Source organism: Zingiber officinale, chromosome 2A, assembly GCF_018446385.1.
Source record: "Zingiber officinale cultivar Zhangliang chromosome 2A, Zo_v1.1, whole genome shotgun sequence".
Taxonomy (NCBI): domain Eukaryota; kingdom Viridiplantae; phylum Streptophyta; class Magnoliopsida; order Zingiberales; family Zingiberaceae; genus Zingiber; species Zingiber officinale.
The window spans coordinates 105,608,840-105,752,625 of NC_055988.1; the positions used below are offsets into that span (position 1 = coordinate 105,608,840).

Genomic DNA, 143,786 nt, shown 5'->3' on the forward strand with positions numbered 1-143,786 from the left:
CGACGAGCTATTCACCCCCCCCTCTAGCTACTTTTGGTCCTAACACAGTGTGCCGCTCGAAGGCTTGTCCGACCAGATCGCTCGTCCGGACGGGCAATAAGCAGCGTCCCAATATCCGAACGACTAAAGAGAAGGATAGTTGTTCGCAACTGTGACGACTCTATAAGGGCTAGTCCGACCAGACCGCCTGTCTGACCGTACGAGGAACAACCTACCGAGCCGAATGACCGTGAAGAAGAACAACCTTAAGTAACCAGACGGGGAATCTCGTGCGAGCGGCTTACCCACTCGGCTAGCAGTGTGACTCCTTGCTTAGCTCATCGTATCATTCTGGGAGTTGATGTCATTGACAATAGGGCATGGTTAGTTGGCAAATTGTATGACAGAAGCTTCCACTATCACATTAGTGATTTGCACGTCCCGTTAAGGAATGATGTCAGAAATACTTTTTTGACTTGTCTTTTCATAAGAAAAATGAGAAAATGTGCACGCGTTTTAAAAAGTGAGCACGTACGCTATAAGACCACTATATAACTGGGGCTCTATGCACTGAAGAAGGTATGCATTATTAGTGATTACACTCTTATTGTTGCTACAGTTTTCTTTGTTCTTCACTATTGTCGGTGACTAACTTGAACATTGGAGGGCTAACGTTGGGGACCTCATTGTTGGTGCGGGAAACATCCGACGATCGAACCTATGTTTTGATTATGTCAAAGGGTTCAAAGTTAAGGTGTTTTGGTTTCTAATATGTTGAACAAGTTTGCAGAAAAGTCCTAAGTGTACTTAGGCAAAAGTCCTAGCTGCGGTTAGTCAGGTGGAAAACCCTAGGGGGTGGTAACCCTAGGTCATAGGGGGTGGTAACCCTATGCGAAAAGTCTTGGCGGGTCGAGAGCTTCAGGTAAAAGTCCTAGGGGTGGGTAACTCTAGGTGGAAAGTCCTGATATAGCGAACCAGGTGGAAGACTAGACCAGCCGGGAAGCAGAAGTCCAGCAGAAAGTCTGGAAGCTTCGAACGCTGAGCAAAAACCCAGTCGATCTGGAGGATCGCACTAGGAACAGGTAAATCTCCTGAGTGGAGTAGGTGAGGACGTGTTCCCCGTAGAGGGAATAGTAGGCGTCGGAAATCCGAAGTCAGACCCAGACAGTCCGATGACTGTCAATTATATCTATCATATTGTTTCTGTGCTAACTTTGTTTTGCAGGGTTTGTGTTTGGAACTACCACATTTTGCAGGAACAAAGAAGCACACTTAGCCTCGGATGAACAGTGTCTGAGGCGCCTCCATGGGGCTTGGAGGCGCCTCGGGTGCTAGCCGAAGCTAGTTGTCTAGAGAAGCTGGAGGCACCTCGGAGGAAGCTGGAGGGGCCTTAGACTAGGCGTTGGAGGCGCCTTGGAGCAACTTGGAGGCGCCTTCAATGGGATAAGGCATGACCAGATCAGAGCTGATCCACGCGTGCGACTCGGCGGCCTGGAGACGTCTCGGACAGGCTTGGATGTGCCTCCAACATTGTTTAAAAGAAGGACTCAAGCAACAACTTGACACAACACAAGAAAAGCAATCCTTACGCGACCAGCTGCCAGCGAGAAGTTCCGACAAAGCTGTAACTTGACGCCAACGACCCCAGATCTCAGAATCTACTATTAATCTTGTCGTTGATATATTTCATTGTACTTAAAATTTGTAACTATCTTTACGAGATTATAGTTGTTGCCCAACGTAAACGCTCAACGAGCGTGGGCCTTGGAGTAGGAGTCGACACGTGCTCCGAACCAAGTAACTACTTGTGTTTGCGTGTGCTCTTTTCTTTACTTAATTCCGCTGCGTATTTTCGACTCTGTTTTAAATCGAACGAAATAGCCACGAGCGTTATTCACCCCTCCTCTAGCGCTTTCGATCCAACAATTGGTATCAAAGCGGGGTTGCTCTGAATTGGTACAACTATCGTTCGAGCATTTTTTTTCTTCGCTCTCTCGTTCATATAGGGTAAAAATAAGAACAATGTACTAAGAGGTAAAGCAAGAAGTACCCGCCTATATATGTCGATCGTGCCAAATGACCTCACATCGAGACGCTCATCTCGGATCAAAGTCCTGCAAATCACAATATGTATAATGTAGCTAATCAAGTAGGAACTAAATAACTAAACAGAATCCCTAATCTAATTAGGGTAACGCTAATCGAACATGATCCTGGAGTAATCCCCCAATCAACCTTAATTATACTACAACCTAATTAGATTAGGTTTACACATGAATCATCAATTAATCCAATATATAATCCTTGAGTTTCTCAACTTCTTAATTAACATGAATCCATAAATTCATTTACAATCCAATCCTAGCCTCAATCTTTAATAAACAACCAATCCATAAAATATTAATAATGATCATGCATTCATTTGTATAAATCATTCACCAAATAACTATTATGAATCTAACATACATAGTTCTTCCACTTAATCAGTTTCTAACCACCACATCCAATAATCCCAACAACACCACTAATTACTCATCCCTAACCACTCACAATTATCTTAGATTAAACATGCTATAATCACATCTGATTGAGGTTTAAACATAATTTAGTTCCATTAACTCACCCGAATAGAAGACCTCACTGTTAATTCACAACCGGAGAAGGGCTCGCTACCGAGGATCACGGCCGGGGCAAGATGGAGTTGTTGATTTCCAAATCCAACACCCTTCATATGCTGCTCCCCTGTTATCTCACAGTCGAAGACCTAACCGCTGGTAAGGGTGATCAATAGAGTTGCTGCTGGAACCAGAGATAGAGCTACAAAACGGTTCTACAATCCATGTACAGATCGAATGAGTGTCATAACCAATGATCAAAAGAAAATGGAAACAGAGGTGCTCACCGTACCTTAACCTACCTTAATGACAGAACCAATCTCAAGCTGCGAAGGAAAACCCGACGAAATCAGCTTGACTCTAGGGCTCGGGTAGAGGATCAAGTGGCGGCTATGGATGCGAGGGGAAGAGGCAGGTGGAGAAATGGATCTTCGGCGGCACTCGGGTGGAGCACGAGTAGCTCTCGGCATCGGCAGTTTGAGTGGCTCTCGGCACGCGAAGGGGTGACAATGGAGATTAACGTGGCGTTGCTCCGAGAGGCGGCACTCGAGAACCGACATCAGGTGCGGCGATTCGAGCTTTAGGTCATGGTTGTCGGCGGTAGCACGGAGAGGAGAAAGGAAAAACCGGCGTCGGGCGGTGGCGTGTGGCGCGACATCAGGCTGAGAGAGGGAGGGAGACGGCTAGGGCACATAGAAGAGGGGGAATCGACGTCGACAATCAGGTGCCGCGATGTGACGAGAGGGAGGAAGGGTTCGGGCAGATGAAAAGAGAAGAAGGGAAATAATAGGTTTTATAATTGCAACTTAGGTTTAGATTAATTAAACCTTATGTTAATTCTTCAATTAATTCCCACTTAATTGGTGTTTCAAGCATGCCTTTAACTAACCCCACCGGTTCATCTCCTTAAAATATGTCATATGAGTTTCGATTAAATCTCAGAAAATTTCTAAAAATTCTTGAAAAATCCAATAAGATTATTTGTCCAATAACCTTATTATTTAATTATTATTTGAGTGTCGTATTTTACATTCTCCCCCACTAATAAAAATTTGGTCCCCAAATTTACTACTCAACTTAGGAATCCTCATCTAAGAATAACAACCAAACAACATACTTGTACACCACTCCATCTAGGTATCATAACACATCTCCAACCACAAGGGATGTCTCTGTGGGTTATGAGCTCATCTTGCTTCCGCTACTCCCACACTGTAACCTAGTATCTGAATGTACTTACCAATTCAGGCACCCTATAACGGTTGTATCTCGTAAGTGTTAAGCAACTAGCTCCACACTTTTCCACATCAGTGGGGGTCATCTATCCAAATGTACCCTCAAGGTCATCCTACCAGGTACATACAGTCTATAGTTAAAGTCTCCATAGAATAAGATACATCGATCCTCTACAGACTAGTCAAGCCAGCAATGGTATGCAGCTAACTTAGTCAATTCTCCGTCTGTACAAGTCCTGAACTCAAACGTGACTTTTAGGTTATCTAACCAACACACATAACCCGAGGATCAGAATCTCTATAAAATAGAGTGAGTCGGTCTCCTACAACCGCACTAATAAAAGTAACTCAGTACTCTACCATCTACACCAATAAGAATGGATCAATCTTCTACTGATCAAGTCAACAAAGGTAGATCGGTCCTCCACTAACCGCAACAAGAGTAAACTGGTCCTCTACAAATCGAACCAACTAGGATAAATCAATCCTCTACTACCCAAGTTAATAAGAGTAAATCGGTTCTCTACGAACCAAGGCAATACGAGTAAATTGGTTCTTCACGAACCGAAGCAATATGATATTTAGCAGATACTAACCACTACTAAACTAGTGATAACAGAAATTACTAACACTAGTGATATGGTAAAAGAAGTCCTATGAGACTGTATTCCTTGATCTCTAGTAGGGTCAACCGTGATCAATGATTGACCCAACACATTTGATGTATGCTACAAACAACTGGACAGGTACTAACAAAAGCATACTAATACATAACATAATTAACATACAAACTATGCATGCACTAACAGAAATGTAAGATAACAATACGTAAACATACCTCCTATAGCTTGGAGAATCCTGTCGCCGCCTGGTCCCAAAACCCGAAAAGTCACATCGAGAAATCAAATCGCGAAAAAAAAATCCAAATCACGAAAAATAGGCCTCGTAAACTTGGCTCTAATACCAATAAATTGTCACGCCCCTAAAGGAGTCCCTATCGAAAAATTTCGACAGCATTTCCCCTGTACCGGTGACAATATGAGACATACATACATACAAAATACATCAGCCACATACGGCTGGAATATATCTACACAACCACACAGTTATATAATCAGTCCACTCGGTTGGAACAGAAATAAACACAACCACGCAGTTATATAAATATATTAATCAGCCCACACGGGTGTACTAAAAACCATCACATCGGAAATCACAAACAACGATCACAATACACAAAGCAACTAACTGTGAGCCGACTCGACTTGACACAATAAAATCATACTAAATACAAGATACACAAACACAAGAACAAAAAAAACAAAACCAAAGCACAACTAACGTACGGTATACCAAAACCATAATATCGTCCTCGAATGTGACGTGGAACTGACGGACAGGTTCTCTAGGCGACTCCATAAATCCTTTACTTGCTACCTGACGAAATTACCAATATACAGCGTGGTGAGTATAAAGACTCAGTGGATAATAGACAGATAGTGCATGAGTATAGTAAAGAGCTAGAGATGCAAAGGTATACAGTCTCGTATGGAAATAGCAGATACTACCGTGATATCATAATTAGTGTCCATACCTAAAATCATATCCTAGGCTAGTAATGGAAGGAAGGTATAGCAAAATCCTGCTACAGTACCACTCATAACTACATTGTATCATGTGAGGTATACATGTCAATAGTAAGTAAGCTAGTGTCTAAACACATACCACAGGTATATATCTTAACCTATGTAAGCATATCAGCATAAGTAAACAACAACAGCATAAGCTAGTAACAACAGCATAAGTAAGCAACCAGCAGATATAATAACAACAGCGTATGTACGGATGGTCACCCCGGCTACCTCTCTGCACCACGACCCCTGTATGGTCGAGAGGCCGGATCGATGACAACTGTACCACCCAAAGATAGCTACGTCTGCGACGGGGGCCCCTGCTGCCCGCGACCCAGCTATCACTGCCCATGAGTGTGCGAGTGGGGGCACGACAGGACAAGCGGCACGCTCCAACTACCACTACCCATGAGTGGTCGAGCGTGCGGCCCATGCCAACGACTGTCTTAACTACAAGGGAGCCAGTGTCGCCGGCAATGCATGCAATGACATGATGCGAACAATGCAATATATATATATATATAGAAAACAGGTATGCTACATGAAGCCAACATGCTCAATAAGAAATATGAATAGATAGCAGTCAAAGCAAGTAAACATGGTATCTGGTATCCATCTATCCAGTATCTAATATCTGGTATCTGGTGTCCGGTATCTGCTAAAACATCATGGATAGCAACGAGAGACTGTATAGATACAGAAACGAGTAGCTTAAAGATTGAGTGGAAGTATCAAACGTAGGAAAAATATGAGTGGAGTCAAGATAAATACAAGAACTGTCGAAGGTATAGCTCATGCACTAAGAACAATGTACTAAGAGGTAAAGCAAGAAGTACCCGCCTATATATGTCGATCGTGCCAAACGACCTCACATCGAGACGCTCATCTCGGATCAAAGTCCTGCAAATCACAATATGTATAATGTAGCTAATCAAGTAGGAACTAAATAACTAAACAGAATCCCTAATCTAATTAGGGTAACGCTAATCGAACATGATCCTGGAGTAATTCTCCAATCAACCTTAATTATACTACAACCTAATTAGATTAGGTTTACACATAAATCATCAATTAATCCAATATCTAATCCTTGAGTTTCTCAACTTCTTAATTAACATGAATCCATAAATTCATTTACAATCCAATCCTAGCCTCAATCTTTAATAAACAACCAATCCATAAAATATTAATAATGATCATGCATCCATTTGTATAAATCATTCACCAAATAACCATTATGAATCTAACATACATAGTTCTTCCACTTAATCAGTTTCTAACCACCACATCCAATAATCCCAACAATACCACTAATTACTCATCCCTAACCACTCACAATTATCTTAGATTAAACATGCTATAATCACATCTGATTGAGGTTTAAACATAATTTAGTTCCATTAACTCACCCGAATAGAAGACCTCACTGTTAATTCACAACCGGAGAAGGGCTCGCTACCGAGGATCACGGTCGGGGCAAGATGGAGTTGTTGATTTCCAAATCCAATACCCTTCATATGCTGCTCCTCTGTTATCTCACAGTCGAAGACCTAACCACTGGTAAGGGTGATCAATAGAGAGAGTTGCTGCTGGAACCAGAGATAGAGCTACAAAACGGTTCTACAATCTATGTACAGATCGAATGAGTGTCATAACCAATGATCAAAAGAAAATGGAAACAGAGGTGCTCACCGCACCTTAACCTACCTTAATGACAGAACCAATCTCATGCTGCGAAGGAAAACCCGACGAAATCAGCTTGACTCTAGGGCTCGGGTAGAGGATCAAGTGGTGGCTATGGATGCGAGGGGAAGAGGGAGGTGGAGAAATGGATCTTCGGCGGCACTCGGGTGGAGCACGAGTAGCTCTCGGCATCGGCAGTTTGAGTGGCTCTCGGCACGCGAAGGGGTGGCAATGGAGATTAACGTGGCATTGCTCTGAGAGGCGGCACTCGGGAACCGACATCAGGTGCGGCGATTCGAGCTTTAGGTCATGGTTGTCGGCGGTAGCACAGAGAGGAGAAAGGAAAAACCGGCGTCGGGCGGTGGCATGTGGCGCGACATCAGGCTGAGAGAGGGAGGGAGACGGCTAGGGTACAGAGAAGAGGGGGAATCGGCGTCGACAATCAGGTGCCGCGATGAGGAGAAGGGCGGCGGTGGTGTGTGCGGCGCGATGAGACGAGAGGGAGGAAGGGCTTGGGCGGATGAAAAGAGAAGAAGGGAAATAATAGGTTTTATAATTGCAACTTAGTTTAGATTAATTAAACCTTATGTTAATTCTTCAATTAACTCCCACTTAATTGGTGTTTCAAGCAGGCCTTTAACTAACCCCACCGGTTCATCCCCTCAAAATATGTCATATGAATTTCGATTAAATCTTAGAAAATTTCTAAAAATTCCTGAAAAATCTAATAAGATTATTTGTCCAATAACCTTATTATTTAATTATTATTTGAGTGTCGTATTTTACAATACCACCTCAAGACGCAAGTCGAGATGTGGATCATTATCCAGACCGGTCTTAAGCTTCCACGCGACGTCACCGGAGAACTCGTCTCATGCATCAACTGGGATGCTAGCATAAAGAAGAAGGCGGAAGTCGATGCCAAAGCAACCTGCATGCTACAAGGCGGCCTAACCAATGAAGAATTGAACCGCATCAGCCCCTTCGCAAGTGCAAAAGAGTTGTGGCAAAAGTTGATTGAGCTACATGAGGATAACTCCAATGCGAAAGTAAGTAAGCATAATTTAATAGATGAATCATTTGAACAGACTAATACTACTCTCGCCGAGGAAGGTGTTGTGTTAGTTGCAGGTACAATCAAGACTAAGGAAGCTAGAAAGAATAAGGTGTTGCAGGCGACGTGGGATGAGTCCTCCTCCGAAGATTCCGATGAAGAGCTTGAACAAACAAGCTTCCTAGCTCTACCGATACAAGCAATATTATCAAAACCGAGACCGAGTCCAAATCCGAGATCGAGAGTGAGTCAGACACCGAGTCCGAGCGAAGCCACAGATCCGCATCTATTTCCGATGGACCAAAACCCACTGTAAGCTCTGTAATTTCTGGTATTAATATAGATAATCTAGAAAATTTACAAAACCTAGTACCTTACTTGCTAAAGAAATTGGCTAAGTCCAATATCCGTGTCAAGTCTCTCCAAAAGGAGGTAATAACCCTTAAGGAAGCGACTGACTCGAGTTCTTTAATTGAGCCAGTTCAAATTGGAAGTTCAACTCAAGTCCAACAACTTGAGGAAGAAAATTCCAATTTGAAAACTCAAATTAAAAAACTCAAGGATACGTTGAAACGGTTCACCTTGGGTTCCAAGAATCTGGATCTGATTCTTGGAAAACAGCGAGCCATTTACAACAAATCTGGACTTGGATTTAAGACCAAAACAAAGTATAAATCATATCTGTCGTTAGTAAATAGAAATAATAGAAACATAATTCAAGCATGGGTCCCCAAGTCAAACTTGGTTAATCAAGTTAGCCTTGGACAATATTGGGTCCCCAAGGATCAGATCCATTACCTTGATAGACAATATCGAGGCTATGACCCAGGGGGAGCCAATAGAAAGACCATCTTTACCAATAGATAAAACTGATTGATGCTTGTTTATTTATTTTCCTTGCAATATACATGCTTAGACTAGGATAGCTTAAGGATCTAGGTGTAATTTACACTTGCTAGTTAAATCTAGGAGTTTCAAAAAGAAAAATTAAATATATATTTCTTTGAACGATTCTTTCTAGGAAGGGGTGGATGATCTCATACCCAAGAAGGCCTAGAGTCTCGGCCTGACCTGGGAAACAATCATGGAAAAACATATTTAATTGACTTTTTGGAAAACCTAAGTTTAACTCAAATGTAATTTAATTCTTAGAAATAATCTAAATTAAAGATAACTATCTCACAAAATTACTTAAGATTACCTGATTGATAATTTAAAATAGGGTGAGATAGATCTAGGTTCAAATAAGCTCAAATTGATCAAAATTTAAGCAAATTTAATTAAAATCAACTAAACTCAAACAACCATAATTTCAAAATTATTTGAAAAATCTTCTAAAAAAATATTTTAAAAATCTTTTAAAACTTACTTTCAAAATTATTTAAAAAATCATTTTAAAAAACTTTTAAAACTTAATTTCAAAATTATGTGAAAAATCTTTTTTAAAAAAATATTTTAAAAATCTTTTAAAACTTAATTTCAAAATTATTTGAAAAATCTTTTAAAAAAATATTTTAAAATTCTTTTAAAACTTAATTTCAAAATTATTTGAAAAATCTTTTAAAAAAATATTTAAAAAATCTTTTAAAACTTAATTTCAAAATTATTTAAAAAATCTTTTAAAAAAATATTTAAAAAATCTTTTAAAACTTAATTTCAAAATTATTTAAAAAATCTTTGAAAAATCATTTTAAAATTATTTTAAAACTTAATTTCAAAATTATTTGAAAAATATTTTAAAAATCTTTTAAAACTTACTTTCAAAATTATTTAAAAAATCTATGAAAAATCTTTTAAAAATTAATATCAAAATTATTTGAAAAATCTTTAAAAAAAATATTTTAAAAATTTTTTAAAACTTAATTTCAAAATTATTTGAAAAATTATTTAAAAAATATTTTAAAACTTAATTTCAAAATTATTTGCAAATCTTTTAAAATTTACTTTCAAATTTATTTAAAAAATCTTTGAAAAATCATTTTAAAAATCTTTTAAAACTTAATTTCAAAATTATTTGAAAAATCTTTTAAAAAATATTTTAAAAAACTTTTAAAACATTTTAAAAATCTTTTAAAACTTAATTTCAAAATTATTTGAAAAATCTTTTAAAAAACATTTTAAAAATCTTTTAAAACTTAATTTCAAAATTATTTGAAAAATCTTTTAAAAAAAACATTTTAAAAATCTTTTAAAACTTAATTTCAAAATTATTAGAAAAATCTTTTAAAAAACATTTTAAAAATCTTTTAAAACTTAATTTCAAAATTATTTGAAAAATCTTTTAAAAAATTATTTTAAAAATCTTTTAAAACATACTTTCAAAATTATTTAAAAAATCTTTGAAAAATCATTTTAAAAATCTTTTAAAATTTAATTTCAAAATTATTTGAAAAATCTTTTAAAAAATATTTTAAAAAACTTTTAAAACTTAATTTCATAATTATTTGAAAAATCTTTTAAAAAATCTTTTAAAAATTTTTTAAACTTAATTTCAAAATTATTTGAAAAATATTTTAAAAAACATTTTAACAATCTTTTAACACTTAATTTTAAAATTATTTGAAAAATCTTTTAAAAATATTTTAAAACTTAATTTCAAATTTATTTGGAGAAATCTTTTCAAAAACATTTTAAAAATCTTTTAAAACTTAATTTCAAAATTATTTAAAAAATCTTTTAAAAAATCTTTTAAAAATATTTTAAAACTTAATTTCAAAATTATTTGAAAAATCTTTTAAAAAAACATTTTAAAAATCTTTTAAAACTTAATTTCAAAATTATTTGAAAAATCTTTTAAAAAATATTTTTAAAATCTTTTAAAATTTAATTTCAAAATTATTTGAAAAATCATTTTAAAAATCTTTTACAAATTCAAAATTCAAAAATTTATTTGAAAACCATTTAATTTCAAAATCTTTGAAAAATTAATTTCAAAATTACTTAAAACGGTTAATTAATTTCAAAATATTATTCAATTAATTTCAATCAGTTTAAAGGGGTTTAAAATATCTGTCAAATTATGATTGCAAATGTTAACTCCAGTTAATTTTTAATATATTCTCAAAAGTTTAATATTTACTCATTTGAAATTCAAACTTATATTTTCAATAAGTTTTATTGACAAAATTAACTTTATCTCACACTCACTCATAAGCTAAACATGCCTGAAAACCTAGAATGGGTGAGATGGAAAATTAGGCAAAATATAAAAGACCTATTATATTTTATACATGCTTGGACTCTAGGATACTAGACACTCATGTTTGCATTAATTAAGGGGGAGTGAGTGTAGTCAAGCTAATTATCAAGTAACTTTTGAAAAACTTTTCAAATTTAATTAAATATCTTTCGAAAAACTTTTTAAATTTAACTCAGTATTAAATGGTATTTCAAAACTATCTCTAATTTGGCTATATTTTTTTATTATCCCCTATCAAACTCCCTACTTTTCAAACTAAGTATTTAAAAAAAAAATCCTTATTAAAATCGCTTTCTAATTTAAAAAGTTAACTAAATATTTCTTTCAAGAAGTTTTTTAAAAGTTAACTAAATATTTTTTCGAAAGCTTTTCAAATTTAATTAAGTATCTTTTGAACAACTTTAACTAAGTCTTCTTCAAAACTACTTCAAATTTGACTAAGTTTTCTTTGAAAAATCAAGTTAAAATACTTCTTATTTTGACTATGTTATCTATCCTTAAGTGAAGTATTTCTCAAGCTTAATCAAGTTTTCTTTAAACTAAAATTATGTTCTAAACTTAGCTATCTGGCAAAGTGTTTTTTCAACGCAATCATTTTAAAAGCTAAAAATATAGCTAAGTTGATTTCTTTTCGAAAAATATGTGCTACCCGTCAGGAGAGTTTAAAATTAAATATTTGTTTTTCTCTTTTCCTAGTTTTTTATTTATTTATGTCAAAGGGGGAGAGAGAAAAGTTAAGTAAAGAGTAAGCTTAAACATAATCAAAGGAGAAGCATAAAGTTTTTTTATTTATGCTCATATTTAAGTTTCTGTACTTACTGTCATAAGTTTTTTATTTATACTCATGTTTAAGTTTTTGTACTTACTGTCATACTTTTTTACTTAACTTTGAACCGTATTGCCATAATAAAAAAGGGGGAGATTATTGGTGCGGGAAGCATCCGACGATCAAACCTATGTTTTGATTATGTCAAAGGGTTCAAAGTTAAAGTGTTTTGATTTCTAATATGTTGAATAAGTTTGCAGAAAAGTCCTAAGTGTACTTGGGCAAAAGTCCTAGCTGCGGTTAGGCAAGTGGAAAACCCTAGGGGGTGGTAACCCTAGGTCATAGGGGGTGGTAACCCTATGCGGAAAGTCTTGGCGGGCCGAGAGCTTCAGGCAAAAGTCCTAGGGGGGTAACCCTAGGTGGAAAGTTCTGGTGTCGCGAACCAGGTGGAAGACTGGACCAATCGGGAAGCGCAAGTCCAGCAGAAAGTCCGGAAGCTTCGAACGCTGAGCAAAAGCCCAGTCGATCTGGAGGATCGCACTAGCAACAGGTAAATCTCTTGAGTGGAGTAGGTGATGACGCGTTCCCCGTAGAGGGAACAGTAGGCGTCGGGTCGACCTAGGGTTTCCGGTTGGAAATCTGAAGTCAGACTCAGACAGTCCGATGACTGTCAATTATATCTATCATATTGTTTCCGTGCTAACTTTATTTTGCAGGGTTTGTGTTTGGGACTAACACATTTTGCAGGAACAAAGAAACACACTTAGTCTTGGATTAACAATGTCCGAGGCGCCTCCATGGGGCTTGGAGGCGCCTCGGGTGCTAGCCGAAGCCAGCTGTCCAGAGAAGCTGGAGGCGCCTCGGAGGAAGCTGGAGGGGCCTTGGACCAGGCGTTGGAGGCGCCTTTGAGCAGCTTGGATGCACTTTCAATGGGATAAGGCGCGACCAGATCAGAGCTGATCTACGCGTGCGACTCGACGGCCTGGAGGCGCCTCGGACAGGAAGCGCCTCCAGCATTGTTTAAAAGAAGGACTCGAGCAGCAGTTTGACACAACACAAGAAAAGTAATCCTTACGCGACCAGCTGCCAGCGAGAAGTTCCGACAAAGCTGTAACTTGACGCCAACGACCCCAGAGCTCAGAATCTACTATTAATCTTGTCGTTGGTATATTTCATTGTACTTAAAATTTGTAACTATCTTTATGAGATTATAGTTGTTGCCCAACGTAAATGCTCAACGAGCGTGGGCCTTGGAGTAGGAGTCGACACAGGCTCCGAACCAAGTAACTACTTGTATTTACGTGTGCTCTTTTCTTTACTTAATTCCGCTGCCTATTTTCGACTCTGTTTTAAATCGAACGAAATAGCCACGAGCGCTATTCACCCCCCTCTAGCGCTTTCAATCCAACACTCTTCCCAGGTCTGACACTGGCGTTCTTGGTTTTTGCAGAGCGGAGCAAAGTCTTCATAAGTTCAACCGCAGAGCCACATCCCCAGCTGTTGTCTTCACCGCTTTCGGACATGATCAATCATGTTGTGCAAAATAATATGGGTAATGATGTCTTTTAAATTATTCTTGTACCAAAATCGTTCTGGACCTCTTATCATTGCGCATCACGATTGGAGCACTCCAAATGCCCTCTCGACATTCTTTTTCGTGGCCTCCTATCGTTCCTTAAATATTTTTCTCTTGGGATCCTGGGGATATGGAACGCTCTGTTGGGACCGTGATGTCCGCTAGAGGAGGGTGAATAGCGTTTCATCGTGCTCCTTGCATTGGTTTGCTTCGTCTTGATAATGTGCAACGGAATACAAAGACACAAACACTCACAATGCTAACAACAAGAATTTACTTGGTATCCACCTCAAGATGAGGTGACTAATCCAAGGATACATACACTCGAGCACTCTTCACTAGTAAACAACTCCTTCTCGGTCACAGCCGGAGGCGGAGAAGCCTCGTACAAACACACACAACACTACAACACTCACATAAGAAGAAATACAAGAATACAACCGAAATACATACTTCTTCTTGCTTACTTGTTGCTTGTTGTTGCCTCTTGAACCTTGAGAATGCACCCCAAGAGCCTTCAAGAACTGGCGGAGAAGCTCGGAGAAAATCACCGAAAAGCTCGCAAAAATCGCAGGAGAAAGATCGCAAAAGATATGCGGAGAAAACGCTCCGCCAAGGCTTTAAATAGTGCTCCCAATCGATCCAATCCATCCCCAATCGATTGCCACGTCAGCACCCAGCAATCCCAGCCGTCCATCGCATGCAACCTGCGCAACGACCACTTCCCAATCAATCGACCGATCGATTGGGACTGCCTGAATCGATCGGTCGATCGATTCAGAGCCTTTCTGTGCTCTCGTGTCCGCGCGAGAGCTTCTGCTGCCCAATTGATCGACCGATCGATTGGCATCTCCCAATCGATCACCTGATCGATTGGGAGATCTTCTGTGCTCGCGATTTCCTGACCCCAATCGATCGACCGATCGATTGGGTCATTCCAACAATCACACACACTCCAATCGATCGGCTGATCGATTGGAGTCTGTTCAATCGATCGCCCGATCGATTGAACACCCTGGACTTGACTCAAACTCAAGTCCAGCTTCCCAAACCCAACTCTCGGTCAACTGTGACCTATTGGGTTTGCATGCCTAGCATTTGGCTACTCCCGACTAATCTTGAACTAGCCTTCTAGCCTCCTCCATCAGCCTTGTGTCCCTCGGATATCTCCCCATCTTCACGCCTTGCCTTTTGGAGCTTCCATCGGCCTCATCCTAGTTGTCGGGTACTCCTCACCAAGTCACACTAGTACTTACCTTGCCAAGACCACATGCTTGGACTTACAACCTTTGCCAATATCACACTTGGACTTCCAATTGCATGGCTCCTCACCAGGACTTTCCTTTTGCCAAGATCACACTTGGACTTTCCAGTTGCCTGGCTCCTCACCAGGACTTTCCCTTTGCCTAGCTATACTAGGACTTTCCAATTGCCTGATCTCACTTATTAGGACTTTCACCACCAAGTCTAGTCAACACTGACCTACTTGAATTTTCACTCTTGCCTAACCTCGAGTTAGGACTTTCCCAGATACCTAAACTCCAGTTAATTAGGACTTTTCCATTACCTAACCTCCAGTTAGGACTTCTCCACTGTCTAACCTCCAGTTAGGACTTCACCATTGCCTAACCTCCAGCTAGGACTTCACCACTACCTAACCTCCAGTTAGGACTTATCCAGTCAAGTCTCCCGTCAACCTTGACCTACTTAACTTCTCTTCTTCTCAACCTGGTCAACCTTTTGACCATCTACACAATCGGACGATTGCTCTAGCAATCTCCATATATTGTCAAACATCAAAACTCAAATCCTGATTCAAGCTTGACTTAACTTTAGCTTAGTCAAACTGGTCAAACATGACCTAAGGAAATTGCCCCAACACGCTCTTGACGAAAATAGCCTATTATAGATAGATCCCATTGGTCAGATAATATCTTTTTATATATTATGTATTATTAATCATAAAATTAACCTCAGGTGAATTTCCTTCTATTGAAAATATTATGAATGATTTTTCATGACATCAACTATACAAAGGAATAACTCTTTTTGCATTGAGAATCGTTATTGGAATATATCATCAGGATATACCAGATCATCAGAGAAGTAATTATTGAAAAGACGAGCATGCCCAACTCCACGATCCTGATTCAAATACTTTTTCTTTTGTGTTCTATCAAAAGAACTTTGAGCTCTTTGACATACTGTTTATCGCTGTTCATATAGCGAAAGCATTTTTTATTTATTTATATCCTCCGTATTTTCTGTCAATTCATTTCTTCAGAATTTATGGAGCATATATCAATTTAGATTTTGAGTTATTTAAAATAAATTAAGATATTATTTTAGTTGAAATAAATAAAAAGTTGAGGAATAAGAGTAGAAAGTGAAGATAACGAAGAGATAATAAATTTTTTTTTTTTTTGAAGTCGATCATATATTTATAATCTTTTTAAATTAAAAAAAATTAAATTTAACTGTTGAACGACTTTTTAGCCGTTGTTTAACTGTATACCACATACAACAGCTAATCAAAATTAGCCATTATTTGTTTTTTTAATAAATTAAAAAAATATTTCAATATAAAAAAATAAAAAAATTAAAAAATTAAAGAAGTGGCTCCGTAAATTATTAAAATGAAAAACCTCCCTCGATAGTGGACACGGTGGGAGCTCGGTGAATACTCTCAGGAACGCCTTTAACGTGTGCGCCAACCGGGAGGCTTGCTGCATTATGAGCTCCAGTCGATTTGAGTGATTTGACCGCCATACCATAAAATTTGGGACAATAGGTAGGTCTCCTCCCATCCTCTAATTATTTGATTATAAAATAATTTCGTAATTTATTTTCCTCCCAGATAAATCACCTTTTCTCCATTGGGCCAACAGTTAGGACTAATTACAAAATAACTACAATCGTAGGAACAACGTCACGACTCGCTGGGTAATAACACAGATTTCGTTGTAACAGTCGTCGCCCAGGTCGGAGGGGGGAGAGGGTTCCGTCGAACTCGGGAGACAGAGATAAGGAGAGAATGATGCACTGGGTTAGAGCTGAAGCCTCCGATTTTGGCGGTAATCCTCCGCTCGCTCGAAGGTGATCGATCGCCTCCACTCTCAGCCTCTTTCGTTTTTGTTTTTTTTTTTCGCTATATATCTCTGGTTGCGAGAGGATCTCTGATGGTGTCCGTGGCCGCAGCGGCCACACAGCCGTCAACGTCGGGAAATCGAAGGTCGTCGTGTTTGGAGGCTTCGCTGACAGGAAATTCTCGAACGATATCGCGGTGTATGACATAGGTATCTCCGCCATCAAATTTTTATATTTATCATGATCGTGTATTTTTTCATAATCAGTCGGAAGGGATTTCCTCTTTCTCAAATGTTATGGCTTTGGTCTCTGTTTAACAAGCAATGGCAATTCATCAATTACAATTATGTTTTTCTTTCTTCTGTGGCACTAGAAGTGGTTTCTAGTATCATAAGGATTTTTTCAGACGAGAATGTGATTCGAACTAAGTAATGACTAATTGTGCATGATTGCAATCACTAAGTCAATGAATAAAGTCAATCGTTACCATCAACCAGATTGCAATCACTAATTTTCTGATTTGGATGACCATGCAAGTTATAGATGTTATCTTGTTATATGTTTTCATCTAATGGTACTTTATGTTTGAATGCTTCAATTGACTTGCTCCTTCCCTCTTAACTCTAAAGTAAAGCTTGCTCAACACCTTTGTTTTGCCCTCTCTATAGTTTTATCTTCTATATTGAATAGGAGCTGCTCACAGCCTGATTTTGTCCTTATGTTATGGGTAGGCACATGAGACAGTGTAATGTCCATGTGGTTCCACTATAATCAGATCTCTCTGAATGCTGTTAACTATAAGATATCATGCTAATCACATTGCACCCTCAACCTGGTATAGATTTGTTGGTAATACCGTCTTATTAGGTTGCATACAACCGGCCTCACTTATTTTCTGCAAAATGGACCACCATCCTTACAATTCACAACACTTTTTGTTTTTATTCAACGATTCCACTTACAAGTTTACAAGTTATTGTAGAGATATAAACCAAGGTACATTGTAAGTTGACATACTTTGTACTCTTTTTGATTGAAATATTATTTAAATTAATTATGTCTACCTTCTTGCATACATTAGGAAAACTCTCATTAACATAAATTGCAACACTAATCAAGATCATGCCTATGAAATAAAAGCATGGTAAATTAAATAACACATGGGTGAAACAAAAATTGAGTTAATGGAGCTCCCACAGGTATGGTGCGGTGGTAAAACACTCAACAGAACAAATAAGAGGACTGGGATTTGAATCCCAAATGGGATGAGATTCTTGGAGGTTGGCCTCTAACTATGCATAAACTATGCTTTGGATTTACTTGGTAGGCAAATCAGGGGTAACGGTTGTTTGCTTCCAGGATTACTCCAGCAAAGCCCGGACACCTTGATTATCAAAAAAAAAAAAAGTTAATAGAGCATGCAATATCTTCATTGGAAGTAGAAAAATGAGAACATGATGTATTCTTTGCCTATGCCTGCACATATGCAACTCACAGATAAAATGAAGTTGAGAAGTAACTGCAGTGACAAATCTCTCTAGTGGGCTTTTTCTGCAATGGTTGCATTGACATGCTATAGAAGAAAAGGGAGAAGCAATGCACTCGATAAGATCCTAAGTTGACATGTGCATCAGCAACATGAAGAAGCAAGAGAATTTGGAGGGATAAGAAGATATTGCTGTGAAGAAAATGAAGAATCTGATTTATGTAGAAGAAAAGAAAAATGGAAGATTGGAGTCCATGAAAACTCAAATAGATGAAGGTTTGAGGTTTGTTGGATTTTGTTGGCTATAAATTTGAAGAAGTCATTGCAGAGATTTGATACCATAGGCGATGATGTTGACCTTGAGATGATTCCTGTAACATATATTGGAAGGAAATCTATGCTGCAGTAGAACAACGAAGAAGAATGGTGCTACAAATGGGAATGAGTTTGCTTGAACTACTGAAGGTCAAGATTTGGAGGTGCAAATTGGTAATGGACATGAGGCAGCCTAGTCACAGCAAAACAGAAGATCGGAGGAGATGCGGACAGTTTTTGCCGCAGTGGATCTGTGATGCTGCTTGTTTACGTAGAGGTGGATGCATGATGGAGTCTTGTTGGTAGAGGGATTGTTGAGGACTCCTCGTTGGAAGAGGAACCTATTGGATTTGGTTGGAAGAGTTCATATGAGAAGGGATTTGCTAGATCTGGCCACTTTGAGTTGTCTCCATGTCGCTGCAAAGATAGGAGCCATCAGTGAGTTGGGATAAAGAACAGGATCTTGCTGTTGTGGCCTTGTTTTGGAAAACAGGAGGTGGTGAAGCTGGGCTGGTTGAGAGCTATGTGGTATCCTTGCTGAGGCAGGGTGAAATGTGGGTCATGCTAACAATGAAGCCACTGGAGAAGCTTGCTGCACGAGCAGTGAGGGCATGGGTCATGTGAGTGATGAGGGTGTTGGAGAAGCACATGGGCATGGTGAGGACAGTGTTGAGGAATCACTTCTTGAGCGAGGAGAGAAGTGGTGGAGAAGGAAGGTTGACAGTGGTCCCTAAGGGAATAGCACTTTGGAAAACCTTTGCCTAGAAAGGGTGATTCTGATACATAAAATTTGGGTAGAAAAGTATTATATTGCCTTAATAAAATTACCATCAATCAAATACCTCTAACAATGATAATGATGATGACTATGTACAAGTGGGATCTCCTCCTAGAGCTTTCTTTTTTCACTTTGTTGCTCTCTGTAATTTGTTCTTTTTATTGTTTTCTTACATCCCTCAACTTTGCTTTGCATGCAAATTTGTCCAAGATAACTATTAGTTGTTCTACTCGTAGAAAATAAGTTATGGTATACTCCGGAGTGCACTGGTGTCGGTTCAGATGGACAAGTAGGACCTAGTGCTAGAGCATTTCATGTTGCTATTGCTATCGACTGTAACATGTTTATCTTTGGGGGACGTTCTGGTAGCAAAAGGTATGCATTTTTCTTTTGTTTCTTTTAGGATAATGCGACACAAATATAGATTTTCTAATTCTTTTATTATTTTCTATTCAGAGTAGGTGACTTTTGGATGCTAGATACAGGTATAATTTATTTGTTTCTTGTCATAGTTTGTAAGCTCTTTAAGAAGTCTCATTATTTAATACTTACGCTTAATCTATCATAAATTGGTAGGATCATTCTGCATTGAGCCTCTTTTTTCTTTTTCTTTTTTTTTTTATGAAATTTAATTGGGTTTTCTTCCCATTAGCATTTCTGAAGGTAAATCTTAAATCAATAATTTCTTTGAGTTTTAGTAGTTTTTAATTGCCGCTGATCTAAATTTTCAGTTGATTTTCTATCATTTCTGTGCCAGCACAATTTTTCTGTGCTCAACATCTCACTCAGTAGGTTCTACTGTTTTTTAGGTTTTCGTAAATTTGATCTCTTTGCAAATTCTGGGAAGTATTCCAAGAATAAAAGTACATGCTTCATACTTTGTGATATAGCACTAAATCGAACACTTAAATTGCATAGAAAATTATGACAAAATTGATGAAATGCATAAGTATATCATAAAGAGTAAAAGAACCCCACACAAAAATTATCCATAGGAAAATTTTATTAATTGAAAACTGAAAAATACATTGTAGCAAGAACACTTCTATAGACTTGAGTACAACCAAACTAAGAGAGAATTACACTAATTGGCAAATATAATCACTCAATCAAATCCCTACTAAATTAAAAGATACCTATTGAAATTATTACCAAATTAGAAGATACCTATTAAACTTCTACCAAACTAAAAGATACTAACTTTTTGACACCCTAATAACACCAAACTTACAACTTCATTAAAATGTCACTTCTTCTAAATTGTAGATCTTACCCAACTCAACTTTTAGAAAATCTAAAAACTTTTAAAATCCATCCATCCCTAATTTAAATTAATCTATCCACCTCTACATATTCACTACTAATTAGTACCTACTCTAATTAATAACTTCTTGACACCACAATAAACAATTATCAAAATTACAACTTTATTAAAAAAAACTAATTCTCCTAAATTGGTGATCTTACACAACTCAACTTTTAGAAAATCTAGAAATTTTTAAACTTTATCCACCTATAATTTAACTTAATCTATCCACCTCCATGAAGGAGAGCCTTGGTGTAACGATAAAATTGTTGTCGTGTGACTTTGTAGTCATGGGTTCGAGTCGCAAAAATAACTTCTTGCAATGCAAGATAAGACTGTGTGCAATAGATCCAATATGACCTTACCCTTCCCCAAACTTGCATTGGCAGGTGTGCACCGAGTTGCCCTTTTATCCACTCCATCTATTAACGGCTAATTAATGTCTTCTCAAAATTAATATCCAGCCTTTGTTTCTAACAAATCCATCCCATTTCCTCCTAGTTCACAAACTCGTATGCAATTTATCTTGATGACAATAGCAAAGGACATATTGAGAAAGACCTCTAGCCTTATGTCGTACACAAATATGAGAACACTAATTACTCAGGGAATCAACATCTAAATGCAAATTTGGTAAAGAAAATCCCAAAGAAAGGTGTTGATTCAAATAATACTTCTTCAACATATATATATAAAAGGTGGGACAATAAAATAAAATTATTACTTATGAAATATATATATAAAAGAATAAAGTTAAGAAGGACAAGTAGGGTTGGGAGGGACATAAAATTATATCCTTTACCCACTTTCCCCCTACATATGCGGGACATCTTTTTGTTTTTATCCTTGCCTTATTTACTTGAGAGGGTGGGGCGAGGCAACCTCAATTGAGTTGAGGCGGGTTGTGATTATGATGCAAAAAATTCCCATCCCGACCCTTGTGACTACATCCTTTCCCTTTTACTTGATCAAAGTGCCTTGCCTTTTCTCTTCTCGTTTTCTATGATTTCTTTCCCTCACCCTTGATGGACAAATGGAATCTTGTGGAAATTCATGGGGAGGACTAATTCATGGGTCAGCACATACTGATACGGGATGAGACTAAGTGAATCTCATCTAATATAGTCGGCATAAGCGGCGCATTAGAAGATTACCTATGCCAGTTAGTGTGGGGTATAATTCTTCATATGGAATGACAAATTTTAGTGGCACAACATGAAATTTCAATGGTCACATTGTGTAATCTCAAACTTGTTTGTCTGTTGTTTATAGATTATCAAATATTATGTTAGGCATTTCTTTCTGCTGCATATTTAATCCATGCTCTTCTGAGTTGGCAACTGATATTTTGAAAACACAAATAGTTTCTTTTCCAAATAAGTTGCAATTTTAGTGTATCTTCCAGATATATGGCAATGGTCGGAACTAACCAGCTTTGGTGATTTGCCATCTCCAAGAGAGTTTGCTGCTGTTTCAGCGATAGGAAACCGGAAAATTGTTATGTATGCATAATGATATACGCTATTTCAATTCTTGCTAGATGCCTTAGGTGCCATGTTCAACTCTTACTCTAAATGTAGGTATGGCGGATGGGATGGTAAAAAATGGCTTTCAGATGTGTACATCATGGATACAAGTAACTACATTCTCTTGAGTGTTGTTTGATTCTGGAACCTGCAATTATTATTATTATTTTTTGAATGAACCATAACTCTTGGTTGATGGTTAAAACATTTAAGTGTCACTTGAGTGGATGGAATTATCTATTACTGGCTCAGCGCCACCACCAAGGTGCGGACACTCTGCAACAATGGTTGAGAAGCGATTGCTAATTTTTGGTGGAAGAGGTAAAGTATTCTTTCTTTCTTGAATCAGAGAAGCCTATTGAAATTGCTGCAAACTTTTGAGATTTTCCTTTAGCTGCTAAATTCAGTCCATGCCTTATTCAGAATGAGAGTAATTCTTTTCTACTGATTCACCTGTGTTGGAACTTTAATGTAATATAGGGTAATTCATGCTCAGAACTTGCTCTAATACCCAACTCATTGAAATCTCAGCATTATGCTAGTTGTATAAATGTCTCTCCTGTTCTCTTGAGGAGGTCCAATTAACTAACATTTGTCAGTCATTTAATTTGTGCATATGATTACTGACAGTTCTTAGCTCATCTTTGACAGGAGGCAGTGGGCCTATTATGGGTGATTTATGGGCCTTAAAGGGTATTATTGATGAAGGTAATTTATCACAAGATGGTCATTTAGTTTCCACCAAACACTTTGTGAAATGCATTATAATACTCAGTGTCATCATATCTAGACTTGCCTTGTCTGGTGAAATATCAATGTTCCACTAATGAATATCCTTGCAATTTTGATTTATTTCTGTATTTTTTTTGTCTGATCTTTCTCTAACCTTGACTGTCTTGCTTGTCGAAGAGAATGAGACACCAGGCTGGACCCAGTTGAAGCTTCCTGGACAAACTCCCTCTCCAAGATGTGGTCATACAATAACATCTGGAGGGCATTATGTATGTATAATTTGATGATAACTAATTCATTCTTGTTTCACTCTCTTATAGTGACAAGAGATAGATGAATACTATGCGTGTGATCAGTGGACTGAAGTGAGATACAAGCTTGAATGAGCTCCCACAAATATTTTGGACATTCGATGCGTGTACTTAAGTTTCATAAATAATGATGAGAATTGAGTAGTAGCTGCCAACATGTTAACTAGCGTCTTCAATTTATGTAGTCATTAGATGTGAACTTGCTAATTTTAAAGTTTTCTATTTTGACTTCGTATTGTTTAATTTACTTCTGTTAGTTTCTTTTCAAGAACATGGCTGAGACCAGTAATTCATTTTGTGAGGGTTGAAATGAAAATAAGTGGGGAAAATACCCTAAGACCAAAAAAAAAAAAGGTAGAGAAAAGCCAAGGATAAATAGTTAGAAACAGCTAAGAGAGTAGTAGCAACTCAGAATTTGTTGCTGCAGTATTTCCTATATACTGGTTGCTAAAAGATAGCCTTCTTATGAACCAGATAGACACTCCGCTATAATAAGATAACAGCAACAAGTTGGGGGCATTTGAGCCTGAAGTACTCACAATCCTCCAACATGCGAACTGGGTTTGAGAAAACACTCTGTAAGGGGAGACCTACCAATTACCAAAATATGTATTCAGTTTATGCAGTGTAGTCAACTTGTGAAAAGATGATAAGCACCTTTATCCTTGAAATGCAGAAGCAATACCAGTTTGAAATATAAGGCTGCTTGATAGTAGGTGGCCCTGCTTAGAAGGTCAACCTAAATGTAATAACCATGCAAAAATTCTCATTCTAAGTGTAGCCGTACACTCCGTATCCATTTTACCCCGCCCTCTTTCTGAAAAGAACAAGTGTATCATCTTGATCAAAAAGAGACAAGATGATTCACATCACCATTTCAGATAATTTGGTCAGTCTGATAAACCAGTATGGAGCACACCAATACGGGATCAGAGAGCTTTCACTTGCTTGAGATGAAATACTCAAGACACTAGGAAGTAGGAAACCTTGAAGAGGCAATTGTGTTAATTAGTTTTCCAGCTGAGCAAGTTTGTGTGATTGTTCCCGTTTCTAAATTGTTTATACCTCAAGTAGAACAATACTTTCAACAATGCTTTCTGAATGATGCCCATTGTTTACTTTATTGTGTACGCTAACAATCTTGATTTTCAACAAAGGAGAATTATGTGACTTTGTTAAGATCTTTTTATTAGCCTAAATGCTTACAAAGGTTGTTCATATTTCCAATGTTTACTGTAGTATATGGTATTTCTTTATCTTTTGGCCTTTAGTTTTCTTTGGTATACAAATAAGGAGAAAATGAAGCAAAGAAAAAATATAGTCCCTTGCATATATTCTTGCCTTTAGCTTGTAAAATTTCTAGAGACACCATATTGTAATTTGTATCCTTCTTCCCTCTTATGCATGCGTGGTCGAATGGCCAAATTTGCTGCATTTATTAAATTGTATATTCCATTGACACGTGTTGTCTGCTATTTGCACAGTACTGCTCATTTCTAACCAGCATCATATCCAACTTATCTTTCTAAACAGTATACGAACATGTGTTCAGCTGTTGCTGTTTGGTGGACATGGTACTGGAGGCTGGTTGAGTCGATATGATGTCTATCACAATGACTGCATCATTCTTGACAGAGGTAAAAGTTTATAATGAATCAATTATTATTTGTATGCAACAATGGTGGAAAAGGTATCACTAATGCTTTATTAGGTAGATTCTTGGTTGCATTATTTGTCACATGGAATATTATGATTTTGTGTTCTCTTGCATATTTCTTAAGATTTGACATATAGAAGAATTGAAATTTGTTTCATTGTGAATTCTTTCATATTGTTTCTTTTTCCATTTTTTTCAAACCATGTTCTGTATTTATTTGCCATCCGACGAAAAAGATCCTTGCGAGGGGTTTCAATTTGTTGCTAGAACATACATAAAGTACTACTTTTGACCCACGTAATGATGCTATGCCTTAATTTTAAAAAGTTGTTACTTTATTTTCTGCTTTAAGCTTTTATAATTTTGCATCTTTGTGCAAGCATGACTAGTGCCTCAGTCCAGGTCAGCAAACATGGTCACTCAGATTTAGAGGCGTAGTGAGCGAGACTACATGCTTTGACCACACTTTGTATTTTATATTGTTGGGAGACTTATTGAACTTAAGGCAGTTTTATCTGTGCACTTGCATAGTACCATCTCTGGTGTTTAGATGAAGTTTTGATGTACAAGTGCTCACTTCCACTGTTACAGTGTCTGTTCAATGGAAACGGTTAGCTACTAGCAATGATCCTCCTGCACCTCGGGCATATCATTCCATGACTTCTATTGGTTCTCGATATCTTTTATTTGGTGGGTTTGATGGGAAAACCACGTTTGGCGACATATGGTGGCTTGTTCCAGAAGGTATTTCATGCCGCTCTTTAAAATTCTAGTATGCCGCGACAGTTTTTTATCCATGATATTTTTCATAGGAAGATATTTGTATGTGTGGGCTTACGTTTGCTGCTTTCCTATTACTTCTTTGACAGATGATCCTATAGCAAAAAGGTTGCAGTCTGCTCCAAACCCTCCACCTGAAATCAAGCCCGTTGAAATGATGGATGGGTTAGCAGAGTCCTTGCCAAAGGTAAATAAAGATTGCAACATGAACTAACAATTTCTGTCTCATAGATCATTTGTTAGGCTTTTGGTTGACAATGCAGAACTTTTTATGTTTATTTTGAAGGAAGTCCAGAATGAACCATCGCCCGTAGTTGAATTGCAAAAGAAGTTGGGGATTATGCTTTCTTCTTCTACTTCTCAGGTTCCTGTTGATGTACTAGTAAACGTTTCATTATTTGTGCTGGTAGAGAGTGACATTCTATTGTTTTCTATGATAGACAAATATTGTGGAAGAAGTGAATGACGAAGAACTAATTGAATTATCATCAAAGTTAGCTGGAGAAGCATTGAGTACTCCAGATCATTACATGTCCATTCAGGTAGGTGTGGTTTATTGGATGAGGTTCTATGCCATTTGTCTTATATGTGGAATAAAATTATTGGTCTGTAATTAGATACTACGCGAATATTGGAAAAATGCAAGTGCAAGTTCGATCCAGTTGCAAGAGCTTGGACCACTTTTGCGAGATTATCAGCGTCTCATAGTTAATCAGCTGTATGTTTTCTTTTCTCAACGAGTCACCTTTCTGATTGTCTTTGCAATGTACTATTGTTCTTTCTCATTAGAATGCTATACTTGGGAACAATGAATCATAAAATATAACTTTTATTCTCTATCCCAATTAGCAATGTCTTGAAATTAAGTCCATCTTGTTTCCTACATGATGTAACAACAATAGACAAACCTTGCCCCCAGAGCAATGGTGCAGCGGTTGGATGCCTTCTCAATTTCCCATACATTTAAGAATTGAGTCCCAGTTTCGATGAATTAACAGATGAATTTTCCTTAATAGACGATTGGCCTAAAAACGCTCTCAACTAAAAAAAAAAACAGTAGACAAACCTTGAGTTAACAGAGTATCTGTACAGGATCAAGACTGGAACTATGTAGGGATTACAATAGTATATCCTTGAGTCTAGTAAAGATGATTAACATGAAGCCTATAAAATATAAAGTTAATATGTTGTGTCCACTAATTTCTTCTCTTACAAAATTGGAGGCCAAGTCAAGAATCTATTTTCGACGACTCGGCCTATCTGATTAATTTCCTTCATTTACGTTTTTCAAGCGAGCTTTTGAATATTGTTGGACTGAAATTTTACAGGGATTATCTTATATCTGATATGCCTTCAATCACAACGAACCTTACTAGACAACACCGTTTCTTCCATTTGAAAAGTGCTTCCCAGGTACAGTTCCCAGTGTCATTACTCATTTTGAGTAGTGTCATTTACTTGTCTTTATTTCTTTCTCGCGTTTGTTTTCTCAAGCATCCCAGTTGAACGATGGTAGCTTCGCTTGGGATCAATGTATGCAGTAATTTGCAGATTCAGATGTTACATTTCCGAGACTTGCTAATTTGGTGTGTAGAATATTGCAGTTGCGTATGGATGACATACCTAAGCTTCTGGACGAGTACAGACAATTGGTCTCTTAATTTTGGAAGGTGGCTTGTATTTGTCATAAAATCAAGGTGATTGTTGTTTACTGGTGGATTATTTTTTTTAAAAAATAAATGCCAATTCTTATAAATAAAAACTTTAATTAATAATTCTCCTGCCATTCGTGCTACTGCATCTAGGCTTCTGTGGGCACAGTGTCCTTCATGGAGTTGTTCTTCAAAGTAGAAAAATGGTGTCTCTGGAGCTACTCAATCAGAATTTGCAGGCTAGCAGTCAGCAATAGTACCCTGGGAGATCCGTGATGAAATTTACTCTCAATAACTCAATGCCTTAAGCAGCAGTTAATGAGATGGGAGGCATTCTTCATGTTCAACTTTTACACTTTTAATTACTCCCATTTGTGGACTTGGTCATGGTGATTTCTGTTTTAAATTGAATTCGATAAATACTAGGACAAAAAGTGTCATGTAACTGATTAAAACATTTTGTTCATTTCAACGCGCTACTTCTTGTGGTGGACTGCACTAGACACAATTCTTTTTCAACATTTATTGCTAAAATCCAGTTGTTTTTTTAGCTTATGTAGGGATTTACTCCTCAGCCTCTGTTGTAGCTAACCCTTCAAGTCTCAATTCTTCATCCGCTGAAGCGTTGCATTCTCTGAGAGGTCTACCATTTTTCTGGTTGATATGCAAGCTCGTGGGATAAAGATAAAGAGATGCCAGATGGAATCCTAATGCTCCTATGCATGAACAGGTCCACAGTTCAAATAATCTCTATTTTTTTTCCCTAGCAAATGCATAGTAGCTAACTGTGACATCTTCTGTTCCAACAAGTTCAAATGGTCTTTATGTTTTCTGGCAAATGCATAGTAGCTAATTGTAACATTTTCTGTTCCAACAAGTTCTCAGTGAAAATTTTTAACCCAAACTTATGCTTCTAAAAACAGTGTACGCCGTGGTGAATAATTCCACGTACCAATTAGCATGTTGTTCGTATGACATTTCATATTCCTTAAAGCAATATAGTGGTTTTCATTAAAATTCTGAATTACTTGACCTCGTTGAACTTGAACTAACACTGCATGCAGAAATTGTCTTCGTACCACCAAGCGACTGCAGCAGAGATGGTGAAAAATCACACATCAATCAAGTGGACCTGCCATCCTCCAGAGGGGACCCTGAAGCAAAGCTGGTGCCAGTTCCCTCCCACAGGACTCTGTCTCTCCGGAAAGCAGCAGGTAGAGATGCAAAAGTCTAAAAGCACACTAGAGGCAATAGAGAAAAAGGGAGCGGAGCAAGTGAAATGTCAAATCGATGATCAGCTGTAAACACAGACAATGGTTACTATGAGGCCGGTTTTCTCCACCGACCAGTACCACCACCGCAACAGATTTGATGGATCTCCCCAGAGCTGATTGTGGGGGCGCAGCAGAGAGAGAAGTCCCCTCCAACACGACAGTGCCAACTGCCAACCAAGGAGCTCCCCGGAGCGCTCACTCTCTCGAGCAACATTATTGATGGAGCGGAAAGGGAGCGTGCGAGGGCCCCCACGAAAGAAGAGAGTCCCTGCTTCACAGGCCTGTCGGTTAGTATGACATCCTCACTCCCTTTCTTCTGTATCAATCCACATCGATTGATGTCTTCCTTGCATTTTCACCAATTGACTGTTTGTTTATCTCCTGCTGTCAAAAGCTTACTCGTAAGGACCACACTCACTCACTCACTGCTGCAAACGCGGACAAATAGTACAGATAGTACTGCCATGCCCACACACCACCACCAATCGCTTTCACTGTCAGTGCCTACTAATTACACTGGTTACAAACATACCAATGACCTTGATCGCCATTCCATGTGTCTGAAAAACATATTGTCTAGATTGACTTAGGACTACGCCACTGCACGAGGGGTCACGTGGTCTTCAGCTCTCCATGGTCTCTTTGCTGTCATGAGGACCCTCCTTTCCTTGCCTGCTAGTTTGTTGTTATTATTATCTTCTCTTCTCTTTTTCAAGCTGGATGGAAGATGGAGGTTGAGTTGTAGGAAATGGCAGTGGCTGAACACTAATCATTGCATATTTCGTTGACAAAATAGTTGCGGTTTCAGGATTTGAAGTGGCACGGTAGTTGGATCCAGGTAGATTTCTGACCTAGATTTCTGATCAGAAATGATTGATGCTTATTTATACATATTTGGTTTGGATGACTACTACTTGATTGGGTGGAAAATTAAAAAAGTGCACCTTTTTTTTAAAACATCAACGAGGATATTTTTTATTTTATTTATCATTTAAAATACACCCTTGTAATGTTAGGATCTCAACATCCAATGAAATCAAGAATTCTAGTGTGGTCCTAGCATAGGTGGGGCACTGTATTAGTCCCAATGCACTTTATTTATCATTCAATTCACATCATCCTTAATGACTAAAATCTCCATAGCATGAATATCTATGTACCTTGTGGGTGCAATTTTATGTTTAACAAGGATAACAAATCGTGCCTTAAGAACATTGTCACGACAAATAGTATTATAAGGATTGTTACCCTTGTCGCGTGCTTTATCTAAAATCTTCTCTTTTCCTTTCTCTTTGGAGGACGAAACTTCTTCTTTCCTCGATCTTTTCATCCTTGCTTTGAATTGGAATGAAGAACAAGCCTTTTAGGGCAAGAGAGACATATATTCTAGCAAAGCAATGAAGGGTTTGGGACTTGAGGAAGTGGTTCTAAGGTTTGTAGAGGAGATTCGGGGTTGGAGATGAAGGATTTAAGGCTTCTCGTGTTGGCATAGGCGATAGAGTTTTGAGCACGGGTCATGGATTTAAACAAGTGGTGCACGACACGGGTCATGTTGGGGAACACGGGTGCCCTTGTTTTTCCAATAAAAAGGAACATGGGTCGTGCCATTGGGCACGAGCACCCGCGTTTCTTCAATAGAAAGGAACACGGGTCGTGCCACTGGGCACAAGCACCCGTGTTTCTCCAACAAAAAGGAACACGGGTCGTGCCACTGGGCACAAGCACCCGTGTCTCTCCAACAAAAAGGAACACGGGTCGTGCCATTGGGCATGAGCCCGGTGTTTCTCTAATAGAAAGGAACACAGGTCGTACCACCGTGTTTAGTTGCCAATTGGGATTGTCATTTCCAAATTTCATTTGATGACCGACAAATTGGAATGACTAGATTGAAACTACTTCAAAACAAGATTGCACACTTGAAAATGGTAAAAATCTAGGAAATGAAAAGCTTGGGTTGTCTCCCAAGAAACATTTGTTTAAGATCATTAGCTCAACCGCTTTCTCAAAACTCAACTTGGAGCCTTAGCTTTGAGGGAGTTCCTCTACCACCTCCAAGTGTTCCAAATTTGAAAGCTTATTCTCTTGGTGGAGCTTTTGCTGGAATAATGTATTTGTTGAACTTTAAAGGTTCTATACTCGGCTCCGTATCTAGAGGCTTTTTGACACGCCCCTCCAATTGATTAGAATTTTCTTCTTCTCCATTGCATTCTTCATGTAAATCACTTGACAATTAAGAGAGGTCAAATTCAAGCTTGTTGGTTTCCATCGCAAAGGAAAATTTGTGATTTTTTACATCGATGATCACTCCTGCGGTTGCTAGGAATGACCTTCCAAGTATGATTGGAGATCTTCCTCCATTTCTAGTACCACAAAATTAATTGGCACCACAATTCTTTTAATTTATACCGGGACACCCTCTAAAATTCTCAAAGGTCAAGGGATGTCGACAAAAGTGGTCTGCCAACTATAAAGTCATGGCGGCGAGCTTGAGGTCCCCCAGACATAGCCTTTTGCACATGGAGAAAGACATTAGACTAACACTTGCTCGCAAATCGTAAAAAGCTTTACTTATCTTTTTGTCCTTGATAAAGCATGGAATAGAGAAAGGTCTTGGATCTTTCAATTTCGAAAGGTGCTCGTTTTGAATTATGACACTACATACTTGCAAAAGTTTCATGATTCCCCTTCCTCCTCTTATGAGACATGATTTATTTCATAAATTTGGTAAATTGTGGAATTTGGTGCATAATTTCTAGTAGAGACACCTCTATACAAATTTTCTTCATCATCTCTAAAAATTTGTTAAATTCTTCATCTTACTTTACTTTAGCCAATTTTTAGGGGAAATGGGATTGGTGGTTGATAAGTCTGAATTACAGGCTTCAACAAAGGATCTTCTTTTGGCTCCTTAGGTTTACTTAAGTCTTCCACCGCCTTGGGTGCTCCTTGGGAATTATTGTTCTCTTCAGAACAACTTTTTGGTCTATCTTTCATCATCCCCTTTAAATCTTGTAGCACCTTCCCACTCCTTAGATTTACTACACTGCAATGTTCAACAGAATTTACTTCTAGCTGTCTTGGAAATTTATCGGGGGTCCTTGCCACTGAATTTGCCACTGGGTCACTTGAGTATCTAGTATCTTTATGTGATTTGCTAATATGTCAACGGAAACCTTTAACTCTTTGATCATCACTTTGTGATTAGAGTGTTGTTGGCAACATTTATCATTAGCTTCGGATTGAGTTGCAATACATTGCGCCATCATTTTCTCCATGCTTAATTTTTGTGGTTGAGCTTTTGAATTTTGCCCGTACCTTTCGTGGCTTGGGAATTGCCCTTGATTCTTTTGATAAGATAAGTTGGGGTGATTCCTCCATCCTAGGTTATATGTATTAGAATAGGGATTATTTGTCCTTTGATTGAAATTGTTGATTGCACCAACATGCTCCACATGATTGCTCTGCATGGATGCCAATACTGAACAATTTTCCCATTATGCCCAAATTTCCCATAGACTTCACAAGAAACAACAAAATCATTTGAAGGATTCATATTCATCATATCTAACTACTTGCTCATTGCATCTAAATGGGGTGCCATCAAATCCACTTTGTTCACTTGATGTATCCCTGGGGTTTGACTGAAGGACTCCTCTCATTGGCCCATTGATGATGATTAAAGTGTTGGGACCGAATATGTAGCTAGAGAGAGGGGGGGGGGGTGAATAGCTCGGTGCGCTCGTCGTGGTCAGCGTTGCTTGTTTCTTCAAAGATGTGCAGCGGAAATACAAAAAAAACAAACACAACACTAATACTAAGAATTTACTTGGTATCCACCTCATAAGAGGTGACTAATCCAAGGATCCACGCACTCACACACCCTCCACTATGAATAACACTCCTTTGTGGTTACTACCAAAGGCGGAGAAGCCCTTCAAGCTCACAGTACAAGAAGAAAGAAAGGAAAACAAATACAAGCAGTAGCTTACAGGTTTTACAACTGAAAACCCTAACCCTAGATTTCTTCTTCAGCTGTAGATCTGCCTCTTGACTTGGAAAACCTCTAAGAACCTTCAAGAACTGGCGATCTGAACTTTGTGGAGAAGCTCTAGGAGCACAGTCAAGATTTGAGATGAATCAGTGAAGCTCTACCGAAGGAATCGAACGTCTGCAGCTAAATATGATGCCAACGGTCGGATCCCGATCGATTGGATTGCTCCCAATCGATCGAGGAGGCTTTGGATTGATCGACTGATCGATCCAGAGCGCCTCTGTGCTCGCTGGGAATTGCCTGGATTGATCGGCTGATCGATCCAGGGCTTATCGTGCGAAATCACAGCTCCCAATCGATCCACTGATCGATTGGGGAATCGATCGATCCAGCGTTGTTCTGTGTGATCGCGCACTTGTCCCAATCGATCCACTGATCGATTGGAAGGAGGCTTGTCGTGAAGACTAACCCAATCGATCGGCTGATCGATTGGGCAAGAGCCAATCGATCGGCTGATCGATCCAGCTCATGATTTCTCCCTAAAATCAAGTCTAAAGCCTCCTAAACCAACATCTGGTCAACCATGACCTGTTGCTTCATCGTGCCTAGCATCCGGTCACCCTTGACCTACTAGGACTTGCTCACCAAGTGTCTGGTCAATCCCTTTGACCCACTTGAACTTATCTTCACCAGGTGTCCGATCAACCTTGATCCACCTGGATTTTCCTTGTGCCAAGTATCCGATCAATCCCTTTGACCTACTTGGACTTCCCAACACCAGATGTCCGATCATCCTTGATCCATCTGGATTTTCCTTGTGCCTGGTTTCACTCACCAGGACTTTCCCAATTGCCTGGTTTCACTCACCAGGACTTTCTATTGCCTAACTTCTCAGTTAGGACTTTCTATCTGCCTGGCTTCACTCACCAGGACTTTCACCTAGCTTCACTCACTAGGATTTCCTCACTGCCTAGCTTCACTCACTAGGTCTTTTATCTAGTTTCACTCACCAGGATTTTCTTTTGTCTGGTTTCACTCATCAGGACTTCCTTTGCCTAACCTCCAAGTTAGGACTTTCACCTGACTTCACTCACCAGGATTTTCCAGTCAAGTATCCGGTCAACCTTGACCTACTTGACTCTCCATCACAATCTCCACACATGAACAATTGCACCTGCAATCTCCATGTATTGACTACATGTATTGTCAAACATGTATTGTCAACATGTATTGTCAAACCATCAAAACATAAACATTAAGACTCGAGCTTGACTCAATTCAAGCTCAGTCAAAGTAGGTCAACCTTGACCCGGGGAATATTGCACCAACAATCTCCCCCTTTTTGATGTTTGACAATACCTTCTTTAAGTTAGGCTAATCTCATAGCCTAAACCTCCTTCATGCTACTAGGTAATGAAAGCATAAGTTAAACCCTACATTCTCCCTCTAAGAAGGCAACCTCCCTCTTAGATAATGAAGGCCTAACTTAAACCCTACATTCTCCCCCTATTGGCACATATCAACAACTTCACTTGTTGAAACTCTCCCCTTTGAAACTCTCCCCCTGAAGAGTTGTTCATCGTTGTTCACAACTTCACTCGTTGTGATCAAACACAATAATGAAGGTCCCTACCCTTCATTATCATCAATGCTCGCCCTTGAGCATTAACAAGGTCCAATAATCTAAATGAAGGTCCCATACCCTTCATTTGTATCGAATGCTCATCCATGAGCATATCCCAACTTGAACCACTTGAACAATGAGGAAATCCACTCCCCATTACAGTTCAAATGCTCAACCTTGAGCATGTTCTTAAAAGAAGGTTAACCACCTTCCAAGGTTTATGAAAAATAGTTTTCATATCTTTAAAGAGTACCTCCCCCTAAATACATGGTTGTACCTTCTGTCATTGCACCAACAATGACTTGGAATCCCTAAACCTTTATGAAACCCAAATTTAGAAGTTATAAGGTTCAAAAGTTCAAAATTTGAATCAACCTCAACGTAAACTTCTATTTAATCTCCCTTAACCAATCCATCCTTGTTTTCAACATGAAAACCCTCTTTCTATGTGTACAAATATGTCTTGAGAGGTTTGGAATGGTTACCTAGACTAAAATAGGTTCAAAATGTTGAAAATAAGCTTTCCCAACTAAATTCAGCATATTCGATCGATTGGAGTTGGATTCCAATCGATTGAACCAGCTTGAATCGATCCACTGATCGATTCAGGAGGGCTGGATCGATCCAGAAGGCTTCTGTTCGTGAGAAGCCTGCTCTCAATCGATCGCCCGATCGATTGAGATCATTCAATCGATCGAGTGATTGATTGAAGGCTTGATAATTCTGAAATTCACTTTCAGTGAATTTTAGAAACCCCTAGAAAAATCTACAAAATTCCAAAAATCATGAAAATTTATGTAGACATTATTTAGGGTATACTTTATCATGGAAAAATAGTTTTCTAAGAAAATACATCATATTTTCAAAGATTGACACAAACTTGAAATCTTGCAAAAACTTTAGTGTTTTCTTCAAATTTTGTGTCTAACTATTCAATGGTGATTACTATCAAAAGATAGCCTTTACCAAGGTTTTCCAAAAGCATTTTAAAAACGTTTTCAAAACCAATATCCAACCATATTCCTTGGGCTCAATGCACATGACTTGTACATTAGCTTTCCCAATGATTGGAAAACACATAACTATGTGTTTAGATGAACCTATAGCTCAAAAGAATGCACTAAATCAACATCTTGAGTTTTGTTCATCATCCTAACATATCACTTGTATCTAATGTATACTAAAATACATACAAGTCACCTTATAGGTCTTTGTGAGATGTCGAATTTGGTTTTGCCCTAATCTAGGGATCATGCATATCTATCTAGACATTTTGTGGATATTGAACATCCACCTAGGATGTCACTTGTTGAAACCACCTGTTGATAAATGCCATTTGTCCTTAAATTTCAAGAAAATAAACATAATGCATGATAATGTTATGGCATACATTAAAAAGAAATAATTTTCAAAAAAAAAATTCTTATGACTACATGATGTATGTATGACATGACATGCTATCTTTGAGTTTTTCATAATAAGATATGAATGCAAAAATAAATATGATGTCATGGCATATGATGGGCAAACAAGACATGACAAGTTTTAGCATTAAAAGAAATACCTAAATTATCTATCTAAGTATCCTTAATCCTTAGCTAAATTAAAATTTAACCCTAGATTGTCCAAAGTGCTTCAAGAAAGTGCCAAAACCTAAATTGACATTTCTAATTATCTTGATTAATTTATGCCAATTGAAATTAAGCATATTCCTCAAGTGTTAGCATATTTCATTTTTCCACAAGAGTAGCACTTTAAATTAAGGCCCGGATTGCCTTTAATCTCTTAAGAACATACCAAACTCCCAACTTGGTAGTTCTTATGATTTTCCTAAATTGTGTCAATTAAGATTAAAATCAATATTTCCAAAATTAGGCACATTTTACTCTTCCAAGGAGTAAATGATAAATCTATTTCATTTTCAAAGGTTAATAGTAACCTTGAAAATGCTCATTGAGTGTCAAACTCATCATGATTGGGTTAACTACCTTTTCACTTAGAGTTGACACTCTCTAACCTATTTATGGGGTAGAGAAGATGCTCTTAGGAACCCAAAACCTATTGGTGCTCCTTGGATGCTCTAGGTACTCGCTAGGGATAACTTCCCTAGATGCCTTCCTAGTGACCTTGTTTGACTTCTTAGAAGCCTTGGTCACATTTTCTAGGTCAACCCTAGGGATTTCTTCCCTTGTGACCTTTTTAGTGACTTTGTTAGACTTTTTAGAAGTCTTAGTCACTTTAGTTGCAAAAATACTCTTAGGGATGACTTCCCTAGTATTTTTGACTTGACCACTAGCCTTAGAGTTGGTTCCATAGCTATATGGAACCCTATGGTAAGAAATTTTATCCTTCTTAGCCTTAGGTTTGTATCCCAAACCTCTATGACCCTTGGATGACCTTTGTTGTCATAAACCTAGATTTTGCTCATTTTGCCCTATTAGGATATTTTCCATCGTTTTTAGGGTCTTTTCTAATTTATCAAGTCTTGACCTCAAAACTTGATTTTTCATCACTAATTCCTCAGTTTTTGATTTTTCATTAAATCCATAAGCATTTTTATTTTTGGGCTTGTATCTATTATCCTTAGTGTTCTTGCCTAAGTGTCTATCTACCTTCCTAAACCTAGGTTGAGTGGTCTTGGCATGAAAAGCTACATTATTTTCCTTAATTTTATCATGCCTCTTATTTTCATGGTAAATTGCATTAAAGTGATAAAAATTTGAGCTGTCGTGCTTTTTACCATAATGTAAGGGGGTAGGCTCAATAAATGATACCTTTCTTTTTTACCTTGGAGGCTCCCCCTTGAATTGAGCTTCCTCCTTGGGCCTTGACCACCTTCTTACTCTTAGGGCATTGACTCCTGTAATGCCCTCTTTGATTGCAAGAGAAGCACACAATGTGCTCCTTGCTCTTCTTTGTTGTGGGGGTGGTCTCCTTGGGTTTCTCCTTGCCCTTCTCCTTGACCTTTTGTGCCACTTGACCCTTCTTCTTGGTCAATTTAGGGCATTTACTTTTGTAATGCCCTTTTTCCCTACACTCAAAACAAATGATATGATTTTTGTTATTTTCTATTGAAATTGTTATACCTTTGCTTGTAGGGGTGACATCTTCTCCTTTTGATCTGGAGGTAGAGGCTTCCTCTTGATCCGAACTTGATACTCCTCCAATAGATTTGTCTTGACTTGTGGAGGTGGAAGCTTCTTCATCCTCTTCTCCTTTTGACCCGGATGTGGAGGCTTCTTCCTGCTCTTGATCCGGTGTCAACGAAAATTGCTCCCCCTCAATCCTAGAGGTGGAGACTTCCTCATCCTCATCCTCATCTTGTACATGGAACAAGGAGTATGCTTCCTCCTTGCCTTCTTCATTGCATTCCTTTGAAGATGAAGCTTCTTGGACTTTCTCTTCTTCGGAAGTTGAGCATCTCTCAACTTCGGAGTCCTCTTGCTCTTTATTTTGATCCAATGAGTCACCCTCTTTGGATTTTTCTTGGTCTGGTACAGTGGAGGAGATCTCATGAATTGATGTCAATTTGCTCCAAAGCTCCTTGGCATCCTTGAACTCTCCAATTTTTTCAAGAATATGGCTAGGTAATAGATTGACCAAAAGCTTGGTCACTTTATCATTGACCTTACATCTTTGGATTTGTTCTTGACTTCATTTGCTTTTCTTGAGAAGCTTGCCCTTGGAGTTTATTGGAGCTTCGAAGCCTTCCATTAGAGCAAACCATTGCTCTATCTCCACCATCAAGAAATTTTTGGTCCTTGACTTCCAAAGCTCGAAGCTTGTTGAAATAAATGGTGGAGGCACCCTTGTATCGAATCCAAGTCCGTCTTGGAATTCCATCTTGAAGTTGAGCTTCTTGAATTCTTTGTCTTTGATGAATTTGCTTAAACTTCTTCACCCTCTAGCTCTTTGCCCCTTCCGGCGATGATTCTGGTGAAGAGCGACCTTGCTCTGATACCACTTGTTGGGACCGAATATGTAGCTAGAGGGGGGGGGGGGGTGAATAGCTCGGTGCGCTCGTCGTGGTCGGCGTTGCTTGTTTCTTCAAAGATGTGCAGCGGAAATACAAAGAAAACAAACACAACACTAACACTAAGGATTTATTTGTTATCCACCTCACAAGAGGTGACTAATCCAAGGATCTACGCACTCACACACCCTCCACTATGAATAACACTCCTTTGTGATTACTACCAAAGGCGGAGAAGCCCTACAAGCTCACAGTACAAGAAGAAAGAAAGGAAAACAAATACAAGCAGTAGCTTACAGGTTTTACAACTGAAAACCCTAACCCTAGCTTTCTTCTTCAGCTGTAGATTTGCCTCTTGACTTGGAAAACCTCCAAGAACCTTCAAGAACTGGCGATCTGAACTTTGTGGAGAAACTCTGGGAGCACAGTCAAGATCTGAGATGAATCGGTGAAACTCTACCGAAGGAATCGAACACCTGCAGCTAAATACGATGCCAACGGTCGGATCCCGATCGATTGGATTGCTCCCAATCGATCGGGGAGGCTTTGGATCGATCGACTGATCGATCCAGAGTGCCTCTGTGCTCGCTGGGAATTGCCTAGATCGATCGGCTGATCAATCCAGGGCTTATCACGCGAAATCACAGCTCCCAATCGATCCACTGATCGTTTGGGGAATTTGGATCGATCGACCGATCGATCCAGCGCTGTTCTGTGCGATCACGCACTTGTCCCAATCGATCCACTGATCGATTGGAAGGAGGCTTGTCGCGAAGACTAGCCCAATCGATCGGCCGATCGATTGGGCATGAGCCAATCGATCGACTGATCGATCCAGTTCATGATTTCTCCCTAAAATCAAGTCTAAAGCCTCCTAAACCAACATCTGGTCAACCATGACCTGTTGCTTCATCGTGCCTAGCATCCGGTCACCCTTGACCTACTAGGACTTGCTCACCAAGTGTCTGGTCAATCTCTTTGACCCACTTGAACTTATCTTCACCAGGTGTCCGATCAACCTTGATCCACCTGGATTTTCCTTGTGCCAAGTATCCGATCAATCCCTTTGACCTACTTGGACTTCCCAACACCAGATGTCCGATCATTCTTGATCCATCTGGATTTTCCTTGCGTCTGGTTTCACTCACCAAGACTTTCCCAATTGCCTGGCTTCACTCACCAGGACTTTCTATTGCCTAACTTCCCAGTTAGGACTTTCCATCTGCCTGCTTCACTCACCAAGACTTTCACCTAGCTTCACTCACTAGGATTTCTCACTGCCTAGCTTCACTCACTAGGTCTTTTACCTGGTTTCACTCACCAGGATTTTCTTCTGCCTGGCTTCACTCACCAGGACTTCCTTTGCCTAACCTCCAAGTTAGGACTTTCACCTGGCTTCACTCACCAGGATTTTTCAGTCAAGTATCCGGTCAACCTTGACCTACTTGACTCTCCATCACAATCTCCACACATGAACAATTGTACCTGCAATCTCTATATATTGACTACATGTATTGTCAAACATATATTGTCAACATGTATTGTCAAACCATCAAAACATAAACATTAAGACTTGAGCTTAACTCAATTCAAGCTCAGTCAAAGTAGGTCAACCTTGACCTGTAGAATATTACACCAACAATCTCCCAACATAAAGGCTACACTCTTTATAATCTTCTCAACCTATTCAGGTATCTTGTTTATTATAGCTCCTCCAGTAGTTGAATCCAAAGACACATGTAGAATAGGAGATTCCATTGTAAAAGGTATGTATAATCAACCATCTTACAAGCCCATGGTGAGGGCATTACTGTAAAAAACTCTTGCAACGATCTCATTATTCAAATAGAAATTCTCCATGCTTTTGCATGAAATTAGTGATTTAGTGTTTTATATGAGCTATTTTACTTGGCGGATAGAATTTATCTTAGTTCACATTGATCCCATGTGGTTATGTACTCTAGAGGAAGTGATGAGAGCCACAACTTGACTTTGTCCCTCAATGAGAACGGGAACAATATAAGTCGAATTACATCAGCAGAAGCTCCATTTTGCTTTAGAGTGCCACATATCTCAAAAAAATTTCTAGATGCAAATTGGGATCTTCCATTAGGGTTCCTTTGAATTGGTATTGTTGAATTATACAGATTAGAGCTGGCTTGAGTTCAAAATTATTTAGCTCTATAGTGGGTCTAGCAATGCTTAATCTAACACCCTTACACTTGGTGATACATAGTTACCAAGAGGCTTGTTGTTGTTAGCCCTAAGTAGATTAGGAATATCTAGATCTTGGTTATGCTCCATTGCTTGATTCTTCCTCAATGTTTGATGGTATGTATGGTTGATCTTTGGATCAAAAGGTTGTAAATCTATTGACCTTGATGTTCTGTGCATGAATAAGAGTGATTCCTGAAAGATAAAGCAAAGAAGCAAAGGAAAGACAAGTCCAAACAAATGCAAACAGTAAAGAAACAGTCTATGTAAGTATCCCATGGTAGTTTTGATGTGATCAAATCAAGTTAAGTTAGGTCTTGTTATGTTTTGATGTCATGTGTCTAAGTGAGCAGGAACTTAGGAATACAGGAAGTTGAGCAAAATATGCAACTAGCCAGAAGGACGACACTGGAGAGAGTCGACGAGCTCGGTATGTCCGAGGGATGAGGTGCTGCGGAAGAGTACGCTGGTGGATAAGAATGAGGCGCGTAGCGTTTCCGAGGGACGAGAAGTCGGAGCGGAAGGTTGTCCGAGAAAGTCGGAAAATGGGTTCGGATGAGCCTTATTCTGAATGACCGAAATCACTCAAGCGAGCGGAGCTAGAGCGGAAGACCCGGAGGAAAAGTCAATCAGAGGTTGACTGTGCTCCGAGCGCCTGGACCCAGGGTGACCCAGGCACATGCCCTGGTCGAGCTGGAACAGCTCAGTCTGAGCGCCTGAACTAGAAAACTTATCAAAACACGTGCTGTTGTGATATGGTGCAACGAGGATAAAATTCTATTTATGTCCAGGCGCCTAGAACCCTTCCAGGTGGCTATAAATACAACTCTAATCCCAGAAGCTAAACAACACTAAAAAATACAGAGAAGAATACTTGTAAATATTCTACCTTGAGTTTAGCTTTGTAATTATGAGCTTTGATTGCTGTAAGAGGCTTCTCCGCTTGAAGGAGACTTTAGTGGACTTTTCAATGTCTTGGATTAACAATCACATGATTGCAAACGAGGTAAAAGATCTATGCCTCTTTCTATTTCTAATTTCTTAATTAGTTTCTTTTATACAAGTGTTTATGTTAATTAAGCTGTAAAAGTTTGAGAAAGGTATTGATTTTATTTCAGGCAATTCACCTCCTCTTGCCAGTCTCTAAGGGACCAATAGTCTAATCCAATCAATCTAAATTTCAACTAATATCAATCAAATTCAGTTCCCGACAATGATGCCAAAAACTTGATGTGAGTAAACAACAAGTGCATGGTCGGGCTGTCAAGTAAAAAATATTGAATCCATAGAGACTGGTGACTAAATACTAGCTTATTAAATAGATTTAATTATTCAAACCTAATCAGAGATGCAGTGTATCACAAACACAGAAATCAACATTTAAAGCAAAAGAGAAAACAGATAGAAAAAGTAGCTAGCTCATAAGGATAATAAAGACAGTAATGGTCCAATCAGAGGGGACCCACTCAAACAGTAGCAATGCAACAAAAAAATAGTAGCAAGACATAAAGTGATGTTACCAATCAGAGAAAGAGTGATTATAGGACTTCGGTTTTACTTCTATGCAAGTAAACACTTGATCTATCGTTGAATTCCTATCCTAAATGTTGATTTATGTAGGTAGACTATCATATGTAATTAGTGCAAATTTTTGGAACTATATCGGCGTACTAATCTTAATTATCGACTACTTCGGAGTGGACCAAATTAAGGAGCGTAACCCAAGTAGGGCCTTGTCACAAGACCCCACAATCCCTAAATGACTGTTCTCTTACTATATGACGATGAATTATGATTAATCCATTAAACTCTATGATAATCTAGGGTTCCTCGCGGCATACCGATCTACTTTCGTAGTTGACTCTCCACGTCTCGATTTTTTGAGGGTCGGAGGATTGGATTTTCCTTTGATTCATCTCCAAATTCCTCGTGATATACAAATCTCATGCTTTTGACATCGAAATCGTGCAAACATAGTAGATCCGGATCACAAATCACATATCATATAACAAGAAAAATTTAAACATGCTTAGATCAAAAGATATAGTGTTTACATTGCATGAAATTGCTCCCTAATCCTAGAATCTAGAGTTTACCCTATAAATGTGGGGTTACAATCCCAAATCATAATCACAATTTAGAAATTTAATTATAAATTCAGAGAATTAGAGAAATGAGAGAAGCGGCTTAGGCTTGATCGAAGAATCCTCTTCTTAGATGTTCTGGGTCTTCCTCCTTTGCCGAGATGACATGGATGGTCCTTGGATCTCCTCCTCAAGCCTCCTTGGAATCCTTAGACGGTCCCTAGATCAGATCCCCAATCTAAATGGAGGGATCTCCTTAAATAGTGGTTGGAGCGGAAGCCAGACACGGGTCTTGACCGGTGGCATGTGCTGTTGCTTTAGAGCGCTGATTAGCACAGGTCGTGCCACTGGGCATGGGCGCCCGTGCTCGCTGCTGGTCATTGAGCACATCCCATGTTATTGGGCACAGGTACTCCGGATTAGAAGTTGAACTGAACACGGACCGTGCCACTAGGCACGGGCGCCCGTACTCAGTGCTGGAAACTCACAACTTGGTCTTCAATCTTTTTTTTTCATTCCATTCTGCATCCTAACGCAAATAATGCACAAGAGTAGTATCCCAACATAGACATATATTGACATGAAGTATAAAAAGATGAAATCATGAAATATTTGTACGCAAAGGAGGTCAAAAGATGCATTGAAATATATCAAAATACCTATATAAAATAGACGCACCATTAGCCACGTCCTAAATTAGTTACACCATAGTTTTTCAATAAGTAGGTTAAATATATAATTTCTTAAAATGACTTTATCTAAGGAAATAGTCATTGCTTAATATCAAAGAAGGTTTTTGTATCTCACCACGACTTGAAAGTCAATTTTTGAAATGCGTATTTTACTGACTTACGGTTAAAAGTAAATATAACACAAAGTCAAATTAGCTCCAAAATTCAAACTAATTCTAATCAAGTAAAATTGATAATCATTTCACTAAATCTACAGGGTTAACTTGATTGATAATTAAAAAAGCTTGTCTTTTTAGATGATGTCATCTAACCTTCTCTAGGCGCCTCAAAACGTCGCTACATGACAACCTGACAAGATGGTTCAGGTGTTCAGACCATCTCTGGGCACTCGGATAGGCTTTATAAAAGGGGACCCGATGCTTCGACTCCAAGCACCTTCAAAGCTGGTTTCTGAGCCATTTCTCTCCTGTTTTTGATTTTGGTCTAGTCTCAAGCAGCCTAGGTCGTTAGTTCTTATATTAGTTATCGAAAAAATGTCTAGATAATATTCTAAACTCAACCTATCATTATTATTGTAGAAATAAATTATTTATTTATATTGGTAGGATTAAGAGAAGTTACTGAAGCTAGTACCTCTAGCAACCCTAGCACTGATATTAGATTCTCTACAGAGGAACTTATGATTAAGTTTTTATCTACATCATTTATACCTCTGCATACAAGACATCTCAATAGGTCATTTTTTATGAGATCATATATATCTACTATAGAAGTGATGACTATTATAGATTAGGTAACCTGATTTATTGTACTAGCTGGGTTAATATAGGATTGTGTGCCAAGTTGTATAATAACCTGGTTAAGATTGATGACATCACCTACACTACTAGAGTTGCAGGAAGAGACTTTATACTTTCTCCTGTTGTCATCAGGGATCATCTAGGTCATAGATATTCATCATCCACAATTTTGTGTTATCCTCCTAGAGATTTATCTTTCGGTGATTCCTACTCTTATATTACATTAAATACGATATACTCGTATCTTTTTTAGGAAGAGAGGTACCAATAGTGAACCAATTCAACTATGTTAGACTTAGGATATAGGACTATGTCTTGTATATAGTCTTAGTGACTTGCATTTTTCCCTTAATCACTCGGGATGTCGTAATAATGCTACAATTTCATTCATTTTTGTTGTATGCATTATGTCATATGTTAGATATAGATATCAGTCTGCATATGTTTCATGTCATCATTCACTCATCCAGCATCAGTACTAGCAAGAGAGTTTATATGCCCTACTGTCATATTCTGACATCATTACTAGCCTCATTGGGGATTTATGCCACTATAGGTGATGTCATACTTATGCATGAGTTTGACATGATAGGTGCTAGTAAGTTTTCATTAGCTAAAATACACATATATAGTAAAAATGCCATGTCATGGAGAAAGGGAGACTAGCCTCAGCTTAGACTAGTATAGTAGAGGAGGAGGAAAAGCTTGATTTTGACATCACAGACTTTTCTCAACTTACTCGACCTCCAACTATCCCTATTTTAGAAGAAAGAAGGATCAAACTCGAGTGGTCAATCACTAATCTTCAGGTGTTAGTCATCGGTCTTCATCAGACTATAATTAGTGAGTTGTAGATATTAGAAGAGCAGTAGTAGGTCCAACATCTTTAGATAATGGTGATGTTTAAATCTTGGAGCTCGAACCACCCTCTTCCACCTACCTTAGTAGACTAGCAGTCCTCAACATACAGATTGACACTTCTATTGTATCGAGCATTATATTTGACTTGATTTTTCTATATTTTGACTAATGTTGACTTTTATTGACTCACATTGACCTTTCTCAACTTAACCATAACTTAGGAATATTCTTAGGAATGCGCTCAACAGGTTTTACTTATGTTTTTATTTTAAATTTATTTTTTTCAAAACTTCTTATTTTCAAAACCTATGTTTTTAAAACTTTTTACTTGCAATTTAGATTTATCCGAGGTCCTACTACAGAAAACATAAAATCTATAGATGTAGATAATCATCAGCTCACAATCATATTATGATTACCTTGCTTATATACTGAGCCACTTAGAAAGGCATGGGATACTTAAGTCTAAGCTTAGATTTTAAATGTTTATATCAGTACATTATCATAAATCTGGATAAAAAATTTAAAATCAATCAAGTTGAATGATTCTTTGTAATAAATGATTTGTTGGAAACTTACTTGCTAACTTAATGATAGCTGCTATCTTATAATAGCCAACTAAAAATAAAAGTTAGATATATGATAAGGACCATTTAACATGCGATTTGTTTTCAAATATTATCTTTTCTATATTAAATCATGTTCTTAAACTTATCTAAATAAAAAAAATAGTTATATCAAGTCTCATTGATAGAATAACTCTAATTATCTTCGTCTGAGATGCATTGGAGTTGAACAAAGTCTTTGTCTAATTTTAGTTACTTAAATTAATAAAATCATCTATTACATCTATTAATGATAATATTAATATTTCAATAAATTTTGGGATCAATTTTTTAGTACATACAAAATATTTTATTAGGTGCATAATCTCTCCCGTACAAATGGTAGCTGTAGTAGGACAAAATATCCCCGTGATCTACCTGTATATATCTTATCATAGGACCCAAGGGCAATGGTGCAACGGTAGGACACTCTCAAATTTTCAAGTATTTAAGGATCGAGTCTCAGCTTCGGTGAATTAACGAATGAATTTAGATGGTTGACTTAAGAAAGTTGGGTTCATGGGTCGCCCATGTGAGTGCTTTTTGATTTACATTGGTGACTGGTGAGAAATTTTCATAAGATTTGACCAGTCATCCCTGAAGCCAATTCATCCCTAGGCTAATATGAAAGAGATAAATCAAAGGTGACTATTAACTATAAGTATAGTGACCAAGGCATAGAAAAAAATATAATCGAACGTGTCAAATTTTAATCCCATAACTTAATATGATAACACTTTATATCTCAATCATGGGAAATTTTTAAAATAAGCATAAATAGTAAAGTTATTACAAAATAGGTAAAGATAAAACTTTTTACAAATTTAGGTGAGGTGAATTCATATCCGGGATTTAAATCCTGGTAATTATTATTTTTTATTTATTTTCTTATATTCCGGGATTTAAATCCCGGTAATTAGAAGGTACCGGGATTTAAATCCTGGATATGATTTTTTTTTAATTTTTTTACAAATTGTTTCATTTTTCATGTGCTTAAGTTTTATTTTTTTAAAAAAAAAATCAAATTCGTAATAATTTTTTTTACAAAGCTAAATTGTTTTATTAACATATTTAAATAATAATAATAAATTATATTTATATTTATTAAATATAATATGAATTATATTAACAAATAATTCCAATAAACTGAAAAAAAAAAGAGATTATGAAATTTAGCAAATATATTTAAGATTATCATATTTAATATAAGGAAAATTGACATTTATATTATTGGTAAATATGCTACAAATTATATTCAATCGGTACCATATCTAGGACGTCGACGATTTCAATGTGGAAGGAATCGTCTGAGAAAAAGAATTCTACCACCCGTATTCCGCTCATATGATTATTGGATTATAGCGTCGTTATTTTTTTTATTTTAAAAAATAAAACTTAAGCAAATGAAAAATGAAATAATTTATAAAAAAAAAAAAAAATTCATATCCGGGATTTAAATCCCGGTAATTGGAATATAAGAAAATAAATAAAAAAATAATATTTATCAGGATTTAAATCCCGGATATGAATTCATCTCATCTAAATTTATAAAAAATTTTATTTTTATCTATTTTTATAATAACTTTATTATTTATGTTTATTTTAAAAATTTTCCCCTCAATCATCATCGTACAGTCTTGAGAGTACGTTGCGAAATTATCGTAGCTTTGCTTTTAGCTTGTTTCTGGAACATTAGTTATTTATACGTACTTAAACTTGGTAAAATTAAGAAAAAAAAAATAAAAGCATAAAATGACCTTAGAGACTCTAGAAATACAACGTATTGGCCACTTTTAAATTTTGAGTAAGGTTCATATATTATTTTTTAGTCAATATTGGTATACGAATCTAAATTAATCAAAAATAAAAAGTAAACACATAGGACAATGATGCAGTGATGGTAAAGAATTTCATCCTACTGTCACGATGGAAGTCAAAATTAAGATGATCAATACATAGATGGTATCGATCGATTGGGTGACTCATGTCCCGACCGGGTAAAGGGCTCCAACCTACCATCGTCCCGACACGGAGAACAATCAAACAACCGACGCTTAGGGGAAACAATGTGCAGAAACCAAGCCGATCGACTATCCCGCTCGGCCCGACAACAGAGGTGCAGAGTTCAACACTGGCTGAGCGGCTACCACTCTCGGTCTAGTGATAGGTTTCGGCCGAGCGGCTACCCCGCTCGGCCTAGCAACAAACTTTGGCAATGACCGAGTGGACCTTGGGTCGAGCAGACACACGGAGGAACAACGAGGTCCAGGCCGACTAGACTGGACACCAGGGCGGCGGGATTCCGCCCGAGCGGCCAACCCGCCCGGCCTAGCAGTACACTCCTGATATCCATTGATATCCTTTTGGGAGTTGGTGTTGCCGACATCGGGCATGGGCTGCCAGAAGATCGTACGACGGAAGATTCCATTGTCACTTTAGAGATATGCTCGGCCCGTTGAGGTACTGTGTCAGTGACACTTTACCGACAAGTCTTTTCAGGGGAAACTTTGAGATGCGTGCTTGCCTTGGGAAGCATGCACGCGCGCTACCGGAGCTCTATATAAAGGGGGGTCCAAACATCGGCGGAGGTACGCAATACACGTGATATTCACTATTTGTGCTATAGTTCTTATTGCTCTGCTTCATTCCTCATTGTCGGTGACTGACTTGAGCATCGGAGGGCTAATGTCGGGGACCCCTTCCCTGGCTCGGCACTGATGTAGTCTGTATTGCAGGTCCACGCGGAGTCCTCATGATGTCAGCGTGAGCGCCACATCCCCAGCTTTCCACCTCTTCGTCTTTCGGATAGGATCATATTTGGCGTCGTTTGTGGGAATGCCACCTGCATCCGAGCCGAGAAGATGGAGGACGCTGGATGACTCACCACCGTGACACTCGCCCAAGAGGAGCTTGAGATGCTCATTCAAGCCCGAGCAACAAAAATGATCGAGCAACAGCAACAGTAGGCGCTAGTCGATTGGCAAGTGCCGCAGCCTGCAATATCGGCAGCCGACAATCGAGCGAGACAGGAAGATCGAGCGGAGCAACTCTCTGTTTGGGGGCAGAACAGAAGGCCGATTGGCACACCGGGGGAGGCGCCACCCGCGCCAATCCCCTTTCATCGTGCCTTGTTCCAGACCCCCTCGGAAATAGCTCAGGCGCATCAAGAGCGGGGATCGTCTTCGAATGATGCTCCCGTTCGGGACGTGCAAAAGGGCAAGGCGCCCCGAGGCAACGCATCGTCCGAACGGATCAACTGACAATTCTCAGAGGAGATCTTACAAGACCCTCTGCCCAAACACTACACCCCGTTGACGATCGGAACGTACAACGGATCGACCGATCCGGACAATCATCTAGATCGATTCGACAATGAGGCCATGCTGGACCAGTATACAGACGGAGTGAAGTGTAGAGTCTTTCTCACTATGCTCTCTGGATCGGCGCAACGTTGGTTCCGAAGACTGCCAGACAGTTCGATACGAAGCTTCAAAGATTTTCAAGCCACTTTCCAGCACCATTTCGCCAGCAACCGATGCTACCAGAAGACGAGCGTCAACCTCTTTGCCCTGAAGCAAGGGCCCAAGGAAACGCTCAGATCGTACATCCAGTGCTTCAACCAAGTGGCCATGGACATCCCCTCGGTCTCGTCCGAGACAATAATGAATGCCTTCACTCAAGGACTCACCGAGGGAGATTTCTTCCTGTCGCTCATCAGAAAGCTGCCTAAGGACTTCGATCACATGCTGAAGAAGACCAATGAGTATATAAATATGGAAGAAGCTCAAGCGGTCATAAGGAAAGAGGCGTCGATCGAACATTCAACGTCGACCGAGCCCCGACCATCAAGTGGCCATCAGCCGCCCAAGGGGCCGAGGGCCGAAGGAGCGCGGCCGCACCAGGAGACCAGGGCACATGCCATACAACATGTGGCGTTTGGTCGACCTAAGTCGTCGAAGGGAAAGGTAAGGATGCCGATTTTTTATTCGTTCCACCAGTCGACGACTCACAACATGCGGGACTACCGCAGACTGACATCAATCGTCAGCAAACCAACCCCAAGAGGATATCACCGCTGATCGCCTTCTCTCGATCAGCGACAGAGACATCGGTCTACGGAGCAGCGAGAGGACGGTAGAAGGACTCCCGAGCGACACCACCAACATCAGTGGAGGGATGACATCGCCCCCTTCCGAGCCCCGGCCGAGCAAAATAAACCATCCGCTCGGGAAGAGGAAAACAAGAATAATGCTTCCCGAGGAGAGATAGACATGATAGTTGGAGGACCGATCGACGGCGACTCCAACAGAGCCAGAAAGTCGTACATTCGGTAGTTGGAGATCCATGTCGTAGGATGCAACAAGGAGAAGGCCGAAGGACCCTAGATCAGCTTCGGCCCCAGCGACTTGGAGGGAGTGGAGATCCCTTATGATGACGCACTAATCATCCGAGTGGTAATCACTAACTACACAATTCACCGAACTTTTGTTGATACAGGGAGTTTGGTGAACATTATTTTCAAGAAGACATTCAATCAGTTACAAATTGATCGAAGCGAGCTGCTGCCCATGACGACCCCGCTATACGGCTTCATGGGGAACGAAGTACTACCGCTTGAGCAGGCCCGATTGACCATTTCGCTCGGAGAGGAGCCTCTGAGGAGAACCAGGACCACCAACTTCATCGTGGTGGATGCGCCATCAGCCTACATTATCATATTGGGCCAGTCGGTCCTCAACGAGTTATGGGCGGTAGTATCTACTTACTACCAGAAAATCAAATTCTCAGTAGACGACCGGGTGGGTAAAGTCAAGGGTGATCAGTTGGTCGCTCGGCGATGCTACGTCGAGATGGTCAAGTCTGAGGCTAGGAGTGCTCGGAAGACTCCGCGACTGGAGGTAAATGCGATCACTGAAAAAACCCCCTACCTTGGTATACGAAGAAAAGGAAGAGGTCCAGATCCACCCCAGCCGAGTGGAGGCAACAACCTTCATCACCGCCGACCTGGAGGAGGAGAAGAAGGCATAGCTAGTTGTCTGCCTTAAAACAAAATCACGATGTGTTCGCCTGGTCGACACATGAGCTTCCTGGCATCTCCCCGAGCGTGGCTCAGCACAAGCTTCATGTCTGACGGGACGCTCGACCGGTGAAGCAAAGAAAAAAGGATTTCAGTGCGAAGCAGAATGTGACCATCTGCGCGAAGATAGAGAAACTATTGGAGGCCGACCATATTAGGGCAGTTCAATTCCCGAGTTGGCTAGTCAATATTGTGTTAGTCTCCAAGTCAGACAACAAATGGCGGGTCTGCATCGACTTCCGCGATCTGAACAAGGCATGTCTGAAAGGACTTCTATCCCCTGCCCAGGATAGATCAAATGGTGGACTTGACAGCGGGCAACAAGTTGATCTGCATGATCGACATATATCAAGGGTACCACCAAGTGTCGCTCGCCCGAGAAGACCAGGAGAAGGTCAGCTTCATTACGGCCGACGGAACGTACTGCTACAATGTTATGTCGTTCGGACTCAAGAACGCTGGAGCCACCTACCAGAGGCTGATGAACAAGGTGTTCCGACGGTAGATCGACCGTAATATGGAGGTATACGTCAATGACATATTAATTAAATCCCTCCGAGTTGCTGACTTATGCGCAGATATTAATGAGACTTGCTGGACACTGAGGACCTACGGGATAAAATTGAATCCTGACAAGTGATTGTTCGACACGAAGAATGACCGCTTCCTGGGCTGCATCGTCATCGAGCGGGGTATTGAAGTCAATCCGAGCAAGGTTAAAGCTTTGCAAGACATGCCGCTGCCTCGGAACTTGAAGGAAGCTCAAAGGTTGACCGGTATGATCACGACGTTGTCCAGGTTTATATCCAAGTCACCCGATCGAAGTTTGCCATTCTTCAAAATACTTCGTCGAGCCACGAAATTCCAATGGGACGCCGAATGCGACCGAACGCTGGAAGAGCTGAAGGAATATCTAAACTCCCTGCCTGTATTAGCCAAGCCAATTGTTGGTGAGCCACTGTGGATTTATCTATCATCCAACGAACATGCCGTTGGATCGACTCTGGTTAGGCAGAACGGCTAAGAGCAGCAGCCTGTATATTTTTTGAGCCATATATTAAAGGATGCTGAGTCTCGCTACACCAGTCTCGAAAAACTAGCGTATACTTTGATTCTCGTTGCTCGGAGGCTTCGTCCGTACTTCCTGGCCCACACAATCATCGTGCTAACTAATAGTGCCCTGGGACGAGTCCTTCTCAACTTGGAAGCATCAGGAAGGCTAATCAAATGGACGGCCGAACTAAGCGAGTTTGACATTCAATATCAACCCCGAGCGGCAATTAAGGCTCAAGCCTTAGCGGATTTCGTCATAGAAGTTCGGAGTGAGGAGCCGGCGACAACATGGAAAATATATGTGGATGACTCGTCCACTCGGCAAGGCAGCGGAATTGGCATACTGCTTATCTCGCCACGGGAAGACCGGATACAACTCTCCGTCCGGCTGGACTACATAGCCACTAATAACGAAGCAGAGTATGAAGCGCTGATAGTCGGCCTGCAGGCAGCTCGGCATGTGGGAGCAGTTAAAGTCCTCATCCACTCGGACTCCCAGCTTACCGCCCAACAACTATCCGGGATATTCGAGATAAACAACGCTCGGCTAAGGCTCTATGCAGAGGCTTTCGAGAAGTTGAAGGTCAACTTCCAGGAGGTCATTATACAGAAGATCCCCCGATCGGAGAACCAGGCGACGGATGAGTTAGTGAAACTAGCTAGTTCGTTGACGCTGATCGTCATAGATCAGCTAATTGAACAAATCTCGCTTGTGGTGCACATCGACCGAATGGAGGGAATAACCTTCTTGAACGATTGGAGGACAACTCTGATGGAGTTTCTGTGTTCAGGAGCTACACCTTCCGATCCGGAAGAAACCCGCCTATTGAAGAAGAGGGTCGGGTGGTTCACCTTGATCGGAGATCAACTTTACAAGAGAGTCTTCTCTATGTCCCTTCTTAAGTGCGCTAGATCAGATGACATCGAGTACATTCTACGGGAGTACATCAAGGCTCTTGCGGACGTCATTCGGGCGGCCGTCCATTAGCCCGTAAGATACTCCTGGCCGGATATTTCTGGCCGACCCTCCAAGAGGATGTCGCTCGAACGGTGGCCACCTGCTTGTCCTACCAGAAGTATCACAACCTGCCGCATCGACCGACCGACCAAGGAAATGAAGGCGCCTACGATATCATGCCCGTTCGACCAATGAGGCATGTATATCGTTGGGTCATTCCCAATGGCGATCGGTGAGCGGAAATTTTTACTCGTCGCGGTGGAATTTCTCGAAGTGGGTGGAAGCCGACCCGCTTGCCAGAATCATCGAGCAAATGATCATCAAAATTGTTTGGCAGAGCATCATTTGCTGTTTGACATCCCACGCCGACTTGTATCTGACAATGAAAGACAGTTCGCCGGTCAGAGGCTCAGAGAGTGGTGCGAGAGCTATGACATCCAACAAGCCTCTGTGGCCTACCCCCAAGGCAACGGGCAAGCCGAAATCGCCAATCAGGAGATCCTTAGAGTTTTGCGCGCTCGGCTCGTCGGAGGCAGCTGGGTCGACGAACTCCCCAACGTATTATGGGCCCTCTGCACGATCCCGAAGGAGGCAACCGGCATGATCCCCTTCCATTTGGTATACGACAGCGAGGCAGTCGTTCCCATGGAGGTCGGAGTAGAATCCGATCGGGTGCAGCACTACGACAAAGGAAACGTCGAACGGAGGCTCATGGAGCTCGACTTGGTGGACGAAATGCGGGCAAAAGTAGCGGTTCGGCTAACGGCGTATCGACAACGGATGAAACAGAACTATAACCGGAGAGTAATTCCGAGGTCCTTCTAGGTCGGTGACCTCGTCTGGAAGAAAGTGAAGCCGGTCGGTGACATCACCAAGCTCGAGGCCCTATGGGCAAGGGCTTTCAAGGTTGTGCAGAAGCTCCGTTCGGGTGCTTACTATCTGGAGGATGAAGAGGGAAGGTAGCTCGAGAGGCGATGGAGTGAGAATCATCTTCAACCCTACAGGGCTGGATGAGAGGTGCGCGAGTGAATACTGTACCTTGTATTTTTTGTATGTCTCCCGAACGCAGGGCAAAATTTGAATGAAAAGCGAAGGCCTCTTAAGCACATCTCCCTCAATGGTCGAGCGTCGACCTTAAACCCGAGATTATGTCAACGGTCGAGTGACGACCTTAAACCCGAGATTATGTCAATGGTCAAGTGACGACCATAAACTCGAGATTATGTCAACGGTCGAGCGGCGACCTTAAACCCGAGTCCATGTTAACGGTCGAGCAGCGACTTTAAACGGGTATCTCCATCAATGGTCGAGTGACGACATTAAACGCTGTCGAGCGGCGACCTTAAACGCGTGTGTCCACCAACGGTCGAGCGGCGACCTTAAACATGTGTCTCCACCAACGGTCGAGCGACGACCTTAAACTCTTGTCCCCATCAACGGTCGAGCATCGACCTTAAACTCTTATCTCTCCCAACGGTGGAGCGGCGAACTTAAATGCATGTCTCCATCAACGGTCGAGCGACGACCTTAAACGCTTGTCTCCACCAACGGTCGAGTGGCGATCTTAAACCCTTGTCTCCATCAACGGTTAAGCGGCGACCTTAAACTCTTGTCTCTCCCAACGGTCGAGCGACGACATTAAATGTGTCTCCATCAACGGTCGAGCAGTGACCTTAAACGTGTGTCTCCATCAACGGTCGAGAGGCGACCTTAAACTCCAGGGATCGTCTAATCTCCCTCAACGGTCGAGCGACGAACTTAAACTCGGGGTCACATCAACTGTCGAGCGATGATCTTAAACCCCGGTATTACCTAACCTTCCTCAACGGTCGAGCGGCGACCTTAAAACCCTGACTCAACGAAAGGGCAAGCGTCGGCTACGTAAACGCTTAAGTCTTCAAGATGTGGTGGTCGTTCGGTGCTACTCTTCGAAATACTCCAGGACCGATCGGAGGTTCGTAAAATCATAAGGGGACTCTGAATAAAAAAAAGATCGGTCGACAGGATAGACTGATTACAGACGACCGGAGTGACCAAGCCACGAGTTCGTGCAACGCTTAGAAAAGGGGAGTCAAAAAAAATTCATAAAACGTGTCCGAACGAATGAGCATTAATTATGACTTCAAAAATTTGACATTTTACAGAACTCTCGGCCTCACTCAAGATAGTCTAGGACATCGTCAAGCAGCGCGGCAGTAAGTTTATCCCGGCTGATGATGCTGCTGACCAGAGCTGCTGGTAGATGTCCACCCTCCCTGAGTTGGTCGATCGTCCCATCGATGGTCAAATCAAAAAGGCGCAAATCTTGATCAGTGACTTGCTCGTTAAAAGCATCCGAGAAGATGTAATTCTTCTTTAGGACCTCAAAACGGCTCTGCTCGGCGTCTTGGTAGGTCTTCAAGGCCACTCAGGAGGACTCCAACTCATCCATTGTGGTGGCCAACGCAGTATCCTTGGAGGCGAGTTGGCCGCGAAGGGTCATTTCCTCGGCCTACCGGCTGTCCCACTCGGCGACTAGGAAGTCCTCAACTTCCTTGAGCTTTTGGGCTAGGGTCCGGACTTCCTTATTCTTCTCGTCGAGGTCAGCGATGACCCGATTCTTCCGCGCGTTGGCCGACTCAATTTTATTGTCGAATGTGGCGACCTGTTTATTGAGCAGCTCTAGCATTGTGGCTTGCCCAGCGCTCTTGGCCCATTCGGCCTCGAGCAGTTTGTTGCTCTTCTCCAGAGTGACTCGAAGTTTGGCCACCTCAGCGTCTGTTTGTTCCTGAGCGGCAGAGGATTAGCCGCTCAACGCCTTCAATTGCTTCACTTCCTCCTCCAAAAAAGCGAGTCTTTGGCACATGGCCAGACTCTCCACCCAATACTGCAAATAAAGCAAATATAAGCATCGATCGGAAGTGAACTATGCAAATGTATAGGTAAAACTTAGACCCAGTGGACATCTAGGTGTGGCTATCCGCGAGTGCCCTCGGAGGCATCATCGCTGCACAGGCCCGAGCATCCTCCCATATCTTGGCGAGCGGCCCCTGGATGATGATCTGGTGCTCCGAAACTCGGGACTCAGCGCTGGATTCGCGCCACTCCTCGGTCGGGAGGTGTAAAATCACCGTAATATGGCGTTGGCTGCTCGAGGCCGGCTGTGCAGAAGTGACCCTCCCGGACGGCCGTGATGAAGAAGCCGGTCGGATGCCCGATTTCTTGATCTTCAACTGTGGTGGCAGGAAGGCCACCGACGGCGCGCAGACTGCCCCCTGAGGCAGACTGGACAGAGAGGGCGTCCGATCCGATGACTCAGGGGTAGTGGGCTCTTGGACAGAAGCGGAGGTCGATGTCTCCACCCGTTTGGCGAAGCGTACCTTGGAAGTGGTGGAGCATGATAAAGGCTCTGCCCGGTGCCTCTTGCACCTGATCAGCGACTTAGCTGAGGAGGCTGAGATCGAAGCCCCCTAAACTTCGACAACCGACCACCGTTCAGAAGGTTGGGAGCCATCGGTCGCTCCAACACTTGCCCGAGTGGGAGCCGCCTAGCTCTCGTCTTGCGGCTCCCCTTGCGAGCCAATCAGCTGGAGGCCTCGGCTCCCTAGTTCTTCAACAGCGGTCGCGTTGATTGCGACATCCTTGAGCTTCACCTTGTCGGCCAGATGCGCGCGCAACATGACTTCGGCTGCACAAAAAGAAGAAAAATCAGTTAGAATCAATGAAAGGAGCATAAGTGATTGCATACCTAGGCTGGTCGGCAACCGGGTGCGGATCGGACTCAAGCCGAAGATATACAGGACACCTTCCAGCAACAGCTTGTAGATGTAATATTTCTGACCGGCCAACATCGAAGCTACGTTGAGGTAGCTCGATCGACTCTTGTACTTCTTCAATGGAGGCTAAGGCGCTACTTTGAGCTGCCAGTGGGTCGGGAAGTCTGGCCGCTAGGGAAGGCGCACATAAAAGAAATATTCTCTCCAATGCTTATTGGAGGACGATATTTTGTTGAAGAAAACCAAGCCCACTTGGGCTTGGAAAAGGAAAGTCCTCGACTCGGACAGTTTTTTGGATAGTAAAAATAATGGAAGACCCGGGGAGTAAGGGGAATGCCATGCAGGCAGAAGAGAACGATGACCCCGTACAGCAGCCAAAAGGAGTTCGACACTAGTTGATGGAGAGAGATGTGGAAATATTTACAAACAGCAGGGAAGAAGAGATGGATAGGAAACCGAAGACCGACGGTAAATTGATCCCGAAAGAAGGTGATACAGTCGGGCGGCGGAGAGTTTGGCCAATCGGAAGGTGAAGGAAGAATAAGTTCGTATTCGAGAGGAAGCTCAAAAGCGGTCGTCAAACTTTCAGCGTCGTCGGCGTCGAATCGGGACTCGGTAGAAGTATACCAGGGCTCTAAGATGTCGGCGGGAGGCTGTGATGAACTTGCCATTACAACACAAGAAAAAAAGGAGGAATGGAGTGGCGGAATGGTCACCGGAACACTGAGACGATGAAAAACTCGAGAACGGGGAAGAATAGACGCTGGAAGGCGAAAAAACTCAGAGGTTAGTACGATAGGGAGGAAGCTTACGAGGAAAAGGTCGACGGAGAAGGGCTGCGAAGAGGAGGTCGCCAGAGGAATAGTAGGAGAACGTCGTCGGAGCACGAAGCAGGCAGCACCAAAGAGCACGAAGGCGAAATGCATAAGGCAGCGACACGCGCGGGCTTATAAGCCTGGGGGCCGATCGACCGGAGCCGTCCGATCTAGGTCGCAGAAACCCAGGCAAAGAGCGGACCATTGAATTCAAACCGTCAAATGCCACATCAATACCCTGTCACGTCAGGCGTGCGGCGACAGCGGGTGTGACACTTGGCGCATTGCCACGGGTCGGTTTTAATGAAGGCGTGAGAGCGTGCTCAGCCTTAATGAACGGATATTTGCTCGATTTCCTAGAAATTTGGGGGATGTAAGCCCTCTCGCGCTTGCCAAAGACAACTTAAGAAGAGATTTTACAAGTACAAACCTTTGACGCGTTGATCGGATTGAGGAGTATACCTATGGCCGAACGACAAGCTTCAACAGGCCGACCGACGGAGAGCCGTCTTAGCCAAGATGTCGAAGGTCGATCGGGAAGAAGTCTGCTCAGACAATTGTCCAGTCTGTCGGACTTGCAGCCTTCTTCGACTAGACTTGAGGGGGAAACTGGTGATGCGGTGATGGTAAAGGGCCCCACTCCGCTGCCACGGTGGAGGTCAAAGTCAAGGCGGTTAATGCGTAGACGGTATTGGTCGGTCGGGTGACTCATGCCCCGACCGGGTAAAGGGCTCCGACTCGCCATCACCCCCGATATGGGGAAAAATCAAACAACCGACGCTCAGGGGAGACAATGTGTAGAAACCAAGCCGAGCAGCTACCCCGCTCGACCCGACAACAGAGGTGCAGAGTTCAACACTGGCCGAGCGACTACCCCGCTCGGTTTGGCGACATGTTTCGGCCGAACGACTACCTCACTCGGCCTGGCAACAAGCTTCGGCAATAACCGAGTGGACCTTGGGTCGAGCAGACACACAGAGGAACAGCGAGGTCCGGGATGACCAGACGGGACACCAAGGCGGCGTGATTCTGGCCGAGCGGCCAACCCACCCAGCCTAGCAGTACACTCCTGATATCCATTGATATCCTTTTGGGAGTTGATGTCGTCAACACCGGGCATGAGCTGCCAAAAATCGTACGACGGAAGGTTCCACTGTCACTTTAGAGATATGTTCGGCTCGTTAAGGTACCGTGTCAGGGATACTTTACTGACAAGCTGTTTCAGGGAAAACTTTGAGATACGTGCTCGCCTTGGGAAGCATGCACGCGCGCTACCGAGCTCTATATAAAGGAGGGGTCCAAGCATCAGCGGAGGTATGCAATACACGCGATATTCACTGTTTGTGCTATAGTTCTTGTACCTCCGCTTCATTCCTCATCGCCGGTGACTGACTTGAGCGTCGGAGGGCCAACGCCGGGATCTCTTCCCTAACTAGGCACTGACATAGTCTGTGTTGCAGATCCGCACGGAGTCAACAAGAGATCAACGTGAGTACCATATCCCTAACTTTCCGTCTATTCGACTTCTTGATAGGATCAAACAACTTTATAAGCTCTAGAAAATTTTAGATTTATTAATTAGTTAAAATTGCTATATAGATTTAAACTAATTAAAAATGACAAATAAAGACCTAGAACGACTCAGGAGGTTGGGAGCAACATGGCAGAGTGATACTGTGAAGTTTAATAGTAAACTTAATGTATTTTTTTTTTTACTAAAGACGCTATATGGTTCTAAAAATAGATAAAAAAAAAATTCATAATGAGTATCAAGAGGGCCCAGAATTATTATATATTAAGAATTTTAGAACTCTAACAACACAATGACTTTGCAAGCCTCAAAGTATATATATAGTTAAACATGTCGAACTCTAAACCCTATAAAACCATAAAACTTCTAGACAATTCATATTAACATTTGATAGATTGTTCGTAATTGTGTCAAAGTGTCTCCCTACACATTGCAACTTAAACTCACCGAGAGCATAAGAAAAGCTCGCCATGCAACAATTGAGAAAGAAAGTATTTAGGCAAAACGTGAAGTGTTCAAGAAAAAAAATACGCCCTTTTAGTTTTTGCTCTAATCTATTCACATAACAAATAGGTATAAATATAATCAGCAAGGCTTCAATAGCAATCTTTCATGATGTGGTGGTTGATTATATTCATGGCGGCTGCTGAAGAATGTTTGTCATGATTTTGTTGCAGGACTTGGTTTGATCTTTAAAGACATCTATTATAGATAAACAGACTGTCCTACGCCTGCACATTTCCCTCATTATTATCTCTCTGAGATTTCACCCAGACAGAGAGCAGCTGCCTCATGCCTCCTCCCTCCCTCCTTCCTCATCTGCTTGGTAAAGGTGAAAGGTGCCCCACGGGGTTATCTCGGCTGGTAAAGGCGTGGAAGTTTGCCACTGAGAACATGGGTTCGAGTCCGCAGGGCAACGGGGATTTATTCCTTATCCCTGTGCAAAAAAAGTCTCGGCCCACTGCGTACTTGCCACCGAACTATCGTGATTTACCTCCCTCGTGATGACCCTGGGCAGGGTGCGGCGGGGGCCCTGAGGGCGAGGGTTTCGCCTTTTGCCATTGGTAAAGGTGAAAGGTGAAAGGTGAAAGGTGAAAGGTGAAAGTAAAGTGAAATTGTTCCTACAGAAGAAAAAAGTTAAAAAGGGAGAATTCTGAATTCCACTTGTGAGCTGCGTGGCCAGATTAATTTTTTATGTATCAGCCCCTGAACTTTTGTTTACTGCGCCATGAATAGACTGTTCTTTACTGCCTTTACTGCACCATAAATGATTAACTCACCATTTTTATTCATTTTGTTGGTTTCGGGAGAAGCCCGCCGTCTTGGCTCCGCCTCGGTCCCCGTCGCCGGCTCTGCCACAGCCACAGTCACAAGATTCCAATCTCCAAGAAGCAAAATAGCTAGGAAACAACCTGTTCAGGTATTACATTTTATAAATTTAAATTTCTGTAGAAAATTTAAAAAGTGTTTATTATTATTATTATTATTATTATTATTATTATTATTATTATCATCATCATAGCATTCTATTTTTTAAAAAATATAAAACAACATTTCATTTCACTTATAATTTTTTTTATTTAAAATACCTCTATGTACTTTACCTATTTTAATTTTATCTCAATCAAACTAGCATTCCTTTATAGCTCTAAAGTGATATTATTTTAGCTCTGAGTTGGTTAGTCGTAGAGTTGTTATCATAGGACAAGAGTTTAAATCTCGACAAAGTCGAGGAAAAAAAGTGTTCTCTGTACTGACTAACTACAATTTCCCGATTTACCTCCTCACAGAATCATGGGGTCACTGGGATGACAGATTCTATTTTTTTTCTACAAAGGGATATTATTGTATATAAATCAGACTATTTTATTTAAAATAACTCTAACAAACAGAAGAATAGAATATTTTTTATTATATATTTTTTAAATACCATTTAAAAAATACCAATAAAAAGGGGTAAAAATAAAAAAGAAATATCAAATGACCGTTTTAAAAAAAAATCAAATAGGCATCCATTAATCATTTTATTTAAAAATATATTTGATTAGTATTGTTATATCATATCAGCTAAATGCTATAACATAGAGAATCTATCAGATAGTTGATATACCATTTAGAAGTTATCTAATAATTATTATAATATATTTAAGTATGAGTTTAGGATTTAAAATTTGATATTATGATTATAATAACTACATAATAGTTTTTATAATTGTTTTAAAATTATTTTGGTAAAGAAAATTTTGATAAATCATACATCTTAAACTTTAAATTCATCGTAAATGTGTTGTAGTAGTTATTGGATAGTATTTACATGTTACAGTAGCTACTTATAACTTCTATATGTTGTAACATTTATTGACTTTTAATTATTATAAAAAAATAATAATTAATCAGGTCAGGTAACGTCGAATATGGAGCAATCGGTCCGATCCTACGGAAATTTCTTATTGACCATTTGGATAAATCGAGAAGTACTTACGGCCGATGGTTCAGAAGTCTATTTAGAAAAAAAAATCTCTACAAATATATTATATTTGAGAATCGAACTGTGAATATCTAGATGTTAACCTTCCATTGTTTTATAATTCGGAGACAATTTTTACATGTTATAGTTATCGGTAATTACTTATAATAATGTCAAATCAAGGGCATTTTGAAATAAAATTATTAATTGAATGCCTTTTGATTTTTTTTTTAAATGTTCATTTCATGTTTTTTATTAATTTGGACGTCCTTTATGATTTCTACCTAACAACCAAAAAAAAAAAACACTATTTTGATATTGATAAACTTTTCTCTTTCTCGCCTTGAAATCCATTATTCTGACATCTCCAAGTAGGCTGAGGTCTCGTTGAGGATGTGCATGAGCCACCGTGCCTCTACACTGACTTCACGTATGTTACATCAAAACGATTACAGATACTAAAGCACTTCAACTACCCCTGCTGCAGGTCTAAGAAGAGCTCAGATACATACATAATACACATGTACAGGGACCAGACCAATCCTGCTCCTGGCTTACCACCCATTTGGAGTTCTGTCTCACCCCGCTTGCCAGCAGAGGCACTGCACCGAGGCATCGGCAGCAGCAAGGATCAGCTAAGGTGGCCCAACCTCCTTCTTCGACTCCCCAGGCGCTTGCCATTGCAATAAAGGCAGGCAGCCATCTATCTTCTTCTTCTTCTTCTTCTTCTCACCTCACATTATTACCATCATCAGTTATCACCCCGCCAGCCCCCTCTTCTGAATCTCCTTCTTCGACTCCCCAGGCTCTTGGCATTGCAATAAAGGCAGGCAGCCATCTATCTTCTTCTTTAACTTCTTCTTCTTCTCACCTCGATCGCATTATTACCATCATCAGTAATCACCCCCCAGCCGAGGCAGCTACAAGTGTCAGAACTCCCTCCGGAGAGAACTATCCACCTTCACCTCTATCTCTATCCCATGCACATATCTGTCTATCTGCCTGCCTACCTGCCCCCTGCCTACCTTAATTCCAAGTGAGGCACTTATTTAAAGGACCGAGAGCTGTATGTTTTGCAGCGTTATGGGCAAAAGAGCATTGTAAGTCTGGTTTCCGAGAAAGAGGAAGCAGATCTCCATCAGAACTCCTCTGAAGAGACAGACCCTCCTCCCTTCTTCATGCTCGCAGCAAATCAGAAAGGGGCTGTATAAAGGGCCGACCTTGGAAGAATACAGAGGGAAAGCGCAGCCATTTGCGTTGCCTTCCTCCTCCTCCTCCTCCTCCTCCTCACCTGTGCGTGTCTCCATGGACTCCCATCTATGGAGAGACCGGCAGCAGCAGTCAGAGCACCAGCCCCCTGCGCTTGCTCTGCTCGCGCCTGAGCCCAGCAACAGCAGCATCAACAAGGCCGCTGTCGCGGCCGCCCATACTCCCCTCTTTACTCTCCCAAGTAATTATGCTCCTCTCCTCTTTTCGCTTTTCTATCGCCTGCCGGTTACTACTTGTTTACGTTGGTTTTCTGTGCATCGCCGTGAGAATGCAGGCGTAGGCTATTTCACTTTGGCGCAGTGGCAGGAGCTCGAGTTGCAAGCTCTGATCTACAAGTACATGCTAGCTGGGGTTTCTGTTCCTGTGGAACTTATTCTGCCCGTCAGAAGGAGCCTTCTCAGTGCATCCCCATACTTCCACTACCCTGAGCTCTATCACCATTTCCAGCCATCCTGTAACTACCCAGTCTTTCTCCTAGTTCTGCATTGCTTATTTATTTCTTTATCTTCCTTGTTGTGGTATGTTGCCTGTGTAAAGGACTTGCTTTGTTGCCCATTCAACCAACAATCCTTCTCCCTCTCAGCTTCTAACATGTTGTCAATGTCTTTGCAACTCGGAGTTTCACTCCTCAATGATGATGGTTTTTCGAACCTGAGTAACCTAGATGATGTCTTTTGGACTCCAGTCATTTCCCTTCCTCATGTTCAAGTTAGTTTGGGTATCGAATGAATGTTTCAAAGAAGTGATTTTTAATTTGTACTTTAAAAATGACATCTTTCGGGTAGTTCTCTGCATTCACTATGTTTTACAGCATGGCCAATAGCTCTTTGCATCCCTTTTTTGCTTCATAACCATTCTATTCTACTTCACTTTAGATTTCTCATGATGCATTGTAATCGATTTAGTTCTGATGCGCGCATTCAATCAGGCTTGATGATCTTGTTCTAAGTGTATTGCCTTGCAATCTCAGTGTTGCAAACGAGCTACTGGGGGAAATGCGGCATTGATCCGGAGCCAGGAAGGTGCAGGAGGACGGACGGGAAGAAGTGGAGATGCTCAAGAGAGGTTGTGGTAGGCCAAAAGTATTGCGAGCGTCATGTTCACCGAGGCCGAAACCGTTCAAGAAAGCATGTGGAAGCCCCCACAACATCTTCCATCTCAGTGTTGAAAACTGGCCTTTCCACACCTTCAGTGTTGCTGGCTCAAGAGAACCATCTCAACCTGCCTAGACCTTTGGCCACACCGAATACACATTCTCTGGACCGGAGGTAACACTTGAAACTCCACTAGAATTTTTTCATGGCATGCCAGAACAGGTATATGCCTTGTAGATTTTGTTACTCAGACAACTAGTGTTTCAATCCTGTCTGCATTTAGATTGTTTGAAATTAGGTAAGAGTTACACAAACTTAAGGATGTTTCAGGATTAAGCAATTGCTGAGTACATTTTACAAACCAACTTCTTATTCTCCAATTTATGTTGAACAGCTGTATGCTCTTAGCATTTCTTTTTTTTTTTTTCGAAGACTGGTCAGCATGTTAGATCCTTAGGTAAGTTGCAGATATGAACACAATACTCATCTTTGTATGCCATTATAATCTTTTGCAAATACTAATTTTTCCCTGCATTGCTTGCAGACAATCAGGCATACAAACTGTTGAAAAGAATCTTCAAGGCAATTGCCCAAACTTCTACCTCGACGATCTTCCGGACAATAAACCTGAAGGCTATGTGCTCCAGAGGTTCTTGGACGAATGGCCAAAGTCTCAGCGAGAGAACGATGACAGCATCAACTATGCCATCCATCCTGCTTCAACTACTCACCTCTCTATTTCAGTCCCTGGGAATCATTCATCGGATTTCTCTCTGAAACTGTCCACTGGAAATCCTGAGCAACCAAGAGAAAATAACAACAATGGCCTTGAAGTACAACAGTTACCCCAACCAAGCAACAAGGGATCTGGATGGGTTAGCCATGGAGAGGCAACTATGGGTGGTCCACTAGCTGAAGCACTCCGTTCCTCAACCTCAACTCACTCGCCAACTAGTGTTCTGCACAAACCTAATGGATCGATATATGAGATCAGTATCATTAGCTCTTGAGAAGCTTCTCTTAGTTGCTTTAATTTGCTAACTCTATGGCTATACATTTCATGATTTGGTAACTTATCCTATTTCTATTCATTGTAACATATGCCATTCACTCTCAAGTATTCTCATTTGTGTGCATCATTAAAGTTGGTTTAGCTGAGGCACTCTGTTCTTCAACCTCAATTCACTCGCCAACTAGGATTCAGTAGTGTTCTGCACAAGACAAATGGATCGATATATGAGATCAGTAGCATTAGCCCTTGAGATGATTCTCTTAGTCGCTTTAGTTTGCTAAATCTATGGTTATGCATTTCTTGTTTGTGACTCATTAAAGTTGGTTTCTGAGTTGTTATCTATCTGGAAGTTGGTTATCAGGAATATCTCAAGTGATTTCCTCGACGAAAGGAAAAATGTTTTTTCTGACTGTTAAATTGGCTTACTGATGCCATGCTTCTTAGGTAAATTGAGAACACATGTACATTCAAAAATCAAATTTCAGCCCAATTTAATCGTCAGATTTTTTTTATTTAAGGATTGAGTCTCAATTTTGAATCTCCTGTTGGCATATCCTTAAAAATATTGGATTCCCAGTTTTGAATCTTCTGTTAGCATATCCTTAAAATTATTACATTGATAGGGGTTTTCTAGATCATAAAAAGTGCTAATTTCCCATGTTCCTTTCAAAACTGTAACAAGGTGCCAACTTCAGCAAGTTATTTAGCTTACATTACTAGCTATCGAGCTCAAAATTTACATGTTGATTCCATATCCCGATATCAATTTAGAGTAAAACCACAAAAAAACAAAGAAAATAATATTATTAACTTTTGAGTTAATTTGGTACCAACTCAAAATTTACATGTTAATTCCATATCCTGATATCAATTTAGAGTAAAACCACAAAAAAACAAAGAAAATAATATTATTAACTTTTGAGTTAATTTGGTACCAACGCAAGCAAAAAAAAAAAAACCTCTACACGCTATCAAGTCAAGGAACTTAGAGTCAAGGAACTTGATAAGTAAAGGCAAGAAGAAACAACTACGTGAAACCGCGGAAGGCCACTAGTAACATCAAGAATAGTGGGAACTAGAAACCTTGTTTATAAATTTTCTTACGTTGATCGGATGGAACAAAGCTAGATTTCATCAAACATACAATCTTAGGTATCCCTAGAATGGGAATAAACTGTTTTAACATGTAGCTGCTCACTTAGTTTAAGCTCACACAAGTAGAATCCATAATTCAGACCACGTTAACATCAGATTCTTGACACGAGAACATGAGTAATTAAACAAAGGTCCCTGCAACCATAAGGGACATTCTCTCACTTTTTCCCCCTCAAGTTTTAGTCTCCACTTGCACAGCCCCTGCAACCACAGTGGACGCATTCTATCACTTTTTCTTCCCTCAGGTGTTTTGGAACCCTGCAAACGCATGTCGTTGCGAAATTGTGATCCCGTGTTTGTATGCATCGGAGGCAGCAAAGCCGCTCATAGCCAGGCTGCATACAACTCAAAAGAGCACAAGTTAGTGAATGTACACAAGAATATATGCCAACAGAAGATGTTCAAGAAATGAAAACAATTCAAAACAACAAACAGATTAATCAACATACGATGAGTCTCTTGTAGATCCAAAAAAAAAAAATAGATTGATCAGTAAAAGCAACATTTGCCTTTTAGGATGAAAAGTAAAGATCATAGAATAAAAACATCAGATTGATTAAATAGTTATCTGTACCATCACAATCAGTATCTTTGCCAACCTAGATAGTTGGGACCAATGTTTAAAGGACTGTTCCATGCCAAATTTTCAATCCACACCATACCGACACATAACAGCAGACATCAAAATATGCCAAGATGAATTTAGATGAGTTGTTTACTTCAATGAATGACAAAATAAATTTATATAACTTTTACTCCAATAATCTTCTTCTACTTAGCTATTTTACTTTTATATTAAAAAAAAAAAGACTACAACAAATTAAATAATCAATTTTAGAGAAACAAACTAAAAAAAAAAAAAAAACTTGAATTCATATTCTTCTTAACACGTATTGAAGTAGGTAACACTGGAGAGGAGAGATTGTCTATGCCAATTAATATATAGTAGAACAGTATGTTTTGACCATGCCATCAAGCACAAAACGAGATTTTAAACTATAGTTGTGACAAATATGACTTGATGACAATGATTCATCAATCACAATACTTCAGCCATGTAAGTGTACCGGTTTTTCAAGCCTAATACAAATATCATGTAAGTGTTGCTCCCTCATCAGATGAAAATAAAGTACAACCAAATACAGTGACCTTTGCACCAAGTTTAACTAACAATCAGGCTTGACAGAGCACAATCTAAAAAAACCGTATCAGAATTCATCAATAGATGAAGGCAGCATGAGTGTTATGGCAATTGATGCAAATTAACAATAATCACTTCCCACTGAGTCAAAATGCTCCAATGTGGTCCAACTTCAACATGGGAGATCAAAGTTGATTGGGGTGGATTTGGAGAGAACCTAGTCTGATCAGTCATTAAGATTTGGTTATATCTTGTGCATAATTTTGTCATAAACGATTATTGATATTAGCCATCCATTATTCAAGTCGAAAAGGTAAGGCATATATAAAAGAAGTGGAACAAATCAGTTGCTGCCTAATAATCTCATTGCTGTAGATTATTTCTCTAGCATATACAGATAGCCTAGCTAATCCTCTGTACAGAAAGCCAAAGAACAAATAATACACCTTTTCAATTTTAAATGGCAAAAACTAGTATTGAAAAATTATAAAGAGAGGAATGACAAAAACTAGTATTGAACAAATGACAAAGAGAGGAGTATTTAAAAGTGGCCAAAATAGTGCACATAGTTATAGTAACTTATAAGGCTTCAAAATTTCTAACTAATAAACAAGAAAAAGGAGCATCACTGCATGAAATTTAATAAACTACGTATGTTAGACACCATGAGAATTCGGAGAAATGATAAATCTTCAACTTTAGTTGCAAAAACCTTTTTTTTAAAAAAATGCAAATGGAATAATAAAAGATACACGGACCTTTTTCCACTTTGCAATTAGATTTCTGTCAGCATAGCCTTGATCCAAGCAGAATTCATATAACTCTTTTGAAATTTCCTTTCTTCGGTGATAAAGGTCATAAATGTAACGACTCTTTTGATGAGAAATTGTAAAAATAGGCCAAAGTGCCTCACACTTTCTCTTCCCATCATGTGGGTCATTCTCAGCTGCAAGTAAAAAGAAAATCAAATGGAGATAAATTGTAGGTTGCATATTCATTCAATAAATGGCAAACAAAAGAGTATAAATAACAAAGAGAACCAACCTTCCCTCATCTTTGCATCAAGTTCACGAAGAGTGGGCTCAATAAGCTCCCACCCTTCAGGATATCTAACGCGACTAGTCTTTATTTTAGGCATTTTTTCTCTCCTGAAAATATGGAGATTAATATCTTTAAGAGCCAATTAGCAAAGGGCAAATCTGAAATGACAAACAAAAACTGTAATCAATAAAACAAATTATCATTATTATTATTTAAATAAAACCATGCTCTATCACAAAGTCATCACCACATTATAACCAATAACAAAGTCCATTACCTTATGTCCATTACATAATACAAAGACAAAGTACTTTGCAGGCAGGAATTAAAAATTACAACAAAATGTGATTGTCCTACATCAAGACCTTATGCTAATGTTTCTTAAAAATTCAAAGATCTTGAGCCAAGCACATGCAACCCCCTGGAGCAATTAGTGAAATTTTTATCTCATTGTTAAAAAGATAGATTCTTCTTTTTTATTGTAAAATAAAGATCCAGCATATGATTTCTTAATTAAGAAAATGCCATAAGAGATCAATTTGCCATTTAACAAGTATAAATGAAACATAGACATGGATCCAATATTTACTAAATTAGAATAACACAAAAACAGACTTTGGTCCTTTCTATTTCTCAGCAAACAAACAATGAGAGCATATTCATTGAACCTAGAATGGTAATTGGAAAAAAAAAGGGGAGAATTCAACATAGAATTCCTGTTCCTATGCCAAACAAGGTCATCATTCTTGATACGCCTATAAAGTAATGTAAAAAAAAACAAAACATAGAATGCCCTAAAATCAAACTCAGTGTCAATGTTGTTTCTCTTCAAGAAGGGAGATATAAGTTGACAAATAATAGGGATGTCCTTTTTCTTCTTCACTATTTGTGACAACCTTCCCTAATGAAATAAGTTCAACTTTACAGTCAATCTTGCCAATGTAAATCTAGCCAGTGTAGGATGTAACTGTGTATGCACAAACTAGTGAAAATTACAAAACATGTTAAACATTAATTAACACCGCTTACCATTTCAGTCAATCTAATCCCAAAACAGCTTACACAACATCATTTGGGGGGAAAAAAATCATTTTTTAATCAAGACATAAATGCAGATGATTGCGCCAGTTTTCTTTATAACACTGCCTAGCGTACAAGCATGAAACAAAAGTTCAACCTTACAACGAGAGTGTCTAATTTCCTATTTCATGCTACCTCTTCTTATCGTCGAAGATTCACTCAAGTTGAAACAGCATGGACAGCTCTAGTAAAGTTAAATCCACAACACTCAAACATCAGTTTATCATGTCAGATCACATCAAAAATCGTCCTTATCCATCCTATTCCAAAATCCACCAGTTTTACACGCTATGTACCATGAATAATTTGTCAAAAGGCACTAATCTGATTCTGATATATCCGCTATCGAACAACATGAAGAGAAGGGGAAAAAAAAAAGAGACAACTATGATATCCAAATAGATCAAGAATGTTCCAATACGACTGAGTGAACACTAAGCTAGCATGAATTGCTCATGTCTAAACATAGGTTAAAAATAAGAAAACTAGGGTTTGGGCAAAGTTATTGGCTGTATCGCGAGAAGCAAGATCGAGAAGGATGAGAAGGCTACGAGGAAGAGGATGCATACCTTCGAGATCGCTCTTGCAGCCGGCTACCGTAGACGAGGTGAAAGACCGAGCCGATCTGTGGATGCTGCGCAGTGGAGGAACGGTTGTTCTTCTTTTATAGAGAGAGAAGAGAGACGGTCTGTTTGGCAATCGCGATGAAGTCGGTAACGACGACTCACGAGGCACAACCGTAGCCGCGACCCGACCGGGGCTCGGTCCGGATCGCGGCTCTATCTGTTTGGTTCACGTGTCCAGCGCGGTAAGGACCGTGTGATCCGTACGCCAGGAAAATAAAGCAGAGGCAATAATAACAAATAAAAATTGAGAAAACAAATTAAACTACTTAAAATTCTAAAAATAAAATTTCCTTATAAACCTCTCGATCTGTTTTTTTCCCTCTTCTTCTTCTTTACTCTTCATTATTTTGCCTTTTTATGCTTTCTGTTTTTTTTCCTTATTAACGTCATTTTATTTTAATTTTAGATAATTATTTTCATTATAATTTTAAAATTACATATTTATAATGATTAAATAGTGTTACCATTATAGTGGTGAATATTTTACAATGTTAATATTTACCATAAATAAAATTCAAGAGGACAATATTCAGTCACTAGGAACAAATATTCTAAATTTCAGAATATTCTAAAGAATCAAAGAAGAAAGAAAATATCTATTATAAAAAAAATAATAAGTATGCTTATGAGTTATGATGTAGTTATTTTATGATTATATATAATACAGAAGAAAAGAAAATAATTATGTGGATCTGAAATAATGCATGCAATACATATAAATGAAATAAACATGTATATTTCTCCGATTCAATTTTATTGATATCAATATTTTCAATTTAAAGTTTCAAATCCAAACCGAATGTTAAATTAAATAGCGTTTGTTCTTGTTTTGCTAATTTTATTAGTTTGATTTTTTTCAAATTCTTAAATAAATCCATATTTTAAATTTTATTTAAAATTATCTAAAAGATTAATTTTTATAATTTATTATGTATATATTTTAAAGTTTACTGTTTTGTATTGTAAAAATAAGTGGATATCTTTTAAAAATGTTATTTAGTTAAAAAAAACTCTTAATATTTTTATTAGGATAATCATAGTTTTTATTAGAAAATTTTGATATTTTATAAATAACCAATGACATTATTAATATAAAAAAGGGTTAAGAATTCTTAACTTTGTACAATAATTTCTAATATAATATTTTTTATTCATCTCACCGTTATTATTTCTTTTATCATCGTCACCCTAGACCCAATTATTCTAGAAAGTGGGCAATATTTCCCTATTCACTCACTAGTAAATTCAAGTACAACAATTTCTCGTCCAATAGTCAATGCCCCAAAATCTTTTCGTTATTATTTATTCTATCTTACATACCATACCCAATTAATCTTAGAAATGGAGGGCCCTAACGACTCCTCTCCTTGCTCAGTAATCAACGTCTTAGATTTTTCATCATATAATGCACCATGATCTTGTCTAAAATTGGTAAGGTTTGGAATATTGGTGAGTTAGTTGGAATATTGATGAAGTTGCCATGATTAAGAGGAAGGAGAGAGTGAGCTGTCTTCGATATCAACCAGATAATAGAGTCTCCTAATAAAAGGTGAGTTGTTCTTATCATCGGATGAGTCTCCAAGAAGTAAAAGAGCGAAGGAGTGGATTAGAATGAAGACCAGGCTGTCCCGGCCTGCCACTCCGACGATGAGTTAGTTAAAATGTTGATCAAGCCATCATGATCAGGAGGAAGAGAGTGAGTTGTCTTCGATATCAACCAGATAATGAAGTCTCCTAATAAAAGGTGAATTGTTCTTTCATCGGACGACCCTACGAGAAGTAAAAGAGCGAAGGAGTAGATTAGAATGAAGACCAAGCTATCTCAGCCTACCACTCCGATGCTATTTTCAGGAACATAATGTGAAGAAGATAAACAACAGTTGAGTATGAAAAATGAGTGCGTGCAACAATAAGCATAAGCCAAATCTTAGCCCATGGAAGCGATATTTAAGATGCCATATTTATAATAAAGAATATGTCATGTCATAAATGTGAGAGGGTCATATCGTCCATGTCTTCACCCATGTCTTGTATTATTGAGATCTTGTGAGGATCATACTATATCATCCGAACCACTCCGCTTATTTGAACAACTTATATGTTCTGATAATCCATGTATTCTGATAGCCCGCATATTGCATATTTTGATAGCCCACATGGGAGCCCATGTACTAATAGTCAATTGGGATGACTAGGTTTGAGAATTTGACTTGTCGATTTTTATTGGGAAGACGGGTAGGTCGGCTTGGTTGAAAAAATTGATGGGTCAACCTTGGAAGACTCATAGGTCGACTTGGCTTAGAACACTGACAGATAAACCTTGGAAAACTAACAGCTCGGCCTTGGAAGACTCATTGGTCAACTTGGCTAAGAAGATTAACAGCTCGGCCTTGGAAGACTCATTGGTCAACTCATTGGTCAACTTGGCTAAGAAGATTAACAGCTCGGCCTTGGAAGACTCATTGGTCAACTTGGCTAAGAAGATTGACAGGTTGACCTTAAAAGACTGACAACTTGACAAGTCAACTCGGTTGAAAATACTGATAAGTCAGCTCGGCTAAGAAGATTGGCAGGTCGACCTTAAAAAATTGCAGATCAACTTGGTTGAGAAGATTGATAGGTTGGCCTTAAAAAACTGAGAGATCGGCTTAGCTGAGAAGAGATGATTAACATACCAAATAACCTTCTTTGCAGCGTGCCAATTAACCTTCTTTACACACAGGATAACTAGAATAGCTTTTCATACTCCCCGTGTCCCACTGTAACTAGAATTCGAACATCTTGCCACTTCACTCCACCCTTACTGAGAGGGCATTATTATTTCATCCATTGTTATTATTTACCCTACTTTTTTTTTTCTCTCCACACAATCCAGCGATACTACATATTTGCATCACCTCCCAATGCATTATTCTCCCAATTATCATTGCATCATCCTTGTTCCTTCGCGTCAACCAGCCGAGATCGCAAAAACAAAGAGGTCAAATTTGCAAAAGCTCGCACTTCTTGAAAATTAACTTTTCTTTATTTAGTGATACACACACTGTTAACTATGAAATCAGCACATCAGCTAGGGTTATTTTGAATAAATAACTCGGGTTAATTATGCGAATCCTTAATCAGACAAATGGCTTTCAGCATCCAATTAATATTGGTTTCAAAGGATCGTAATTCCGCCATAAACAATAAAATTATGGTAAACTTTGGAAGAAATACGGTTGGCACATCATCCAAACGTCTAATTTCTAGTCAAGATTCAAGAATATCAAGCAAAACTAGTAACTGAACTTGTGCACTACTCACAATAATCCCCACGGATTTTCCTTTGATCTCAGAGCTTCAACAATCCCACCAACCACTACAAATGCTCTAGTATATCACTGGCATTACAGGACTAGGACTAAAACCAATCACGGGTTAATTTACTTCCTTACTTGTCTCGTCCCTGTGAAACTGAAGCATGACTGCTCTCGGAATCGATGCTCTGGAGTAATGATTCACAAGCATCTTCCAGCAAATCTAGGACCTGAATAGAGAGCAAGCCACAGCGTAAGTGGATCAATGAGGATCACGAAGATGGCACTTCTTCAATTAATTTTTTTCACATAAAACCACATTCAAAATTTTAGTTCAGACCAATCACTAAAACAATAGTACAGGCCTAAGTCCAAACCCGGAGTTAAAAGAGGGATTGTCTCAACTTAGCTCACGAATTAAAACCAGTATCCGATAGGTCAATCAAACTAGGAAAAAAAAGCTCAATAGTACAGGCCTAAGTCCAAACCCGGAGTTAAAAGAGGGATTGTCTCAACTTAGCTCACGAATTAAAGCCAGTATTCGATAGGTCAATCAAACTAGGAAAAAAAAGCTCTATGTAAGATCATATATATTCTTAGTTCTATTTTGCTCTCCCATCCTTAATTCTAATAAGTCATCAGAACTGTAACATGCATCAGTTTTTATTGAGAATGTCTGTACCATTTAAGTATATTTTTTCTGATCTCATCACCTATTATCACCTATCATCTCTAGGCTGAGTTAATCTTATTGCAAATATTATTATTTATTTTTGCCTCTCTTAATAATTCCGCTCATCTTTCACATTAACAAATAACATGCAATGTTTCTTATAACAAAAGTGTTTAAACCTAATCAAATGGTTGTATGTGCCCCTACACCAAGGTATTCGTCTATCCCTACCAATGTGGGAAATGGAATACCACAAATCACAACTATGAACCGAGAAAAAAGGCACAACTTCATGAGCAAAGAAAGATATGGCATAGCCTTGCTTTTTCCCTTTTCCATTCCTATTGGCATGTTTAGCATGAGATTATAGTCACTATTGGGCAGTGTTTTCTATGCTTACCTTTTCAAACCCTTGTGAGCCTCCATAATAAGGATCTGGAACTTCAGATTCACTGTGTTTCTTACAATAGGAGCACATAAGCTTAACCTGAAAAGCGAAGAGCAAAATGATACAAAACCGTTGCAAGTATTTTTTTTGATACAGAAAGAGACAATGGAAAACACCCAAAGACTGGTACAGAACAGATACATATAAATAATCAGCTACGACGCAAACAAGTTAACAAACAATCAGACAAATAAGTTTTATTTACTGTTAAAATTAATTTCTGGGGTTTCCTAATATAGTAACCAATTTCCAAACAACAAACTAGATGAGAAATTCATATGAGAATAAGTGGGTTAAAGATACATGTTGCATTAATTTAACATGTACAAAATGTGGGGAAAAAATCATTATGGAAGAAGAAAGAGACATTGCAGTCAACGGCGGAGCCAGAAATTTTATAGCCCCCGGGCTGATCTCGGGTGAGCTGATCGAAAAAAACCCCAGGCTACCTTCCTCTCTCTCACGCGTTCTTCCTTTCTCCCCCCGCAAATCTGAGTTGCAGCTCCTCTTCAACGTCATTAGGCCCCCGGGCTAAACCCCGGGTAGGGCAAAATGTGGCTCCGCCCTTGATTGCAGTTGCTAGGTTATGCTCCTTAAAAAATTATAAATTATAAAAGACTAGGGAACCAGTTTTTGGAATTTCGGTGGGCTCTAAAAATTATCCCATCTCATTACTTCACAAGTGTTTAAATGATTAGATGCCTCTATGGGGAGTAAAATTCTCTGTCCCTCTCACTACACTTCCTGCTTACCTTCAGTTGGAGTTTAAGTGTAGTGGAGTCCTAGTGAGTGGAGAATGGACCGGCAGTTGGATTTCCTCAACGTAGTCACACACACGCACAAAGAAAGGAGGTGCAAAGTGTTAGAGCCTGAAAGCATTACTCAGTGAATAGTTATCTCTCACCTCATCTACTTCTTTATAATCGGTAAATAATTCAACACATTCCCCTTCTCAAATGGCGGAGAACTGATTGGTTGTTGGTTGTCCTATAACAGCAAATGGGAGGCCAAGTTTTCTCAAGAGATCAATAGCCATTTATGCTCTACTAGCCATTTATCTCTTACCTCATCTACTTCTTTATAATCAGTAAATAATTCAACACATTCCCCTTCTCAAATGGCAGAGAACTGATTGGTTGTTGGTTGTCCTATAACAGCAAATGGGAGGCCAAGTTTTCTCAAGAGATGAATAGCCATTTATGCTCTACTAACCTGCTTGATCGTTAAGGAGTTGAGAGATTGTACTAGGAACTAAGATTACATAGAAAAACTAACAAACAATTTGATACGAAGGTTTACAAGCATGTCATATCTCTTCATTTGGTTTTTCATCTTTGCATTTTTTCAACAATTACAAACTGATCTAGATAAAGTAAAACCAGGTCCAATCAAATACATTTCATGCGCCAACTAACGAAATTATATTCAAAACCATAACAAATATTAATGCACAAAGAAGAAATCACCTTCTTAGGGGCATCTTCTGGAAGAGGCTCCTTAATTCTCCATCTCTCATATGCATGCAGTATATCCTCTATAAAATTGATAACGAATTAGTTTCAGAACTATCAGGATACTTGATTTTACCCAAAAAAAACCATCGTTTTAATGATCAAAAGCAAAAGGCCATGAACCTCTATTTTGCATGTCCATGGCCAATATGAGATCAAACTCCCTGAAATCGGAGGGTCGTATTGGCCGTGACATGGAGGTGACTTCGATTCCCCTTCTCTTCGCAGCGGCCCTCATCCGCGAGTCCGCTGGATTCCCCTTTTAACAGAGAAACAAAGAAAAGATGAGCATTAATTCAAAAAAAAAAAAATTCTCTACAATTTGAAGACGGAAAACAACTTCATGATAGCCGATGGTTCCGGCGGAGTCGATCTTAAACTTGGACTCCGCTCCCCGCTTCCGCACGAGATCGGTGAACACGGCCTCCGCAGCGGGGCTACGGCAGATGTTCCCTGCCAAGAGACCATCCAAGAGTGAGATCTCTCCAATACTTGAAAAAAGAAAACAAAAAACCAAAAAAGATATTCCTTCAACTGGAGAGGAAGCAGGAGGAAATTACCGAGGCAAACGAAGAGGACGGCGAAGGGCTTCGCTTGCGCTTCCTCGGCCATGGATGCGACTACCGACCGTAGCCGAAGGCGCCGGAGGGAGTGGGGAAGAGGAGACGAGGGCGATCGGGTCAGAGGGCAAATGATGGGGTTTCGTCGCAGCAGACGAAGATTAAGTTTAACGGCAGGAACAGGAGGAGGGCACAGGGCTGCGTGGCAAAATGGTAAATTTGGTGATATTGCATCGAAGCGGAGTAGGCGAGTCATTGCGAAGAAGACGAGACGCTTCACACGAAGATGATATTGGGAAAACAAAAAACAAATGGCTGAGAAAATAACGATCTATCTTATTTTTTTATTTTATAAATATTTTTATTTCAATAATCTAAATGTATCAATTTTATTTAAAACTAAATAGACTTAAAATAATTTAACCAAAATTATTAAAGTTGTTCTAAGTTGTACAAATTTTAAATAAATATATTACAAATAATAATAATTCTAAATAAAATTGATACAATAATATTGAAGTGAATTTGATTAAATTAGAGTAATTTTATTTTAAGGATATTTTTGAGATAAAAAGAGGACAAGATTCCACTTTAATATTTTTAAAAATTAATTTTGAAAATAATAAATATTTATATTGTTTTTAAAATTTAAAATTAGAAAGGGGATTGTGCTATCTTTAGTATAAGTGTTTTTTCATATATTGATTTTATTATCCGTTAATGTTTCTTCTTCTAGTGATATTAGAAAAATGAGATTAAGATAATATTCCTTTCTAATTCTATAAAATGGTTGATTTTCTCTTACACCAGTTAAAAAGCTTGAAAACTCAAGGATATATCTTTAGTTTTAATGAATAGGAATTCCACATTTAGTAGATTAGATCCTGATCCACTATAATAATTAGAGAGATTTAATGATCTCCATCTTTTAAATAAATAGAGATCATTCAATTTCTTTACCCTTATTTAAAAATAGATCAAGACAGACAGGATCATAAATCCCGTCTAAGATTTGACATAGTCAAAATATTTAAAAAAATATATAAAGAAGAATATTGAATTTCTATGAAAAAACACTTTTAATGATTTTTGAAATTTGTATCTTTCATTTTATAAGATTTTTTTATAAAAAGAAACAGAAAAGTCAATTGGAGCTAGGCTCCATAGAGCATGACCCCAGCGTTTTTTTTTAATATAAGTATTTAGTTTTTATAATCCGACTCATTCGGAAGGCAGTCAATTTACTCAACGAAAGGTTAATTAAGAAGTATAGATGAGTCATGATGAATCGTCAACATCGTAAGTACTCTTCAAGTGTAATATGTTCGGAATGAAATTCAAACCTCATTGTTTAAGGAATCCATTCTATCACTTGTCATTGCACTAGAGCCTCCACTAGTTGGATAGATCCAAACTTTCTAAGGTTGACTCAAGCATAACACAAACTCAAAGCCATCTTAGAAAAGAGTTGGTTATTCTTGGACCCAATTGTTAACATTCCTACTTGCTATTTGATGGTACCCGTGTTTTTTCCTGAGAAGTGTCTTGACCGGTCAAACTTAATTCCTGAGCCTCCTGGCTATTGGACAATCTATTGTCAGAGATATTGGAGAAAATTACTGAATTAAAATTATATAAAATCAATTCTAACTTATCTATTGAGATGACATGAGTGGATAATCTCAGACTGCCAGCGGGGCTGGTTCTGCCAAACGTCCGGTGGTCCGAGTTGCAGAGTTGATACGGTGCATAGCAGAATCGAGAGTTGATCGTTGAATCGTGAAGAAAATTCACTTGCTAAGATACCGAGACATGCGTTTAACGCAGTTTCCTTAAAACAAATTCGTTCCACCTCCGGCTGTGCTTCGAGGTTCTCTTGGGTCGTCTGTTTCCCAGGATATAACGATAAAAAATCATGCACGCAACCAAGCACCGGTTGTCCGTGGTGAACTGAGAATGTACCCGAGTGCTATCACGAGTAGTTCAGCCGAATGGATGCATGGTTGAAAGAGTTTTGTGGGAGAACACGAGTAGACAGAGATTCACTTCTCTTCCTCTCGCTTTCTCTTTCGCTTATCTTCCGTTACTCTCTATTCTTTGCTCAAGATCCAGCCTCCTTATATAGGAGTCCTCACATTGCTTACAATGAATGATCAAATTATGGTCATTTAATACTGGATTTAATATCGTCATTAATGAGTTTAATGTCTTCATTAATATCGAGACGTTACAGAATCATTATTAATATGCTTAATGTCACGATTAATCCGAGATGTTATGAAGTCACCATTAATGAGTTTAATATCGTCATTAATGTCGAGACGTTATGGAATCATCATTAATTTCATATTAATGCTTCCGCTACCCTCTTGAGGGAGTAGCAAAAAGAGATTCGGTGGCAAAACATTGGTTTAGTCACTTGGGCAAATCTTGCATCGACCGGTCTGACATTCAACATGCGCAGGTCGTGCTCGCACATGAGTCAACCTTGGTTCAGTACAATCCAAACCCTGGATTTACACTCATCCCTGTGCACCCATGCGTGAGAGAGTCTCTCCCCATACATATGTTTACAACATCAATACATGTGTCATAATTTAAGCAAACAATAAGCCAAGAGACTTCTAATGTGGGACTAACAATCCATGCATAATAGAGTCTCTTCGTCTCCACCTCTTCATTCCATTCACATTCCAACAATCCCCCACATGAATAGAATGCATGGTATGTGGTAACATTTAGCAGTTGAATCAGTTGAGTCAAGTATAGGATAGATAGGTTCTATTCTTTAAATCTTCTCTTGTAAAGATTTATTTACATACTAGTTGACAGTAGATATGATGTCTTTAAACTGTTCTGTCGTCTATGTAAGTATTGACAAATCTCACTCAAGACTCTCCCTAATACAACTCAGTTCTCATGGATGTGTTCGTTCTTGGACATAAACACGCTTGGTTTTGTGAGAAGTTCTAAGAATTGTGCCTCCAATTCTCTTCGAAGCGGCCTCACTTCTTTTTCACATAGGTGATCCCTCGAGAGGAGTCATCTACTCTTCTTGATCATTAAAAGTCCATCGACATCCTGATCTGGTCACTGTTTTATTGGATTATCCCCCATAGTGTGTCTAGTCCCTTTGAACCTAATTCTTGGTGTTGGTGCAATCGACCTCTAGGGTTTCGATGTTTGACAATATGACAAAGGGTAAACCCAAACAGGACTTGATGTTTGGGAGAGAGAAGTCTAGTCAGAACTAGATGACTAGCAAAGGTAAGTTCTAACCAAAGGTTAGGCAAAGTGGAAGTCTCGGTGAGTGAAGCGGGGCCCTAGTGAGTGAAGCTAGGTGGTGGAAGTCCTGGTGAGTGAAGTCAGGTCCTAGTGAGTGAAGCTAGGTGGAAGAAGTCTTGGTGAGTGAAGCCGGACAATGGAAGTCCTAGTGAGTGAAGCTAAACAACCCTAGGGAGGTAACCCTAAGTTTAATTGTACTGTTTCATTGTGCTAACTCAGTGTTGCAGGAGAAGCCCAGACTAGTCGATGGGCTAATCGGATGTCTGGCACGAAATCCAGCTAGGTCGACGAGCTGACCTGATAGCTGGCAGGAAGTCCAGACGGATCGAAGGGCTGACCGGACGTCTGGTAGGTAAGTTAAGGTAAGTTACTAGAGGGGAGTGACTGTGAGGACGCGTTCCCAGGAAGGGAACTTAGGCGCTGATCCAACTTAGAACCATTTTGGAACTCTAAGTTGAAATCTTGACTAGATTCCGGTCTCGATGAGACGGAATCTAATTACTACTTGTTCTGTATATAAATTGTGCTAACACTTTGTTTTGCATGGTTGTATAATTTACATTTACCTCATACTAACTCTTTCTTGCAGGAGAAGAGCTTTCTGGAGAAAAGTGGTCCAAGCACCTGGAAGGGATCCGGGCGCCCAGAATGTAAAGTTTATCCCCATCGCGCGTCGCTACGTGGAGCTCTATGGTTAGCTGGGCTACGTCATACTACAGGCGTCCGGAAGGGATCCGAGCGCCAGGAGCCTCCTATATAAGGAGGATATGACCTGGAGCAAAGAACAACTCAATCACAACAAGATCTTCCAACACTTGCTTTGTTGTGCTGTGCTTCTGCTACGCTGCGAAGCTACTTCGACAACGTGCTACCTTTTATTTCCTTTACTGTTGTCGGTATTTCTTGTCCAAAGTTCTTGTACCTTGATTTTGTAATCACATTTTCAAATTGCTAGTGGATTGTCCAACGAAAGCACTCAACGAGTGCGGACATTGGAGTAGGAGTCGATAAAAGCTCCGAACCAAGTAAAAAATTACTTGTGTTAGCATTGTTCTATTTTTTATTTTATCTTTTGGCTGCGTATTCGATTTTCTATGATAATTTTCTAAATCGCTATTCACCCTCTCTCTAGCGAATTACTCGATCCAACACTTGGGATCTCTAGTCAACATAGGTTGGTTGTCCTTTACACTGATCGCTGACAACAATATTAAACCTATTGCTCGTAATGAGCTTACAACTAACTCTCGATTTAACCCTTTGGTTAGCGAATTTTTTATATTATTCATTGATTTCGCATGGTCAATAGTGCTAACTCCCATTAAAAGTAGTTGTCTAATGGTATTATATCTACGATGTATATGCCTAGACTTACCATTATACAAATAGCTTTGTGCCTGACTAATTGTTGATAGACTATCGTAATGTATGCAAATTGCCGACATCGATTTCGACTATCTTAGAATATCTTCTAAGAATTGTCGTAGCCATTCAACATCTTCACCACATTTGTCAAGAGCTACAAACTCATATCCCATCGTGGATCTAATTATTATGGCTTGCTTAGAAGATTTCTAGGAAATAGTTGCACCTCCCAGAGTGAATGCATATCCACTTGTAGATTTAGAATCTTTTATGTAAGATATCCAATTAGTATTGTTGTATCCTTCGATCACAGTAGGATATTTCGTATAGTGTAGTCCATATTCACGAGTATACCTCAGGTACCTCAGTACTCTTGTTATTCCTTTCTAGTGCTCAACACCAGGATTACTCGTGTATCTACTCAGTTTACTTATTGTGTAGGCCAAGTTTGGTCGTGTATAACTCATCAGGTACATCAGACTTCCAATCACTCGAGAGTATTCTATCTGAGAGATACTTTTACCTTGATTTTTTGATAGATGTTGACTCATATCTATCGGCGTTCGTGTCAATGCAGTATCACTCAGTGAATTTCTCAAGAACCTTGTCCACATAATAAGATTAACTAAGAACAAGTCCTTCTGTTGTTCTAAGAATTTTGATTCCTAGAATCACATCAGCTAGGTCCATGTCTTTCATATCAAATCTTGAGTTCAACATATCTTTAGTAGATTTGATTTTCTTATTATTACTTCAAATGATAAGTATGTCATCTACATATAGATACAAGATGACATAATCATTTTCTGTGGCTTTCATATAGATATATTTATCATATTTATTAATCTTGAATCCACATTCCTTCATGACATTATCAAATTTCTCATGTCATTGTTTTGGTGCTTGTTTTAAGGCATATAATGACTTCACCCATCTAAAAACTTATTTTTCTATTCTAGTATAGAAAACCCCTCAAGTTGTTCCATGTATATTTCCTCTTCTAAATCCCCATTTAAAAAGACTGTCTATACATCCATCTGATGTATTTCAAGATTTCATAGAACTGCAATAACCAACAACACTTTAATATAAGTTATTTTTGACATCGGATAATATATATCAAAGTAATCAAGGTCTTTTCGTTATTGGTATCCTTTGATTACCAATCTGACCATATACTTATCAATTGGTCATCTGACTTCATTTTCTTTTTAAGATCCACTTACAACCTAGTAGTTTGCTTTCTGAAGGAAGATCCATAAGTTTCCAAGTGTGATTTTACAAGATAGATTCTATCTCAGATGTTCTCCAGTGAGGTCCATCAGCAGAGCTTACTGCTTCTGAGTAACTTCAAGGCTCACTTTCTAATATAAAAGTGATAAAATCTGATCTGTAGGATTTTTCTACCCGAGATCTTTTGCTCCATCTAAGTTCAACCTCGACTGATTCCTCATCATCATTTTCATCTTGTGTTTCATATGCTTATTTTAAAGAGCTAGCTTCCTCTCGGGTCTTATACGGAAATATATGCTCAAAGAACGAGACATTACTCGATTTATTATCGAGTTCTTGTGTATATCCGGTATTTGTGACTCATACATAAAAAATCGATACACATTGCTGTTATATGCATATCCCATAAATATACAATCAACTGTCTTTGGTTTTATCTTAATCATTTTTGGATCAGACACCAAAACTTTGACAAGACACCCTGACATTCGTAAATATTTGTAGCATGATTATCTTCCATTACACAACTTGAAAGGGCTCTTATCTATTTTTTTTAGGGCACATTATTTAAAAACTAATTAGCTATTAACACAGCTTTCCCCCATATGAACTCTGGCAGTCCAGAGTTTAATAGAAGAGCGTTCATCATCTCCTTCCTCTTATGCTTTAAGTAGTTTTTAAAGTCCTTCTAACTGGGAGGAAGCTTCTCAATGATAGCAGCCACCTGGAAGATTTCACTCAAAACCATCCCTTTTGAGTGGATCTTGTGCAAAATCACTTGAAGCTCCTGGAGTTAGTAATCACTGTCTTAGAGTCAACCATCTTGTAGTCCAGGAATTGGCCAATGATGAACTTCTTGACCTCTGCACCCTCTGTCATCTACTTCTTGTTCAGGGATTCCTATAACTCCTTAGCTGTTCTCTTCGTGCTATACTCAGCGTACAACGAGTCAGTAAAATAGTTGAGGATGTAGTTTCAGCAAAGGAACTCAGAGTGAGTTCATACCTTCACTGTACTGATGGTTTGTGCATCAACATCCTTAGTACGTATGGGAGGGTCCTCAGTCAAGAACCGAGTTAGATTGAGCGTGGTTAAGTAGAAGAGCATTTTATGCTGCCACCTCTTGAAGTTCAATCCAGTGAACTTTTCTGGCATTTCCCCATGGTTGATCGACGTAGTTTCAATTGGGGCAAAGGGGACTTTCATGTGCTAAGTCTATTGCACCTCAAAACTTTGTTATGTAACCATCTCAACAGAACGAAATCTGTTTTAAGATTGTTGGACAATCTGATGTTGGATATATTGGAAAAAATTACTGAATTGAAATTACACAAAATCAATTCTAACTTATCTGTTGAGATGACATGAACGAATAATCTCAGGATGCCAACGAGGCTAGTTCTGCCAAGATTCTGGTGGTCTGAGTTGCAGAGTTGATACAGTGCGTAGCATAATCGGAAGTCAATCGCCAAATCAAGAAGAGAATTCACTGACTAAGATACCGAGACCTATGTTCAACACAGTTTTCTTGAAACAGATTCGTCCCACCTCCGGCTATACTTCGATATTCTCTCGGGTCGTCTGTTTCCCAGAATACAACGGTAAAACCACACATGCAACCAAGCACTGGTTTTTTGTGGCGAACTGAAAATGTACCCAAGTGCTATCATGAGTAGTTCAGCCGAACGGATGCACGACTGAGAGAGTTTTGTGGGAGAATACAGGTGGACAGAGGTTTGCTTCCTACTCTTCCTCTCGCTTTCTCTTTCGCTTATCTTCCACTACTTTCTATTCTTTGCTCAAGATCCAGCCTCCTTATATAGGAGTCCTCACCTTGCCTATAATGAATGACCAAATTATGGTCATTTAATGTTGGGTTTAATGTCTCTATTCATGAGTTTAATATATTCATTAATGTCGAAACATTACAGAATCATTATTAATGGGTTTAATGTCGTCATTATGTGAAGACGTTACGAAGTCACCATTAATTAATTTAATGTTGCCATTAATGTCGAGATGTTATGAAATCGCTATTAATTTCATATTAATGCTTCTATTACCCTCTTGAACAACTAATAAAAAGAGATTAGGTGGTAAAATGTTAGTTTATTCACTTAGGCAAATTTTGCCTCGATTGGTCCAACATTCGACGTGCGTAGGTCGTACTTGTACACGAGACAACCTTAGTTCAGTACAATCCAGACCTTGAATTTGCACCCACCCCTGTGCACCCATGCGTGAGAGAGTTTCCCCATACATATGTTTACAACATTTATGCTTGTATCATAATTTAAACCAACAATAAGTTAACAGACTTCTAATGTGGGACTAACAACTCATACATAATAGAGTCTCTTCGTCTCCACCTCTTTATTCCATTCACATTTCCAACACTGACATCCTCGAGCACCAAGTGTCATATGCATATTGGTATCCCTGAGCACCAAATGTCTTCTTCATGTTGGTATCACCCCCCATCACCAAGTATCATCTTCAAATCAACATGCCCTTCCTCGAGTACTTAATGCTCATCCAATAACATTTCATTCGGGTTGGGAAGTCGCATTCGCCCTTCTCCATACGTTATTCAACTACCAAAGGATAATAGCCACAGGTGATTTACTTTTTTCATGTTATACCACAATAATATGATATTGTCCACTTTGGGACTAAACTTTTATGAATTTATTTTTAGACTCTATCTAAAAGATCTTATATCAATTGAGATATCTTTCATATTTTAAACACATGATATTTTTTTCATATATTTTGAATGTAAAACTTTAATTGTATTCCTAATATAAAGAAGCAAAGGTAGAAATATGATTTTTTTTTCTTATACATGGAGGCAACTATTTTCCACAAAGCTTTCTTTCTACATTCTTCTTTCTCTCGCATCCTAACGAGCCTCTCATCCTCCACTCGGTACTGACTTGAGCATCAATTGGCAATGCCGGTAGAGCCAATCAAACTTAACATTCTTTGTTCTTAGGCCATCAGATCTTGGATCCTTAGAAGGTGATCGTAGGCGAAAAGAAGTCCGAGCAAAGGAAAAGGACACCATCACTATTCATCATCGATAAGTTTATGGAGGTCAGTTTTGATGATCCACACAAGCTAAGTTGGGTCCGTGCAACATCTCAACCTAACTTGATTTGGATTGGATTTGACACGACCCAAGTCTGATCGACCCATGCCTGATACAATCATATTAGCAAAATGTGTTGGGTGTGAATTAATCATGCCTAAGACAATGACTACTAGCACAAAACCGAGCCATTCCAGGCGAAGTGTCACCCATTGGCACCTCTACCTTGGATTTACCTTCTTCCGGCAGTAAGATTTCTCTTGCATTGCCTAAGTACAAAACTGTTTCAGTGGCCAAATAAGTTTAAACAAGCACAAAATTCATGTTTTCCAAGCGTAGTTTTAGTAACAACAATCCAGCTAAATCTTCAAATTCATTTGAATATATGTTTAAACAGATAACCGATAATTTGATTACGGAATCTGAACTAGCGATGGAACGAATTCTTCTTCGTTCTTTAAATTTGTTTGTTGTTCTCGTAGGCTTGGATTGTCTGCTCAAGCTGCACAGAAATAGGTCAATTAGTTCAATCTTAACGATGGTCAAATCAGGAGTTTAGTAAGGTGATGTTATCTGGAACATCTTACGACTACTGTTGTCGACGCAAAAGCATATTAACTTCAGAAAGGAAGAGACAGGCAAGAAACAATTGATTAGAGAAAAACTCAGCATCAAGTCAAGGATACACAACTAATGCTGAACCAACAAATCTACTTCACATGTAGGCTAAGGATTAGTTCATGCTGATTTCTAAGGAAAATCGGGATTTTCACAAATGATGATATTTTTTTAACCATATCTGGCACGATATATTAGTCAGAATCAGTTATGTAGTTCTCCAATCATCTTCCCGTGTAGTTTATTTAACTAGATATAAATGTGAAAAAACCTAGTAAACCACAACTAAGCAGACAAGCTATGCCGAAATCTAAAGCTAGAAACACTGGACGAGGGGGTAAAGCAGACAAGGAAAAAAATACCTGCAACATAACCGCAAGTTTGTCCTTCAAACGAAAATATTCACACTCCACGACATTCAAGGCACTGAGACACCTGGAATAGGAAAGTTTGTCATGCGATATATAGTCGAATGAATAAAGGACATAGAAAAATGCTAATGCTGTTCAAGAAGAACGACAGAAAAACCACCATGAGTTGGATATCTTATTAAAAGTGTAACAGTTAACCATAAAGCAAAGGCTTCATTGGTGCTCCATTGTATTTATTTATGAATCGGATACTAAAATTTCATACTGACAGACAAAGTAACTTGTAAATTGTTTATAATTTACGCAATTCGATATGCTAAGCAACAATGGCTACCCTTCTTTATTGTTCTCGTCATAGAACTGACGGAAGTGAATGCAGGCCAATTTTACATTATTCGCGCCCACGCTGCAAAAGAAATCACAGCCAAAGGGAAAAATTAGACACTATAAATGCATGTATAATGAGCACTAGAAAAAGAATGAGCTACTAGATCCAGAGTAAACAAGATTTGATATCTCCTAATAGGCAATCAGGAAGTCAAAGTGGTAAAAGCCATTCAACCTATGATTGCCGTAATTATTTAGGGTCCGCTACAAGGATCTTACCCTTCCTTGAGTCCACACTAGAAAGGATTTAGAATTTTTTATGTTAACTATGCAAACCCACAGCAACCCTCAATTTTTTTCATCCAGAATTCAAGTATGGCATTGGTGGAAACCATTTGTGATGCATATTTGAATAGTTGCACAATTTAATTAAAAGTAATATATTCATATGATAATTCTCGGAGAAAAAAACATTTATCTAATGATTATGCAATAAGAACATGCGTACATGACAGAACATAAAAGGTACCTGTGCATGTGGTTTGACCAAAGAAGACTTTCTTAATGCAATTTAGACAGTTCATCCTTATTATAAATATAAGTTATGAGTTTACCAGAACTTAGCAACCAAATTGAAGCATTATATTATATATTGGTATCAATCTTATACACGAACATGATTATAGTCACACAGCATTTTTCGTCCACATAGAGCTTCAGCTAAACTAAGATTTTTTTTTTCTCACAATATTGTGGACTTACCCATCAATAAAAGAAAACATTTGAGAATTTAGTTGCGAACAAGATGAAAGTTGACTAAACTGGAAGATGATCAATCATCTTAAAGAACAACACTATCTAAACCTTTTTCCAAATATTAAAATCATGTTTTGAATTTGCAATTTTGATTGCAAATACAAGGACATTTTGTTCAATGTTGGAGAAAAGGATAAGCCAATAAGCCATACAGCTTCCTTTGATTTGAAGGTATCTCCTTTCAGTTTCTGGGAATATGGGTAGGAGACCGTTAGCATTTTAAGGTCCATAATGCATGTACTCGCTAGTGTGAGGACAGATTATTGCATGCTAATGGTGCATTAATGGTGCACAGTTTAGCACTTTGTTCACAGCATCACAAGTCAGAGTAGGATTATTAGGTTTATATTATTTGTCGAAGCAGTCTGGTGCATGAAATTACCGCCAATGTGAAGTCTCGGAGAAGTGTCGAACCACTTTGGGTTATTGTACACAACCTAACCCTGGGTTATTTTACACAATCTAACCTTGCATTGCAAGAGGCTATTTCAACGACTTGATTCCATGACCACCGGATCACACGGCAATAACTTTACCATTGAAAGCTCCCCTTCACATTTCATAATCCATAATTAATTTCAAAGTTCCAAACAATCCCTATTTAACCATTTATATTGACATTTACAACCACAAAAAAAACTGCTAAAAGTCACTACTGACATGAGACACTCTGAAAAATAAAACAACTAGCCAACTAAAAATCTCTAAGAACTTCTAAAATGTCCAAGTTCATTCCTCTCACATTTTGCATCATGCTCATGCAGTATAATTGTATTAGAAATAAAAAAAAATGAAAACCATGAAATATGATTGTGGGCTTTGCCTCTGTCAATGCAAACAGAAACTAGCACTACACTCTGCTTTATCTTGGACGATATTTACCAGAAGCCTTCTAGTATATATCTGTGGGTAAATACAAGCTCAAGCTAGTAAAGAAAATTGCTTTTTGATGCAACAGAAAAATGTGAAATGACTCATGAAGCAAGATAAGCTTAATGCAGATGGATGCTTAGTGCACAAGGTCCTCGCCAAAGTGAACTATATATCACAATGTGCTGTGTATCACACATCCTTGGTAGGTATACTGCTGATTCTTTAACTTCTGTTCCATTTTTATCATTTCATCATCGCTAAGCAAAACAACAGCTTATAGAGCTCTCCACATTGTGAGAGATAGAACTACAAGTCCAACCAAGATACGTTCAACTCACCAAGTAAATGGTAATACCAGTGTTTTAAATCGCGTAGCGTTGGTTCATAGCGTTTTTGTCTTGTCATCACGTAGCGTAAATAGCGAAGCGTATAGCGCAAGCTTTTCGTGCACGTCAATGTTTAAATTAAAAAAAAAATATATATACTTATATAAGTAAAATAAAAATAACATAACCTAAAATTAATCATAATAATTCATTACATGTCAAAATATCCCATAACAACAATTTAAAAAGTCTTATAATTAAAACAACATAACCTAAAAATAATCAGTATCATCCAATTCTATATCACTATCATCATCAATAGTGTCTATGGTTGGAAAATTTCCACTATCAAAAGTTGTTGGAATTACTCCTCCATAATTTTCAGCATCAAGATGATTATCTTCCACATCAACAAGACTCAACCTTGCTTGTTTGCCTTTGCTTCCACCTATTATATAAGAGATACGACATTTAAGAATTGATTATAGGTGAAGTAGATATAAATAAATAATTTGCGTATGCTTAGTGCTTACTTGAATTTTCAACAACTCTTTTTTTTGAATTCGTAGGAGGAACTTCAACTATATCCTCAACATCTTCGATTCACTTATCTGAGTCGAAAAGACTTTCAAAGGTAGTCGACGGCATACTCACAATAGGATCACTTTCAAATAATTCATCATCTTCAAGCCATTTAGTAGTTACGGGGAGAACTGGACCTTCTTTCTCAGTTATCCATTCATCATCCGAATTAATTTCATCAACTACAATGGGATCAATCTTATCTCTCCTCCTAATGCTTCTCTCCCTAAGCTTGAAGTTATATTTCACAAACACCAACGCATTCAACTTTGCAAGTTCAAGCCTATTTCTCTTTTTTGTATGAATCTAATATTACAAAGAAGAAAACATATATATAAAAATTAAAAATAAACAATGATATGAAAATTATAAAACAATTAAAATTCAAGTAGAGTTAGAAACTTAGAATACTCACCGATTCAAAAGTGCTCCAATTTCTTTCACATCCCGAAGCACTATAAGTGAGACCAAGCACTCGAATTGCAAATATAGTAAGCTCGGGTGTCTTACTTCCAAAACGTTCCCACCATGAGACTAATAAGTAATAACATTAAAAAAAATTACAAGAATGTATATAATTTTAAAATATGAATGCTAGTATAATTTTACAAGAACGTTTACAAGAAGAAAATTTTACCCGGGGTTCGCAACATTCTTGTTCATTTTGCTATTGGAGTTCCAAATTCTCCTTCAGCTTTATTATACAAGTCCAATTGGATGTCTGCTTTAAGACGATCATCAGAAGACAACATCCTATCCATGCAAGTATACAATCCATCTCTAACTTCATCACAATCAGAAAATCTTTCTTCATAACGCAATTGCGGGTTCAAATAGTACCCAGCCGCGTGTAGAGGATGATGAAGTTGTGGAGTCCATCATGAATCAATTTTTTTCCAAATGAGCTTGTATTTTCTATCAACTCCCTCACAATTAAATTTTATTGTCTCTTTTACCTTATCCATAAGTTCATAAATATATCCCATGACCGATCTCTCCTCCGAATCAACTTCCCTTAACACACTTACAAGAGGAACAACACTCTTAACACAAAATGCAACATGTGGCCAAAAGTTGGGATCATTAATAACAATTCTCTTCACGACCTTCCCCTGAGTTGTTTGAGATAGTGGTGAACTAACCCAATCTTCGGAAGCAAACATTTGTTCAAGTGGCCTTTTAACCTTATACATACTCTGAAGAGTGAGAAATGAAGTAGCAAAGCGAGTAACAGCAGGACGGAGAATTTTTTTACCGTTTGTATACTTTCTCATCAAAGAAAGTATAGTCCCATGACCATAAAGGAACTTCACAACCATCTTAGCTTGCTCAATTGTGTTAGAAAAAATCTTCAACTTTGCAATATCCTCCAACAGTAGATCAATGCAATGCGCCGCATAAGGTGTCCACCAAATTCTATGTCTAGTCTCCATAATTTTTTTCCCCGCCTTAATGCAATTCGAAGCATTATCTGTGACAATTTGAATTACATTTTCCTCTCCCACCTCATCAACAACATCATCAAGATATTTAAAGATCAATTTCCTATTTTTAATAGAAGCTGATGCATCAATAGATTTCAAAAAGAAAGTGTCGGCGGGACTATTTACCAAAAAATTAATCAAACTTCTATTCTTTCCATCTGTCCAACCATCGGACATAATAGTGCATTCATATTTTTTCCATGCTTTTTTATGCTCCTCATATATTAGGTTGATACCATCAACCTCAGCTTTAAGTATCCAAGTTCTTAACTCATGCATTGAAGGAGGCTTGAACCCTCTTCCATATTCCGCAATGCCCTCAACCATAGGCAACCAATAAGGATCATTCACAACATTAAACGGAAGTGCGGCAGAGTATATAAAACGACCAACTCTACGCTTCACATCAACCAGTAAATTTTTTTTGTATGTCGAATTTAGAGTTGTTTATTGAGGTTCAGAACTAACAAATCCATGAAGGGTACCTTTACCTTTTGATTCACCACTACCAGAACATCCAATTGAATTTCCTCCTACACTTCCAACTTTTGATGATTGCGTACTCATACTCTGGAGACCTTCACCAATCTCTCGTAACAATTCAGTTTGTTTGCTTTTAGATGTTCTAATTTTGTCAAGTGATTCTCTAATTTCTTTCTTAATATCATCCGGAACACTAACATAAGGTGCAACCCCTTTATGAGTTTGAGCTAAATGTTCTTTCAAATGAGTAATCCCTCCATTCGATATATGATGACAAAATTTGCACCGAACAAATTTTTCCCCTTCATTTTGATAACAATATTTCCAACCAATATCTTTTTTATCTTTTTTTGACAAATTCGTAGACATTGCAAATTCTAACCAGACAATTAAAATCCTAGAAAAAAAAAAGAAAAAAATCAGAACAAATAATTAATTAATTAGAAAAAAATGGGAATCAAGGCATCTAGAAGATCGATCATTGGATCGATCCAAGGAATTGGATCGATCCTGTGATCGATCGAGATCCTTTTTGTTCGAACAGAAAGGGTCTGGATCGATCATTGGATCGATCCAGGGCGTCTAGATCGATCCAAATACCCGACTCGCGAAATCTTTGCTCCTTTGAGAAAAAAAGAAAAAGAAAAAACGAAGAAACGAAGAAAACGAAAGGAAGGAGAAAAGCTTAACTCCAATCGCTGTCCCTCGCCGCTCGCCTTGTTGCCCGCCGATCACACCGCCGCTAGGTCTCTGCTCGCCGCTCGCCTCTTGCAAGTTGTCGCTCGCCAATCGCCGCCTGTCGCCTCTGCCCTACCTCGACGGTCACGATTCAACGCCTTTGCCCTACCTATTGTGTAAGCAATTTACAATTCTAGCGCCCGCTATGGGCCGCTAAGTCATGATAGCGCACGCTATGTGCGCTATCTACGCTTTTGTCTCAAATAGCATGGGTTATTCGGGACAATCGCTAATCAGCGAACGCTGTAGAGCGTTCGCTAATTGTAGCGCGCTATTCGCCGCTATTGAAAACCCTGGGTAATACCCAACAACTTTCTTTGGACTTAGTTTGTGAACTAATACAAACATACAAATTATTACGTTAATAATACAATTTAGTTTGCTAAAGTACGACATGAATCAACATTATGTATAGGTCTGGCCAATCATTGGTTCCCACTTGTCAAACATCCCAAAAATAAAACTCATTGTGATAGTTATTACACCCCATCACTAATCAATTCACATCAAGATATAGGGAACAACTCATCTATCTATCTCACTTCTTTGTAGATTCTTGCTTCACCCTTCAAGGTGATCCCCAAGATGTCCGTTAACGAGACAACTCTGTCACGACGTCCCTCGGTCATACAATCTAGAGAATTCTTCTACAAGATTCACAAGTAATACAAATATCCAATCAAGAATGGTAATTAGATCCAAACACAACAATCCATACAAGATTGAATTGATACAAAACATAACGGCATCATTGAAACAAGAAGTTGGCAAATCCTAAAAATAACAAATTATTGAAACAATCCATACAAGAAGTTGGCAAGAAGTTGGCATCATTGAAACAAGAACTTAGTTTGTGAACTAATACAAACATACAAATTATTACATTAATAATACAACTTAGTTTGCTAAAGTACGACATGAATCAACATTATGTATAGGTTTGGCCAATCATTAGTTCCCACTTGTCAAACATCCTAAAAATAAAACTCATTGTGATAGTTATTACACCCCATCACTTATAATTATGGTACAATAAATGGAAAGGCTTAGCAATTTTTCCGTGCTAATACATGCCAAAAAAGGCACATCTATTGTCCACATCCACTTAGACCAAGCTTTGTTGATGACCTGTGTCAATGACATGTGTTGGTAGCGCATGGGACATGGGCACTGGTAGGAGCTAGCATAGATGCATGCAAGGCCTCCTATAGAGGAAAAAGAAAAGCTGCGCATAAGCTCCAACCAGAAAGAAAGTGAGAGAGTAATGGCCTTGGTGTTTGTATTGTCATTTAAGAACTTTGAGTAGAGTATTATGATTTCATCGTCAATGAGCTCATGTTGCAGAGGGAGATGACTATGAGAAGATGAACTACGTGTTTGCCACTTTATAGCTCATCAAAATGGTTCACCATCATTGCTTGTAATGCTTTCAAGCTTGATCAAGCAATAAAGCATCTATAAGATGTTTGGTGAGAAGGAGAGAACTCTGAGCTTGGTGTTATATAGGAGGCGAAATTGCATCTCCTTGATCTTCCTCACGGTTTCCTTGCCTACCTTCTCACTAAATCACATTGGCACTAGAAAGTAAAATGGGGTGATCCAACAACTCTCCACCACGATCTAGGTACGAAGGTGCTTGGCAAGGACATTGATGATCCATATGCGCCATAGTGCTTGACATGAGAGGGGTGGTGGATATAAACGATAAGGGTACAAAAGAGAAGGCGCCAAAGAAAGTCGTAGCTTCAAATGGGTCAAACTCTCCTCCAATACCACTCGACCCTCCTCGTTCTTTATAGCTTAATAAAAAGTAAAAAAGAAAACTTGGAATTGTAAAGGATACACACAATAATTCCAAATTAATAATCTACCATTTAAAATCTCATGTCGAAGTCTTGCCCTATAAATTTTGGCTTCTCCTAAACTGAAACTTTTTGAGCTCATTTTATTAACCTAGAAACTAATCACTAAAATATCTTACCTACCAAAAGAGTGATTTAAGATCATGTTGTGTGATGCAAGTAGCATCATGTGTGTTACATTTACTTCATATGGTAAGAAGTATGACTTCGATGTTGAGGGATTAGACACTTAGGATTTGTCGAGCCCCATCTATGTGGAATATTGTGTGTCAATTCTATGGGGTCAAATTAAATTGATTAGGAATTTAACTTTTTGACTTGCTAACTTCAAATCTATAATCTGCGGTGAATAGGAATCTTCATGAACAGGCCGCCCCTTTAAATAGGTACAAAAATAAAGAAAATAGGGATGTAAACAAACTGAGCCAAACTTAGTTGTGTTCCAACTTGTTTATTTACTTATCGAGCTTGTTCAAGCTTGTTTATTAAAAATCTTATAAAGCTCAAGCCAAATTCAAGCTTGTTCATGAACATTGTCCTTGAACATTTTCATGAACATTATTCAAGCTATTAATCGATCTCAACTATCAACATTGTTATAATTTACATTAAATTGTTATCTATTCATGAAATTTATACTATGCCTTTATTTTTAAAATATTATGAATACTAGGTTTGGAAAGAACACAAAAAAAATCTACAAAATATACTATTTTTGATAATTAAATTTTATACAAATTAATAAATAAGTTTATTTGTAAATTGTTTCATGAATATTGTTCATGAACATTAATGAACCAAGCTCACTAGTGTTCAAGCTTCTTTATTCTATATATTCATTTACAATTGAACGAACATAAATAAGTTTTTATTGAACCAAACCCAAGCTTATTCACAAATGTTTGGTTCATTTACAGCTCTACAAAAAAAGTTATGCACTTTTAAAGTAATTAATTTATACCACCACCTCTTATGCTATGTTAATCCTTCTCCACTATCCCTCTTCCCGCAAACTTGACAAGTTGATTCTAATTTAAATGCCAGAGTGAGATAAGATCAAGTATATTACTAGAATTTTCCTTTCTAAGTTCATAGCATTGCTTGGATTCCCTAACTTGGATGCCAACAATTCGATCCGACCCACAAAGAAGGGTAGGTCAAACAGCCTCCCTCAAAACTAACTGAAAATATGATCATCTCTAAATGTGCAAATGACAACATTTTAATAAGAAAATGTGAGAACTAAAATAGAAAACAAAATAAGCAGAGAAGAGAATTAAAGAAACCTCGAGCTACTTCCTTTAAGTTGGTGAACATAAGCATCCACCTTTTGAAAGTCAACAACAGGTTGATTCCTGCAGAATCAAGTTCGCAGTTAAACAAGTGAACATAAAGATATAGTCTAATACAACCTTCGAAGGACATTCCAATGGCTAGAACATACAGCAATTTTGTCAACTCAGCTAAGATAATCTCTGAATCTTTGCAGAACAAGGTGATCACCTCCGCAACAAAATTGGGATTGCTGGCATCCTGCAGCATCTGGAGTTGTTGGAATTGCTGGTCCAACAAACCCTGCAAGAAAATTTTTCGACCAGATTAGAGCAGCCTTGCTTATCATTCCATCAAAACTCAAAGTCCACAGAATGTTGATACAAAAGAGAAGATCACAGTCCACCAAGTTAGTGTCATTATGTTCAAAACCATGAATCAAAATGAAAAAAAAAAGGAATGATACGATCAAACACGGAAGTCAACTCCAAGTCAGTTAAGAGATCCAAAAATGACGACGACTGTAATATTAGCCGAGAATAACATCACATCAGTAAATATCTGGGAGCACTGTTCGCAGCTCAAAGTAGGAGTAGAGCGCTCCATAAAACTGAAAAGAAAAGGCCTTTTTTTGCCCTTTTACAAAAAACAGCCAGTCAATTTACAGTTGGATTAACACACACAGAAAAAAAAATTTAGTTTTAGTTTTCATTTGTTCAACGGATGATAGAAACTGGAAGGAAGTATGAGTTACTCAGCGTACCTCCGAGAACATCCAATGCATCAAACTATTGAGCTCCTCCGCCGGCGTCATCGCAACGATAAGAAGCTAATTTGGTGGTTGTGATTCGGCCCCAAAACCAAACCCTTCCTCAAAGAAAGGGCAAGATGGGGCGAGGCTGAGCTATCCGATCAACGTTGCAGGCAGCGCGATCCACAAAGTTGAGAAAAAAAAGGAGAGGTTCTGATTCCTGCGGCCTGCTTTAAGCGATTCTGTTTCGATGGGGCGACAGAGACCAAAGCCCTGTCTTTCCGTGCTGCAGTCCGGTCGGGCAGTGGGGCGGGGAGATGCCTACTTATCTGTTCGCCATTGAAGGAGGGAACCGACAAGGGTAATCAGGTGATGATTTGAGGAAGCAAGCGTGCTGCGAAGCTGGCAAGGAAGTCTAAGCTTGCGGCGAGCATCTTGCGGCAGACTGCTTTTTTGATTTGGTTTGGCAGATTGCGATCACAACGCAGATCGTCGTGGGGGGCTCGGGATTTCAGGGGTTTACGTTTAGAGAGAAACACAGGAAAGTTGTTTCCTTTGTTTTTTTTTCTTTTGTAGAATTGTTGTTATTTATTGTAAATTTTTAAAAATATCAAATTATGTAGGATAATTTTAAAATTGTTAAATTATATATTTATTTTTTAAATTAATCGAATTAATTTTAGTCTGTATTAAAATATTAAAATTTGGAACAAAGTCGATTAATTTTTTAAATCAATTGATTGATTTTCATCTTAAATCGATTTTAAGTAAAATTGATTAATAGATCATGTAATCTTAGATTAAAATAAAAATAGTTTATATTTGTTCGACTATCTCTTTTTATTATATTCATATCTTCAAATGTCAATTTGATATTGGTACATCAATTGATTCTGTATTAAAACTAGTTCTTATGTGTTTGTTTATCTCTCCTGATTATATTTATACTCTCAAACACCAATTTAACTCAATATATGTAATGATTTTTTAAACACGAATTAAAATTTTCAAATATATTCGTGTTCAGAAAATCATTACTCTCAATATACTGAGTCAATTGACGTTGGAGGGCGTAGATATAATTAAGAGAGATGGAATATTAGTTTCATATCAATCGAGGTCATTTGATCTATCAGCCGATTATACCTAAACCCAGCTGATAGATCAAATGACCTCAGATTGACACGAAACTAATTCCTAAAGATCCCTTACGGCTGACAAGAGGGGGGTGAATTGTCTTGCACAATAAAATAAACCAATATCTTTCTCAAACAATCGAGTTTAACACAATTACACACTTAATTAAACAGAATAATAGAATCAAAATAAGTACGAGACAAGTAAGGTTTTTTACTTGGTTAGCAATCAGAGGATTGCAACTTCAAGGAAAGTAAGCTCCATAAGAAAATCTCCTCGAACAAAATGTTGGAGGTGGAGAAGCCTCGTACACGAAAATGAAGCATGAAAGTGAAGATCTCAATTAAACTTGAAGTATAGAGTGTGTTATTTGAAAAAGAGAAGACCATGACTTTATTTAATGCCCACTGGTTGAAAAGGACTATTTGTTGACATGGCACGGTCCGGGCGCCCCCAACGTGGCAAATCTTATCGTCTCGCAAACGGCTATGCTACAGGTGTGGGATACAATTTTATCCAGGTCTGGGCGCCCGGATATGCTTTGGGCACTCGGAAACCCTTCCTCGAGGAGGCGGGCGTCGAGGCACCCCTGTAGGGTGTTCGGGCGTCCAGACTTGGTCCAAGCGCCTGGACTTGGCCCAGGTGCCCAGACTTGGCCCAGGCGCCCAGACTTGGTCCAGGCGCCTGGACAGTCAACATCTGGTTGATTGTTCGGTTCTGCTCTAATCCGGCTTCGCTCACTTAGGTGATCTTGGCCATCCGGAATAGGGCTCACCCGAACCCATTTTTCAGCCTTTTCGAGCAACCTTCCGCTCTGACTTCTCATCCCGTAGAAATGTCGCGCGCTTTCTTCTCGTTCACCAGCGTACTCTTCCATAGTGCCTCGTCCCTCAGATGCACCGAACTCGTCGACTCTCTCCCATGTCATCCTTCTCGCTAGTTGCGTCTTTCGCTAGACTTCCAGTGCTCCTAATTTCTTGCACACTTACACACAAGACATCAAAAGATAACAAGACCTAATTTAACTTAGTTGATCACATCAAAATTATCACAGGATACTTACAATCTCTTCCTTTTTGATGTAAGCAACCCAAGTTCAATTAGGGCAAATAAAAAATAAATAATAGTGAAATAGCAAGCACTTAATATGCAATTAATAATATTTAATGTAAAAAGATTTACCCTCCCCTAGACTTAATTTCTAACTCTCCTCCTTTGATCACATAAACAATAGGGGAAATGTTGGAAAACAATTTGGAAATAAATCTGAATTAATCTCTAAGGGTACAAAAATGACGAATATTAAAAAAAAATGAACTTTAAAATTTGAAAATATGAACTTTTGTGATTTATAAAGTAGTTTTGGGAAAAAAAAATTTTAATTTATTTTTAATTCTTAAAAATTCTGAAAAATTTTATAACAGTTAAGCTAATATGTCTAAAGCTGTGATAAAATTTTCATGAAAAAATAAAATTGATTTAACCAATAATAAATTATTTTCTATAGAAAGTTGTATTTTCTATAAAAAAAATGTTTAAAAATAGTTTCTAATCTCAAAAAATTGTGAAAAATTTTCTGAGAATGTAATAGAGCAATTATTTTTATAGAAAAATTAAATTTTTAAAAATTGAATCTTTGAGAATTTTTAATATTAAAAATTAGCATTTGGATAAATAATTCATAGAAAATTTAATAATGATTAAAAAATTTTAAAAAAATTTCTTAGATAAAAAATAAATAAAATTTCATAGAAAAATAAAGTTGACAAACATAACACTGTAAAATATTTTTAAATTAAAAAAATATGATTTTTGTTAAAAGTTTTCATAAAAAATAATTCAACAGTTAAAAAATTTTAATTTTTTTTATACTGATAAGTAATGAACCCTCTTTCTATTAAAAATTAATATAAAATTAATTTCAAAGAGAAATCATATGAAAAAAAATGTTAGACAATTTTAAGCAAAAAGTTATGAATTCAAATTAGAAATAAAGCATGTATAATGTTTTTTAATTTAAACATGATTTTGGAACCTAATATAGGTTCCTACATGCTGGATTAATTAGAATTTTTTAAAAATATATTTTATTGATATTTTTCTAATTTGACCCTTATGATATCTAAAATGTCAATTAAGTCCTTGATAATTTCTAATTTGTTGAATATGTGAGCATGCATAATTCTTCAAATTTCCTATTTCTACATTTAATTTTTTATTTTCAATTTTTATCTTATAGAAATCTTCTAATCGACAAGATGTTGCTAAGGTTATTTTTAATTCCTCTTTTTTATTTTTAAATTTTCTATTTTTAATTTCTAATTTTTAAGAATTTTTTGATAGTATTTTTATAAATTTAAATAACTTATTAGGAGGTAGAGATCGTACCTGATTTACCTTATTGATCTTATTATTTGATGCTCTTCTTGTAGTGCTGCTTTCTTATAACATTCCTCCCCCTTCATCGATGCTCTCGATACTAATCTCGGATGAGCTTGCTTCTTCATCTTCTTTGTGACTTGCCATTAGCCAAGTCCAACGTAGGCTTCAATTTTTGACTTTGATGTTTTGTCTCATGTCGATTTTAGGTTCTTATGCATCTTCAGGGTCAGTCTTTTGTCCTTGTCCTTATCTTTGTTCTTCAGTTTTGGGTAGTTATCTTTGACGTACCCTTCTTTATTTCAGTAATAACATCTCACTCTTTTTTTTCTTTTGGCTTGCACTTGATTGAATTTATTAGCTTTAAAGAATTTTTTAAACTTCATTACCATAAATGTTGTTTCATCATCGTCGAGAGAAGTTTCAGACTCTAGTTCATCCATTTTTGCTTTTAAAGTTATATTCTATTTGGATTCCTTCTTTAGATCTGCACATCTAGTTTCATGTATTTCAAATGTAGAAAATAATTCCTCTAAATTACTTACCTCTAGGTCCCTAGAGATGTAATATGTATCTACTAGGGTTGACCATTCAGGTGTTCTAGGGAAAGCGTTAAGCGTATACCTTAGCGAATCTTGGTTGGTTACATTTTCTCCGAGATTCGTGAGTTCGGTTACTAGCTCCTTTAGCTTGATGTGAAGTTGAGGAACTGTTTCACCTTCCTTTAATCATAGATTCGTCAGTTGGTTCCAAAGTAGATCTATCCTTGCAAGCTTGACTTCGAATGATCCTTCGTATAACTCTAGGAATTTTTCCCAGAGGTCTTTTGTAGATTTGTAGACTCCGATTTAATTTACCTCTTGTGGTGGTAGCGCACTTAGCAGATGGAATTCTGCTTTTCCATTTGCCACAAATTCAGTTTGTTCCTTCTTCGTCCAGTGTTCTTTTTTTTTCAACTCGCTGTTGTTGTCGGTAGGTACTGTAAAATCATTTTTCAAAATTTAAAATATATCAAAATCAGTTTTAAAAATATAACTCCATTTTTTCTTCTAGTGCGCGAAGTCTCCTTCGAACTTTGGTAGGTGAATGCTTGTTCCAGCCATCGTCTTTACTTCAGTTGACAGTTAGTCCTTCTGAGGTGACATTGCTTTAATACCAATTGTAGGTCTCTTACAGAAGCAAGAGAGGGGGGGAGGGTGAATTGCCCTACACAATAAAACAAACTAATACCTTTCTTAAACAATCGAGCTTAACACAATTACACACTTAATTAAACAGAATAATAGAATCAAAATAAGTACGAGATAGACAAGCAAGGTTTTTACTTGGTTGGCAATCAGAGAATTGCTACTCCAAGGAAAGTAGGCTCAATAAGAAAATCTCCTTCTCGAACAAAACATCGGAGGTGGAGAAGCCTCACACACGAAAATGAAGCTAGAAAGTATATAACTGAATAGAACTTAGAGTACAGAGTGTGTTATTCGAAAAGGAGAAGACCAGGGCTCTATTTATAGCCCACTGGTCGAAAAGGACCGTTTGTTGACGTGACACGATCTAGGCACCCGGACCCTCTCCGGGCGCCCCTAGTGTGGTCAATCTTATCATCTCGTAAATGACTACATAACAGGCGCGGGATAAAATTTTATTCTGGCCCAGGCGCTAGGAGTAGGTCTATGCGTCGGAAAACCCTTCCTCGATGAGGCGGGCGTCGAGGCACCCCTGGGCTGACCCAGGGGGTCCAGGCACTCGGAGCATCCAGGCGCTCGGACAGTCAACATCTCGTTGACTGTTTGGTTTTGCTCGGATCTAACTCTGCTCACTTGGGTGATTTTATCCATCCAGAATAGGGCTCACTCGAACACATTTTTTGGCCTTCTCGAGTAACCTTCCGCTCTGGCTTCTCATCCCTTGGAAACACATTGTGCTTCCTTCTCCTCCGCTAGCACACTCTTTCACAGCACCTCGTCCCTCGGAAGCACCGAGCCCGTCGACTCTTTTCTGTGTCGTCCTTCTCGCTAGCTGCGTCTTTTGCTTGACTTCCTGTGCTCCTAGGTTTATGCACACTTAGCAAGGCATCAAAAGACAACATGACCTAACTTGAGTTGGTTGATCACATCAAAACTATCACGGGGTACTTACAGTTCTTATATATTCGTTTAACTCTCCTGACTATATTCATATCCTTAAAAATCAACTCGATTCAATATATTAAAAGTAATAATTTTTTTAACACAAAATATTTAAAAAATTTAATTCGTGTTCAAAAAATTTGGCTGATGAACCAAATGACATCGGGTTGACATGAAATTAGATCTTATGTTTTCGGTCAGTTCTCTTAATTATATCCATGCTCTCAAATATCAATTTAACCTAATATATTGAGGGCAATAATTTTTTGAACATAAATTAAAATTTTCAAATATATTTGTATTTAAAAAATTATTGCTCTCAATATATTGAGTTAAATTGACTTTTGAGGGTATGAATATAATTAAGAGAGGTAGACGAACACATTGAAACTATTTTCATATCAACCTGAGGTCGTTTGATCCATTAGCAGGTTTTGCCCAAAATCGGCTGATGGACTAAACGATCTCAGTTTGACATGAAACTAGTTCCTATGTGTTTATTACCTCTCCTAATTATATCTGGTATGATGACAAAGGTAGACCCCCTAAGTATGAGTCAAAATAGGGAAGACCGGCTGAGATGGTGGTCAAAGTCAAGAAAAAGTCAAAGATATTAACAATATTAGTGATGCGCCCAAGCTGACCGTAGGGTTAGTCTGGTGTGAGTGCCCGCCCGGGTCTCCCACCTGGATATACCTCTTATCTTGACTCAGGTATCGAGTAGCATGATCGACTATCTCAACCGAGCTATGAGGATGGCCGATCAGCCATCCTTCCCAACGAGCAGACAAGGTTTCGCTTGGCCTACCACATATCCGATCGGATCTAGGGCCAATCGAACATATGACTTCACAATAAAATAAATGGTTGAGTGAAGAACGAACAACTGACCACATTCCGTAAAGCTGAGTTGGCGATCCACTTACCGAGTGGCTATCGATTGGCTCAACGTGGGCTCCATGGCCCACAATACCATACTCTTTTGGAAGTTTATGTTACTGACAACAGAGAATGTCCTGCGGGTAAATTGTACTTTAGAAGCTTCTAGCCTATCACATCATAGAGATCGAGTGTTCGCTTAAGGAAAGGTGTCAGTGACACTTTTCGACTTATCTTTTCTTAGAAAGGTTTTGAAAAACGTGCATATGCTTTGGGATGCATGCATAGACGCTATAGTGACATTATAAAAGGGGGTCTCCACTTACAGGCAGAGGTATGTGATACTCTATTATTTTACATGCTCTTTCTTCTACTATTCTTTTCTCCTGAACCAATTACTGACTTGAGTGTCGGACGGTCAACATCGGGGACCCCTTCCCTAGCCCGACACTAACGCTCCTGGTGTTGCAGGACAACGTGGAGTCTTCATCCAATCAACAACAGAGCCACGCTCCCAGCTAATCATCTTCTCAACTTTCGAACAGGATCATATTTGACGTCATCTGTGGGACCTTTACTTGCATTTGAGATGTGAAGATGGAGGACACTAGACAACTCACCACGTGATGTTAACCCAATAAGAGTTAGAGATACTGATCAATTCCTGAGCTACAAAGATGGTGCAATAGCAATAGGAAATAGCAGCCGAGTGCCAAACGCTAAACAACCCAGCTATGTCTGCTACTGGCTAGTATGCTGAACGTGTGACCCGAATGGAGGGTCATACCGGGTGCCATCCGAACCACCAGCTGGCGGGTGCTTTCCACCAGACACCTGTTCTGCAGACCAACTTACCAACAGTGGCCAATGCGCTGATGCCATACCACCGAGAATTATTCAGAACGCCCTCAAAAGAGCACGACCTAACGGAGAGGACATAAGGATCGTCCTCTGAGAATGTGCCCAGCGGGGATGTTCGTAAGGGTAAAGCACCCCGAATAGATGACTCTCCTGAGCGGACAAATCTACAGTTCTCCCAAGAAATCTTGGACGATCAGCTGCCCACTCACTTCCAATCCTTGTCGATCGAGGAGTATGGAGGATCAATTGATCTGGAGAATCATTTGCTTAAGTTTGACGATGTGGCCACTCTCCATCAGTACACCAATGGAGTCAAATATCGAGTGTTTCTAACTACATTATTTGGCTCAGCACAGAGATGGTTCAAAAGACTAACGATAGGATCAATAACTTTAAGAACTTCCGAGCGACATTCCTCTAAAATTTTGCTAGTAGCTGTTGATATCAAAAGACTACTGTAAATTTGTTCTCCCCAAGGAGACATTACGGATCTTCATCAAAAGATTCAATCAAGTGGCCATGGATGTCCCGTCAACCACTCAGGAAATTCTGGTCAGTGCCTTTTCACAAGGACTTATTGATAATGATTTCTTCCGATCTCTTATTAGGAAGCTTCTGAAGGACTTCAATCATCTACTCAGATGGGCTACAAAATATATCAATGTGGAGGAATCCCAGTCAGCTCAGAAGAAAGAAGTAATCCCCGAGCCAGGTGTTGTGCACGAGCGCCGATCGACCAATAGTAATGTGACCCCAAAAGGGCCCTGAGCGAGCCCTCGATAGCAACATCAGAAGTCTTCACCACATGCAGTCCAGTAGGTGGAAGTTGAACGGGCGAGATCCGTTAAGCCTCGATTGTGGACCCTAATCTTCTGCTCTTACCATCGTGTGGCTACTGACAACACCAAGGATTGCCACCACTTTAGTCCGAGGTCACGCTGACTAGCCCCTATAGGATATCGTCGACTATCTCCCTCTCCAACCCATCAACATCACTGTCGCCCAGGATCCCAAGATCAAGATAACACACTAACCGAGCGAAACTAGCAGTAGCCCCAATATGTAAGTACCCCCAAGGTAGTTTTGATGTGATCAACCAACTCAAGTAAGGTCCTATTGGTATTTAACCCCTGTGTCTAAGTGTGCAGGAACTTAGGAGTACAGAAAGTCGGATGAAAGAGGTAGCTAGCAAGAAGGATGACACGGGAGAGAGAGTCGATGGGCTCGGTGCGTCCGAGAGATGAGGTACTGCAAAAGAGTATGCGGGCGGATGAGGAGGCACGCGATATTTCCAAGGGACGAGAAGCCGGAGCGAAAGATTTCTTGAAGGCTGGAAGTTGGGTTTAGGTGAGCCCTATTCAGGATGGCTAAGATCACCCAAGCGAGTAGAGCTGGAGCAGAAGATCCGGACCAATACGAGCGAAAACGGAGCGGAAGACCAAGATCAAAAATCAACAAAAGGTTGATTTTTCGGTTCGGGGCGTCCCGACCAAGTCCGGGGCGCTGGACCAAAAAATTTATCTAAACGCGACATTGCACATGGGCGTGTGGCATTGCGACAGAGATAAAGTTTTATTCTCCTAGAGGCACCTGGAACTCTTCCAAGCGCCCCGACTAGGGCTATAAATACAGCTCTGGTCCCAGAAGGTCAGGACAACACTTGCGGCTGATTTCTTTTAAGTTTGGTTCTGTAATTGAGTGCTTTAATTACTGTAAAGAGGCTTCTTCACCTGAAGAAGAGTTTAGTGTGCTTTCATCTTTCTTGGATTAACAACCTCCCTGATTATAACCAAGTAAATCTGTTGTGCCTCTTATTTCTAGTTTCTTATTTATTTTATGCAAGTGTTGATTCTTTTTAAGCTATAAAATTAGATGAAGGTTCGTTTTTCTTTGCAGGGATATTTACTCCCTCTAGCCGGCCGCTAAGGGTCCTACAAGTGGTATCAGAGCGGGTTCACTTCAGGAGGACTAATCGCCGAATGAAGCACACGAGATGGCCGAACCGAGCATCAACCCACCAATGTTCAAGGGGGAATTTGCGAGCTAGAATAAAAAGATGGAGGTATTTTTTAAAACTGATTTGAATTATTAATAATTATGAAATATGGTTTTATAGCTCCGAAAGACAAAGAAAAATATCAATGGACGAAGAAGGAGCAAGTCAATTTTGTGGCAAATGACAAAGCAGAGTTCTATCTGTTGAGCGTCTTACTGCCACAAGAAGCCAACCGGATCAGAGCCTACGAGTCAGCCAAGGAGCTTTGGGAGAAATTCCTAGAACTACATGAAGGGACCTCAGAGGCAAAACTAGTGAGACAGGACCTTCTCTAGAACCAGATCAGCAACCTCCAGTTAGAAGAAGGCAAAACCGTCGCACACCTCCACTCAAGAATCAATGAACTCATTATCAGACTCATGAATCTTGGAGAAAAGGTAACCAACTGAGATTCACTAAGGTACGTACTTAACACATTTCCTAGGACTTTGGAATGGTCGACCTTAATAAATGTGTATTTCATCTTTAAGGATTTAAAGGTAAGCACTTTAGAAGAATTTTTTTTCAACTTTTGAAATTCATGAGTCAAGATGTGCAGGTCTAAAGAAGAAATCAAGGGAAAACATTGCCTTAAAAGCTAAAATGGATGAACTAGATTCCGAGACATCACTTGATGATGATGAAACGACATTAATGGTAAGAAAATTTAAAAAATTATTTAAATCTAATAAATTTAATCAAGTACAGGGTACAAAAAGAAAAAGGAAAGTAAGATGTTACCATGTAATGAAGAAGGGTATGTCAAGAATATCTGCCTAAAATTGAAGAGCAAATACAAGGACAAGGAAAAGAATAAGAAGCTAACCCGACCCAAGTATAATCTAAAGGCAACATGGGACGACATGTCATCCGAATTGGAGATAGAAGCCTTCGCTGAACTTGCGCTAGTAGCAAGTCACCAAGAAGATGAAGACGAAGCAAGCTTGTTCGAAATGAGCATTGAGAGCATCGATGAAGGGAGAGTGACATCGGAAGAAAGCAATACTTTAGGGGGAGTTTCAGATTACGAAATTGACAAGGTAAATCATGTACAGTCTCTTCCTCCTGATAAGTTATTTTAGTTCATAAAACTATTATAAAAAAATTATTGTAAATTAGAGAAAGAAAATAAGAATTTAAAATCAACCTTAGCTAGTTCTTGTTGATTAGAAGATTTCAATAAAGTAAAAATTAAAAATTAAAAATTAAAAAAGAAAATAGAAAATAGAAAATTTGAAAAGTCATGCATGCTCAACTTTTATTCCTTCTAATTTTAGAAATTATTCAGGACTTAACTGGTATCTTAAATATCATAAGGGTTAAATTAGAAAAATATCACAAAAATATATTCGTAAGAAATTATTAATTAATCATGTAGAAATAAATCTATTTTGGATTCCAAAAATATATTTAGATCAATTGTTTTTAGATTTAGGGTTTTCAGAGAGAAAATCAAATATTCAATTTCTTTAAAATACTTTGTCTCGAAAGTGGTTGTTCTTCTAATATCCAAGAAGGCCTAGTGCCTCGTCACAGCCTGGAAACCAATTATTGAAATAAGTATTTAATTAACTAACTGTTAAACATTTAGTAGTTATAAAAATGCTTTAAATTATTTGTCAAAATTTCTGATCATTTTAAGTTATTTTAGCAAAGTTATGTTTCTGTGAAACTTTATCTTAATTTTTTTCTTTAGAAAAATTTCTATGAATTAATTACCAAAATGTAAATTTGTTTAATTTTGTTTAAAATTAAAGAAATTTTTTTTTTTCTGTTCAACCCTTATTAATTTTTTCAAGGAGTTTTTTTTTCTTTCAAAATTTGGTTTTCCCTTAGACTTTTAATTTAACTTTTCCAAAGTCATTTTAAAAGTACCCCATTTTTAATATGATCAAAAGGGAGAATAGTGAAGATTAAGTTTAGGGGGAGGGTTGTACAAATTTTGTACTTGCAAATTTTTTGTTGCACATTACTTGCAAAAATAATAACTGTTATTTGTTTGTGGATTACCCTAACTTAACTTGGGTTTGCTCACATAAAAAATGAGGAGATTGTAAGTACCTCAAGGTAGTTTTGATGTGATCAACCAAGTCAGGTTAGGTCCTGTTGGTATTTAACCCCTATGTCTAAGTGTGCAGGAACTTAGGAGCATAGGAAGTCGGGTGAAAGGCACAGCTAGCGAGAAGGATGACTTAGAGAGAGGCGACGGGCTCGGTGCGCCCGAGGGATGAGGTGATGGGGAAGAGTACGCGGGTGGACGAGAAGGAGGCGCATGACATTTTCGAGGGACGAGAAGCCGGAGCAGAAGATTGCTCGAAGGTTGAAAGTTGAGTTTGGGTGAGCCTTATTTCAGATGGTCGAGATCACCCAAGCGAGCGGAGCCGAAGAGAAAGACCCAGACCAATTCGAGCAGAAATGAAGCGGAAGACTAGGATCGAAAATCAACAAAAACTTGATTTTTGGTCTGAGGCGCCCAGACCAAGTTCGGGGCGCCTAGATTTGTCCAGGGTGCTCAGACTTGGTCCAGGCACCTGGACTCCAGGCGCTCGGAACCCTTCCGAGTACCCGGACCGAAAAATTTAGCTAAATACAACATGGTGCGTGGCATTGCAATGAGGATAAAGTTTTATCCCATAGAGGCACTTGGAACCCTTCCAGGCGCCCCGACCAGAGCTATAAATACAGCTCTGGTCCCAAAAGGTCAGGACAACACTTGTGATTGATTTCTTTTCGGTCTGGTTCTATAATTGAGTGTTTTAATTGCTGTAAAGAGGTTTCTCTGCCTGAAGGAGAGTTTAATACACTTTCATCTTCCTTGGATTAACAACCTCCCCGGTTGTAACCAAGTAAATCCGTTATGCCTCTTATTTCTAGTTTCTTATTTATTTTATGCAAGTGTTGATTCTTATTAAGCTGTAAAGTTTGAGGAAGGTTCGTTTTTCTTTGCAGGGCTATTCACCCCCCTCTAGCCGGTCGCCAAGGGTCCTACATAATAGAGAGACAACCAGAAGCCCACCCAGACATCCGTTGAGCTGCCAATGTGTCAGTCAGATTGAGAGGAAGAAAATCATGGCAATGCCACTCCGGGGGACATCAGAATGATAACAGGTGGTCTAACCAATGGTGACTCCAACTGGGCCAAAAAACCACACGCACGGCGAGTGAAGATCCATGTGGTTGGGTGCAGTAAGGAAAAGGCACAAGGGCTAGAAATCAATTTCAGTCCTCGAGACTTAGAGGGAGTTGAAATCCCTTATGAAGATGCATTAATTATCAAAACAGTAATTACTAACTATACTATTTACCGGACCTTTGTGGACACAAGAAGCTCGGTCAATATAATATTCAAGAAGGCGTTCAGTGATCTTCAAATAGAGAAAAATAAGCTCCTGCCAATTACGACTCCATTATATGGTTTCACAGGCAATGATGTGATACCGATTGGCCAAGTTCCATTAGTCACATCTCTCAGAGAGGAGCCACTCATGAGAACTCACCATACGAATTTTATCATGGTGGGCGTGCCTTCAGCATACAACGTGATACTCGTTCGCCTGACACTGAGTGAATTCCGAGCTATCATCTTCACCTTTTGTTAGAAGGTCAAGTTATCGATGGATGACTTGGTTGGTGAAGTTAGTGTTGGTGCAATTTGTGCTAATGATCTAACTCAGGTTTTGATGAATGATAAGGAGTTTAAAGTTAGAGTGTTTTATAGTCTAATTACTTTACCAAGTGTGCAGGAGTTGACTGGTTTGAAGGACTTGACACCAGGCTGAAATCTAGCTAGGTCCATGGGACCCGATAGCTGGTGGGAAGTCTAGATAGGTCTGTCGAGCTCGATATCTGGCGAGAAGTCCATTTGGGTCCGTAGAACTTGACAACTGACTGAAGTCCAGTTGGGTCTGTGGACCTGAGAACTGGTAGAAAGACCTAGTGGGTCAAAGACAAGTCAAACGACTACAAGTGGTAAGTGAAGGTAAGTAACTGGAGGAGAGATCCAGTGAGGACACGTTCCCCGTTGAGGGAATTGTAGCCGTTAGTCCAGCTTAGATTCATTTGGAAAACCTAAGTTGAGACCCTAACTAGATCCTAGTCTCATGGAGACAAGATCTAATTACTACTATTTTATTGAATTAGTCTAACTCTATTTTACAGGATATACTTATTTTTGATGTCCAGGACTAACTTTATTTTACAGGGAAGAAGGCTGGAAAAAGAGGAGTCCAGGTGCTCGGAAGGGATCTGGGTGCCCGGAGTTGTCCGGGTGCCCGAAGTTGTCGGGCGCTCGAACTAGCTCGCTCGTATTGGTGCCACGGGTACCCAGGCGGTTCGGGTACCTGGAGTCGGTCCAAGCGCCCGGACTCGAAAACTCATCCAGAAGCTGAGGTGTAGCGCGTCGACTAGCCAAGCCACATAGTCCAGGCACTCACAATGGGCCTATATAAAGGCTTCCGACTAGGAGCTTTAAAACATCAACTTCTATGACTTTCACTCTTGCACAATGCTCCAAAAAAGCTCCTACGATGCTGTGAAGCTCCTCCGACAATCGACGATCAAGACTTTCTTATTTTCTTTATCATCAGTAACATTGCTTTTAGTTCTTGTACTTAACTTGTGTAATCGTTCAAGTTAATAATGGATTGCCCAACAAAAGAACTCGATGAGTGCGGCCCTTAGAGTAGGAGTCGTTGAAGGCTCCGAGCCAAGTAAAACTACTTGTGTTTGCGCTTGGTTTCTCTGTTTCTTTTGTGCTAAGTGTCTCAAACTCTCACACCGTTTGATTCAGTTATAAGCAAGCTAAGCTCTCGCGCCAAGTGCCCCAAACTCTTGCGCCGTTTGACCGAGTTATGAGTGAGTAAAGCTCTCGCGCCAAGTATTCTAGACTCTTGCATCGTTTGGTCGAGTTATAAGCGAGCAAAGCTCTCGCGCCAAGTGTCCCTGACTCTCGCACAATTCGATTGAGTTATAAGCGAGCTAAGCTCTTACGCCAAGTGTCTCAGACTCTTGTGCAGTTCAACTGAGTTATAAGTAAGCTAAACTCTCGCGCCAAGCGTCTCAGACTCTCTCACCATTTAGCCGAGTTATAAGTGAGCTAAGCTCTTGCGCCAAGCGTCTCGGACTCCCGTGCCGTTCTGCCGAGTTATAAGCGAGCTAAGCTCTCACACCAACTATCCCAGACTCTCGCATAGTTTGATCGAGTTATAAGTGAGCAAAGCTCTCGCGCTAAGTTCCCCAGAAATTAGGATGACTTCAGCAGCAATTAAAAGACACTTTAAGCGTGGGAGACCGCTCAGGAAAGGGATCCGAAAATAGATAACAAATAGCTAAGTGTCGTCCATATTCGATCTGAGCGGCGTCAACCTCGAAGCCCCTCGACTGAATAAGTTTTCTTAGAAGCTGTAAGGGTAGTAATTGTTCAAGCTGAGTGGTCGCCTAGATAGCAAAATGCTTGGTTGGGAAGAAGAGTTGCGGAAAATTCTAAGTGTCCAATTAGTCAGACTTGCAGTCTCCTTCAGTCAATCGGACTTGCAGCCTCCTTCAATTAGATTTGAGGGGAAAACTTGTGATATGACGATAAAGGTGGAGCCCCCAAGAATGGTCAAAATGGGGAAGGCCATGGCAGTCAAAGTCAAGCGGAAGTCAAAGATATTAACAATATTAGTGATGTGTCCATGTTGGCCATAGGGTCAGCCCGGCGTGAGTGCCAGTCCGAGCCTCCCGCCCTGACAAAACTCCTATCTTGACTCAGGTATCGAGTAGCATGACCGACTGTCTTAATGGAGTGGGGAGGATGGCCGATCAGACATCCTTCCCAACGAACATACAAGGTTTTGACCCGCCTACTACCTATCCGATTGAATCTAAGGGTCGATTGGACATATGACTCCGCGATAAAATGAAGGGTCGAGTGACGAACGAACAGCTGACCACATTTCGTAAGGTCAAGTTGGTGATCCACCAGCCGAGTGGTTGCCGGTCAACTCAACGTGGGTTCCATGGGCTCACGGTGCCATACTCTTTTGGAAGTTTATGTTGCCAACAGCATAGAATGTCCTGCAAGCAAATCATACTTTAAAAGCTTCTAGCCTGTCACATCATAGAGATTTGCGTGCTCGCTTAAGAAAAGATGCCAGGGACACTTTATGACTTATCTTTTCTTAGGAAGGCTTTGGAAAATGTGTATATGCTTTGGGATCCGAGCACATGTGCTATAGTGACACTATAAAAGGGGGTCTGCACCTATAGGCGGAGGTATATGATACTCTATTATTCTACACGCTCTCTGCTACTACTTTCTTCTACTATTCTCTTCTCCTGAACCGAGTATTGACTTCAGCGTCGGAGGGTCAACTCTGGGGACCCCTTCCCTAACCTGACACTAATGCTCCTTGTGTTGCAGGACAGTGCAGAGTCTTCATCCAGTCAACAATGGAGCCACGTTTCCAGCTAACTGTCTTTTTAGCTTTCGGACATGATCAATATCCATTCCCTCAAACATAAATTTGATTCAATATATTGAGGGCAATGATTTTTTAAACATAAAAATGTTTGAAAAAAATTCAATTCATGATTAAAAAATTTGAATGATGGACCAAACAACCTTGGATTAATATGAAATTAGATCCTATGTATTTGACTAATTCTCCTGATTATATCCATGTTCTCAAATATCGATTTGGCCCAATATATTAAGAGTAATGATGTTTTGAACATATTTATATTTAAAAAATTATTGCTCTCAATATATTGAGTTAAATTGGCATTTGAGGGCATTGTTATAATTAAGAGAGATAAAAGAACATATATGAAATGTTGTTTGATCCATAAGCTGATTTTGTCCAAAACTGGTTGATGGAGTAAATGACCTCGAATTGATATGAAACTAGTTTGTATGTGTTTATCTTCCTCTCCTAATTATATTCATGCCCTCAAATATTAATTTGATTCAATGTATTGAGAGCAATGATTTTTTGAACATGAAAATATTTGAAAAATTCAATTCATTTTCAAAAAATCTGGCTGATTGACCAACTGACCTAGGATTGATATGAAACTAGATCCTATGAGTTCGTCTAGGTCTCTTGATTTTTTCAAATATATTCATATTCAAAAAATTATTACTCTCAATATATTGAGTCTAATTGATATCTGAGGACATGTATATAATTAGGAGAGTAGACGAATATATAGGAACTAATTTCAAATCATTTCATGTCAATCCGAAGTCGTTTGATCCATCAACCAAATTTTTTGAACATAAATTAAATTTTTTATTGTTAAAAAAATCATTGCTCTCAATATATTAAGTTAAATTGATGTTTAAGGTCATGAATATAATCAGGAGAGGTAGACAAACACATAGGAACTAATTTTATGTCAATCCAAAGTCGTTTGATCTATGAGCCAATTTTGCCCAAAATTGGTTGATGAACCAAATGACCTTGAATTGATATGAAACTAGTTCCTATATATTCGTCTATCTCTCTTGATTATATCTATGCCCTCAAATCTCAATTCAATTCAATATATTGCGAGCAACAATTTTTTGAATACGAATATGTTTAAAAAAGTTAATTCATATTTTAAAAAAATTATTACTTTCAATATGTTAGGTGAAATTGATGTTTGAGGGCATGAATAAAATCATGAGAGGTAGACGAACACATAGAAACTAGTTTTATATCAATCCAAGGTCATTTGGTCCATCAGCTAGTTAAATCGGGCGTTAATTTGATCTAATATATTGAAAGCAATAATTTTTTAAACACAAAAATATTTTAAAAAAAATTCAATTCATATTTAAAAAATCATTAATCTCAATATATTAAGTTAAATTAATATTTGAGAGTATGAATATAATTAGGAGAACTAGCTGAACACATACAATCTCTTCATGTCAATCTGAGGTCGTTTGGTCCATCAACCAGATTTTTTAATATGAATTAAAATTTTCAAACATATTCATGTTCAAAAAATTATTACTCTTAATATATCAAGTCAAATTAATATTTGAGGGCATGAATATAATTAGGAGAGGTAGAAGAACACGTAGAAATTAGTTTCATGTTAATCCGAGGTCATTTGATCTATCAACCAATTTTGGTCAAAATCGGTTGATATGCCAAATGTCAAATTGATATTTGAGAGCATGGATATAATCACGAGAGATAACACACATAAGTACTAGTATCATGTCAATCCAAAGTCGTTTGGTGCATTGACCAATTTTATCTAAAATTGACTTCAATAAAAAAAAAAGTAAATCAGTCGACTGATTTGCTCAAAATTTTAACATTTTGGCATAGAACGAAATCGATTCAACTGATCCAAAAAATCTATTGACTGATAAGGGTAAAATAGGAAATGGGTACTTGATTTAGTAATTTTGAAACTGTTGGGACACTTCAGAGCTAGAGAGGGGAGGGTGAATAACTTCTTGTACTTTATCGATGATGATGTGCATCAGATAGAATCAAAGCCAAGCTCTCTAATGCTAACAAGTAGATTTATTTGGTATCCATCTCAAGAAAAGGTGACTAATCCAAGAATCCATATACAACGCACTCTCCACTATGAAAATAACTTCTTCTCGGAACAACAGGAGGTAGAGAAGCCTTGTACAACACAAGAACAAGAATACAACTCTAAACAAAAAGTAAATGTAAAAATACAACTCAAAACTTCTTCTTGCTTGATCTCTTGTTGCTTGTGAATGCCTCTAGACTAGTTGGAAAGTGCCACAACACTTGTCTTCCAAAGCTCAAGATCCGAAAAAATGTGTAGAGAAGAATCATGTAAGTGTTGCTGAGAACAGTGCTCGAAAAAACCCTTTTCTAGGGTTACCGTTGGCGCCTTAATCGATTAAGAATCCCCTTAATCAATTACCATGTCAGTAACCTACATAAATGACTATATTTTTAACCTTAATTGACTACTCTAGTCGATTAGGCATTGCTGAATCGATTAGCCAGATCAATTCAACAACATTCTGTTAGATCATGACGCACGTGAGAGGGGGGGTGAATCACGTGATTTTTAAAACACTTGTTTTTTCGGTTTTAAAAACTCGAGTATGTAGCGAAAAGTAAAAGAAAAGTAACAAGAAGAACACAAGCAATTTTTTACTTGGTTGGAGCCTTCGGCGACTCCTACTCCAAGGCCCAGGTCCTGCGGACCAATCAATGGGCAATCCATTAAAAATCTCTTCCGGTACCCCCGGAGGAGAGAATCGAGTACAAAAGGTTAGGTCAAGTGCAACACACTACACTTGTCCTTTGATAGTAATTAAGTACAAAGAAAACGTTACCAACACTCTTTATGGATCAAAATGAGAGCTTTTCTTATGCTAATGTCTGTCTGCCAGGCGCAACCGAAGCTCCTCAGATCACTTGTCAGGCTCAACAGCTTCATGGTAGAGTCGTAGCAGCAATCGAGAGCAGTCGAAGTCTCAAATGTACGTACAATAACTCGTTTGTAGTTGTTGTTCCAATGTCTCCTCGAGACTGCCTTATACAAGGCTTGGAGGGCACCTCCCATAAGCATGGAAGGCACCTCCAATGGGATAAAAATTTTATCCTGACTTCGCTGCACCTTATCTGTGAACCGGTCAAATTTTATCCGTGGAGGGCACCTTCCATAGCCATGGAAGGCGCCTTTCATGAACAGTACCAAGGTGTTTTCCATAGCCATGGAGGGCGCCCTCTGGTACTATTCACCCGAAGGCAGTTTTCCTTCCTTGCTTGCTTTCTTGCCCTGCAACAAATTTGCTAGTCCAAATGCCCTACAAGACAAGTGTTAGCACAAATATAATAAATGGAGTAATTAGTTCCTGTCGTCCCAGGAACTAGTCAAGGTCTCAGTTTAGGGATCCCAAATGGTCCTAGACTAGATCGACGCCTACTGCCCCTCAACTGGGACGCATCCTCACAGTCACTCTCCTCTAGTGACCTACCTTCACTTGCTATTTTCTAGACATCCGGTCAGCCCGTCGACCAGTCTAGACTTCGTGCCAGCTATCCGGTCAGTCTGTCAACTTAGCTGGACTTCGTGCTAGATATTCGGTCAGCCCATCGACCTATCTGGACTTCATGCCAGCTATCCGGTTGGCTCGTCGACCTAGATGGACTTCTCCTACACACTCAGTTAAAGTGTTTGATCACAATAAAACTAACTTAACCTACTTTGTTACTCATCAAAACCTGAGTTAGACCGCTAGTGCTAACTGCACCAACAATCTCCCCCTTTTTGATGCAATGACAACCTAGGTTAAGTTAGTAAAAAATATGCAAAAAATAAATAAACACATGACATGGTTTAAGTTTGTCTAATTTTGAAGTATCATTTGGGTTTTACTAACTTAATCTACCTAACCCTCCCCTTTGGCATTCATAAAAAATAATTAGCATAGACAAGTGCAGAAAAATTGACTGAGTAAATGAAAGCAAAAGAATTTTAAGAACAGAAAATTTTCAAGGTTATTGGGAAAGTTTAAACTTATTAAAATAAGTTAATAACTTGTTCAAAATAAAGATTTTCAATAAAGAAGTTAGAAATAATTTTGAAAGTCTACTAATTTCATATAATTTTCACAATTTACTATCTTTTCATTAGATTTTCAAAAGATATAAAATTTGAAAATTCTAAAACAAAGTTACAACATTTTCAAAAATGGAAAAAAGTTTTGGAAAACATTTTGAAAATTGAGTTTTGAAAATATTTTAACATTTTGAAAATTGAAAAAGATATAAAGGATGTTTTCAAAAATATCTTTTCAAAAATAATTTTTAAGTAAAATATTTTTTTAAAAAAAACTATGTCAAGTCATTTTCAAAAATTTTGTTAAACTGATTTTTAAAACCTATCTTTAAAACTTTTAAAGACTAAGGAAGTAAATGAAAATTTTTAAAAGTAATTTTTCAAAATATTAAAAAAATGTAAGTAGTTTGCAAAATATTAATACTCCCCCTGAACCTGATAGTATTTAAAATAAAACAACTAGAAAGTGTCCTTAACTGTCTAACCATTAGTTACTTACTAACTATCAGAAGATAATAACTTTCACTTGATTAGTCAGGTTAAGTTTAGTTGATTCAGTCAGTGTTTGACTAAGCTGAACAACTTAACATGATTACTGTAAGTTTGGATTTTAACACTCAGACTTGTATTGATGCACTGATGTAAGTATCTTTAAGTCCAGGCAATCTACCTATGCATCTCACCCCTTTCTAAGTTCAGCAATACACAAACAAGGTAGCCCTAATGTGTTGGTGAAATGCTCAAGTCCTAGATCTATAGGAGCATGAATTCTAAGGATTTGATCTATACTAAGACTAAAATTGATTTTAAAAATTCTAAAATTAGGGAATTTTGAGAAACATAAAAAAAAATTACCATAGAATTTTAAAGAAAATTTTGAAAATAAGGGTCCTAGTCTATTAAGCACATTACTAATTTATCAAATAGATCAAAACAAACTGTCTATAAATAGCAAGTCAAATATATACAATGCATAGTACTGTATGTAATCTGATCAAGTCTAATCATCGTCAGCTGGATGTGGAGGTAGGGGTTGCTCGAGTGCGCACAGAACCTAAAGAATCTGCTCAAATCTGGTGTTCATGTCATCTCAAAGAGCAGTGAATCTGGAGGTCATCTCCCCCCGGAGTGCGCTGAAACCATCCGAGACTAACTATTGAATCTGTGCGGAAGACTCCTCGAGACGAGTGAGTCAATCCTCGACGGACAGTGAAGTCGAGGGCTGAGTCGAAGTCAAAGGCTATGCCGGAGAAGGAGGATGCTCAAAGATCTCGTCAGTTGTGAACTCTAGCCACTCCTTTCCCTCACCTGGAACAAAAAACTCATCCTCGATTAGAGCAACAATAAAGCCATTTTTTTTAAAATTTTGAATTTGGTTTAAATTAATTAATTTTGAATTTAGTTTAAGTTAATTTAAAGTTAAATTTTATTTTTTTTAAAAAAAATATTTTTAAGTTAAAATGATTTTAAAAATAATTTTAAAAATAATTTTTAAGTTAAAAGAATTTTCAAGTTAAAATAATTTTCAAAATAATATTTAAGTTAAAATAAATTTTTAAAATAATTTTTAAGTTAAAATAATTTTTAAAACAATTTTCAAAATAATTTTAAGTTAAAATAATTTTTAAGTCAAAATAATTTTTAAAACAATTTTTAAGTTAAAATGATTTTTAAAATAATTTTTAAGTTAAAATAATTTTAAAAATAATTTTTAAGTTAAAATAATTTTGAAAATAATTTTAAAGTTAAAATAATTTTTTAATTTTTTTAAGTTAAAATAATTTTTTAAATAATTTTTAATTTAAAATAATTTTGAAAATAATTTTTAAGTTAAAATAATTTTAAAAATAATTTTTAAGCCGAGTCTTCCTTACCACTCTATCTGGATCGGAGCAACGATGATTCAAACGGTTGTCGAACAACTCGATCCACAGCTTTAAGGACTTCCGAGCGATATTCTTACATCACTTTGCTAGTAGCCGCCGCCACTAGAAGACGAGCGTGAATCTGTTCTCACTGAAGCAAGGGCCCCAAGAGGCCCTAAGGGCCTATATCCAATATTTCAATCAGGTGGCGATGGACATTCCAGCAGTCTCCTCAGATGTGTTGGTGAACGCCTTCACCCAAGGGCTCACCGAGGGAGAGTTCTTCCAATCGCTCATTCGGCAGCCACCGAAGGACTTTGGTCATCTCCAAAAGAAGGTCAATGAATACATTAATATGAAAGAAGCTCAGGCAACAAGAAAGAAGGAGACGGCCGCTGGAGCATTCGAGCGGCATCAACCGAGCAGTCATCAACCACTTAAGGGGCCTCGGTCGGGAGCCCCTCCATACTAGGAGACTAGGTCACATGTCGTGCAGCAAGTGGCGATCGTTTGTCTAAGAAGCAAGAGGTGGGCACCGATGTTTTGTACCTTCCACCAGTCGACGACGCACAACACTAGGGACTGCTACGACCTGGCAGCTAGTAGGTCGGTTACGCACGGATATCGCCGTCGATCGCTACTTCCAGACCGGCGTCACCGAAGTCAATCTGCAGAACGAAGGAAGGAGAAAAGGATGACTGAGCCACACCACCACCAACTACAAAGGGATTGAATCCCTGCCTGAGCCTCTTCCGAACAGACTAGACCGTCCGTAAGGGAAGAAGAGAACCGGAGTAACGCCGCTTGGGGGAAGATAGGAATGATCGCCGACGGGCTGACCAGTGGAGATTCTAACCGAGCAAGGAAGTTGCATGCACAACGGCTCGAGATCCATGCTGTTGGCTGCAGCAAGGAGAAAGCTGAGGGACTTGAGATTAGCTTCGGTCCTAAGGATTTGGAGGGAGTGGAGGTCCCCCATGACGATGCATTAATCATCCGAGTGGAAGGCATTTGATCAATTACAAATTGACCGGAGTGAACTGCTGCCAATGATGACTCCACTCTACATCTTCACGGGCAATGAAGTGTTACTGATCAGCCAGATCAAGTTGGTCATCTCACTCAGAGAAGAACCCTTGAAGCGGACAAGGACCACAAATTTCATAGTGGTAGATGCGCCCTCGGCCTACAACGTCATTTTGAGCCGACCGACACTCAATGAGTTCCGAGCGGTAGTGTCCACCAACTGCTAGAAGATCAAATTCTCGGTGGACGGTGAGGTAGGAGAAGTCAAAGGAGACTAGTTAGCTTCTCGGTGATGCTATATTGAGATGGTCAAGTCTGAAGCAAGAGCCACTCAGAAAACCCTGCGTTTGGAGGTAAACATCATCATTGAAAAACCCCCCACGTTGGTTTACAAAGAAAAAAAAGAAGTTCAGATCCACCCTAACCACCCGGAAGCAACTACCTTCATCGCTGCCGATCTAGAGGGCGAGAAAAAGGTGAGCTAGTAGCTTGCCTCAGACAAAATCATAATGTATTCGCTTGGGCGACACATGAGCTTTCCAGTATTTCTCCAAGTGTGGCTCGGCACGAGCTACACATCCTACTGGACGCTCGACTAGTAAAACAAAAGCAAAGGGACTTCAGTACGAAACAGAACTTGGTCATCCGAGAGGAGATAGAGAAATTGCTGGAGGTCGACCACATACGGGAGGTACAATTTCTGAGCTGTCTTGCTAACATCATACTAGTCCCCAAGCCGGGCAACAAATGGAGGGTCTGCATAGACTTCCATGACTTGAATAAAGCGTGCCCGAAGGATTTCTATCCGCTGCCCCGGATAGACCAGATAGTGGACTCTACGACAGGCTGCGAGCTGATCTGCATGCTCGACGCATATCAAGGTTATCACCAAGTGCCGCTCGCCCGAGAAGATTAAGAAAAGGTCAGCTTTATAACGGCCAATGGAACATTCTGCTACAATGTCATGCCGTTAGAACTAAAGAACGCTGGCGCCACTTACCAGAGGCTCATGAATAAGGTGTTCCAGCGGCAGATCGGCCGCAACATAGAGGTATATGTCGATGACATATTAATAAAATCTCGAAGAGCTATTGATATTTGCACAGACATCAAAGAGGCCTACCAAACTCTGAGGACTTATGGAATAAAGTTGAACCCAAACAAGTGCCTATTTGACACCAAGAGCGACCGATTCTTGGGATACATTATCACCGAGTGGGGGATCGAGGCAAATCCGAGCAAGGTCAAGGCTCTACAAGATATGCCACCCCCACACAACTTGAAGGAAGCCCAATGGCTGACCGAGCGTATTACTGCTCTGTCCAGATTCATATCCAAATCATCCGACCAGAGCCTACCGTTCTTCAAGGTGCTGCGTCGGACGATAAAATTCCAATGGGATGCGGAGTGTGATGGGGCTTTCGAAGAGCTCAAAGATTATCTCAACTCTTTGCCTATATTAGCTAAGCTGAGCGCAGGAGAGCCGCTCTGGATCTATCTGTCGTCCACCGAGAATGTGGTCAACTCAACATTAGTTAAGAAGAATGGGCAAGAGCAACAACCTGTGTAATTTTTAAGTCATATATTGAAAGACGCTGAATCTCGCTACACTAGTTTCAAAAAGTTAGCTTACGCTTTGGTACTAGCCACTCGGAGACTCTGCCCGTACTTTCTCTCCCATCTAATCGTTGTAATGACCAACAGTACCTTGGAAAGAGTCCTCCTCAACCCAGAAGCATCCAGCCAGCTGACCAAGTGGACAACTGAACTAAGTGAGTTCGACATCCAATACCAGCCCCGAACGGCGATAAAAGCTCAGGCCTTGGCTGATTTCGTCGTAGAAATCCAGAACGACGAGCTAGAAGCAACTTGGAGAATATATGTTGATGACTTTTCCACCCAACAAGGCAAAGGGATCAACATCCTGCTCATTTCCCTAATGGAAGACCGAATGCAACTTTTCGTTTGGCTGAATTATCATGCCACCAATAATGAGGCTGAGTATGAAGCCTTGATAGCTGGCGTGCAAGCAGCGCGACACGTGGGAGCCACAAAGGTCCTCATTCACTCGAACTCCCAGTTGGTCTCCAAGCAGCTGGCGGGGGCGTTCGAGATTAGCAGCCCCCGACTCAAGTTATATGCAGAAGCCTTCGAGAAGCTAAAGATCAATTTTTAAGAAGTCAATGTGCAGAAGATCCCTCGATCGGACAATCAAGCAGTAGATGAACTGGCTAAGTTAGTTAATTCATTATCACTGGTCGTGATCAGCCCGCCGATCGAACAGGTTTTTTTGGTGGCGCATATTGATCGGATGGAGGGAGTTGTCTTTCTGAGCAACTGGAGAACACCGTTAATCAAATTTCTCCGATCAGGTAGTATGCCGGCCGACCAGGAGGCGGTGCGTCTATTAAAGAAGAGGGTCGGACAGTTCACCTTGGTCGGAGATCAGTTGTATAAAAGAGCATTCTCTAGGCCCTTGCTCAAGTGTGTTGGACCAGATGATGCAGCGTACATCTTGCAAGAAGTGTACCAAGGCTCCTGTGGAAGCCATCCAGGTGGTCGTTCGCTAGCGCGAAAGATTCTCCTGGCCGGATACTTCTGGCCAACTCTCCAAGAGGATGTTGCTCGGACGGCAACCACATCTTTGCCCTGCCAAAAGTATCACAATATTTTGCACTGACCAACCAAAGAGATGAAGTCATCCACAGTATCTTGCCCGTTCGACCAATGGGGCATGAACATCGTGGGGTCATTTCCCATGGCGACGGGTCAGCGAAGGTCCCTGCTCATTATTGTGGACTACTTTTCAAAATGAAGACTGAGCCCCTGGCAAAGATAAGTGAGTAGATGGTCATCAAGTTCATCTGGTAGAACATCCTCTGTCGGTTCAGCATCCCCCACTAGCTCATCTCGGATAACAGGAGGCAGTTCGTGAGTTGAAAGCTCAGGGAGTGGTGCGAAGGCTATGACATCCAGCAGGTCTTCACTTCAGTCGCCTACCCCTCGAGCAACGGCCAGGTGGAGGTCACAAACCGGGAGATCCTTAGAGGCTTACAAACTCGGCTCGACCACGTAGGAGGTAGCTGGGTCGACGAGCTCTCAAGTGTCTTGTGGGTACTTCACACTACTCTAAAGGAGGCGACCGGCGTAACACCATTCCAGCTGGTGTATGGAGGAGAAGCGGTGGTTCCTATAGAGGTTGGAGTAGAATCCGACCGGGTGCGACTCTACGACGAGGGAAATGGAGAGCGAAGGTTAATGGAGCTTGACTTCATGGATGAAGCGCGGGATAAAGTGGTCGTTCGGCTAATGGCTTACTGACAGCGGATGAAGTAGAACTACAACAGGAGGGTGATCCCGAGGTCCTTCCAGGTCGATGATCTGGTGTGGAAGAAAATCAAGCCGGTCGGCGACGTCACCAAACTCTAGGCACCATGGGTGGGACCTTACAAGGTCGTACAGAAACTCCGCTCGGGGGTCTATTACTTGGAAGACGAAAACGGGAGACGACTCGAGTGGCCGTGGAGCGTGAATCATCTCCAATCCTACAGGCCCGGGTGAGAAGTGCATGAGCAAATATAAATGTACTTGTGTGTATGCCTTCTGGATGCAGGGCTGACATGAATAAAAATCAAAGCTTTCCAGACTCTTGGGCCGACCATGCCAAGTTAAAAGTCGAGCGGCGACTATAAACCCTTGTCTCCATCAACTGTCGAGCAATGACCTTAAACCCTTGTCTCTATTAGCGGCCGAGCGATGACCTTAAACCCTTGTCTCCATCAACCCCCGAGCGACGACCTTAAATCCTTATCTCCATCAACGGTCGAGCAGCAACCTTAAACCCTTGTCTCCATCAGCAGTCGAGTGGTGACCTTAAACCCTTGTCTCCATCAACGGTCGAGAGACGACCTTAAACCCTTGTCTCCATCAGCGATCGAGCGGCGACCTTAAACCCTTATCTCCATCAACGGTCGAGCGGCAACCTTAAACCCTTATCTCCATCAGCGACGACCTTAAATCCTTGTCTCCACCAGCGGTAACCTTAAACCCTTGTCTCTATCAACGGTCGAGTGGCAACCTTAAACTTTTATCTCCATCAGTGGTTGAGTGGTGACCTTAAACCCTTGTCTCTATCAGTGGTCGAGCGGCGACCTTAAACCCTTGTCTCCATCAACGATCGAGCAATAACCTTAAAACCCTATTGTCATCAATGGTCGAGTGGAGACCTTAAACCTTTGTCTTAATAAGAAGTCGAGTGTCGATCTTAAACTCAGGCCCAATAAAGAACAGTATCGACTAAAAACATTCGACCAGGAGCACACACTACTCAAAAGCTCCAAGTTTTCAAATACGACGGTCGTTCAGTAATTAGGAGTGGATAAATCTGCTATGATTGCTCATCACCGATCGGAGGGTCATAAAGCCACACTTAAAAGTATAAACAACTCACGATTTCACTCTGGTTCACACGGCAACACGTGAATGACTAAAATACAAGTCAAACCGAAAGATGCTGAATGACAATGAGGGGACAAACGGACGAGAAAAGATTGTTGGGCGAGCGATCATTCATTAACACTCATGAGGATTACAAACATGCATGAAGGGAAATACAAAATCATTTGCTCGAGCAAGATCACTCTAGATAATCCAAGGCATCGTCAGGCAGCGACTCAGTTAGCTTATCCAGACTGATAACCTTACTTGTCAGAGCTGCGGGGAGGTAGCCACCTTCCTTGAGTTGGTCGAGCATCTCGTCGATCGTAAGGTCGAACAGACGAAGTGCCTGATCGGTGACCTTCTCATTAAAAGCATCTGAGCGGATGTAGGATCGCTTCATGAGCTTGAACCTACTTGACACAGCCTTCTGATAAGTCTCTAAGCCCGTTCAGGAGGCTTCCAAATCTACCTTCAATGCTGCCAGCTCCTCATCTTTTGCAGTGAGCTGGGTTTTTACGGCAGTCTACTCGGCCAACCATCCATCCCGCTTTGCCTTCAGGGTAGCCTCAACTTCCTTCAAGTTCAAGTTCTGGGTCAACACCTGAAACTCTTTATTTTTGATCTCCAGATCTCCAATAGCTCGGAGTTTCCTAGTGTTGGTCGAATGGATTTTGGATTCAAAGGTGTTGACCTCTTTATTAAGCCGAGCTAATTGGGTGGCCTGCTCAGCGTTTTTTCCCTTCTCCGCCTCCAGCTGCTCAGCGCTCTTAGCTAGATTGGCTCTTAGTTGAGCCATCTCAGCATTCATCTACTCCAGCTGTGCCTGAGAAGCAGATGATTGGCCGCTCGGTGCACTCAACTGCTTAACTTCCTGCTCTAAAAAGCAAGCCTTTGACACATGGTCAGACTCTCTATCCAATACTGTGAGTAACTAGGAAATTATAAGAGTCAATTGGAGATAAATTAAGAACATACAACTTACCCCAGTGGGCATCTGGGTATGGCCATCTACGAGTGCCCCCTGAGGCATGACCATTGCACGGTCTCGGGCCTCAACCCATGTCTGTGCGAGCGGCCCCTGAATGATTATCTGGTGCTCAAGGGCTCAGGATTCAGTGTCGTCCGACTCATGACATTCCTTAGTCGGAAGATGGATAACCGTCGTTATGTGTCACCGGCCACTTGGGGTTGATTGGGTCGAGGTCGCTCTGTTGGACAACCGAGACATTGACACTGGCCGAATGCCAGACTTTTGAATCTTCGATGGCGGTGACATGAAAGCAACTGGCGATGCGCAAATAGTTCCTTGTGGCAAACCAGATAGGGATGGTGTCCGATCAAATGATGCAGGGGGAACGGTTGCCGTGGCAGGAGCTGGCGTCGAGGTTTCAACCCACTTGGCGGAAGGAAGGCGCGGGCTAGTTCTGGTGGGTGTCTACACCATGGAGGAAGCGGATCACAATGTAGTCCCCTCCTGGCGCCTCTTACGGCTTATCAGTGGTTCCCCAGAAGAGGCCGAGTCCGATGCCCCCTCAATCGGAATCACCGGCAGCCGTGCGGAGGGAGGATTCGATGCACCAACCGCTCTACCACTGGGCGTCCGGCTGGCTATCCCTTCACTCACTAGGGCTGGCGCTCCCTCGCTCTCTCCAAGCGGGTCTTCTTGTGAGTCGACCGCCTGTAAAATGCGGCTCTCCAACTCAGCCACGACCGCAGCATTGATCTCTGCATCCGCGAGTTTGGCTTTGCCGGCTAGACGTGCCCTTGGCATTATGTGAGCTACAAAAATGGAAAAATAATCAGTTAGATTCAATGAGAAGGATGACAAAGAGCATACCTAAGTTGGTTGGGAGCTTCGTACAGATCGGGCTCAAGTCGAACACATAGAGGACTCCCTTAAGCAGCAATTTGTGGATATGTTATTTTTGCCCGGCCAGTTGTGAAGCTGTGTGGAGGTAGTCAGATCAGCTCTTATACTTCTTGAGTTCTGGTGGGTTCGCCACTTCCAGCCGCCAGCCGGTCAGGACGAAAAAATAGTAGTCCCTCCAATGTTTATTAGAGGATGACATCTTGTCAAAGAAGAATAGGCCAACTCGGGCTTGGAAGAGAAAAGTCCCCATCTTGGACATTTTGGGGTAATAAAAATAGTGGAAGAGTCGAGGAGTAAGGGGAATGTCGTGCAGGCAGAACAGAACGATGATCCCGCACAGCAGGCAAAAGGAGTTCGACACTAGTTGGTGGGGAGAAATACGGAAGTATTTAAAAATAACAGAAAAGAAAGGATGGATTGGGAACCGCAGACCGACGGTAAATTGATCCCTAAAAAATGTTACGAAACTAGGTGGCAGTTCGTTTAGACGGTCAAAGGCAGAGAGAAGACCAATTTGATAGTTAGGCGGAATTTCATATGCAACCCTCAAACTCTCTGCATCGCATGCGTCGAACCTATACTCAATGGAGGTGTACCAGAGTCCAGGGATGGCGTCGGGAGGTTGAGATAAGCTTGCCATCGAGAGAACGAAAGAACAAGATCGAAGATAAACGATAAACAAACACTAAACTGAATCGATCGAAGAACCTTACAAGGAAGATCACACAGAATCGATCAAAGTAGCTTACAGGGAGACCACCGGTGAAGAAGCGGAATGCCATAGCGGCGAAGCTCGAAGACGAAGGTACGAAGTGGAGAAGATGACAGCACACGTGAGGCTTATAAACATCACGACTGGTAGCTCTCAACCGTCCGATCCAAGGTTTCGAAAACCTAGAAGAAGATTTGACCGTGGAATTCGAAAAGATGCTAGTCACGTTAGCAGAGGATATCCGTCTATCTTGTCAAACGTGTGGCGGAAGAAAAAGGGGCACGTGACATGCAGTTACCGGACAACATTTAATGAACTTAATTAAAAGGGATGGCAGCGTGCTAGGCGATAATTGTCGAGGATTTGCACGGACTTCGAGAAATATAGATGACGTCGACGACGACCGCGCTCACTCGAAGAAGCGCATTTGGAGGATTCTCAAAGTATTGTCGCTCATCATCCCGCTCTGCATAGAGAACATGTTACCAGACCGATCACCCATTTTCCATGGTTAGAGAACGATCGAGCGGCGTTGGTTGATGCGCTGATCATATACTAGGGACCAAACACTCCGATCGGACATAGAAAACGTTAAGGAAACCAGTTGTTCAGTCAGTTGGACCTATAGCCTCCTTCGACTAGACTTGAGAGGGAGGCTTGTGATGTGGCGATAAGGGAGAGCCCACCTATCTCGGGTCAGTTGACACGGTATTGATCAAAGTCAAGGCGGTCAATGCCAGGGCTTACGGAAAGAGCCTTGGCCAAAGGTGGCTGTCTGGTTATTGCGATCGGCAAAGGAGTGGCCGAGCGGATCACCCGACTGATCAGACGAATGGACATCATGGGCCGGTCGGACGAATGGATAAACTCGTAGCTAGTTATTTTGGACGATAGGAAAACGAGCCGCTCGGACCGCCCGTCTAGCACAAGGAATGACATTACACAGGAAGGGACGAAAAAACAAAAGAGAACACTCCATCTGTCATTAAATAAGAAGAAGCCAAGATAAAGAAGCACACTCCATCTATCATTAATGCATGGAAGTCAAGACAAAGAAGCCTTCCTCTGGCAAGTAATATCATTAAATAAGGGCAAATGAATGATCACAAAGAAATGTATAAAAGGATATGTCAGGTATGAGGAAAGACAAGATTTATCTATTTCTTGATTACTCATTCTCTCTTCCTGATTCTAACTTGAGCGTCGGAGGGCCAACGCCAGGGACCCCTTCCTTGGTTTGGTTTTGTTTTGTAGGATTGAGGTCTTTATCCCATCAGTAGTCACCCCATGCCCGACTTTCCAGCTTCCCTCATTCAGACAGGAACACTCAGCTTAGAGACCAACATGACATTAGCCAACCAGCTCAGAAATTGAACTTCACGGATATGGTCGGCCTCTAGTAATTGTTCTATCACTGCTCGGATAATCTAGTTTTACTCCACGCTGAAGTCCCTCTTCTTTTACTTCATAGGCCGAGAGTCTAGTCGGACATGAAGCCCGTGCTGAGCCACGCTCGGCGAGATGCCCGGGAGCTCGTGTGTTGACCAGGCGAACATATCATGGTTTCGCCTAAGGCAGGCGACCAACTCTGCCTTCTTCTTGCTTTCCAGTCAGCAACAATAAAAGTAGCTGCCTTCGACCGGCTGGGGTGGATCTGAACCTCCTCCCTTTCTTCATAGACCAGCAAAGGAGGTTCCTCCCTGATAGCATTCACCTCTAAGCGCGGGTTCTTCCGAGCGGCCCTTACTTCGGACTTGACCATCTCGACGTAGCATCGCTAAGTAGCCAACTGGTCGCCTTTGACTTCGCCCACCTCCTTGTCCACCTGAAACTTAATCTTCTGGCAGAAGGTGAACCCCACCGCTTGGAACTCATTGAGAGTCGGTCGGCCCAATATGACGTTGTAGGTGGACGACGCATCCACCACAATAAAGTTCATAGTCCTGGTTCTCTTGAGCTGCTCCTCTCCGAGCGAAATGGTTAGTCGTGCCTAATTGATCAGCAACACTTCGTTGTATGTGAAGTCGTAGAGTGGAGTCATCATTGGCTGCAACTTGCTCCGGTCGATTTGCAACTGGTCGAACGCCTTCTTAAATAGAATATTCACCGAATTTCTTGTATCAACAAAGGTTTGGTAAATAGTATAATTAGCGATTATTGCTCGGATGATTAGGGCATCATCGTGAAGGATCTCCACTCCCTCTAAGTCTCGGGGGCCAAAGCTGATCTCAGGTCCTTGGCCTTCTCCTTCTTGCACCCAATATCATGGATTTCCAGTTGCCAAGCGTGCGATTTCCTCGCTCGATTGGAATCACCGCTAGTTATCCCACTAGCAATCATTCCAATTTCTCCCCGAGTGACGTTGCTCCTATTTTCTTCCTCCCGAGCCGATGGTCTATTCCGCTCAGCGGAAGCTCAGGCGGGATTCGTGTTGTTCCTTCGCTGGGGCTGGTAATGGCGCCACTTAGACACTCCTCTCTTTTCCTCCTTCTGGCCAATTGACCGACATCTATGATACCGATCGGGTGATGGTGACAGACGACGATATCTTCGTGGAGCCGGTCAACTTGCAATCAGAGTCAGATCATAGCAGTCGTCCATGTTGTGCATTGTTGATTGATAGAAGGAGCAGAGTAGTGGTGTCCATGCATTGCCTTTTACAGCCTTTGGGTGATCGGCTGCTACATGCTACACGGCATGTGTCCTCGGCTCCTAGTGTTGCTAGACTCCTCCTGATTGGGGCCCCTTTAGGGGTTGATGGCTAGTTGATGGTCGTTGTTCAGGCGCTACTATGGGCTCAGCAGGCACCTCCTTTCTTTTGGTCGCTTGGGCTTCTTCGAAATTTATGTATTCTGTGGTCCTCCTGAGCAGATGGTCGAAGTCCTTCGATGGCTTTCGAATAAGTGATTGAAAGAACTCCCCTTCGGTGAGGCCCTGGGCGAAGGCATTCACCATTACTTCTACGGAGATCGAGGGAATATTCATGACCACTTGGTTGAAGCGTTGGAAGTAGGCCCTCAATGCCTCCCTGGACCCTTGCTTCAAGGAGAACATATTAACGTTGGTCTTCTGGTAGCGGTGACTACTAGTGAAGTTGTGTAGAAATGTCGCTCGGAAGTCCTTGAAGCTGTGAATTGATCTTTTTGGCAATCTCTTGAACCAACGTTGTGCTGATCCAGAGAGAATGGTGAGGAAGACCTGACAGTTCACCTCGTCTGTGTACTGATGAAATATCACCACGTTATCAAACTTGACCAACTGGTCGTCTGGATCAGTAGTTCCATTGTATTATTCTCAGATCGTCAGCGGGGTGTAGTGCCTCAGCAGAGGATCATCCAGAATCCCTTGCGAGAATTGCTGATTGATCCGCTCGAACGAATCATCATCCCTTAGTGCCTTCGCTTTTCGTGCGTCCCGAATGGGTGTGTCATCTAAGGAAGACCCTCGGTCCATATCTGCTCGGCTCCGTTCCTCTAATGGAGTCCGGAACAACGCTCGATGAAAAGGAATCGACGCATTGGGTGTCTCCCTATATGTGTCGGTCGGCTTCTTGTTTTGTCCCCGAGCGGATACATGCTCCACTCAGTCTCTATATCCTGCTTGATGCCTTGCCGCTGATGTCGCGGGCTCATAAGCTTGGTGCTCAGTCAGCGCTTGTTGTTGTTGTTGCTCCACTATCCTTGTCACTCATGCTTGTATAAGCATATCGAGCTCCTCCTTTGTCAGCGTCATCATGATGAGTCATCTAGCTTCCTCCATCTTCTCATTTCGGATGCAGCTGTGTTCCCACAGACGACGCCAAAATGATTCTGTCCGAAAATGGGAGGGTGGAAAGCTAGGGATGTGGCTGCTCCGTTGATTGAATATAAACTGCGTCCCGTTCTGCAAAACAAGTAACATCAGTGCTGAGTCAGGGAAGGAGTCCCCGGCGTTAGCCCTTCGATGCTCAAGTTAGTAACCGGAAGTGTAGAAGAAATCGGAGTAATATAACGCAAGTACAAACAGTAATAACGCGTACCTCCGTCGATGCTTGAACCCTCTTTATATAGAACTCTGGTGAGCGATATACACGCTCCTCGAGGTATGGACACATTCTCCAATGTGTCCTATGAAAGGACATGTCAGGAAAGTGTCTCTGATATCATACGTTAACAGGACATGCATATCCTTGATAAGATAGTAGAAGCTTTCGCCGTGCAATCCGCCTGTTGACCATGCCTCATGTCAGCAGCACTATCTCCCAAAAGGATATCGAGAAATATAACAATGGTCCCGCTACTTGGACAAGCAGGGTAGCTGTTTGGCCGAGAATCCTCTGTTCTGTTGGCCTAAGAGAGATAACAATGGTCTCGCTGCTTCGCCGAGCGGGATAACCGTTCGGTCAGAATTCCTTCACTCTATCGCCCTCAGTTGCTCTTCCTTGCGGTGATTGAACGTAATAGCTTGTCCATCCCGTTCGGACAAGCTCTTCGATTTTCTCAGCATCCTGCCGTTCCACACTGAGCGTCTGGCTGTCTTACCGTATTATCCCAAGTTGGACGGGTGGTCAGTTTGGATGTCTCTTGTCGATTGGACATTGATTGTCCTGACCGGTTGTTGTAGTCGACCTCTGTTCGATCATCATAGACGAGTCTTTTGACATCCCGACGTTGACTATATTGACTTTGATCTCTAACTCGGTATTTGATACACTCTATCTCGGTATTTGACCTGTATCGAATGACCCCCTTATCGCCGCATCAGGGTAGATGGCCAGATGGGGAAGCGTGCGTGGAGGATATGCCCGACGTTTATGGGGTTGTCGGTGACGGTGTTGCAGAGGACGAGGATGTGAGCGTGGATGGATGGTGCGCGTGGGGGAGCGGCGGAGGAGGTGCGTGTACCAGTCGCAGAGGTTGTCGAATTCGGCGCCCCTCAAGGAACCAGTGACGTAGGCCTCGCACACGGAGCATCTGCACAGCCACGACATTGACCACAGCAGCTTCAGCACCGCCGCCAGAGCAAGAAGCGTCCGGCGGAGCAGAAGACTAGCGAGCGGCGGATCTGGTACGCTTCCACCACTCTGCCCTGCTCCAATTCCATTTCCGATAGCGAAGATTTTGTTAGTTTTAAAGTTGTCACATCCTTTTAATCAATGAAATGATCCATGTGGCTGTGACGTCACACTACTTTGACCAATTTCACTAACAGCAGGCCAGTTGCCCTACTTCTATTGACACCCTCACAATTATTTTAACATTAAAATTAATTAATGGATACTGGATAAGAATTTGACATATGGAATTGACTATATGAATGTCGAATTTGTTCTCTATTATATTTTTATTTATATTTAAAAAATATATTATTTTGCTATTAATAATAATTTTTTTTATCTTTTTCTTTCTTGAATAATATGAATATCTATCATAATATCATATTTCATAACTGAAATATTTATTACTTAAATACATCATCAGGCCATTTAAAATTTATTTTTAAGAATTTTTTTTAATATGTGCAAATTTTACTTTGTCTTTAATATTTTATTTTTTTATTTTAGTTCGCGTGTCCATTTTAATATCCTCAACTTAATAGCTTCATATATTTCATTCACAATCCTTATTCTATGCTATAGAACATAATAGATTTAAACATCATTTTATAAAAAAATTATTAAAATTTAAAATTACTTTATGATCACAAGCATTTGATAATAAATTTTTTTAAAAAATAATGGATAAAATAAAATTTCCTTATAATTTATAACTATAAGGAAAATTAAAAATAATATTACGTGGGCTTAGGTATTAGAAGGCAGAAATTATCATCCCCTTTGACATTGTCAGTAGTTTAGTGTATGTTTTTTTATTATTATTTTGAATATTTTGTACTTTTTATTTATTTGCTTTTGCCAAATTAACATAACAATAAACACATATTTAACTCAAAATATCCTTTATTGGTTTCTTACCTAAACTAAAACCTTTAAAAAAACAGAGAGACTTTGCAATGGCTTTGTTCAAAATCATGGCTCATAGTTGGCGCCAAGCCTTGATTTCATAGTTAGGCAACTGTGAGTTAACTACGAGATCTTTGGTTTTTTTAATGGTTAGATTTTTATTTTTATTTTTGCTTTCGATTTAGTTCATGTAAGTAGAACGACATAGAGATATCTTAGGAAACGATCATGTGAATTGGACTTATTCGATCAACTACTTGGATCTCAAGTCTTCTCAAAATTTGATCTTAGAAGCAAATATCAACAAATTAGAGTTTGGAAGGTTGGTGAGTGGAAGATAGCTTTTAAGATCAAGACTAATAATTGTATGAATAGTGCGTCATGTCATTTGGGCACTCAAATGCTCTCAAGTATTTTCACTAGGTTAATTTTTTGCGGTGCTCAAAAGATATATGGATAAGTTCATCGTGATTTATTTCGATAATATAATGATCTAAAGATAGATCGAGAACAACATTGTTAACATTTTGTGCGACTGTTCAAGTTCTTCGAGACAACAAGCTGTATGTGAATTTGAGAAAGTGAACTAATTCAATCTTTCTTTTTTTGGGTTTTGTAGTGAATGAATGATTCAACGGTGGAGACTATCTCTAAGATGCCTACTCCCTCAAGCTTCGACAACATTTGAAGTTTTCATGGTCTTACCATTTTTTTTCTATCGGTAGTAGTTCATTAGAAATTTTAGCGGTATTATAACGAGCCTTATGCCGATAAGTTTCAAAGAAAAAAACATTTTTCACCGTCAATCGATACATCATCTGTTGAAGATCAAACCCTCTAGATTTTCAGATTTCCAACAGATTATTTTTTTTAAGAAAAAACTTGAAAGCTTCTAGAAAGATTTGCAGTCTAACTCAATGGAAGTTTTTTGCTACTAGAATAACTTTACTTAGATCAGCCCAAAGGCACACATTTCATAATGTTCATGGAAATGAAAATTTTAAGGAAAAACTTCTCTCACCCGTTAGTCAATTGACAGTCGGTTATAAACTGATCCCATGATTTACCTTCCTTCATATAATCTGAGGATTATTGGTGCAATCGTCTTTGGGTCAAGGTTAACCTGTTTGATTAAGCTTGGGCTGGTCCAGACTTGAGTTTCAATGTTTGACAATGTAAGAAAGAGAAGTCAAGTAGGCCAAGAGAGAACTTGATACTTGACTAGGAAAATTCTAACTGGAGGTAAGTCCTAACTAGAGATTAGACAATGAAAAATCCTAACTAAGTTTAGGCAAAGATAAATTTTAACTGCGGTTAGACAAGAGAAATTTCTAATTGGAAGTTAGACAACGGAAAATTTTAACTGGAGGTTAAATAATGAAAAGTCCTAACTGAAGTTAGGCAAGAGGAAGTCCTAACTAGAGGTTAGGTAGGGGGTAGGAAGTCTACCGAGTGATTAGTTCTAACTGGACGTTAGGCAAAAAAGTTTTAACTAGAGGTTAGGAAATAGTGAAAAGTCTACTGAGTGACTAGTCCTAACAGGAGGTTAGACAAGGGAAATCCTAACTAGAGGCTAGGTAAGGGTGAGAACTGAGAAGTCTGCTGAGTGACTAGTCCTAACTGGAGGTTAGGTAAAAAAAATTTTAACTAGAAATTAGACAAGAGTGAGAAGTCTACCAAGTGACTAGTTCTAATTGGAGGCTAGGCAAGGGAAGTCCAACTTGAAGGTTGACAAGAGAAAAATCCAAGTAGTTCAAGGAGGAACAGATACTTGGTGAGAAAGTCCAAATGGGTCAAAGGTTGACCGGGTACTTGACGATCGAAAGTTCAACGAAAAGTTGGCATGAGATGGAAAGTCCAAATGGGTCAAAAGTTGACCGAATACTTGGTGAAAAAGCCTTGACATGTCAAGGTTGATCAGATGTTGGGCAAAGAAACCCTAAACTAGAATTCTGGGTGTTAGGATTGGATAATCGATTAGGGCAATTGATTGACCCAAAACAATCAATTAGGGTAATCAATTGAGAGCATAGAAGGTGTTGGTCCTGGTGCGGCTGGCAAGAGGGGGGTGAATTGCCTGAAATTACAAAAATACTTTTTCAGAACTTTCGACTAAAGTTAATACAAACACTTTTAATAAACGAATCTAAAATGCATAAAAATAAATATGAGACAAAAGTATTTACTTGGTTTGCAACCGGAAAGATTATTAATCCAAGACAAGTGAAGCTCAACTAGTAAACTCCTTCTTCGACACAAGTCGGAGGCGGAGAAGCCTTGTACACAACTTTGAAAGCGCAGAACTTGAAGAACAGAATAGAAATTCGATTACAATAAGTGTTATTCTTAATGAAGAAGACCAGGGCTCTATTTAAAGCCTATTGGTCGAAACTAGTCGTTTGCTAACGTGGCAACTCTGGGCGCCTGGACCCTCTCCGGGTGCCTTAGCAAGGAAAACTTCATTTCCATGTAACAGCTTCATAACAGCTTCAAGATTGAATTTTTCATGTCCAAGCGCCCGGACCATTATTGACGTGGACCTAAAGGTGATCTATAACAACGATATTGCGGCGAGGCGCCTGTGAGATGCCTTGGTGGTCCGGGCACTTGGACTAGCTAGTCCTAGCGCCCGGAGCAGTCAGCCTTGGGTTGACCGTTCGATGCCTTCTTCGATTGTTGTCTCCTTCTCCATTTGATTGTTGTCTCCTTCTCCAGTCGCTTGGGTGATCATCCGACCTTCTAGAATTGAGCTCACCTGAAACCAACTCTGGCATTCTCCTCGAACAGTCTTTCGCTCCAGCTTCTCGTCCTTCGGAAGCGCCACGTGCTTTCTTCTTGTCCATCTGCGTTGTAACGCCCAAAAATTCTCAAAGTAATTTTAGAAATATTCTATGATTTTTCTGAAATTTTAGAATATTTTTATGGAATTTTTGGAGTAGCGGAAGTAGCAAAAAAATAAATAAGGACGTAAAATAGCCTAAGCGGGAATGGAACCCGAGACCTATGAGACCCTATGTCTTATAGACAACTCTAGTAACCAGGAGGCCCCAGCAGGGGTGTGCTGAAAGAAGAGGGAAACAGTTATATTTAAGGTTTAGTTGGCCGAATAAACCACTTAATATAAATAGGAAAAAATTAAATGAGGAGTTATTAGTTTTCATCGGAAGCTTTTCCTCTCCTCACCCTAATTCCGCCGAACCTCTCTTCTTCCAAACATCACAGCACCTCAACCTCCAAGGAACCTAGGGTTCCATCCCAAGGGCTATAGGAGCACCTTTCGGCGACAACTCCGGCACGAGAACGCTCCTCTCCGAGAGAAGAGCACGTAGACGCGAGGAGATCGACGAAGGGATCTTCTCCACCGGAAATCTAGCGATCAAATCGTAAGGAAATCTAGCACTGGATGTAAGAAACCCCTCACCTGCAGTATAAGTAGCTATTCATATGTTTTATGCATTAGTTTAGTCGTATGCAGATTTTCAGTATGTAGGGTGTGTTCTAGTGCACACCAAGTGTTTGATAAAATGTTTAGCTCAATAAAATACTACAGTAGGCATTTAATAGCTCAGTAAATGCAGTAGGAGCATTTAAAATAGCATATTTAGTCTTGCTTCAGCTTATATGGGACTACGGTCCAATGGGTGGGCTCTCATAGTCGTCTCTAGGTTCAGATAACCTAGCTCTAGGTTCAGATAACCTAGTAAAAGCAAGATAAATTAATTAACTTATGATCCAGTATTTTACTTTTATCAGTGGCACTGTACTGGACTAGATGTCCTTGGGTTGGGCTCCCATAGTCGTTCCTAGTTTTAGATAACCCAGTAAACCCTACTAGATTCGAGATTTGCTACCTCGGGTCTAGTTCGGGATGCGCACATAGCAAGTACAGTTGTCGGGCCCATCAGCAGCATGTTTAGTATTTTCATCTATTTATGATAAATATTTTTCAAAACTTCACAAAATATGTTATGTGAAAACAGTGCAGCTTAGCATCAGTTAGTACTAGTTTAGCTCAGCTTTCATTTCAGTTTAGTTCCTTATAGATTCACATTATAGTACTATGCTTAGTTAGGATTGCCATGTGTTGTATGTGATTATGCCATGTTTAGTATCTATATTTCAGCATGTTCAGCATATATTTCAAATAGCATGTTTTAAAAGCATAAATTGCATCGAATGCATGTTTTGTGAGGTAGATGGTTTCTTACTAAGCTCCCAAGCTTACAGATACTTTCTTTTCCTTATACTGCAGATAAAGGTGAAGGAAAGATGGATTAGCGGAGGCTGGAGGACAATGCGATGAAGATGTGTATAGCAGGAACTTGGAATAAAAGATTCTTGGAAATTAGCCAGTTTAAAAGAATAGAACTTCTTTATGTTTATTAATTTGCACCTTAGAATGTTAATAGGTATTAATTGTGAAACTATGCATTATGCCATGCTTCGAGTACTAGTTAGTTGCTGTTAGGATGTTTTCCAGTCATTTTAGAACTTATGCATTAGAGTTGTGCATGTGGAGTGCTAAAATCAGAGTTCAGCTGCGAAATCAGAAACCCCAATCGATCAGTCGATCGATTGGAAGGTCCTCAATCAATCGCTCGATCGATCAGGGAGCTGATTTCCGTGAACAGTAAGCTTCTGAATCGACCAGCCAATCTATTGGACTAAGTTCAATCGATCAGCCGATCGATCGGAGCTATTGTCGCGAACAGTAAACTTCTGGATCGATCAGCCAATCGATCCGGTAGTGTGCCGTCGCGAACAGAGAGTTAATGGATCGATCAACCAATCGATCGGGGAATTAGCTCTCGCGAACAGAGAGCTTTGGAATCGATCACTGGATCAATTGGCAAGCCTGGATCGATCAGCCGATCGATCCAGAATTTACCCCGGGCACAGTAGCGAGTTGAATCGATCAGTGGATCGATCCAATAGCTTTCAATCGATTGAGTTCGATCCCAATCGATTGGGAAGCTGGGTTTCGACCAAGAAACCTTGTAGCTCAGTTCCTTGACCATAAGGGATGTAAGATATGATAGGTACATCCTAGATTATACCCCTGATTTGAGTATTAGTTCCAGATTTGTGGTAGCAATTAACAAAGTTTTTAATTAGTGCAGCTTTCCGCACCTAGACTTTAGTGATGGTCAGGGAGTAAGTTAGCAAGCAAATGTAACCCCGGCCTTACGGCCTAGTTAGTAGAAGGCGGGTCGTTACAGAGTGGTATCAGAGCCAAGTTCCATACTTCCTCACACACACATCAGCATTGAACCTGCAGCTTCCAAGTAAGAATATCCCTCACTTTAATTATGTTGTTTGCTTTCATGTTTATAGATAACTAAAGTATGTTTAGTTTATATATGATAGCATCTAACCAGATAATAGTAGTTATGTAAACATGATTGTATTAGTTATGTATGTCCTCTATTTCTCTAGAAAATGGTACGAGGACGCCCAGCTAGAAAGACACCAGCTATTGAGCCCCAGCATGAGGCAGGCAGCTCAATGCCTTCCCCAGACCTTGCAACAGTAGTGGCCCAGTTACAGAAACAACTAGCTGAACAACAACAGGAGATAGCCACCCTAACAATGAATGTGGCCAGCGGCGTTCATAGGCCGCAAACTACTGAAGAACTAGTAAGTAGTGCCCTGACCACCAAACATTATCAGAATAACATCAAACAGCAGAACCAAGCCGTTTCAGAGTTTAAGGGCCAAGGAGGCTCAAGTTCTCAGAAACACCAGGGCCACAACTCTAACTGGAAAGGGAACTCCAGCCACAAACGCAAACCAGGGAGTTACCCAAAAGGCGGACCAGCTAGTAAACAGCATAGTTATCTCAAGTGTGCTACTTGTGGGAAATTCCACCCAGAAGTTTATCGCAAGGGCACGCGAGGATGCTTTGAATGTGGCCAAGAAGGGCATATGGCTAAGCAATGCCCGAACAAGACCATTCTTCCTCCACGACAGCTGATTCAGTACGGAGACAAACCAGCCCAGTTACATCATATGCAGGCTGCTATAGATGGTCCACACATCAGTCAAGGCAGACTAGAAGCCCCCTCAGCCATGATGAATGCGAGGATCTACTCACTCACCAGAGAGGACGTAGCGAACGCCTCGACAGTTGTTACATGTCAGATTAGTATTTTACAGCAAAGTGCAACTGTCTTATTCGATACTGGGGCAACTCATTCTTATATATCCAGGGCATTCGCCGAAAAGTTAGCGGTACCCACAGAGGTATTCAGTGGTCAGTTTTTGACGACACTACCTTCAGGAGAAATCATGGCATCTACGCACTGGCTTTGAGCAGTGCCAGTCATTATAGCAGACAGAGAGCTTTTTGGTGATCTGATAGTGCTAGATATGGTTGATTACGATGTCATCTTGGGAATGGACTTTCTGATCAAGTACGGTGCCTCCATAGAGTGTCGTAAACAGAAAGTTATATTCCAACCCGAAGCAGGAGTGCAGTTTGGGTACATCGGAGAACCAAAGAGGAGGGCCAAGAAGTTTCTCTCAGCTCTGAAAGCACAGAAACTACTTGATTCAGGATGTACGGGATTCCTAGCGCATGCAGTCAGTACCAATCAGGATAAGGACCGAAAGCTAGAGGAGGTCCGAGTTGTATGTGACTACCCAGCAGTCTTCCCTGACGAGTTACCAAGCCTAGCACCAAACAGGGAGATTGAATTTGAGATAGAACTCATTCTCGGTACAAATCCCATCTCCAAAGCACCCTACCGCATGGCTCCAGCAGAACTGAAGGAACTTCAGGAGCAACTACAGGAGCTGCTTGAGAAGGGCTTCATACGCTCTAGTCACTCACCATGGGGAGCACCTGTATTGTTCGTAAAGAAGAAGGACGGGAGCATGCGCCTATGTATAGACTACCGGGCACTAAACCAAGTCACGATTAAGAACAGGTATCCTCTTCCTAGGATAGATAACCTGTTCGATCAACTAAAGGGAGCAGCAGTGTTCTCTAAGATAGACCTCAGATCAGGATATCATCAAGTGAGAGTTAAAGAGGGTGATATACCCAAGACGGCTTTCAGGACCAGATACGGACATTACGAGTTCGTAGTCATGCCCTTTGGCGTGACGAATGCTCCAGCTACTTTCATGGACCTCATGAACTGAGTATTTAGAGAATACTTAGATAAGTTTGTTATCGTGTTCATCGACGACATTCTTATCTATTCCAAAACTCAGGAAGAACATGCAGAGCACCTGAAGATAGTACTGTAGACCCTTCAGCAGAACTAGCTATACGCTAAATTCATGAAATGTGAATTCTGGCTCGATCAAGTATCCTTTTTGGGTCACATCATCTCCAAGGATGGTATTATGGTAGACCCTAGTAAAATAGAGGTTGTGAGCAACTGGAAAAGACCTAAGAACGCCAGTGAAATCAGAAGCTTTTTGGGACTAGTAGGTTATTACAGAAAATTCGTAGAGGATTTCTCTAGGATAGCCTCCCCACTGACAGCTCTTACCAGGAAGTATAGAAAATTTCAGTGGACAGAGGACTGCGAGAATAGTTTCATGGAGCTCAAAAGAATATTGACTAGTGCACCCATTCTGACTCTACCCGAAAACACAGACAGCTTTGATATTTATAGTGATGCCTCTAAATTGGGACTAGGAGCAGTACTGATGCAAGAAGGTAAGGTGATCGCCTATGCCTCCAGACAACTCAAGGACTACGAGAGGAACTACCCTACGCATGACCTTGAGCTTGCAGCAGTAGTCTACGCCCTCAAAATTTGGAGACATTACTTGTTTGGAGCTCAGTGCAGAATGTATACAGATCATCAGAGTCTGAAGTACTTCTTCACTCAGAAGGATCTGAATATGTGACAGCGCAGATGGCTTGAGCTGGTCAAAGACTATGACATAGACATCCTCTACCATCCAGGAAAAGCCAATAAGGTGGCAGACGCACTTAGCAGGAAGTCCAGTGCTACCTTATTATCCCTATCAGCCATGTCACCGCCCCTACAAAAGGAGATTGCAGATTTCGGTCTCGAATTAATAGTTGGGCAACTCTCTACTATGACATTAGCATCTACCCTGCTTAGTGACATCCAGACAGCTCAGGGACATGACCCTGAAATTCAGAAAATCAAGCAAGGGTTGGCAGGATCAGAAAGTGGAGAGTTTCGAATATCTGATAATGGGGTATTACATTTTGGTGACAGATTATGTGTTCCGGATCAGGAGGAACTACGGAGGAAGATTCTAGATGAGGCTCACAGGACTCCTTATGCAATGCACCCTGGTTCCACCAAGATGTATCAAGACCTGAAGAAATATTTTTGGTGGCCTGAGATGAAAAGAGACATCGCTAGATATGTCAGTATCTGTCTGACCTGCCAGAGGGTCAAGGCAGAACACCAGAGACCAGGAGGAGTTCTGCAGCCTATTCAGATCCCAGAATGGAAGTGGAAGGATATTTCCATGGACTTCATAGTGGAACTACCCAGGACCACCAATGGTTTTGATGCAATCTGGGTAATAGTCGACAGATTGACTAAGTCAGCCCACTTCTTAGCTATCAGGATATCCTACTCCATAGAGCAGCTAGCTCAGTTGTATCTCAAGGAGATTGTCAGACTGCATGGAGTTCCACAGACCATCATTTCAGACAGAGACAGTAGGTTCACGTCACACTTCTGGGAGTGTGTATAGTCAGCGTTGGGCACCAAGTTAAAATTTAACACAGCTTTCCATCCGCAGACAGATGGTCAGACAGAGCGAGTAAATCAGGTACTCGAAAATATGCTCCGAGCGTGTGCCCTGGACTTCAAGGGAAGTTGGTGCAAATATCTGAGTTTAGCAGAATTTGCATACAATAATAGCTATCAGGCCACTATCGGCATGGCACCTTACGAAGCTCTCTACGGGCGAAGGTGTAGATCTCCAATCTGCTGGTATGAGAGTGGTGAACAGAAAGAACTAGGGTTACAGACAGATCTAGTAGCAGATACCACAGCAGCTATACAGCAGATCCGCCAGAGGATAGAGACAGCTCAGAGCCGCCAGAAAAACTATGCTGATACACGACGTTGACCCTTAGAGTTTTCAGTTGGGGATACAGTATTTCTCCGAGTAGCTCCCATGAAGGGAGTAATGCGTTTTGGAAAGAAGGGCAAATTAAGTCTCAGATATGTGGGACCATACCTTATCACTAGAAGAGTTGGCAAGGTAGCATATGAACTAGAGCTACCCCAGGAAATGTCAGCTATCCATAACGTATTTCATGTCTCTATGCTGAAGAAGCATATCCCAGATGCCACCCAGGTGATTGAGCCCCAGTCGGTACGGGTCCGCGAAGACCTCAGCTATGACAGTCGGCCTATCCAGATAATAGACCGAGCAATTAAGAAATTACGAAACAAGGAAGTACCATTAGTAAAAGTTATTTGGCAAAGTCACACAGCAGAAGAGGCAACTTGGGAGACAGAAGCTAGTATGAGGCAGAAATACCCATAGTTATTCTAAGTTCGAAGACGAACTTTTTATAAGGTATGGGGGATTAAAACGCCCGAAAATTCTCAAAGTAATTTTAGAAATATTCTATGATTTTTTGAAATTTTAGAATATTTTTATGGAATTTTTGGAGTAGCGGAAGTAGCAAAAAAATAAATAAGGACGTAAAATAGCCTAAGCGGGAATTGAACCCGAGACCTATGAGACCCTATGTCTTATAGACAACTCTAGTAACCAAGAGGCCCCAGCAGGGGTGTGCTGAAAGAAGAGGGAAACAGTTATATTTAAGGTTTAGTTGGCTGAATAAACCACTTAATATAAATAGGAAAAAATTAAGTGAGGAGTTATTAGTTTTCATCGGAAGCTTTTCCTCTCCTCACCCTAATTCCGCCGAACCTCTCTTCTTCCAAACCTCACGGCACCTCAACCTCCAAGGAACCTAGGGTTCCATCCCAAGGGCTATAGGAGCACCTTCCGGCGACAACTCCAGCGAGAGAACGCTCCTCTCCGAGAGAAGAGCACGTAGACGCGAGGAGATCGACGAAGGGATCTTCTCCACCGGAAATCTAGCGATCAGATCATAAGGAAATCTAGCGCAGGATGTAAGAAACCCCTTACCTGCAGTATAAGTAGCTATTCGTATGTTTTATGCATTAGTTTAGTCGTATGCAGATTTTCAGTACGTAGGGTGTGTTCTAGTGCACACCAAGTGTTTGATAAAATGTTTAGCTCAGTAAAATGCTACAATAGGCATTTAATAGCTCAGTAAATGCAGTAGGAGCATTTAAAATAGCATATTTAGTCTTGCTTCAGCTTATATGGGACTACGGTCCAATGGGTGGGCTCCTATAGTCGCATCTAGTTCAGATAACCTAGCTCTAGGTTCAGATAACCTAGTAAAAGCAAGATAAATTAATTAGCTTATGATCCAGTATTTTACTTTTATCAGTGGCACTGTACTGGACTAGATGTCCTTGGGTTGGGCTCCCATAGTCGTTCCTAGTTTTAGATAACCCAGTAAACCCTACTAGATTCGAGATTTGCTACCTCGGGTCTAGTTCGGGATGCGCACATAGCAAGTACAGTCAGCAGCATGTTTAGTATTTTCATCTATTTATGATAAATATTTTTCAAAACTTCACAAAATATGTTATGTGAAAACAGTGCAGCTTAGCATCAGTTAGTACTAGTTTAGCTCAGCTTTCATTTCAGTTTAGTTCCTTATAGATTCACATTATAGTACTATGCTTAGTTAGGATTGCCATGTGTTGTATGTGATTATGCCATGTTTAGTATCTATATTTCAGCATGTTCAGCATATATTTCAAATAACATGTTTTAAAAGCATAAATTGCATCGAATGCATGTTTTGTGAGGTAGATGATTTCTTACTAAGCTCCCAAGTTTACAGATACTTTCTTTTCCTTATACTGCAGATAAAGGTGAAGGAAAGATGGATTAGCGGAGGCTGGAGGACAATGCGATGAAGATGTGTATAGCAGGAACTTGGAATAAAAGATTCTTGGAAATTAGCCAGTTTAAAAGAATAGAACTTCTTTATGTTTATTAATTTGCACCTTAGAATGTTAATAGGTATTAATTGTGAAACTATGCATTATGCCATGCTTCGAGTACTAGTTAGTTGCTGTTAGGATGTTTTCCAGTCATTTTAGAACTTATGCATTAGAGTTGTGCATGTGGAGTGCTAAAATCAGAGTTCAGCTGCGAAATCAGAAACCCCAATCGATCAGTCGATCGATTGGAAGGTCCTCAATCAATCGCTCGATCGATCAAGGAGCTGATTTCCGCGAACAGTAAGCTTCTGAATCGACCAGTCAATCGATTGGACTAAGTTCAATCGATCAGCCGATCGATCGGAGCTATTGTCGCGAACAGTAAACTTCTGGATCGATCATCCAATCGATCCGGTAGTGTGCCGTCGCGAACAGAGAGTTAATGGATCGATCAACCAATCGATCGGGGAATTAGCTCTCACGAACAGAGAGCTTTGGAATCGATCACTAGATCGATTGGCAAGCCTGGATCGATCAGCCGATCGATCCAGAATTTACCCCGTGCACAGTAGCGAGTTGAATCGATCAGTGGATCGATCCAATAGCTTTCAATCGATTGAGTTCGATCCCAATCGATTGGGAAGCTGGGTTTCAACCAAGAAACCTTGTAGCTCAGTTCCTTGACCATAAGGGATGTAAGATATGATAGGTACATCCTAGATTATACCCCTGATTTGAGTATTAGTTCCAGATTTGTGGTAGCAATTAACAAAGTTTTTAATTAGTGCAGCTTTCCGCACCTAGACTTTAGTGATGGTCAGGGAGTAAGTTAGCAAGCAAATGTAACCCCGGCCTTACGACCTAGTTTGTAGAAGGTGGGTCGTTACATGCGTACTCTTCCGCAGCATCTCGTCGCTCGGACGCACTGAGCCTGTCAACTTCCTTCTCGTGACATCCTTCTCGTGACGTAAGATATTAAAATTGCAGAGTCTAACTTAACTTGGTTTATAACATTAAAACTAACAAAGAGTACTTACAATTTTCCCTTTTTTATGTGATCAACCCAAGTTAATTTAGGGTTTAAATCAAGACAGTAAAGTAAATAACTATGCAAAAATTAAATGTGATAAATTTTTAAATACAATGCAAATAAATCCTCCCTTAGACTTAATCTATTATTTCTCTCCCTTTGATCATATTAAATTAAGGGTAAAAATATCAAACAATAAATTTTGAGATAAATTCTAAAGTTGCAGATACAATTGCTAACATTTAGAAAAATTTTGAGAATTATTTTTCTAAAAGGTGAATTTTTACCATTTAAAAGTTAGTTTTATAAGAAATAATTTTTAAATTATTTTTAATCGTTGAAAAATTTTGGAATTTTTTTTATAGTTAATCATACTTATTAAAAATAGTAATAAAATTTTCATGAA

The 143,786-nt window shown here is 39.9% G+C and overlaps 8 protein-coding genes and 1 non-coding gene across 18 annotated transcripts; 4 read left to right on the forward strand and 5 right to left on the reverse strand.

Annotated features, from left to right (window-relative positions):
- Window positions 1-4,968: 4,968 nt before the first annotated feature.
- LOC122039853 lies at window positions 4,969-7,659 on the reverse strand. 4 transcript variants are annotated; one of them, XM_042599276.1, is made up of 4 exons: window positions 7,168-7,659; window positions 6,870-7,010; window positions 6,301-6,360; window positions 4,969-5,266 (listed from the first exon to the last, which is right to left on the reverse strand). In XM_042599276.1, exons 1-3 carry the CDS (start codon window positions 7,423-7,425, stop codon window positions 6,343-6,345), a joined length of 417 nt encoding a protein of 138 aa, XP_042455210.1. In that variant the 5' UTR covers window positions 7,426-7,659; the 3' UTR covers window positions 4,969-5,266; window positions 6,301-6,342. The 4 variants fall into 4 exon arrangements, 2 of the variants coding, with proteins under 2 accessions (XP_042455210.1, XP_042455209.1); XM_042599275.1 differs by lacking the exon at window positions 6,301-6,360; XR_006128410.1 differs by lacking the exon at window positions 4,969-5,266 and having other exon boundaries at window positions 6,300-6,360; window positions 6,870-7,017.
- Window positions 7,660-16,643: 8,984 nt separating this feature from the next.
- LOC122041853 (protein GLUTELIN PRECURSOR ACCUMULATION 3-like) lies at window positions 16,644-27,923 on the forward strand. Its single transcript, XM_042601701.1, has 18 exons — window positions 16,644-16,834; window positions 16,937-17,034; window positions 19,641-19,779; window positions 19,861-19,889; window positions 22,116-22,212; window positions 22,291-22,346; window positions 22,450-22,557; window positions 22,888-22,944; window positions 23,146-23,237; window positions 24,832-24,916; window positions 25,528-25,680; window positions 25,806-25,903; window positions 26,003-26,080; window positions 26,157-26,258; window positions 26,334-26,434; window positions 27,045-27,129; window positions 27,321-27,413; window positions 27,522-27,923. The coding sequence occupies exons 1-17, from the start codon at window positions 16,773-16,775 to the stop codon at window positions 27,375-27,377; spliced, it is 1,497 nt and encodes a 498-aa protein (XP_042457635.1). The 5' UTR covers window positions 16,644-16,772; the 3' UTR covers window positions 27,378-27,413; window positions 27,522-27,923.
- A 106-nt stretch (window positions 27,924-28,029) lies between these two features.
- On the forward strand, window positions 28,030-64,667 carry LOC122041854 (growth-regulating factor 3-like). 3 transcript variants are annotated; one of them, XM_042601702.1, is made up of 7 exons: window positions 28,030-28,098; window positions 28,433-28,929; window positions 59,353-60,095; window positions 61,630-62,592; window positions 62,686-62,865; window positions 63,382-63,679; window positions 64,050-64,667. In XM_042601702.1, exons 4-7 carry the CDS (start codon window positions 62,448-62,450, stop codon window positions 64,513-64,515), a joined length of 1,089 nt encoding a protein of 362 aa, XP_042457636.1. In that variant the 5' UTR covers window positions 28,030-28,098; window positions 28,433-28,929; window positions 59,353-60,095; window positions 61,630-62,447; the 3' UTR covers window positions 64,516-64,667. The 3 variants fall into 3 exon arrangements, with proteins under 3 accessions (XP_042457636.1, XP_042457637.1, XP_042457638.1); XM_042601703.1 differs by lacking the exons at window positions 28,030-28,098; window positions 28,433-28,929 and adding an exon at window positions 29,280-29,480; XM_042601704.1 differs by lacking the exons at window positions 28,030-28,098; window positions 28,433-28,929 and adding an exon at window positions 29,298-29,480 and having other exon boundaries at window positions 59,989-60,095.
- On the forward strand, window positions 40,020-40,126 carry LOC122044652. The gene has a single exon (XR_006129680.1). It is a non-coding gene; the product is annotated as a small nucleolar RNA R71 (small nucleolar RNA).
- LOC122043872 lies at window positions 52,797-55,832 on the forward strand. The gene is made up of 2 exons (XM_042604439.1): window positions 52,797-53,378; window positions 55,524-55,832. Exons 1-2 carry the CDS (start codon window positions 52,797-52,799, stop codon window positions 55,830-55,832), a joined length of 891 nt encoding a protein of 296 aa, XP_042460373.1.
- A 979-nt stretch (window positions 64,668-65,646) lies between the features above and the next one.
- LOC122041855 (protein BUD31 homolog 2-like) lies at window positions 65,647-69,657 on the reverse strand. Of its 2 annotated transcripts, none has more exons than XM_042601706.1 (4): window positions 69,504-69,657; window positions 67,858-67,961; window positions 67,572-67,759; window positions 65,647-66,007 (listed from the first exon to the last, which is right to left on the reverse strand). In XM_042601706.1, the coding sequence occupies exons 2-4, from the start codon at window positions 67,949-67,951 to the stop codon at window positions 65,852-65,854; spliced, it is 438 nt and encodes a 145-aa protein (XP_042457640.1). In that variant the 5' UTR covers window positions 67,952-67,961; window positions 69,504-69,657; the 3' UTR covers window positions 65,647-65,851. The 2 variants fall into 2 exon arrangements, with proteins under 2 accessions (XP_042457640.1, XP_042457639.1); XM_042601705.1 differs by having other exon boundaries at window positions 67,858-68,012; window positions 69,504-69,650.
- A 3,082-nt stretch (window positions 69,658-72,739) lies between these two features.
- LOC122041857 (putative low molecular weight protein-tyrosine-phosphatase slr0328) lies at window positions 72,740-76,345 on the reverse strand. Its single transcript, XM_042601707.1, has 7 exons — window positions 76,049-76,345; window positions 75,829-75,941; window positions 75,612-75,747; window positions 75,444-75,511; window positions 73,930-74,016; window positions 72,995-73,086; window positions 72,740-72,918 (listed from the first exon to the last, which is right to left on the reverse strand). Exons 1-7 carry the CDS (start codon window positions 76,302-76,304, stop codon window positions 72,900-72,902), a joined length of 771 nt encoding a protein of 256 aa, XP_042457641.1. The 5' UTR covers window positions 76,305-76,345; the 3' UTR covers window positions 72,740-72,899.
- Window positions 76,346-85,324: 8,979 nt separating this feature from the next.
- On the reverse strand, window positions 85,325-96,071 carry LOC122041859 (histidine-containing phosphotransfer protein 2-like). Of its 2 annotated transcripts, XM_042601712.1 has the most exons (6): window positions 95,538-96,071; window positions 94,947-95,077; window positions 94,789-94,857; window positions 86,346-86,417; window positions 86,003-86,075; window positions 85,325-85,524 (listed from the first exon to the last, which is right to left on the reverse strand). In XM_042601712.1, exons 1-6 carry the CDS (start codon window positions 95,586-95,588, stop codon window positions 85,480-85,482), a joined length of 441 nt encoding a protein of 146 aa, XP_042457646.1. In that variant the 5' UTR covers window positions 95,589-96,071; the 3' UTR covers window positions 85,325-85,479. The 2 variants fall into 2 exon arrangements, with proteins under 2 accessions (XP_042457646.1, XP_042457647.1); XM_042601713.1 differs by lacking the exon at window positions 86,346-86,417.
- On the reverse strand, window positions 88,522-94,777 carry LOC122041858. 3 transcript variants are annotated; one of them, XM_042601708.1, is made up of 2 exons: window positions 89,573-94,777; window positions 88,522-89,469 (listed from the first exon to the last, which is right to left on the reverse strand). In XM_042601708.1, exon 1 carries the CDS (start codon window positions 90,744-90,746, stop codon window positions 89,814-89,816), a length of 933 nt encoding a protein of 310 aa, XP_042457642.1. In that variant the 5' UTR covers window positions 90,747-94,777; the 3' UTR covers window positions 88,522-89,469; window positions 89,573-89,813. The 3 variants fall into 3 exon arrangements, with proteins under 3 accessions (XP_042457642.1, XP_042457645.1, XP_042457643.1); XM_042601711.1 differs by having other exon boundaries at window positions 88,522-89,241; window positions 89,351-94,777; XM_042601709.1 differs by having other exon boundaries at window positions 88,522-88,801; window positions 88,887-94,777.
- Window positions 96,072-143,786: the final 47,715 nt, after the last annotated feature.

Coding starts and splice junctions, on each gene's coding strand:
- LOC122041858 (XM_042601708.1), bottom strand. CDS start 90,746: ATGGTTGAGGGCATTGCGGAATATGGAAGAGGGTTCAAGCCTCCTTCA.
- LOC122041857 (XM_042601707.1), bottom strand. CDS start 76,304: ATGACTCGCCTACTCCGCTTCGATGCAATATCACCAAATTTACCATTT. Junction 75,942..76,048: donor CGTCCTCTTCGTTTGCCTCG/GTAATTTCCTCC, acceptor GTCTCTTGGCAG/GGAACATCTGCCGTAGCCCC. Junction 75,512..75,611: donor CATGGACATGCAAAATAGAG/GTTCATGGCCTT, acceptor TCAATTTTATAG/AGGATATACTGCATGCATAT.
- LOC122041855 (XM_042601706.1), bottom strand. CDS start 67,951: ATGCCTAAAATAAAGACTAGTCGCGTTAGATATCCTGAAGGGTGGGAG. Junction 67,760..67,857: donor TGATGCAAAGATGAGGGAAG/GTTGGTTCTCTT, acceptor TTTTACTTGCAG/CTGAGAATGACCCACATGAT. Junction 66,008..67,571: donor TAATTGCAAAGTGGAAAAAG/GTCCGTGTATCT, acceptor AGTTGTATGCAG/CCTGGCTATGAGCGGCTTTG.
- LOC122043872 (XM_042604439.1), top strand. CDS start 52,797: ATGGCGATCGGTGAGCGGAAATTTTTACTCGTCGCGGTGGAATTTCTC. Junction 53,379..55,523: donor AACAGAACTATAACCGGAGA/GTAATTCCGAGG, acceptor GTGGACATCTAG/GTGTGGCTATCCGCGAGTGC.
- LOC122041853 (XM_042601701.1), top strand. CDS start 16,773: ATGATGCACTGGGTTAGAGCTGAAGCCTCCGATTTTGGCGGTAATCCT. Junction 17,035..19,640: donor TATCGCGGTGTATGACATAG/GTATCTCCGCCA, acceptor TTCTACTCGTAG/AAAATAAGTTATGGTATACT. Junction 22,558..22,887: donor GCTAATTTTTGGTGGAAGAG/GTAAAGTATTCT, acceptor CATCTTTGACAG/GAGGCAGTGGGCCTATTATG.
- LOC122041859 (XM_042601712.1), bottom strand. CDS start 95,588: ATGACGCCGGCGGAGGAGCTCAATAGTTTGATGCATTGGATGTTCTCG. Junction 86,076..86,345: donor GACGAGAACAATAAAGAAGG/GTAGCCATTGTT, acceptor TTCCTATTCCAG/GTGTCTCAGTGCCTTGAATG. Junction 85,525..86,002: donor AACTTGCGGTTATGTTGCAG/GTATTTTTTTCC, acceptor ATTTCTGTGCAG/CTTGAGCAGACAATCCAAGC.
- LOC122039853 (XM_042599275.1), bottom strand. CDS start 7,425: ATGTCGGTTCCCGAGTGCCGCCTCTCAGAGCAATGCCACGTTAATCTC. Junction 7,011..7,167: donor AGATTGGTTCTGTCATTAAG/GTAGGTTAAGGT, acceptor ACCAGTGGTTAG/GTCTTCGACTGTGAGATAAC. Junction 5,267..6,869: donor CAGTGAGGTCTTCTATTCGG/GTGAGTTAATGG, acceptor TAATTTCGTCAG/GTAGCAAGTAAAGGATTTAT.
- LOC122041854 (XM_042601702.1), top strand. CDS start 62,448: ATGGACTCCCATCTATGGAGAGACCGGCAGCAGCAGTCAGAGCACCAG. Junction 62,593..62,685: donor TCCCCTCTTTACTCTCCCAA/GTAATTATGCTC, acceptor GTGAGAATGCAG/GCGTAGGCTATTTCACTTTG. Junction 63,680..64,049: donor ACACATTCTCTGGACCGGAG/GTAACACTTGAA, acceptor CATTGCTTGCAG/ACAATCAGGCATACAAACTG.